The 144179-nt window shown below is 39.1% G+C and overlaps 3 protein-coding genes across 8 annotated transcripts; all 3 read left to right on the top strand.

Moving 5' to 3' along the window:
- Nucleotides 1–3546: 3546 nt before the first annotated feature.
- On the top strand, nucleotides 3547–64341 carry LOC127384957 (uncharacterized). 6 transcript variants are annotated; one of them, XR_007889546.1, is made up of 20 exons: nucleotides 3547–3733; nucleotides 4028–4128; nucleotides 4469–4538; nucleotides 5417–5547; nucleotides 7229–7317; nucleotides 9983–10082; nucleotides 11413–11456; nucleotides 12621–12698; nucleotides 22825–23021; nucleotides 25136–25200; nucleotides 27817–27923; nucleotides 31218–31329; nucleotides 37016–37118; nucleotides 45636–45675; nucleotides 46674–46725; nucleotides 49640–49751; nucleotides 54439–54522; nucleotides 56352–56475; nucleotides 60107–60376; nucleotides 61012–61097. XR_007889546.1 is itself a non-coding variant. In XM_051620074.1 (20 exons), exons 1-20 carry the CDS (start codon nucleotides 3568–3570, stop codon nucleotides 61956–61958), a joined length of 1911 nt encoding a protein of 636 aa, XP_051476034.1. In that variant the 5' UTR covers nucleotides 3547–3567; the 3' UTR covers nucleotides 61959–64341. The 6 variants fall into 6 exon arrangements, 4 of the variants coding, with proteins under 4 accessions (XP_051476034.1, XP_051476032.1, XP_051476033.1 ...); XM_051620074.1 differs by lacking the exon at nucleotides 60107–60376 and adding an exon at nucleotides 61918–64341 and having other exon boundaries at nucleotides 61012–61106; XM_051620072.1 differs by lacking the exon at nucleotides 60107–60376 and adding an exon at nucleotides 61918–64341 and having other exon boundaries at nucleotides 61012–61102.
- Nucleotides 64342–68557: 4216 nt separating this feature from the next.
- LRAT (lecithin retinol acyltransferase) lies at nucleotides 68558–72964 on the top strand. The gene is made up of 2 exons (XM_051620077.1): nucleotides 68558–69129; nucleotides 69636–72964. The coding sequence occupies exons 1-2, from the start codon at nucleotides 68584–68586 to the stop codon at nucleotides 69786–69788; spliced, it is 699 nt and encodes a 232-aa protein (XP_051476037.1). The 5' UTR covers nucleotides 68558–68583; the 3' UTR covers nucleotides 69789–72964.
- A 13438-nt stretch (nucleotides 72965–86402) lies between these two features.
- On the top strand, nucleotides 86403–96818 carry RBM46 (RNA binding motif protein 46). Its single transcript, XM_051620076.1, has 4 exons — nucleotides 86403–86553; nucleotides 91082–91549; nucleotides 92936–93718; nucleotides 96772–96818. The coding sequence occupies exons 1-4, from the start codon at nucleotides 86403–86405 to the stop codon at nucleotides 96816–96818; spliced, it is 1449 nt and encodes a 482-aa protein (XP_051476036.1).
- Nucleotides 96819–144179: the final 47361 nt, after the last annotated feature.

The raw sequence follows: 144179 nt of genomic DNA on the forward strand, positions 1-144179 counted from the left end.
TCATTCAAATGTTAAGGACTTAAGAGAGAACATGTCTCCTAAAATCAACATAAATGTGTTGTAAAGGAACAAAATCTACATGATTCAGAAGATTACATACATTATTGCATTTTCACAACTTTTTTCTGAGTTCCAGAGCATAGGATGTTATACTTCAACATGCTAAAAATTTATTTAAATACTAAAATCCCCCAAAGCATGAGTTGAAATCCATTAAACATCATTACAGAGCTTTGAGTTGCTTGTGTCTTGTATAAGGGTATTAGATGCAACATGGCAAATTCTCTCCTTTTACTGATTTACAGAGATAGTTTTCAACTGTTGATTCACTTAGAAAAGGTTGGTTTTCAGACTGTCTGCAAAAGAGAGATTGCAATGTATGCTTTACCTTGAGGGCAAGAGCAGCGAACTCCATTTGTTAAACAGAGATGCCCTAATTTGTGGGAATGAGATAAGTAATGAATTCAAATATTTGCTGAGTATTTTGCAATTAGTTGAAAAGAAAGAGCTTCAATAAACTAAACAGAGCCTCCTCAAGAAAATAAAATATTTGTCGGTATCTGCTGATAGCGATGGTTTGGACAGGAACTTACTTACTGTGACATTAAAGGAAATGGCAACAAAGTAAAATATTTCACAGTTGAAACCTGGTCTGTGAAATACTTTGCTTGTACTATTTTAAGCAATCAGAGGAAGCTTGACTGTCAGAAAAATCCTAGGAAAAAATGAAAGTGTATTTGCTTTTGAAAAATATACTCTGCATTGTCCTCTTTGATTTCCAGGATTAGCTCTGAGTGTTATTAATTCAAGATGATGGTAGTAGAAGAATGAATTTCAAATTTATTTTACATATTATCTGTGCTCCATGTTGGTGCACAAATCTGTTTGCAGGGAGGGAGGCAAAGGCCTACATTTGAAACATCAATGGCACTAGCATAATAAAAGTAAATCTAAGTATTTAGGGTCACTGAAGGAAAATGTATCTCAGACTGACCTACATTTGAACCATGAACAGGAAAAAAATCATATTATTTAATCTTTTCCTCCCTCTCTAACCTTTTTCTTCCTCCAGCATAAAAATTAAAGCCAGAAGATTTTTCCCACTTCTTCCTCACAATTTATCAGATTAATTTAAAATCTGTCTTACTCTTTAAAGTTGTACATAAAGCAATGGAGCCAGTGGATGTGGATTCCTACCATGCGACAGAGTTATGGTGTCAATTATTGTTGCCCAGTATCCCCTATGCAGGCCACAAGTACAGTCAAGTTTTTTTCCTCGCACCTCGAGTATGAATTCCACATAGGCTTGCTACTGACTGCAGCTTCCTCAGGGCTTCACTGACAACCACACAGTGCCATCTGATGTCCTCAAACAGCAAGAAACTGTTTCTAAAACCTGTCACATTACACAAAGGCCAAAATCTCAAAATTACGGCTTGACCATCACAGAACATTGCTTCCCAAGCCTACCTGGAAAAATGCCTCTAAATAACTTGCCTTTGTTTTCATCAAAACTATCCATATCTGGACTAATCACTACTGCAGGACTGTGTTAATGCCTTACACATGTTGGATATGAATTCTCTCACACACATGTAAACATCCATATGCAAATTCGCTAGAATTGTATGAATGCTCCATAAGAGCTTTAAAATGGTTTCAGAACAATGAGCAGTTGATGTCAAAATCCATGCTATGAGAATATTTGAAAGAAGTTGAAAGAATATAGCACCTTCCAGTTTCCAAGAGTGTTCTACCAACGTACACATGGGCATATGAATATATACCTCAATACAGATAAAATGCATTTGTTCTTCCCGGGGCAAAGGCACATATCTGCCTCTTTGCACAGTGCAGACAGCACGGGGGATGCTGTCAGGAGCAGATGACGCTTTTTGAGACCAGGGAAGTGTTTTGCGTGCGAGGTGGCTTGAACAGTGGTGAAACACAGCCACCTGCCGGCCTCTTGTTCGCATTGTTTGAACAGCCTCCCCTCCTCATGTCCAGAAATTCAGTTCTGCAGCCTGAAATCTAGGCCCAACCCATCGCAGCAGTTTCACTTACATTCATGGGTTATAAATGAGTACGGTTGTTAGTGACTGGCATTCACTTTGGGTATGTTTGAGTACAGGAGTGAGGACTGCAGCACACTGGTGATGGAGTCTCAGCCACAGTAAACCACATCTGAATTTCACCACAGGGTTTGAGGTCATTGCAAGACTTACTGAGGATGAGCCATCCTGCTACATTACATTACGTTGGAATCTTACTGCAATGTATTCCGTAGGGAAACACACGTGAGAGACACTTTGAAATGTAACTAGAGAAAGCAACTGTCTTTATGGCTGCACTGATAGCTGTGTATTTTGTACCAGACAGTGCTCTTTTTTGTTCTTCCTTCAAAGTTTATTTAAGGAGCTACAGAAAATATAAATTCTGGACAAAGTTATCTGGAGTCAGCTATGCATTGTTTTTTTCTCCCACTATGATTGTTTGTTTGCTAGTTTACGGGGACTCAGAGCCTGCAAGCTTTCAACATAATAATTACATATTTTAATTATTTAATAATAAAATGATAGGTTCTCTCTATGTGTAGGGAATGAACTTTTCCTTCTCTGTGACCTCCTTGGTTTTGCCTGTCTATTAACTTAGGACAGTAATTTTAGGCACTGAGAAGGTTAGAAGATAGTGTTTTACGGCCTTTTTTGCAGTAAGAAAACATCGCACCTCCCTAAATAACAGAATTCTAGGATCACATCATGACCGTTTTCCATCTTCTCGCAACTGCATCCTTTCTAACTGCAACTAGCCATCAGTCTAACCGGATGCTTCAGCAACAATTTTCACAAGTACTTACTTACATATACTCAACATGGCTATTTTTTACATCAGTAGAACTACCTTTTGTTGTCATATACTTAGTAGTATGTTGTCAGTGTTGCTCTGAAAGTTTGTCTCCATCTTCGCCCTGCCCGTATTCTTGCTTGGGATTGCCCCAACACTCATGCAAGAGCTTGCACTTCGCCTCGTTGAGGAAAGGGTTTAACAAACGTTTCACAACCAGACTATCTCACATGCTTTTGATGCTACCACAACCCCCAACAGGGCTGTTGCTTTACAGGTTAACCCACACCACACGTAGTGCTTTGGGAGCGACACGGGTGCCCCTGCCACCCCTGCAGGGATGCGGCAGCCCCAGACCCACCTGCCATCGAGCCGCTTCGTGCGTGGGCCCGAATAAAACCTGAATAAAGCCAGAACCCGGGCGGACGGGGTGCTCGGGCCGGTCCCGGAGCGCAGCCCTCCCACCGCCAGCTGCCCGCTGCAGCTGATACCGAACCAAGCGGCCCAGCCGGGCCGCGCACCGACTGCCAGAGGCGCGTCTCACTTTCCCAGCGAACGCGGGGCTCCCAACTTCCTCCTCACTCTTTCCCAAGGACCTCCGCACGCCCTCAGCCCCGCCCCGCAGCTTCTCGGGCCGCTGCCGCGGGGCGGGCCCGGGCCCCAGCCGGGGCGGTCCCCCCAGCCCGCCCGCCCGCCCCGCCCGCCGCCGCCACCGCCACCACCATGAGCTGCGCCGCGCTGCTGGCGCTCCGGGGGCCGCGGCTGCGGGGGGCGGCCGCCCGCCCGTGCCGCTGGAGCGGCCGGCGCTGGGCCAGCTGCGAGCCCCCGGCGGGCGCCGCGGTGCGCATCGGCTGCGCCTCGGGCTTCTGGGGCGACACGGCGGCCGCAGGTAGGCGCGGGGCCGGCGGCTGCCGCTCGCGGGGCGGCCGGGAGAGGCGGCCGGGCGGGCGGCTGCGGGGGCAGCGAGGCCTGGCGAGGCGGCCGGGCGGGCGGGCGGCGGCTGCCGGCGCCGCGAGCAGCCCCGTTGCGTAAGCGGCCGGGCCGGGGCTGCCGCCGCGCTGCGGGGAGGGGCGGGCGGGGCTGGGCCGCCTGCCGGGCCGTCACCGGGAGCACGGGCGGGAGGGCCCGGCCGGGACCGCGGGCTCCCGCGGTGGTAACGGCGGCTTCTCCCCTGCCCCGGCAGTGCCGCAGCTGCTGTACGGAGGGAAGCTGGATTTCCTCGTCTTCGATTATCTCTCCGAGATCACCATGTCGCTGCTGACGGCCGCCAAAGCCCGGTCTCCCGTAAGTAGCGGGCGGGAGCCGCTGCCCAGCCCCGGCGTGCCCAGCCCGGCCGGGAAGGAAGGGCCGGGCCCGGGCTGGGGGGCAGCCCCGGCTGGTCTCCGGTGCCCCACGTCACCCTCGGAGCCCCTTCAAAACATGTCGGGTTTTGTATACGAATTACTTGCATATATTTATTTATTTCAATACATTCCCCTTCACCGAGTAAAAGCTTTCAAGCTTTCATGCTTTTGTTACCAGACACTTTGAGAACGAGTTGTTCTTCCTTGTCTTCTCTTTTCTGTTACTCAAGAAAAGGGATTGGGTTGAGGTAACAAATGGTTACACCTTTTAATTCTTTCAGGCTTTAGGTTACACTCCAGATTTTGTCTCTGCTGCCATGGCTCCCTATATAAAAGATATTCACAGGAAAGGTATGCTACTCCTTCTGTTAATTTCTCTGTTATTTGAGTCCAATTGCTTAGGAGGGTTTTGTATAGTTGCTGTTCCTATAAACAGCTGTTTTTCACCTTGGTGTTTTGTTGTCCTCTGGACATCATGATATAAACATGAGCAAAAATGCCATCATAGTAGATGTGACGTGCAGGTCTGATGGTGACATTTAAATTGAGTTAACTTGAAATGCTTGCAGTAATTATAAATATATATAGATGTAATTTTCCATTTGTGAATGGAAAATCGCTTTACAGATCTTTGTTAAAATGTGAGATCTAGACATTTTCCATGCAATCTAAAAGTTTTTCAATGTTCCCATAGAGTTCTAGCATATCACTTGTTTTCTGATCAGTTTCTGTTTTTCCTGTTTATATTGGTGTAGCTTTGCAGCTTTCCGAGCTGAAATTAGTTCTAAACACCCACCCAATATTTTGCTAACACAGCCTGAAATTTACAGAGATAGATGCATATTTCTGCTAAAATGTAGTTGTTTGGAGAGCGTGGATGCTTGAATGGGTTGTGTCTGTACCTGTAGGAGTTGTTTTGATTCTGTCTGTCTCATTATGTATGTTTTTTTCTCCTTCCATGCATAAAGGAAAGATGAGAAGTATCTGTAACAATTCTTTTCTGTAAACAGTTTTTCCTTTGGCTTGTTCTGTGAACACTTTTGCTTTGGTTTATTCTAATCCTTTCACAGATGAAATGGACTTCATATTTTAATGTTATTTTAGTACTTGTTTAGATGTTTGACACCTTGCAAAGATGATACCTTGCTGGTGTTTCAGCATGCTTTTGAGTTTTTAAAATACAAGTGATTGCTGATGCTGCAGAGCTTAATTTGTCTCTTTTTGTTTAGGTGTTCGTGTAATCAGTAATGCTGGTGGAATTAATCCACTTGCTTGTGCAGCTGCCCTTCAGGAGGTGGCAAAGAAGGCAGATGTTGATTTGAAAATAGCTGTTGTTGCTGGAGATGACCTAATGAGTGAGGTATTTTACTTTGTCTTAAGGGTCACCGTGATGGAAATTACTTTTTTCTATATAGCATGAAGGTGGCATTTACTGTCCTGTAGGAACTTATTTTTTGTAGCTTTATGCAGTAGCCTCCTACTGGTAAAAGCATCATTAAATTGTTGCTTCCTTTTCTTTAGTTTTTTTTATGAATGGAAGCAATTCATGGCCCATCTTATGTTTGGAGGGTGATGGGGGGAATTTTATAGGACTGTGGACCTACTGTTTAATCTTTTTGAAGCAAACGTATTCTGACCTAAGGTCTGCTTGTTCTTCAGGAGAAGTTAGGATGTGCTGTTAATTACAGTTTCTGTCTGAACTAAACCATCCTGAATGTTAAATCTCTCAATTTAAATGTGGTGAAGTTGGCACGTGTTCAAATGTTCATCCCTTCTAGCTGTTTTGTAGTAATGTACTGACATTTCCTGTTGTTGTTTTGTTTACAGGTAGCTGTTTTTTCTGGTTTTAATTAGTTTATGGCCAGTAATGTTAAGTAGGAGGACAGAAATACTAATATTCTAATTCTAATATATTCTAATAAATACAACCCTGAAATCTAGAGATGAAATGTATGGCTTTTTTTGACTTGGAGAATGATGCTTTGTATATGAAGTCTGGTTCTGAAAAAGCATTGGCCAAACCTGAAAGCTTATTGTGAAAAGTTTAAACATGAATAGTGATTAAGAGGGAATAGTTTGCACTGTAGTTAAATCTCTGTCTATAACTTGGAAAATTGTTTATCTGTGTAGGCTCTGTTACTCCTTGCATGCTATTGAATGTGGACGATGGTCAAGTAAGATTCTTTATTTGCGAATTATGTGTAGTGCTTGGACTTCCTTTCAAGAAACTTCTGCCCTGCTAAAATTACTTTAGCATCAGTGGTCGAGAATATTATTACTGGTACAATAGTGAAGTGGTCATTATTTGAGCATGGCTTAGACATTTCTGATCTGAAATGGATTCTTTTCTATGCTGTTGTCAATGCATAACTTACAGAAACAAAAAAGGAAGCTTTTGCTGTCTCCAGGCAACTTTTCTGTTGATACCAAACATTGTAATTACACTAGAAATGTTATTCGTGGTTTGGTGGATTTAAATATTAACAGAATAAAGCATTACCTTGAAGTGGATTTTTTTTTTTCCCATGCTATATATTGCCCCTGGAACTAGCATTAGACTTTGAGTCTTTGCAATCAGTGGTTTCCTAGGCTGCCTAACACATGGTCAAAAACACCCACCTCTCCTACCTATCTCTCCGGAAACACGGTGTATCACCTGGAGCTGCAGAGTTAGCCTTGTTTTCTGGCCATGCCACCACTGCAGTTGTGGCAGACCTTTCTGTTTGCAGGGTTTGGTTTATTCAGTTATACAGCAATAAAAGACAGTTTAAAAGCCTAGGGAAACACTCCGATGTATTGCAGTTGATCATCAGTAAACATACTAGCATTCTTTAAAGATTGACTTTTCTGTGTGCTGGAAGCCTGGATAAAAGTGTGTCTAGCGCTTTTAGCCATTCAACTAATGTTTATTGTTGCTAATTTTAATGATTTTACTTTGCTTAGGGTTGCTATGAAGTGGTTCTGTTGTCTGCTACTAATAGGAGGCTTAAAATAGATACTACAGTACTCATAGGTTTGGTGTTTTATTTGTTTTCTAACAGAAAGAGAACCTAAAAGGAGCTGGTATCACTGATTTAGAGAGTGGCAAACAATTTCCAGAGAGCATTCATAGCATGAGTGTGTATCTTGGGTAAGTTATTTTAGCAAGTTGTTTTTCTTTATTATGGAAAAATACTTTTTAAGACTGACTATGTTAAGTTCAGTTTTGCAAGTAGAATCACCTAGTATGTGAGATTCACCTTGGCATTACTCAGGCAATCAGGAAGCAAATTTTGTTTGTAACTTGTAAATAAACTTCTAATATAGAACCTTGCCAGTTGTGACTCCTTAGTATTACATCTCCTGTGAATCCTTAAGTTTTAGTTCCAGCCAAAATAGCTTTAGTTTAAATATAACAAAAATATAACAATTGCAAAAGTCCTTTCTTGTATGCAAAGTATTCGATTGCTGCATGGAGCAGCTGTTTAGGATGTTGTCACTGAAGAAGTGCAACCAAGGAATGCACTCTGAGTGCAGTAGGAAGTTTCATTAGATGGTGCTGAATTGTGCATCAGGCTTTCTACTGTTCAAATTTTGGAAGCTGGCTTGCCAGGATGAATTACTGTTTTGAAAGATCTCTCTTGCCCCCTTTATGATGCTAAAGGTCCCCCATAAATCTCTAAATGCAAGTGTTCTAGCTGCCTGTTCGTCAACAGTTGTATTTTCATTGCCATCATCATCTTCAGATGAATCAATGTAAATCAAGTCTGTTAGAGGGGAAAGACTGAGATGTGGAACAATGGTCAGATGTTCCCAAAAGCCAGCATCTCTTGTGAACCCATTTTTGCTTTTTCATCTTCCATGTCTTGTATATCATTGCTCCTGTATTTCTGTTTGAAGTATTTCTCAGGTCTGTACAACACAGTCCCTTCTTGTTTACATTAAACTTTATGGAAAAACTTCAAACTGCTGTGTTCTGTCTTCTGTTTTTATCATTGCGCTTTCCACAAATGTATCACTGGCCAATAGCAAGTTCTGGCTATACCTAACACAGCATGTGTTTGTCACTGAAGTAAGAACTGTTTAACAGATGACTCTTGAAATTCGTCTTAAGTGTTTTCTGTTGTTGCTGGATTTTCCATTCCTTAAACTTTGATTTGCAGTGCTTGCAGGTCATGAGTAATGGTATTTGAAATCTAACAAATAGTCGTTAAGATTTGTAATTGTGAGAAAGTGTTCATTTCAAGAGTTGAAATGAACGTGATTGATTTGTAAACTAAAAAAGCAAGGCAAATCAAAGCAGAGAGGACAGAGCTAGTATGAGGATGAGGTCCTTAAATAAGTTACCTCTGTCCCTGCTTCATTAACAGGTGCTCTTTGCTTTCTAATAAAAGCAGTATTTCTTTATGGGCCCCTTACTCTCAGTTGCATCAAAATGTAATGCTATTACCATCCTCTAAATTAGTAATTTCATAAGTTAAATTTTTGACAGCAGCAGCAATGGGTGCTTATTCATAAAGCAAATGCCTGTAAAATAAGTAAACACCAGAGTGTATTGGGTAAAATCTGTATATTCTGTAGACAGTTCACTTTTCACTTTCTAAATCTGATTATGTTTACAGTTTGATACTTGATTCAAGTGCATAAACTCCATCTGAAAAACTTGCATTGGGATATCAATCATTAAGTGTTGCTTCTGTCCCTCCTGATCTTGGGCTGTTAGGTGTTCCGTGGACTGAGTTCACAGCCATTTTTAACAAAAAGAGCCAAATGGCTTTATTTATTGCTTTTTAAAGGTAGTTACACAGTTTTTCTATCAATATCCTGTATGTGTGTATGCAGAAGCCCTATTTGTGCATTGTACCCGTGTTTTTTACTTAACGCTATGTCCAGAGATATAAATGGTTTCTGTGTGCCGTGTATTTGCTTGTTATTTTACTAATATCCTTTGGTTCATGTGGCATTGAGAAAAAAAAACAAAACACCATACATTTTATGTTTATATCGCTAGGAGAACTTCTTTGTCTTACCTCTTGACAAAAACAGGGCTAAATCTGTAGAAACTGTAGAAGAAGACTGCTCTTGGTTTTGTTCATCAAAGCAGGTGGTTTACGTGGTTTATGTTTTCAAGGCGCCTATCTCATGAAGAGTAGAAAGATCCAGCAGATAGCATGGGTTTAAAAGCTGGGAGCCACACACTCTGTCAAAGCTTGCTCACTACAGTGTGTAAACTTGAGTGGTTCACCCTGATGAATATTTTCAAGCCTGACGAATTTTGACTGGGCTGACTTACTTGACCAATCTGGAAAAATCTGTTGCCTGAGTTTCTTCAAAAATGACTGCACAGTGCTCTTCTTGAAGTTGGTTGGTAGTGAAAGTTCTAAAAGTGCTTAGGGAAATTCACCTGAAAGGTTTAAAATAGGAGGGCCACATCACCAAGCTTTCTGTGAAGGATACTGGTCTTTATACACTTACCTACAGATGAAATCAGGCTACTGAATCTCTGAAAAACACAATTTTCTCTTCCTGATAATAGAAGTAACCCTCTATGCACTAAACTCAAGACAGCTTTTATAAGCATCAAGACAAGTGTTTTATGTGTGTCATTTAGGTAACAAATTGATAGGGTGTTCTGATGATTGCTTTCTAAAATATTGTAGAAAGAAAATGACAAATCAATTGTTAAAGCTGATTTCATTGATTTCCTATGAGATTTGAAAGTGATTTTTATCCTGTATGTGTCAGGGAACTGATTTTTTTTAAAATGATGCTTTGAAAAGTAAAAATACTTGCTGCTGTGTTTTTTTTGTCTTTAGTGCAAGACCAATAAGCAGAGCTCTTGACCTTGGAGCTGATATTGTTGTGACGGGTAGATGCGTTGACAGTGGGATTGTATTAGGACCACTTATTCATTCGGTGAGTACAAGTCAATTTCCATATATTCCACAAACTCCATATGTGAATGAACATTGAGCAATCATTGTCAAGCAATTTCTGCTTCTTAGGAAAGTGTAGATGCTGATTTAAAAATAATGAGCACCTTAAATTCTGAGGGTTTTGTTGTTTTGGTTCTTTTTCCTTACATGCGTGAAGTTGCCAGCTTTTTGTTTCTCCTAAACTTGTCACAGGTGTATGTATGAACTCGTGTATCATGTATTTCACCAGTATTTCATTGTTACTCTTTTCCCCTCATCTTTAAATTTTGGTGTGCAAGGTTAAGAAATGTGTAGATTTTTCTTTGTCACAAGGTGGCAATAGTAGAGCTCACTTTGGTTTTTGCTGGAGGGGGGCAGATGAGGTAGTCTAAACCAGTCTTTTCCAGTGGCTAAGCAGTTTTATTTGAGGAGTTGAGTTTCAGTGCAACATTAATCAAATTCCTTGAATTAAAAAAATTAAATAAGCAGGAAATTTGTTTTTCTGAAGTATTTTGAATAGGTTATACATTTCTGTGAATGAACACACACTGTGAAGTATGGCAGCTTTCTTTTGGTGCATATTTTAAAAAAGGTGTGGGGGGGAATGTATTAGTGTTTAGTTAGAAACACCCTTTCTAAAACTTAATACTGTTCCAACTTCATGCATGTCAAACATTGCCTAATATAGAATTAAGCTTTCCCATTTATAATTTCCATTATGACTTCTTATTTTATTCCTAGCTGTTTATATTCTCCAAATAGCGGTCATTGTGTATTGTCTACCCCAGAAAGGCCTTATGTAATTTATTGAAGGATTTTAGGGAGATTCCTTCTGAGTTCTAAGTAAGAAACAGTGACTATGTTGTTTACGCTGTATTGAGCTTGGGGGGGAAAAAAACTCTTAAGTTAAACAAAACATACTGCGAGGTTTTAAGGATGACTAGTAGAACTCTAGGAGCTGATAACTGAAAAAAAAAATTGTTGACGTGACACAAAATAGGTGGTAGACTTTTAAGCCTTCAGCTTACACAAATTCTGAATAATAAGCATATTACACTTTTACGGTTTTTGTAAGAGAGTGACTTTGAGAGTTTATGAATTCTTGAGTGTATTAATGAGAGGAAAACGGAAATACATCAGTTTTCTTTTTCTAATTTACTGTATAGCTACTCAAATCCACCTACAGTGCCTCCTAATTACTGTTTGTTAGACTTCTGCAGGAAGTCTAATGCATCTAATGCATTGCTACTCAAAGCAGTGAACACACTATGAGCAGTTTTCTGTACTGTATGAAATTCTATATGTGTAAAATATTAAAATTTTTCTTCTAGTTTGGCTGGAATAGGGATGACTTTGACTTGCTAGCTGCGGGAAGGTAAATTATATAAGAAGAAATGGGTAAATTTTCTATTTCATGTCCTATACTGTCCGGATAACTTTTTAAGCATTTAGTGATTTTTGCATGTTTCAATGTTTTTCTTAGGTTTTGGGTTCTTTTGTAAGGCTCACTTAATACTCTTTCATTTGGAATTTTAATTACAGAAATTTAATTCTAGAACTAACTTAAAATAACAAAATGAGAAAAGAAGTGATTTTATTTAACAGTTTAAACTATCTCTTCCTGTCCATTTTGTGTCAAGAGATGGAACCTTACAATTCAGACCAGGGATTCCCAGCTTTTTCTCTTTTTCACCATCACTTTATATTTGTGATGGTGGCAACTCTTCTCCTCAAAGATAAGCAGAATGAGATTCAGTCAGGTCGGCATCCTGGTACGGTTTTGCAGAAGCTCAGCGTCAGTACTCCTGTTTGCAAACCCTAGTTGTAGGTTCTAAAGTTAGGAATCGGGAATACACTGGGTAAAATTCTGTCAGCTAATAAAACTTTTCTGCATCAGCTGACTGTGTTGGAAGTCCATAAAAATGAGTGACTACTTAGGTAACCTGAGTACACCTAGTAGTGGTGTGCTTGGACCTCCTATAACTTGAGAATAATTGCAGAAAGAAGCTGCAGCTGCACTGAATTGGAGATGACAGAGATGAGGGTTTTCACTGTAATTCTATTGAGTATTTATGTAGTATTGCAATAAAGGGTTTGTACATCATAATACACAATCATAATACATTTTTTCCTTTACATGGGAGATCTTACATCTCTTGATTTAAGAATGGGCTATGCATAATTATTTACACACAATGCAGACCGCTGAGATACTGAATTTATATAAATATTTATTGAAATGACCAATGAAACTTGTTATTTGGTGTCAGATAATCTTCTAGGTGTTCCCTTTTATTTCAGGAAATTCACTTGAATCTTCGTATAGAAGTTACTACTTTGACTCTTTATATATTCAGCTTTCGCAATCCCTCTTGATATTTAATGTGTCATTTATAAATGCATTAGATCCCTACAGAGGGGAAGTAGTTAGAATGTTGTGTTGTTTAGCTTTATTTCCATTGTGCTATTATATTTTAAAGCTGGATTTGTGAAACTTGATTTTACAGAATACTTAGTTATTTGAATGCCATTTTCCCAGCCTTGCAGGTCATCTCATTGAATGTGGTGCTCAGTGTACAGGTGGAATATTCACTGATTGGCATACAGTACCAGACTGGTAGGTAACCATGGCATCAACATGAATGTTTGTAGTGGACCAAAGATGAAGTTTCCTGCTGTATCTGTGTTGTGAAAACTGCTTCTGCTTTATCTTAGGTAATAGGGGCCTCTTGGTACTTTTCCACCCTAATGTTACTGTTCTACAAGGTCTATTATCCTTATTGCAATTTTCCTTTCTGGCCAACTGGGAGCTTTCTTTGTTAACTTAAGATGCAGATGATTTGAAAAAAAATGTAACCTTTTTCTTTATATTTTCTGTTTCCCTTTTTTAATTATCTGCTTCATGGGAATATATTTTTTTTGGCTTTCATGTGTGATTAATGGAAAAGACAATATGCATATTTTGGGTGCTCTTTCGTCAGTCTTCAGTTAGATCAGAATTGCCTAATGTTCAGTCACAAATTTTATGTGATTTCCTTTGGTAGGGATGAATGTAAGCCACAGTCCTCTCCTGCTGTGTTAGCTGATCTCAACAAATGTGTTGAGCTGTCTTTTCATAAACTTGTGTGTATCTTGTTTTCAGACCTACTAAATTAGACTTTCACATAGGTAGGTCCTTCTGTCTCATGAGAAGTACCAGAAAGAAGAGCTAACGTAGCCTGCTTTTGATTAGCTTGTTCTTTAGAGTAGTTTAACCGTTGAACATGTTTTGCACAGGGCGAGTGATTCTTGCTGCAGTTTTTTATTATCTTCGTTGGGATGGAAGGGAGGAACCTTGTTGTGTGCAATGTCATGAGAAAGGCAGTGCCTCTTTTGAACATGGGAGAGATGCAGGAGAGAAGGGCATCTTTATCAGGTGCGTTCCTGCTCCCAGAGTGACCCTGAGGAGGAAGCCACCAGGGGCTGCTTGTAGTCCAGGTGGATGAACTAACAGGGTGCTGTGCCCTGCAGTCTGAAGAGCTGCTCTCCAGAGTTAGTTCCCTAGGGCTGCCAAGTGTTTTTCTCCCACTTTTAGTGACTGTTCATGATTCAGAGCATGATCCTGAAAGTATTCTTTTCCGAGTTCCTGAACACAACTGATTTGCAGGTGAAGGCACAGAAGGCATTGAAAGAAAGAGGGTCAGACATTTCTTTTAGCCTGTTAAAAGGCTATGAGCCTTGAACAAATTTGACTCACTCTTTGCTGTTGTCTTCAATGGGAATTCACATGAGACACTGTTCAGTTTAGAAATCTATAACTGCTAATCTTACTCGTGTTCTGATACAACTTCTGATGATTTATTATGCTCTGTCATGAAACTTCTTAAAATCTTCTGTAAGTGTGACTCCAAAACACCTTGCTCTATAAAAGAATGAAAGAAGAAAACAATACTCCTCTTCAAATTAAAATGCTTGGTAGTTTATTTTTAAGCATTTTTCTGCGAGAAATGGCAGTCTGGTTTAAAAAAAAGGGAGTTTGAGTATAGTAAGCTATGAGTAACTTGAGCAGGAGTAGCTAATTCTATGGACAAGTATATGCACATTGTATATGTGTAACTAATACTTGTGTGTGTATATAAAAATCATATAACTGTCTAAAATTATAGTCTTGTGGCTTAGAGTTGTCTGGTCATGACTTGAATTGCTACAAAAGAGTATGGAAGTTTAGCACCCAGTACTGCTCTATTAGCTTGTCCCCATATATCTTCACACGGACTTCTGAACCATACATGATTGTGTCTCTGCTACTAAAACAGTGATTTGTTTACCTTCAGGTTAAGTCCACTAAAGAATTAATCATGGTGCCATAAAGCTAGTGGTTTTGTTTGCAAATGGAAAGAGTCTTAGGTGTTTAATTGACAAAGTTCTTGAAATAAAAGCATGTTACACCTCAGCCTCTATGGTAAAGTTCTAGAACTAAAAAATAAAACCAAAATAATGTGTGAGCTTTAATTTTGTATTTGTAGAGGCAGAGAAGGAGACTGACTAAAGTGAACTTGTGGTTGAGCACATCCTTCCAGGATATGGGGAGAAGGAGGGAGGGAGGATTAGAGAGCTTTGCTGCTTCCCTCCCCTCGCCACCTTGATAAACAGTTGTTTACTATTTTTAGGCCTAAATGCATGAAGGGGAAAATATTATGTAAGTTTTTGGGCTGCAAAAACGCATTTTTCATTTGATAGCTTAGTAGTCACCTGTTGGCTCCTTAACTTAAAGAAACTTGATGGGTTGGTGTTTTTCTTATTTGGACAGTCTGAATTAGTTTTCAATGTATGCAGATAATGCATTGCATAGTAATGCACAGTAATGATATGATAAGTCATACTTTCTGTAATGACAAAAACATGCAAAGCGTGCTGCCACCAACATCACTTATATTACTTATATTATGGAGCTCTGACAGAGTTTGCAGAAGTTACTTGGTTATTAATGATGTCTAGTCTGTTAATGATTTCTGCCTCCTGAGAAAAAGCTAAGTTTTTTAGCAGTCTACTGAAAGTGTGTGTACTTTACATCTCAATAAATCGTGTCTGTAGTACCTAATAAATCCAGACCAGCCCAACAAAGTCAGTAAATGTGGGATCAAGTCAAATCTCTGTGTTTGTCGTTGAAGTGCCTTTCAGGTATTAATTTCTCACTGCCTTGAGTGCATTCCACTTACTGCTCAGCTCTGCAAACATTCACTAGACCTTTATGCTAGAGCTTAAGAAAAACGTTCACATCATTTATGCTGTTGTCTGGTAGCTAAACACTAGAGGGCAATCGCTGTCTTTTCCTCACATCTTACTGCAGAAAGTAAGTTTGGTTACGATTAGCCAGGTAAATTTTACTGTCTTTGGGGTTTTTTTTCCTCCCCAAGAACAGTAGTTCATGTTACTGTACTGTCTTTGGCTGCTGAAAAAGGTGCAAGTGCGCTGCTAAGAAGGACTGATGGGCGTGAGATTTTCTAACTTTTAAACAAATAAAAGGAGAAAATTTGTCAAACTTTAGGCTTATAAATGTTATCTGTCTGTAATTTGTGCATAAGCAAAAATAATTAACTGTGTAAACCTGAGCACCTCAAATTAAACTGAGTAAAGCTAGGCAAGTCAGAGCTCACATTACATGCGTTATGTCTCTGAGTATTGAGGTACTGGATTGGACCCATTTCATTAATCCAACATAGGGGTTTTTTTGTTTGTTTGTGTTGTGGTTTGTTGTGTTGTTTTGGGTTTTTTATTTTCTTGAAATGTTTGATGTACACTGCTTCTGGGAACTCAGTTCCACTGCAAAAGGGTGCTTTAAGTCTCAGGAATGTTCATGTAGGTATGTTGTGACAATTGAATGTTTAGCTATTAAACCTAACCTATTCTTGCTTTTTCTTTGTTGCCTTGTTAAAGTAAGTTTTTCATGTAGAACAAGTGAATTGCATGTTGCAACTTATCACTCTCCTACTTATTTCAGTTGATAGAAGCCAAATTTAGTTGATTTCTGTCTGCTGACTTAAGGCACTGGGCTTTCTTGAATTGTGCTGGGTATATCTCCTTAATGTGTTTGACTTAAAGGCAGGAACCTTGAAACTGTAGAATTCTTTCCAGTTTTCATGAAAATGGGCAGACAGATAGAGGGAACAGATGCTGTTTGCTTTTCCAGTGAGAGGAAGGCTGCTTGGCTCATCTCTTGTGTGGTTTCTTGGATGTTCAGCAGAGAAAATGCAAGAAACCATTCATTAATTCACATTTTATAGAAGATTAATATACATTCTGAAATTACTGATTTGAAGTAAATGTTACCAAAACAGGCACTTACTTACTCCTTTTGGTTTTCTGTGTGTAGTAATATATGTTAGCAGATGGTCAGAAGAAGTGATAATATATACTGCTTCCTATTTAGTGTGTAGTGCACAGTGTTCAATAGGGATTTCACACAATGTGTCAAAATGAACTAGATTCCAGAACTATATTGATATCACACAGTTCTGTATTTAATTTCATGTTACCCTGGACATTGCTGTTTCTTACTATAATTTAGTGCCAGTGGGTGATTAGTACATTGTTTTGTTTTGTTTTGAAATGCAGGAGAGAATAAACTAATGCTGATCAGTAGAGTAATCATTTTGAGGAGATGATAGACACTGACATTTTGCCCTAAGCCAAGAGTGTACAAGGGTTGAGACTGCATAATCCTCTGGCCTGGGATGACCAAAAGGGTAAGTCGATAGTTGTAGTCTCTTAAGGGCTGGATCCAGGTTGCTTAATCTGGGACTTGAACAGAATCCAGCATGCGAATCCCAACCAGCAGTGTAGAATGCCTTTTTCTCTGTAGCGTCATCTATTCCAGGCAGCTGAAAACACTAGGCAGCCTGTCTGATTGGCATGACATTGCCTAGACATTAGGAGTTTACATACAGTGCATACTCTGAAATGCCCTTAGTCAGAGGAGGTAAGTTATGCAGTTAATAAATTTTGCCTAAATCGGGATTGCAGCAGAAGTTAGGAAACATGTTGGTACATACATGTAGAGAGATGCATATACCTTAACCCCTGTTTGTGCTAGTCTTGCCTGACATGGTGGCAGTTTTGAGTTGGGTGTAAAAACATTGCTAGAAGTGATAGCAGTTTCTACTTTTTGCCTAATACCATTGCGGTTAAAATAAATGCCCAGGGAGTCAGAAGCTTAGCTTAGAGTTCTTCTCAGTGTGGTATTCATTGAGTCATGTCCCAGGAAACTGTGCATTGGCTGTAAAGCTCTAAGTTCATATCACAGCCTGCTTGGACCCTGGTTCACTTCCTTGTCATGCATTGCTGTGGGCTATTTTGTTTTTTTATTTCTTGCTGCATCTTCCACTGCAAATAAAAGTACTACACTAACTGTCCCACCTTTTGTTGCCTATAATCTTCTCAATCTACCAGTAGTGGCCAGAATTATATACTTGAGGCATTTGGCACCTTCTGAGGGAAGAAATAACAGTTTTATTTTAAACAATGTCTCTCTGAGCCAAACAGGACCCAGTACTGATACTGGATTTTACTTTTTTGTAACGCAAATTATGTAAGACAAGAGGGAAAGCTGTCTTCATAGCTGCCCAGACATTGAATAGTGCATTGTTCCAGAGTAGACAGATTTCTGCTTAGACAGTTCATGTTGTCACCTGTGACATACCCATAAACTGTAACATTTCTGAGAGCTAAAACTGAAGGAAAACCAACATTATGCATGGGAAAAATTAATGCAAGAGTAAGTTGTTGGCAGGCTGAGAACTGACAGGAGACTCCGTTTCAGAGCCCTGATTCCTGCTAGAGCATGACAGCAGCTGTAGGTGGTTCATGACAAGGAGATTCATCAAGTACGGTTTTGGAACTTCATTACTCCTGTGCTGTAGTCAGTGAGAACCTGCAATAACTGTTAAGTCCTCACCTAGCCCCAGCTTGGAGGGGGTTTTTGAGGTCTAATCTTAGCTTGGATTTATTTGGTGCTCTGGTTTACTAGTGCAAATAATGTATTTGATGTTAAATATCAAAACCAACTCAGAACAGACATTCTGGATAGAAGAATGGTAGTTGTCATCTCCTTTCACCAACTGATGTATGTTAACTTCTGTATTAAAATAACTGCTCAAAATGTTTTGAAAGTAACACTTTCATATTTATCTCTAGTATTGTATTAATTAGATTATCTTGTAATTTCATTAGATTTCACTTCAGTAGTTTTCTTTCAGAATTGTTTACATTACTTAATATTGCCCCATCATACTAGGAGATTTTATCACTAAACTGATGCAATTTTTACATTATTGAAGGGTGCCGTTTAGCCACTGTGCAGCTTTGAATGCCATGACTGTAGTTGCTGCTGAAGTTCAAGTTCACAGTTCTATGGTTTAACTGCCCTGCTACACTGGACAAAATGCAGCTTGGCTGAAGGTTATAGCCAGCATAAGGTTGGCCTGTTAGAGAGTGGATGTCATATGATATGTAGCTATTCAGTAAAACCTACTAGTGAATCAGGCAAAGGCTTCAGTGGAGTTGCTGATGGTTTGACCATAGTACCTGTGGTATAAGCTAGAATACCCCATCCAGATAGCTTTGAGTGGTGTGGCTAAGCTGCAGAAGGCAAAGGCAGGGACTGCAAGAAGGAACTGCTTGCTGTAGGAGAAGAACCCGTTCAAGAACATCTGAAGAACCTGAAAGCGCACAAGTCCATGGGACCTAACGAGATCCATTTGCAGCTCCTGAGGGAACTGGACGATAAAGTTGCAAAGGTGCTTTCCATGACATTTGAAAAGTCTTGTCAGTCTGGTGAAGCTCCCACTGACTGGAAAAGGGGAAACATAACCCCCATTTTCAAAAAGGAATAAAAGGAAGACCTGGAGAACTACAGGCCTGTCAATCTCACTTCTGTGTCCAGCAAGGTCATGGAGCAGATCCTCCTGAAGGCTCTACTAAGGCACATGGAAAATGTGGAGGTGTTTGGTGGCAACCAGCATGGCTTCACCAGGGGCAAACTGTGCCTGACAGATTTGGTGGCCTTTTACAATGGGGTCACAGCATCGGTGGACAAGGGGAGAGCCACTGATGTCATCTACCTGGACTTGTGCAAAGTGTTTGACCCTGTCCCACACAACATCCTGGTCTCTAAATCGGAAAGATACAGATTCAATGTATGGGCCACTTGGTGGATAAGAAATTGACTGGATGGTAGTGCTCAGTGTAGTGGTCAACAGCTTGATGTCCAAATGGAGACCTGTAACGAGAGGTGTTTGTCAAGGGTTGGTGTTTGTCAAGGGCTGTTTAACATCTTTGTTGGTGATGTAGACACTATCATTGAGTGCACCCTTGGCAAGTTTGCTGACAACACCAAGCTGTGTGGTGGGGTCAACGTGCTGGAGAATGCCATCCAGAGGGACCTTGGCAGGCTGGAGAGGTGGGCCCATGCTGACCTCATGAAGTTCAGTAAGGCCAAGTGCAAGGTCCTGCACCTGGATTGGGGCAGACCCAAGAACAAATACAAGTTGGATGAAGTATGGATTGAGAATGGCCCTGAGGAGAAGCACTTGGAGGTACTGGTTGATGAGAAGTTAAACATGAGCTGGCAATGTGCATTTGCAGCCCAGAAAGCCAACCATATCTTGGGCTGCATCAAAAGAAGTGTGGCCAGCAGATAAAGGGCAGTTATTCTCCCCCTCTGCTTTTGTGAGACCCCACCTTCTGTGCTTTACTGGTCTTTGGGTCCCCAGCACAGGAGGGACATGGAGTGAGTCTGGAGGAGGGCCATGAAAAATATCAGAGGGCTGGAGCACCTCACATATAAATATATCAAAAACTATTTAATGGAAGAGACACATGAAGACAGGCAGTGAGTACAGAAGAATGTGAGTTTGAAACAATAAATAAATTCAAGGCATTCGTAGTCAACAGAGACATTGGGAAAAGGGTGGTTATAGACAAATCTTAGATACCTGGGGGCATTTAAGAGTTCCTGGGGGTATTTAAGAGTCGTATAGACGCAGTACTTAGGGATATGGTTTAGTTAAGGACTTGTCCATGTCAGGTGAATGGTGGGACTCTATGATCTTGAAGTCTTTTTCAATCAAGGTGTTTCTGTGATTCTCCTACAATGACAGGCTGAGAAAGTTGGGGTTGTTCAGCCTGGAGAAGAGAGGGCTCTGGGTAGACCTTATAGTGGCCTTCCAGTGCCTGAAGGGGGCCTACAGAAAAGCTAGGGAGGGACTTTTATAAGGGCATGTAGTGATAGGACAAGGGGTAATGGCTTTAAACTGGGAGAGATTTAGGTTAGACATTAGGAAGAAATTACTGGGCGGATGATGAGACACTGGCACAGGTTGCCCAGAGAAGCTTTGGATGCCCCCTCCCTGCAAGTGTTCAGAGCTGGGTTGGATGGGGCTCTGAGCAACTTGGTCTAGTGGGAGGTGTCCCTGCCCATGCAGGGGGGTTGTAACGAGATGATCTTTAAGGTTCCTTCTAAACCAAACTGTTTTGTGGCTGAATCATGTCATAGGGATGATTTAGCCCACTTTGTTTCCAAGCTGAAAACTAATTTTAAGTAATATCTTCTAGCAATATACAAAATAGAGTTGTATCCTAAACATGCATGTGTTAATGTACCTTGTTATTGGAATCTAGTATGAGAGAGTATAGGTTGTATGCATTTTCCTAGTCATCCAGTTACAACAGAGATGCAATCCAGGGGCTTCTGGCTCAGTTTTTTGCATCTCTATGTATGAATTTTCAAAAGTGAGGGGAGCTTTCGGAGCTCATGTGACTTAGGAGATCACATATTTTATACAACTAAATGAGCATTCAGAAAAGTTCATTGGGTAACATTGGACCTTGAGGAGGAAACATCCATCATGCTTGGCTCAGATGAAGGCAAAAAGGCTTCACTGGTACTTTCACTAACTGTCAAAACAGTAGTATTGAAAGAGATGATCAATGAGTAAGTCACTGGTTGTGGAGTTCTTTTCATTGATCTTCTGGGTTGTGGATTTCAGGATTATTTAAATATAGCTAAAAATTACTTTTCCAGAGTATAGGACATGCTGGTGTCCTGTGTCAGCATGTCTTTCTTAGAAAGAATTTTGGTTTTCCCCTTGTTTTGGTTTGGTCTTGTTGGAGAGGGCTTTGTGTTAGATTGTCTTCTTCATACAATTTTTTTGCAAGCTTTGCGTCAGCGCTTCACTGCAAGTGGTAGGAGCTGAGTGTCTTTTTTATATAGCAAATCTGCCTCAACCTTAGATGCTATTTAGAAGCTGTTTCAGAAAGTACATTTGTACCTATATGGTCTCCTCCCAGCTACTCTGACAGCATGGAAAATGCCACAATAAAGTTCTTGTGACTTTGATGGCCCTAAGATAATGGGTAAAAAAATAATCTAGAATAATTTGTATTAAAAATTGTTGATTCCATTCAATTCTTTGTATTCATCAGGGTGGATGGTGGGATTTTTTTGTTTCCTTTTATCTTTTTAGTTGTTTAAATACTTTCAAAGACCAGCCTATTAAGGTGTAATCTTCACTGATTTGTCATGGGCTTTTCTAGTTGTCCTACAGCTACTCTACTTTCCAGGTTTTGTACATTATCCGTATTAAAGTTGCTGAGCTCTGGTAACAGGGCTTGTCTCTTAATCCTTTTTTTTAAAAAATAGGGTTATGTTTGAAGCTTCCTGATGATAAAGAATCTGTTCAAACTCCCATGAACTTTTACAAATGTTACTTAAGCATTCACTGGTTTCTTTGCTTACTTCCTTCAAAACTTTGTGGATTTATGTTATGCAAACTATGTTAATCTAACCTTTGCTGATAACCAGCTTGGTTGTGTGTTCAGCATGTTGTTCCCACTATCACCCAGAAGTAATTTCAGGGATGGACTGATTGTAAATATCTATCTTTGCACAAATTTACAACTTTTTGTGAGAGACAAGTGAACAAGGTAGCATTTTTAAAGGATATTAAGGCTCTGTTTTAATTTTCAGGTACTTGTAATTTTAAATTTGTTTGTTTGTGTTTTGTTGTGTTGTTTTTTTTAAGTCATTACTCTTGCTGAAATTGTCTGTAAATAAAATAAGTCTCTTAGCCAGGAAAGCAGATACCCAGATTTCATCCACATAACCCTGAAAATTCTGCTCTGCTACTGTAACGACCAACATTTGCCTCTTACTATGACTTATTTGATCACTTTCTGCGTATCATGCTTGTAAGAATGTGAGGAGTATTTTCATTTACAAACATATATATATATATATATAGTATTTTATATGCAGATCCAGGCTACAGAATGTATTTACATGTCTTCACCTTCATGCTGTGTGTGCTGCTGTAACCAAACTAGGCTAGAATTAGCAACCATGGTTTTGCTTCTGAATTTACTTCCTTAACCATAGTTCTAATTCTTTTGGCTTCTTTTTACTTTCACCATTTCTCTTGGTGTCCTTCTCCACTTCCGTCTCTGCTTCTATCTCTTTGTTGGTATCTATTGTTACATCTGCACTCCTTTGACAGGCAGTACGTTGTATTCTCTTATTATTTTGGCTGGACAGTTTGTTCGTTGCTTTTCTTGTGTATGTGTCTGCAGAAGCAACCAGATGTTTTAAAATTCTTAATCAATTTTATTTAATTAGTCATTATCATAAAGTTCTGGTTTGTTGTTAGTAATTTTTCATCTCACTTTCCCTTTGTATTTATGGTGTTTTTTCAATGTTTTTCATATTCTAGGCACAACATAGGCTTTCCCATTGTAGAATGTTCCTCTGAAGGAGACTTTATTCTTTCCAAACCACCGGACACAGGAGGACTAATCTCTTTTGGTACTGTAGCTGAACAGTTGGTGTATGAATTAGGTAATCCTCAACGCTATCTTTTACCAGATGTCACGTGTGACTTTTCTGAAGTTTCCATCACTGAAATTCCAGGTTAGTCCTCTTAAATGTTAAGAGATCTGTGTCAATGAATTGGGTTATTGGACTGAAGCAATTACGTTATTTCCATGTTTTCTCTGCGTATTTCTTGTTAAATCAGTTCCTTAGATTGTGGTGCTGTATTTAACAGGTTTTTGAAGGACTTCTGCTAGGAAGTCTTTCAGAAATTTTAACTATATTCTTATTTATGATGCTGGTTGACCAATTTAAATCTTTGATCACTACTCTTTTTTTCTTTTTAATGCACACCTTGGACCTACCAAGCCTTTAAACTAAGTTTTTCTTAGACATTTAGGTAGATCATACTTAGTTGTAGAAGCATGCTTAGGTACAGGATTTCTGCCAGAGGACCTCTCTTCAAAAAAGTCCCTTTGCTATCCTCAAAACTCTCAAGACAAAAGACTGAAGTGGATATAACGAATGTTGTGGATTTAGCTTTAAAAGCAAAACAAACAAAAGAACCCCAGGCTAAAAAGATTTGGAGATCTGTAGGTTGGATAAGACAGCTTGAAAAAATACTTAGCTGCAATCATTTGAAGTTTGTTTTTTACTGCAGCTGTATTATATATTCTTTTTCATTCTATTGGAAATTATCTGTGACAGTATGCTGAGTGTCTTTATAAAACTTAGAACAATCAGAATCCCTGTTTATAAACTGAATGTGCTAAAACTCAAAACACGGTAGCATCAAAAATAATTTGCTTCAATAATAGAAGTACCCTAAGTTGTACAGTGAGCCTTCTGCTCATGCAGCATAAGCAAATGGTAGTCTGATATGGCCAGCTTGCTGCTCTTAGCCACTGGTCTATATATATTTTTTTTTTAAAAAAAGAAAAAAACCCATAACCTTCCTATGAACTTTCAGCTTGCAAATGACCCGATATGACATGTTTGAACTTTAAATGAACTTTCACATGAACTTTCAGTTAGCCCTCTTAGAAATATAACAGATGGAAAATGGGCAGATTTCTTAAATATTTTTAGTTTGAAGGGCTTTGACACGTACACCAGTAAAGACAGGCATGCTATCTATTTTTGCTGTTTATGTTGCCACTTTTATTGTCCTGCTGGATTACTTGCAGTGTTTAAACCAAGAGATGCTTCTGTTTTCTTTTTGTCAATGAATGCTATATATTTTGTTTTGTGGGTTTTTTTCTTTGTGTTACTCCTTCATCTGAAACGTGTAACTGTTCCAGAACTTCACCCTGATTGTGGGGATATTGTTCTGTACTGAGAGAATTAAATTAACCTTACATGAATCTTGCAGAAGGAGTCATTATGTTATTTGAGTGATGTGTAAAATTTCTGCTAGTCAGATTCACTTTTGCAGATAGGATCTTATTTAATCTATTCAGAGTATTTGTGTAAAAACTTTGAACTTCTTCCTAAATACTTGGAAGCATAGGTTAGGAACAGGTGAGCTACAGTATAATTCTGTCTGTCTGACATGAGGTGTTGAACCTGCATTGCTGATTTTCAAAGAGTCACATCTATGGATTTTTTGCAGTTCCAGCTCCAGCCTGATGGCATGGCAACAATTCTCCAGTTTCTTTTGGGCATTAATATTACTAATACTGAACATGGTAGTTGCCTTGGAACATATATTCAAACTGTTCTGTTTCTGTTACTGACAAGAAGGCTAAACTTATGTTATGCATTCACTTACTAAGATACTGGCAAATTAGCTGTCACTGGTTTCTCGTCTTTCTTGTTCTGCTTCTTTGCCAGCTGAAGGACTGCAGTCCACTCTAGCCAACTACAGTAAATTGTATGCTTTGTGTGTGTGTGCCATAACTGGCTGCTAAGTGAAAAATAACTATGGGGTCTGAAGTCCTAAGACTGCTTTCTGTGTTAAGTTTTTTCTAAGTACATGAGTAAACATTTCAAGCATTCTATTAAAAGGCTCATCGAAGTCATAAATTTAGGCACCAATTTGCTGTTTGAATTTCTAAGGCAAGGAGGACTGTTTCATTGAAAGATTCTGTAGTCTGTGGCAGGACAGCTATCAATTATTTGATTTTTAATTAAATGCATTTGATTAATATGTATCATGGAAGAATGTCCTCGAAGTTACATTGAAGAATCTTAAACTGATTTTTAACCTCTAGGTTTTGATGGTGGAGCAGTGAAAGTTCATGGAGCAAAAGGATCACCTCCTTCAACATTTTATAAGGTATTATCTCTTTCTGTGGAGAGTAAGTTGCCTGAAATACTCTGTTCAAAGGAACCTGCACTACTAGTAAAATTATGAAGTTTGATGTTTGTTGGTCTTCTATGGATTCTTGCATCCTGAATGGATGCTATGGTAATACAGTTCTGGTGAAGTACCAGTAGGGCTGGGTCCTCCTCTCAGTTAAACTAGTGGCAAAAGTGGTTTTATAGAAGCAAGGTTGAGATCAGAAATTACCTGCGTAGCACAGCCATATCAAAAGCAAGGTAACCTAAGCAGCAAATTGTGCTAATATTTCTGTTTAAATAATATAATGTATGCCTGAGCATAGTTTTTCTTTGAAACTTTTTACTGCATTTTAAAAAATACTTCTGAAAATTTTAAAACCAATTTTACGTAAGATAGAATTTCAGTTTTTAAAAACATGGTATTCCAAAGTTAATAATAATATTGCCAAAGCAGGTTTGGTTTGGGTGAGTTTTAAAGTTAGAATAGAAGAGCTCTCTAAATGCTCTATAGTTGAAGCATACTGACAAAGTGTTTTTAGAATCGAGCAGTATACGATGGGTCACTTTTCTCATGCACAGTAAGTTTTTCACTTCTGTCAGCTTTCTGTAGTAATCGTGTTTCTATCGGCTTAATGAAAAAGGTGGTTGATATTTTTAAAGTATTGTGGGAGTGTAATCTGAACATGGATTTTTCTAAATTTCACCTAATACAATGAAGTGTTGATTAATTTTTTTCCCCTTTTCATAGGCCACCTACAATTTCACTGTAGTATTGTCTAGTCAGCTTTTTGCATTTCCTCAGAATTGTAATTATGAGTTTGAGTTCCAGTTGCATAATGCTGGAACAAGAAGTTTCCTTTCTCTGAGTGATCAGTGCCTGCATTATTTGGATGTGGGAATAACTGTGTTTTTTTTAATCTGAAAGTTCATTTGTGTCATGTTTGAAACAACAAAAGAGTTAAAATTCAAATTATAAGCACATTTCTAAAAGATGCTTAGTTTTAAAAATCAGGCTTAATGTCATTGTATGACTGACAGAAAAGTCAGTTTAGAAGCAATTCCTAAAAATGACATAGGATAAAGAGCATACTTTTTGTACAAAACAGCAAATACCATCAGTCAAATGACAGGTATGCTAATGCTCTTATTCCTGTAGTTAATAGTGGTATTTGATATGGGCAAATGCAGCAGGGAGGTCGTGTATGAAGCAGAAGTTTTTCTTCCTTAGTCCAAGTGTGCAATTTGAAAGACTATTTTTTGCTGCTCATCAGCAACTTTCAGCGACTGTTTTGTTCAGTAACTTTGTTGTCCTGCAGTTTTTGTCCTTGACTTTGTATCTCCATATTTCTGTATATCTGAAGAAAGTAAATGAGGTATGAGATTTTCAGTTGACAAACCATGAAATGTAATAAACAAAACAGAATGAGAGGGATTTTTTTTTTTACAAAGCAGTAAAAGATCTTTATTTATTTATTTTATTTTTATTATGTTTTAGGTAGGACATTTGAAATGGACACGGTTAGGAATATTTTAATATATCTATGTTTTTTATATTAAACAGTGTAATGATGCTCTAAAATACTTAAGTTAGACTTCTGTGAAATATTACCATTTTTTGAAACTGTGTAATTGGCTGGTAGTGGTAAATGAACATATGTTTTGCATACCTGTTTTAGAAGTAATTTTTTGGAAATTAACTTGGCATGTTCAGCTTGGCTAAGAAGTGACGGAGTGGGCATTATAACAACCTAGACATATTTTAAGGGTGTGTTACATCTTTCAGCGACTTTACAGTAAGTGTAGAAGATAATATAAATTGCTATATTAAAGGTGAAGTGTATTAAGTAAAGTAGTGGTAAGAATAAGTGAAATATGAGGTAAATATCAGGGAAAATAATGATAAATATTTTACCTGTGAAATAGCTTCTCAAAAGAAATAGCTGAAACAACTTTAGGGACGTTTAAAAGTAGGCTGGGTAAAGTGCTTGAAAATGTACTGTACAAGAAACATTTCTAGTTGTAGAGGGTTATGCTGAATGGCTTACCAGGTTCTTCAGTTTCTATTTTTGTTTTTTCTGTGAGGTAACAAATGTTGAAAATGCTCAATACAGTTGTATAGATCTGCTAAAGATTTTCTACTTATTGCCATGCATTATGGTCAGTACTTTCACTGTATTACAGCTCTGCGAAGAAGCTGTAACACTGGAAATCTAGTAAAATGCTTGCAATGTCTAGCATGTTCTTCTGTGTGTATATGTGGTATTTTTCCACATTTACTTTAATGCTTCTGGGAAACTTATGTCTGATCTATTTCACTATGATAGATTACTCAGCTTTTCAACATCAGAACATGCCCTATATGCCCAAATAGATAAGTACAGAAAAATTTAAAGATGATAATGAAAAGTGATTCAGAGTTTCACAGTTATGAAGATTTGAATCTTCCTCCAATAGAATATTGAATTTTAAATAACCTAATAAATTTTTGTGATGATGATGATAGTTTCTTGTTATTCTGCTTCTGCTTAATGTATAGATAACTATTGTCAGAGGGCATTTGTAGCATATTGGTACTGAATATCATGTAATTTCATAATCCCTTTATTTTTAGGTAAATGCCACTTATCTTGATGGCTTCAGAGCTACTGCTGTCTGTCCAGTGGGAGGTCCAAAGGCAGTACAAAAAGGAAAACGCACTGCAGAAAGTATTCTGCAAAGGTTGGTATTTGAGTCTTGAAAGGGCTTTTTTGCTTTTTGTTTTCAGAGAGAATGAAAATAGAACTGTGACATCTGTGGGTAACCATATTAGCCTTCTCAGAAGCTAGAAGATGATAATATTCCAGCTGAGAGGACATTTCCAGACTTTAAATAGCCTATTTAGGAAGTCCGTTTTCAGTGTATAACTACACTTCAGCTGCATTTGATAGTGAGAAAGGTTTCAAGTATTGTTGAAGATAGATGGCTGCACAGCAGAAAGAAACCCAAATTAATGAGGAAAAAGCTGTGATTAAGATTAACATTTATTAGGTGCCAGAGAGAAACCCATGTGAAACTTTTTCACTGATTTTCACAGAATTGCTTTTTATCAGAAGTCTCAGTGCTATAAAATGTAGGCAGGTTACCAAGTTTGTGTTTTAAACAAAATTATCTTAATACCTTGTAAAATGTGACTATTTTTGCTAGAACAATTTTACAATTGTAAGACAGCCTGGTAAGACTTCAGTCACATTGTCATGCCAGTACATTTAGGTGAGGAGGGATTCCTCTTAAATATAGTTCCATATCCTCATTGAAGCCTCTGAGCATTTACTCCAGTAGCCCTGATCTTTCTAGTTACGAGATCTGTCTCTTTGTGCCATGTTTTAGATAGAACTTCACACTCCCCCCAACCCCACATTGTACTGTAGTCCCATGCAGCAATTACACTAGGATGGACACCTGTCAGAAATGCAAGATTTACTGTGGCCTTAGAGTGACTTACTGCTTGCGTACAGCACTGTGATGAAGGAGGAGACTGTGTGACTTCCCTCAGGAGACATAGCAGATGAAAGTGGGCTGATATGGGATGTGTAATTAAGCTATGGAATCCCATTCTTCAGAGTGGTGCAAATGCTGTAAATATATTTATGTGTCCAAGAACTACTCAGAAAATCAATGAAGAAACCCCTTCAAGAGCTGTGAAACACAAAGATGTGGGGACTTAGAGGTCCCTGAAGAGCAGTCTTTTCAGAAGCTAGATGATTATTTTTGGGGAAAATAAATAAATAAATACGTATATATAATGGTATATTGTCTCTTTCATGTTTACTCTTGGACATTATTTCAGAGCAGACTACATCAATCTTTTGTCTGACTGAAACAGCTTGTGTTGCTGCTTCTGTGACCACTAGAAAATTAATTCAGCTTGCTTATTGTGCTGTCCTGAGTAATCCTCAGAAGAGGACTGACGGAAGATAGCCAAAGGCTGGTAAACTGGCTTGATAATTGGCCTCTAGCCTGTGAGGCATGCCTGGAGCAGCTCTGGAGCTATGTGTTAAAAATCACAATATATTCTCCATCTCAAACACAGTTTTAAACAGCTTAATATGTGTGGAATAACTTATTCATCATGTTTGAAAGATTTGTGTATGTCAACCCAGATATAGAATAAGAGTTAAGCTATTCTCATCACTGTCAGAGACTGCTCTACCAGAAAATATGTATCTTTAGAAAACTCATGACTTCAGTCTTTCCACCAATTCCTCTTGCAAGAGAATGTCCTTAAGGACGTGATCTTCTGGGTAGCCAGCTACCAGTCTGCTCTAGATTAAATTCTGCCTGGTAATAATCTAATGGCAACAGGTACAGAATAAGGTGCACAAACTTAAAGTGCTTCAGTTTACACAGGTACAGGTCGAATTAGTTGGCAGCCGAAGACAGTAAGCAGCTTTGGCAGCTTGTAATAGGACTTCTTTCACCTCTTTCTTGCATGCTTCTCCTTCATTTGTTTAATCACTTGTGAAAGCAGGAGCGATTTGGCAATATGTGGTGTGAAGCATTCTCATTGGAGTCACATTTGATGTCCTGTTGATTTTTATGGTTCTTTGTTGCATTACCAGACACATGAAAGGGCTAAAAATTACTGACAGAATGTATTTTGACCTGTAATGTATCTAATGGTAATGTTTGTAGAGAAATTTCACTTAAAATACTATACTACGGACACTGTTTGCAAATTTAGGTACCTTAAATCAAGTATGTCTTTTTGTGGTCATCAGAATAAAAATGATTTGTGGTACATGGATCACCTTCATCTGTTTATAGAAATTAGAAAACTTAAGTTTTATCTTGAAGTCCTGTATACTGCTTCATTTTTCAGGTACCATGCTAATATGTACAACAACTGTGGTATACTAACAGTGTCTTCAAAATGTTCTGCTGCTGAAAAATATTTTTCTCATCCTATCGTAACTTCAGTATTTCAACTGAGAATTCTTTTTGTATACAGCTAGAAGGGTAATAGGCCAAGATTATTGGCAAAAACGTTTAGGTGCTTCAGAATGTAACATATTTTTCCAATCTGCAACATGTAAATGAGTTGGACTATTCTTAATGGTTGAATTGTTTTAAAAACTTTTTTAAAACTTTTTTTACTGTTTATTTTATTTTGGACTTTGAATTATGTTTTGATTTTGTCTGTTTTTTAATATAGCAGTCATTTCCAGTTTTAGTGCTTGTGAGTTGAGCTGTTTACAAACAGCCTATCTAATCCAGATTTAGTATTCATCAAAACCCGGTATTAATTCCTGGGTCTCTTAAGGCAGTGTGGGTTTCATGGTGTATAAAAAGAAGGTACTGTTCATCCCCATTATTAATCATGATTGGACAAGCTTGGCATTCTTGGCACCTTGGGCTTTTGGTGGAAATCTCCTTATAGAAAGAGTTTGAGAGGTTTCAGTGCCAGGCTGAAAATGCACAAGTAATGAAGAAACGGTCTCTTTAAAAACTTTATCTACTTTTTTTTGGCATTTATGTCAAATGGTGATTAATCCAAAATAAATACCTTTAAGGTTTAAATGAAAGTTCCTTCTTCAGTTTGATTTTTCTTTCATTGGTAACTGTGATATGAGGTAGTTTTATGTATTTATTGGTTCATAGTGCTTTGCACCAGAAACAGAGTTAAGAACTGAATTACCAGTATGGAAACCAATAAGATTGCATGTACAGCAATTACATATCAAGCTGTATTTGTTTTAAACATTAAAATAAGTGTTGAAATCCATGTATTTGTCTTTGCCTGTCATCTTTCAAATAACTCAAATAAACAAAAGCATCAATTTTAAACCTAGGGATAAATTCAGAGGCATAGCTTCCTTGTTAGTAATTGCTTGATTCATAGTATTCAGATATACTTTAGTGTGAAGTATTCACAGTCCAGCTTACGTGGCAGAGCTAACTCCTGTGGACCACACAGGGCTTCTTCTGATAATCCTTTTGAGGCAGTTTACTAATAAAAAAAATCATTTGTTGCAGGACCCGTCTTATTTTCAGTCAGCTTGGGTATGAAGATTACAGTGCAGTTAACATACAGGTTTTAGGGTCTGAAGATACATATGGACCTCATGCTAGAAGGAGTATAGATGGTGTAAGTATTCAGTGGAGTGTTTTTAAACTTTTACTGACCTCTTTTAATCTCTCCATATTGTTATCTTTTCCACAGCTTTTAAGGAAGTCACTGTCCTCTTGGGAATTTCACCCCATCATCTTGCAAAGAATTCAGTGTCACTACTCACTGTACAAAATCAACACTGACAAGGTCTTTACAGTATTGGGTCTTCCAGAAGCACTGATAGGAAAGCTTACAAAAATGGTGTTGTAGTCTCCTCTAATGTTGTTAATCTAAATAAATAACTTCTTATAAAAGTTCCTATGATATAGACTTAAATTGTGTTAGTGTAATTCTAAAAGACCACATTATAAAAACTGCAGTCAGTAAATGGCAGAATTATTGTGGCCAGTGCAACTCTAAAACTGTCTGTGAGTACTATTTATGAAGCAGTCTTCAACTGTGTAATTCTTAATTGTATTTTGTGACTGAATAAATTAGTATGTAAGAATATGAATGATGGCCATAGCCACTGCAGCTGTGATATCTGTGGTCTGTTTTCCTAATGTAGAATATGGAAGTCCTTTTTAAAGGAAAAAGACTGTACATCTTGTCCTCAGTTACATTCACTTTAAATATTTAGATAGTTTTGTTTGTTCCAGAACAGTAGCATCTAATTCTTTTTCAATGGCAGTCTTGCAGAATTCTGAAGGTACATGTGGCAAAACTCAGCTCTGAGTTTGATCTTAGGAGCACCAACACTTAAAATAGCCAACAATTTGTATAGGAAATAGGAACATGATGTGGAGAAAAACAGCAAACTTTTTACTGTAGAAATTTATTTCTTAGAAATTGGGCAAGTTCTATCTGCGGCTGTTTAGTTAGTGCTTGGGCTTCGGTTTCATTCTGCACAGCAGCAGGAGTTGCTTTCTGATGAACCAGTTTTATAATGTGGTATTTTTCCTTTTAAGACTCTAAACCTCCAATGTTACGTGTGCCACTGACATTGCAGAATTAAAATTTTGAAACAGGAACAGATGGTCCAGATGTTGAAATAGTCTGCCTTCTGTTTGTACCAGCTCCTCATGATTCTGCATTCTAACACACTCCATGTAACAATTTAATTAAATTTTTCTGTCTCGTTTTATATAGTGAATAATGATTTTGAAAAAGAGCAGTTTCTTCTTCCTTTTTGTTAGTTGCCTTCTGTATAGTACATTAAATACATTTTCCAAATTAAATGGAGGATTTTCAATATTTTTTACTTTCCAGCCTCAACTCCTAGGTCTCAGAGTAAAAGTAAATAGAGTTTTATCTCCATTGCATGTGCTTCCCATGCATGCCTGAGGCTGAAATACAGGAAGTCACTCTGTTGCCTTCCCTCTTCATCCTGTTCTCCAACAGTTTAGAAGAAGCTAACCAGAGGAGTTTTCCTCTGGAAAGCAGATAGAGTAGCTTGAGAAAAAGGGGTAGGGAGTGGAGTTTGCTTTTCCATTTAGAATACAAAGTCACAGAATACTAAGGATAACATCTGCCTGTTGGGGCTTCAGGTAGGAATAATGTGGTCTCTTAAATGCCCTTCCCTGCTATGTCTTTCCATACAAAATTAGACAACTGTTTGGGTTGCAAATAACAGTGCTGAAAAGCAGAGCCATGCATGTTAGATAGTATATTAACACAAGGAAAGCAGTTCTTGATTTGAAGATTCTACCATCTAAATTTAAAGAGGAGAAGCAAATATGTATATGAATAATACCAAGACAGAATAAGTTGAAGAATATCTGGATCTTAATGTAGATGTCTGGTGTGCCTGGACCAATTCTCACACAGGTCTGTCAAACTGGGTGCAAATGTTTGCCTTTGCAACTGTGAAATCACTGTATATCCGAGGCTCATTGGAAGCCTCTATACTATAGTCTGAGCTGCTGTGTGGAGTATTCACTGATCTGACAAGACAAAGTATCCTAGTGAAATCAAGAAATGCTTCCCTGCTTTTCTTTCTTAGCCTTCCCTGCCTGTTTATGTGGTTGCCACTCTAAAAGCTTGCTTTGTCAGCAGCAGCCCAGCATGAGCAAGAAAGGGACCTGAATCAGCACTAAGTAAGCCTAGTGGTGGTTAATTTTTAATATTTCCTGCTCTGTGGTTTTCTGTTGGGGAGTAAGAAGGGATTATGACAGTGCCACAGCATTAATGAGTTCATGGTTTAGAAATATGGGATGTGTTTCATGTGAAAGGTATCTATTAATAGTACATCAGGTATCAGAATTTGCTATATAAAAACTGCATGTGCCATGTCTGTTAGTTTTCTACAAACCGTTTGTTAACCAATTTACAAGGCATTGGTGAAGTATAACTTTGTTTTGCTATTTTCTGTTTTAATTATGATACCGTAAGGTAAATTACTTTAAAATAGTCTCTATATCCAGTTTTAAAACTGGATTCACCCACTCAGAGCAGAATTCAGCTTACTATTTTCATAGACATTTGTATCTCACATCTGTGGCCAAGGACATAAACCTAGAACTGTAATGTTGAAGACGTGGTAAAGTTTACAGCTAGGAAGCAGATGTGAATGCATAACCATGTTTTCTGCAAGAGTATTTGTTATTGTTTGTAGTAATTCAGTTAAGCTCTTGGTAACTTTGGGAACACTGAACAAGTGTGTATGGCATGGCTGCATATTTTCTATTAGCAACATTTTTTAAAACAGTTAAATTTTTAAATTGCAAAATTTATTGGCTTCTTATTTATATTATCTTGATCAGGACATCTGCTTTTATATTCATAGAAGGAAATTTCTATTATGTCAGTGATCCATGAGAGAGAAATAATCTTTAAACTTCATGAATATTGAAGACTTAGGTTTAAACTAAACCAAGAAGGCCCTTTAGTATTGGGTTTTAGCTGGTTGCCAGCTGTAAATTCAGAAAGTTTTCCTCCCGTGGTATAAGCTGACATAAGTGAGCTTGTTCTTGTTGGGATTTTGCTGTGTGTTTGAATTGGAATAGAGGATTTAGTAGGCTGTTAATGTAGTGATCTCTTTGGGATACTCTTACAGTAGCCAGAATGCTTAGTGCAGCGTATTACAACATTTACGATAAAGGCCATTTCAGCAGTTGCCAGTAGGAAAGGCATCCATGTTCCTGTATTGCTAAAGTTACTTAACTGCCTGAAATTGACTTAAGGTTTTTGAATGTTGACATGTTCAACAGTATTGCTTTTGGGCAAAAAAGAATTGTATAGGTACAGGAAAATTACAGTAATATACAAGAATTACAGTAATATACAAGACTACAGTATTTCAAAAGCTAACATTAAATTAGCTGGTTTATGTAATGTTTTTAAAGAATGCAGCTTTACTGAAATGTGAGCAATGAAAATGAATGACAATAGAGTTAGGAGATGTGTTTAAAAAAATGTGCAATTTAGAAGTTCAGATCCAACATGTAGTTTCTCATGTTATTCTGAAGAGGAAAAAATATATTTTTTAAGTTTAAAATGTTAAGTCTTAACATTGGATGGGGAATGAAGACTTTGTGTTTTTTATGATACTGTTAAATTTCCTAAAATTCGAATGATTAAATTTGTTTTTTGTTAGGCGTAATAGTGTAGCATGTTTTACTGCCAGCTGTGTAAATTGACAGTTGCTTCAAGTACTTTTAGAATTGTTTTTGATGTGACTTCTAGTTCTTGAAATCATAGGCACACATTCAGCTTTGGGTTGTGAATAAACATCAAAACATACAACAAGATGGAAGAGACTTGATTTTGTTTGGCCACAGCTTTAATTCAGTTAATGTAACAACTGCCTGCATATAATATCAACTTCAAAGTGTTTATCTTTTCTCTACTGTTTCTGCGTATTAAAAGGGAGATGCTATTAGCATGAAAGGGGTTCTTCTGTCTTTTCAGTGTTAAGTCATGAAAAATGTGGCTCTGTGTAGGATGGTGCTGTTCCTTAGCCCAGAGGATAGAGGCCTCTTAAGGAGTCATTGTTCCATTCTTGTTATCTGACCAAAAAAATGTGTCCTCTGCTCCACACCTCAGTCTCTGCCTTTTGAAGTTGGGGCTGTTGAATTCTAGCAGCATCTGTATCTTTCCTGTCTGCTGAGTATTTAATCTCTGATATTTTCAGAAATGTCACTGGTTTGTGTATTCATAAAGTAATACACTTTCTGCTAAAATCTCTTAACAGTGTTACAACAGGAGGAAAACTGTTACTTTAAAATATTCTTCATCATTTTATGCACAATTGGGAAACTATTAAATGCTTCTGAAATTACTATATATAAGGTAAAAAGTTGGTATACCTTTAAACATCTGTATTCATTTCCTGGTATAGCAAACACCTGACATGGATAGAGAAATGGTTGAATCTTCTAAATTCCAATTGTTCCTATCTTCCAGGAAAATGTCCTCTGCAGTGCCCTAAGTAGCTCTATGTTCAATTTTACATTACTTTTTTACATTTTTAGTAGAACAGCTACCAAATCCGCAAAAATTCTTCAGATAGGGCATTCAGGGAGTTGTGAAGTCCTTTGAGATTTGTAGAGTAACAAAAAAACCCCACACCTCTACCCCAAACTTTGGTTTGATTTTCATGCTTTCATGAATGCATCCTTTTCTGTTGACATAAAAAGGGACATAAGCATTGGAAGAAATCCCCTGATATCTTATAGTTCAGCCCCTTTTCTTTGCATTTTATGTTGGTTAAAGTAAACTAAGAATTTCATGTAAGGTTACCAAGGAACTTCCAGAGAGCTGACTGCCAGTTAAAAGAAATAGCTTGCTGCAAAACTTCATAGTGGAAGTACTGCTGTGTGAGGAACTCCTGACCATTAAATTTTGAGATCTTGTGCAGTTCTTTTACATATCTATGATGGAAATAGTTGTGCTTGTGCTTTAGGACAATTACTAGACACTTTGGGACAAACTTGTATTTTAAGCAAGTTTAACCTTTTTAGAGATTCAAAGGTAGACTAAAGGTGGATGCACATATTTAATAAATACAGTCTTTGCTTTAAGCAAGACCTAATGTTCACTCTAAGGCTTTTCTCAGAGTATTGATTCCAGTGATAGATCTTACAGAAAAGTGATTTTTTGGAGAAGTAAAAAGTAGGAGAGAGTGTTTATCTGCAAAGGTGGGTATGTTAGTTGACTGTGGAGTAGGGAGCAGAGTACTGATTTGGTTTACCTTTAGAAGAGTGTCTGCTCTCTTCTCTGGAAACGTGATGAGTGTTGCAAGTTCCGTTCTCCCATTTAACTCCCAAGGATTAGGCTTGAATTCTTTTTCGTGAGCAGATCTGCTTACTTCTCAATGCTAAGAGAAGGAAACTTGACACTAACTTGACCCTAAAGTATTCTCAGTGCACTTCAGAGGAAAGTTTTTTTGCCAGTTCCACTGACAGTGAAGCCAAGTATTTAGTGTCCTATAAAGTACTGTTATAGTACTTGATTATTTAAGAATGCTGGGCAAGCAGAATGGTATCCTAGTAATCTGAAATACACAATAGTTGATTTCATGTTAGCAAAATATGACAATGTTAACAGAAAATTTTAGTGATGCTGGATGACAAGTCGGTGAATGAAAATTGTAGTTTGTAGTAGTGAGCACTAAACATTTCCATTAGATTTAACTTGAATGCTGATCTGCAGTTATTTCCCAGTTTGGTAAATTAAACTGATGTTCTGCCTCTAAGCTAATCTAAGTTCTAGTTTTTTGAAGCAGGGTCCTCGGGAAGCTGTTATTTGGCTTGCTGTACACCATAAGCAAAAAGAAGCTGTAGAAATCTTCTCCAGAGAGATTGCACCAGCTGGAACTGGCATGGGTAAATATTCTTACAATCTTCAAAGAATTTTGAAGTTTCTTTTTTTTTACCTGAGTATTACTAACACCCAAAGACTTAATTGTGTTCAGTTTCATTGTACTATGCATAGTGAAATGGTATTTCTTTAAAAAGTATTTATATTTGTTGTAGAAATGGAACCTGCAGACATTAGCAAAATGATAAAACTTCTGGAAGACTAATGTTTTGTTCTTTGAAGAATCTTTAACCTTCTGTTGCTGCTACTCTCCATTCCTGCTGTTCGTCCTTTTCCTCATTTGTCTTTGTTTTTCTACCTGTAGTGTTACCATACTCTGTTTTACCATGTTATTAAAACTCAGCACTTCTTCTAGGCTTCACTGGCAGTACACATTAAGAATGTTGTTCAGCTAACAAAAACTTACATATTGGCTATAACATGGCCATGGGTTTAGAAGGTTCTCTTCAGCACTTAGTGTTCTGATGTTAGTGCAAAGGATTTTGATAGATACTACTGGACTTCTAACTGGTTTACTATGTAGCTGCTTGTGTATGTAATTATAGCTTTCAACAATTACAGCAATTCAAAACTGTTTAATACAATACTGCAGTAAGAATGCTAATGGCTACCATCTAATTCTTTATTCAGAGTCTATATAAACTTAAATTCTGATTCTGCACTGAAGTTAAGTTAATCTGTCTTTAGCATTTAATTTTGTATTAATTTGTAGTGTACTGCAACTAGTGCAAGATTTTTTTAACTGACTTTTGAGGTAAAGTCAAAATACTCTGATTTAATTACGTCTGTCTTAATTTTAACTGTATATTTTAAGGGTCACTTAGTGTGAAATGCTCTGTGATTCTGTTGTTTACCAAATGTTTGCTCCAAAAAAACTTCACATTTGTTCTTTGTCACTGAATGCTCTACACTTTCTAGGAGGACTTCCTGTTGTATTATTTTGAGCAAACTTTTATTTACATTTTTTTCTTCTTTAATTTTTGTCTTCTTATCTCAAGTCACTTTAGTGTCACCGTTGTATCCATCTCAGTTGTGATTTGCTGCTTGCTTTATGGATATTCATCTCACTTATGTAAAGAAGTGCAACAAAGTTTTTTGCCTCCATGATGTAAATTACTTGTGTCAGGGTATCAGAGCTGTTTACTGACAAGCTTCTGAGTGCTTGAACAACCCCATAAATAGTAATGTTTTTAATTTGCTGAAAATATATTGAGACTGCTTCATACAGTTAGTTCTTTCAGTTGTTGTGTAGTAGATTTCTGTATTACCTGCACAGATGAACTTTGTATATGCAGATAAAGGTCAGATTTGGGATTTAAATGCTTAGCTGCTTGTTGATGGGGAGGTCTTTTAAAGCAGTGGTTCTAAATAGTCTTTTTTATTTTCTTATTTACTTCAGTGAGACTTAGCAAAAAAAAAAAAGTGCAGTACTGCCAAACAATAATTAGTGTTGTACTAATAACTGAATCAGCTTAATGATACTTAGTTTCTGACAGTGGTGTAGGTGCCAGAACTTGCTGTGAAAAGCAGAACAAGGAATGCCCACTGCTTAGTTGTCTTAAAACAGAGAGCTCTATAGAGAAGACTAAAACTGTTGTTGGATAGATGTTTAAATGATCTTGGCAACAGAAGCCAGAACAAAGATGATTGTTGTCCTAGGTGAATTCCTAATAACAGCACCTAATGTTCATTCCTGCCCCCTTCTCCCTTGATTTTTTACTCCCCCTCTGTTTCACTGGGCCACTTTCACAGATCTTTACTATTCTCTAAAGTGTAGCAGCTTCAGCAGGAAGCAGAGTGTGTGCCCCATGGGAGTGTGGTCACTCTTATGGTAGGGCTGGAGTGTCCATAGGCAGAGAAGAACCCAGAACCCTGAGTAAGTGCTCTGGGCAATGAACACCCAAGGTCTTTTTCTGTACAGTGCTGTACCACTTTTTCTCACTGGACATGGAGTGAAGATAGCTGCAGCTGCTGTCTCTTCAGTGAAAGGATCATGTCTGTTAGATGTGGTTTCACACATCCCACATGGGTCTGTGTAGAGTGTAACCCTGTGTGGCTTTTTTGTACCAAAATGGTGGCAATTCTGGGGATGTATACCAACAGTGATTTTAACACGTGTGGCTTTCCCTGATGAAAACACAGGCAGACTTTAAGCAAAGAAGTCCTGCATTTCAAGGATTGCCAGCTTGGTCATGCCCCTCCCCAGCTCTCCTGTGTTACTTCTCTTCCAGGAGGAGAGGTGGGGACTGTCAGAATGACTGCAAGTAACCCTTCTTCTTTTGGATGTTATTTTAATGAAAAACTGAGGAAAAGCAGGAACAAGTTATAAATCCTTCATATCCAGCATCAAGGAGAAAGGAGGAGCTGTTGACTTGTAGGGTGATGTTACCTGAACTGAAACACTTAGCTCCATTACTTTTTGGACGTTTTTGGGAGTGACCTTTAAGAAACAAAGAACACTTAGTCTGTACCAGCCAAAAGTTAAAAATATTTTAAAAAGGAAAAGTTTTTCTCTTCTACTTGGACTGTATCTAGTGATTTTGAAGTATTGTTTTTATCTATATTCTTCTTCCACTTCAGTAGCAGTTTTGTTTTTGTTACTCTTAAGTGATGTGTGGACAGTTGTACAGATAACAATTTATGTATATCACCTGTCATCCAGGAATCTTTAGCAAGCTGTGTAAACACCATCAACTAAGCTTTCTAATGTCTACTTACACTGGAAAGTATTCTGTCTGCTTTATACAGATGGTTTCCTTAGATAGTTTAAGGATGCATAACCACAAAAGAATTTGAATTGAAGTGTTTGGTTCTTTCCCTGTAAAAAATACTAGAGAGGGACTCCCATTATTTAGGGGGACCACACTGGCTAAAATTTAGGAAAGGGCAGTAGTGGAGAAGAGAGATAGTGAAAGGAGGTTTGATGGTTCAGAATAAGGATGAGGAGTCCTAAGAGCTCCTGTGCTGGTCCGTGGGATTTTCTAGTGCTCCTATATCTGAGAGAGTGGCAGCACCAACCTTAGGCTTTTAGAGGTACCAGTGTTTATCAGCTACAACTTTAGAGATTAAATTCAGGAGCACTGTCACTCATGTTGTTGCCAGGTTGTTTAGGCCGGCTAGTCCCTACTTGTGGAGTCCTGAGCAAGATTTGGTAGGCAGTTTTATTTTGGTAATAGTATCATAATACAAGAATTGTAAGCTATAGGTAAAAAGGGTATTATTTTCTTTAATAGGTAGTACTAAAGGGTTAGTTTTGGTGGCTTCCACTTAGGCTAAATTTAAATTACTTGAGTCAGATGTTTTTTGAGCTATTAAATAAAATTTTTGGTGGAGTTTTCTGTTACAGATTTCAAGACAAAAATTAATGATTTTTCATCCTGTGATTAAAAAACATATTGCAATAATTTTTTGAGGTGTGATCTTCCTAATGTTTTCCAGCGGAGACTTAGAACTTAAGATGTTACGTCCTGAATTTCAGAAATATGCTTTTTAGCTCTTCAAGTGAATTTAAAGCCTTACTGTCAGCATTTATTGACTTTTGGCTCATTTTGCAGCTTTTATTCTTTCAAAATATTTTTGGATAGGATAAAATTTTTGTGTATTTATATATGTAAAGGATGATAAAACTTAGGCCTCATAAAAGGAGAGCACTGTATAATTTGTGATCAATTTGAGAGTGTTGATTCCCTATCACCACCGCATTTATGGTAGATCTTAACTTCTGAAAATTAGTAGAGAGACAACCATCTCAAGGCATTGTGCTGATTTGAAATTCCCTGTAGCTTATGAAATCTCTTCCTCTGTTTCAGAAAGAAAAGATAAAAGAATGCTACCTATATGCTGGGATGAGCCAAAGCATGTGTGTGTTAGTGCTTTTTAATACAGATGAGTTAGACCTGCAGGAGAGAAGTTTGGGAAGGTGGTATCTTTTAAAAATCTTCCATAGTAAAAAGTGAAAGGCTGAAGTTTTCATAGCTATTCCTAAAATCTTTTTCTAATGCTTTTTTAATTTCCATTGTTTTTGTTGACCAGTGGGGCACATGAATTTACTTGTATGGAAATCTTTTGAAGTGTTATTAAAATTGCAGATGAGATTCTTAAGCCCAGAGAAGAATCTGATGTTACAGTAAATAGACATGCCATACATTAGAGAGTGATTTGTTTATTTTCTGTTTGGAATGGAAGACTTTTACTGTAAACTTCTGTTGAGCATGGTATTTAGTTTGCCAATTTGGACACTTAATCAGTTTTCACGTTTAGATTATGCTTTTCTGAAGGGTTTAAAGCAATACAAGCTAGTAAATAAAAACCAAAAACAAATATAATGCAATATTTTTATTTTTTACATTTAACACCTGAGTTTGTTAAACTTTAACAGGGAAAAGTATGTTTTCTTTTTATTTCTCAGGTTTTTTTAAAAGCAACCAGCAAGCTTGTTTGGTTTTATGCTTGTAGGGTCTCCTGAAAAAAAGACAAAACTTTATATGTGTCTGTAATGTTTAGTTTTAATAGTGGGATCTTTGCATCTGTTTTTCTGTTGCTACAAAGTGGGCTTTTCTATACTTGGCAGTGAAGTATCTTAGACACACAGACTCACTTTTTAAAATTTGTAGTAGCCTGTGGGAGTTCTGCAGAGTTCTGCAGAGTTCTGCAGCAGTTCTGCCTTGCTCAGTCTATAGAAATTCATCCTCACTTCATAAAAGTTAGTAAGGGCCAGGTTTGTACTGCTCACTGAAAATGTCTTCATTATGTGTAGTCGAGTCACCCATATGGTTAGTATTTAAACAGTTTGTGTTAGTGTAGTGTATTTATTTTGTCTTTAATTCAGATATTTTATTCTGAATAAAATGCTGTGTAGAAGAGGTTCAAGAAGAGCTTTGCGGTGGGAAACTGGTATTTATAGTTTAATAGGGGTTCAGTAGCTAGGAAATGTTTTACTAATAGCTGAAATCATGTGCTGACCCTTATTTCACTTTAAAATGACCGAAGTTTGACACTAACATGACAGCTGGTTAATACAACTTGAGATTTTAAAGTGCTTGAGTATATGTAAATATTATGACTGATGTCCTAAGCGTGTTGGAACGTACTTGCAGAAATGTCCTTGTTCGAACATTTTACTGCAGTCCCTAGTTTATCTTCTGCAATATTATTCTCAGAAAAATCTGCCGTATTCAGAGGACATAGAATAATTAAGAACATATAATTGACTCCTGTAAACGAAGACTGTATGTAGTCTGTGCTTCGGCTCAACTGTATTATAAGAACTGTTGAGTATAAAGCCTTGAATTTCAGATTTGTCAAGTTTAGTTACCTTAAAAAAAAAATGCTTGAGGAGTAGACTTCTTTGATGTCTGTATTTTATATATATATATGTATGTATGTATGTTATTCCTTAGAATATGCAGCAAATAGATTAATAGCCTTTTGGTTGAGTTAATTCAATCACCAGAAATACAAGGGACAAACCACTTAGGGTCAAAAACTGTAATCTGGTGAGCAAGAGACACTGTATTTTGAAACTAATGAAGTTTCAAAGAAAGAAATGTCACCTTTTGAATTTAAAGTAGTTAGAGCTTTTTAGATTTCCACTAGTCAGCATTTTAATGCTTTTATTACTCTGAAATATTTTGCAAAATGTTCCATGCAGTGTCATCATTCTTTCATATATTGCATTATTTTTTTTTCTGTTGAAAAATAGATAGATTTGTATAGAAATATGTATTATTTTTTTGACAGAAGTAGATTAAAGAATAAGTAGTAAGAAACCCAAATTAGATGTGGCCCTTAAAGTAGGATTTGAATAGGATAGAGGAAGTATTAAGGAGGCAAATATGTAAGGCTCTCCCACCATCAGAAAATCCAGTGAGGAATTATGAGAGCTTGAAGGAATGAAGCTTTTTCTGCTGGGATTTTGCATCTGATGGGTTGATCGCAGGTTCCAGCTGGAGTTTTTCCTGCTGTGGGGCATTTTACTGGGTATTGTATCTATGGCATAGATTATGACGTATTAGAACATAGTGGTTTTATGTATTGAAATAGGTGCTTGTTTGGGCCAATTTTAAGCATTCCTTTGCCAGGGCTGGTTTTCACTGGATCCACTCCCTGAAAGGCTCATAGGATCACGAGAGCTGGTGCAAGGGAGGAGGAAAGAATGAGTGACAAAGGATGAGAAGCAGGGAGCTGTGACAGCCTTGACTGAGAGCAACACTGGGTTTCCCAATACGCTGTTTTCACAAATAACAGATCACTTCTTTTAAACTGTAATAATTTATGATTCGCTTCATTTTCCCTGCCTGAAGTCTAAAGAGGAATTGCATATAGATAAAATTAAACTTAGAAGCATTTCCATCTTACTTATGTAAACATAAACGATGAATGGTAAGACAGAATTAATAATGTTGCAACTGGGGTGCTGGTGTAGCTTTGTTCTGCAGATCTGCTGTTACAGTAGCTTGTGCGGGAGAACTTTGCAAGCCTAGCCATAGCAAGCAGCAGTACCTCAAGGTGTGAGCAGTGGTTGCTCTTGGATTGTTTTCTTGTCTGTGTTTAGACAATTGCTTTGTTGTTGGAGCCAAGTTCCACTGTGTGAGAACAGGCAAGTGAAGAGCTTTCTTTGAGAGCTTTCAGGAAGTTGAAATTGATGTCAGAGCAAAATCTGGTGTCCTTAATGAGAAGTTCAGCTGCCTAGCAGGAAGTGAGCCATGTGACAATCCTGAAATAATTTAAATTAACTAACTTTATGAAACTATATATTCAATGTGACCTTACCTTATCTAGCCTCCTCTCCCAACAACAGTAATAAACACACCAGGCACATAATTCACTAAAACAACTGCATTTGGTTTTAATGTTGAATGGCAGTTTTCTGCTTGAATGAGTGTACAGGTAATATGTATAGGGTTGTATCTTCACTGGATCTAATAAAATTGTGTAACACTAAAGTAAGGGATACTTTCACATTCTATCCACTGCAGCTTTTTTTGCAGGATTGTTTAGTGGGTAGGGAGGTGGTTATTCAGGGTTTTTTTTGTTTGTGGTTTATTTTTTTGTTGTAGGCATTCAACAAATACTGGCACCCCTAATCCCTTCCAGTTGTTCTCAACCATAGCACCTTCTAATGGTGCTGTGTTTTGTGGTTGGTTTGTGTTTTCAGCCTCTAGCTAAAAATATAGGGAAGTCTGTTTATCTTGTGAATTAGTTATAATGTGCAAGTATTGTTCTACCACACTGGCCAAGCTGGCAGTGATTATGGGCTGACCTTAAGCAAAAAACCTCATCCATAACTTTAGGTTTATTTACTGTAATTACTGTCTCTGAATCATTCATTCAGATGATACTGGTGATAGAGCAGTGTGATCAAGATAAGGACTATGTAACAGTATCCTTCTTCAAAAACTTCATTAAAACACCTTGTTAACAACCGTTTTAAGGAAATCGCTTCCAGTGAACATACATATGGCAAGACTCTAATCTTTGCAATGTTGCACCATCTATGCTGTCACTGGCATGTGTCCACATGACCAAGGCACTGAATCCAAGCTGAAACAGCCTGCTGAGAAGTAGAGGTTACCACTGTGAACTTAGTACCTCAACAGCACAGTTACATGGCTTTTACTCTGTTCGGAGCACAAACAGAGAATTCACACCTGGAGGAATCATGAAGCCCATTTTAGTCAGGATTAATTTGGGTAAATATACCACATGGGCAGCTCCATACTATATGGATCTCTGATGTATCATATATGCATGATATCCATGCCAGAAAGGAGGGTGAGAAGCTATGCTCAGGATGAGAAGAGCAGAACCGTTTTTTTCAGAAATACTGAGCTGAGTAGATGAGTTTAGTGATAGTAAAGCCTGGCAGCCTGATAGTGAGAATAAAAAGGAGTCTAGTCACTTTGCTGACTTACTGCAAATCTGGGATCATGCTCATGATGTTAGCCCCTAAGTTACCTATGTACCAAAGAGAGAAAATGTGATCTGAAGTACCTACCACCTTTAAAAAGCAAAGCTAGCTAGTGAAAATGCTAAAGGGAAGGATGCAAGTTAATATGAAACAGTTAATCTAACAAGCAAAGTCTTCTTAAACAAGTGTTAAAACAAACTGTGCTTCAGGTCAGAATTGTTTATCTGCACTCTTTAAAAATAAATAAAACAAGGAACAAAACCCCAAAAGCTTAGTTACATTTCTATCAAATGTATCACTTGACTGACACTGGTATGCAAAATATTCAGAAAAATTCAACAATTTAGTTTATACTTCGCACATTTCAAAACAAATTCTTATTTTTTGTTAAAAGTTACAGTACCTTTTAAATGTTTTGCCTTTTCTACTGTTGTATAAAATTTTAAGTTTTATTAATTTATGAGAACATACTTAATGCTGTACTTTCCTATATATTTTCTAGCATTTATTAAATGTGCATTATAGGAACACTTCAAGTTACAGTAAATGTTGAGCTCTAGTGTTTTGAAGATAGCTTTAACAGTTCCTTTGTGAATTTCATTTCCATTTCCAGCACCTGGCCTCACTGGAATTGTTGGAGGGCGCCCCAGAGTGTAAGTTAACTCCTAATCATTAATTTGTTGTAATGTATGACAGTAGTGTTCCTGCCACCCACCATCACAAGCTTCCTCACCTTGAAACATCAACCACAGAAGCAACTGAAGTCTTTCCATTGCACACCATGCTCAATAAGTGATAAGAAGTTAGTAATGAGTGCTACAGGGTCTGTATGCAGATGAGTCAGGTAAATCCCTGATCAGCTAATAACAACATCTTTGCTTCATGACCTGTGGGGAGAACGTTAAAGGTGTCTTTATGGCAGGGCAGGAGCTCAAGCATGTACCAATACATGCAGATTTCTGGACCAGATTTCTCTTGCACCTGTTAGATTGGAATATGAGCACAGCAAATTTATGTCTGTACTAGCTCACTTCACCTAGAAATAAGAGGTCTTATGTCCCAGAACATCCCACAAAATGAGCTCATTATGTGAGCAAGCTGAACAGAATAATGTTGAGCATATTAAAACTAAATCCTGGTTTGATTCAGTATTTTTCTAGATATAGCTAAAATCTGCTGGTGATTTCTGTGCTCACCTTTACATACTTACTTATGAGAGCATCTAAAACTTTCCTATCCCTAACCAAATACTTTGATATGTCTGTTATTCTATGATTGTATATATTTTCAGTAGCTCTGTGTCACTAGCCTAGGTATCAATGTGAGGCTAGTGACAGTGCAGTAGAGCACGATGTCAAGAGGTACATCCTTAGTCAGGAAAATGTTTTTGGTATTTTGGCTACTTGCCACTGAAAATTTTCTTTTTTTAAAAAAACTCATGACAAAATATTACTTTCTTTAAAATGATATTTAAGGAATCTCTATACTTCTTGGGCTTTCCAAAGTTGTTTGGAAAACGATTGCTAATCATGGCTAAATAGATTTTAATTTCCCAAGTGTTTGTCTGGTGTATGAATAGTCTAAAGATGTGTGATTTGACATTTTCATTAGTTTCTCATTAAATGCATTTATGCTTGTGTTGTGTGTCTAGGTCTCCAGTTTTGAAGCCATTTTTTTTCTATTATCCCAAAAGCAATGTTCAGGTAAGACTTACTTCTCAAAGCCTGCTCTGTTCTCTTTGAAGTAATTTGAAAAATTCTTCTGACTGGCATTTTTCAGTGACTTTGAGACCTAAAACTGCGAAGTATTCTGGTAACTTTGATTAAAACTGTTTTCCCAGAGAATAATGTTATTTGCACAGAATGTTTTACAACAGTTGAACTTGCCAACCTTGCCTTTTAATTGCTGTGAATTTGAAATGTCTTGCATCAAAACTTAATTTCTCTTCTGAGGTTCCTAGAATTGTAGGATTGAAGTGTTTTTACTGCATTTGCAAAGAGTGCTTATGAAAATTATATTTTTTGAAACTTAATGGTCACTCCTTAAAGAGGAGACAATTGAGTGTTCATAGAGTTGAAAATTAATCTTGTGAATCTGGACACATCTTCTGACTTTTAGGGTGGTCTATGCTTTGTGCATAATAATGGAAATAAGTATTAAAAGCAGTTAATTTCCTCTGACCTTACCAGAGAGTTGGTCCTTTTCCTTCAAAATACCCTGTCTATAAAAATAGGAGTCGGAATTTCTACCCTTGCCTATATTTCAAAAACTGTAAAATTAGGGAAGCTTGTGCGACTGCTGCGATGAATGTCCTGGAGGAGCCTGTGAATGAGATCTGTTTCTGTTCAGTTTATAACAATAGTTTATTTCAGTCTGACAAGTTATGGTTCAGGTGAGTAGGCAGTCCTAGGAAAGAAATTACAGTGTAAGGTGAAACACTGAGCTAGAGCAGTGCTTCATTATGCATGTACCTCTGTGTAGGTTGCAGTCTTCAAGATTAAACTGAAGAACTTACTTTACTGAAAACATAAAAGTATTTTAATTTATAAATGTTGGTTACTGCTTTTTGAATGTTACCAAATACTTAATTTATCCTTAGGAAACTGCAGACAAAACTGTATATAGGCCCTTCTTTTTCCAAGGCCTTTAACTAAATTTTAGCTATTGCATGCATCTCATGACAAGGCATCTTAATTATGAAGCTTCTCACTCAGTAAGAGCTTTCTCACTCATTAATCATGAAGCAAGTGGCCAAAGGCTTCCCTGCACAGCCAGTAAGAGCAAGAAGAGATGCTATTTAGTTATTAAAACTATGTTTATATACTGTGCATAGTGGAAAAACCTTAAAAAAATCCCACCTTCTTTTCATTTAAAGAAACTCAAGTACTTATTTGCATTGTCACTTAACATTTTTGTTTATACAAATGGCCTGATTTTGCCAAGTTTAATATGAAATTATCGTCTTTATGAAAGTTCAGGTACTACTGTTTTCTTAATCAAATTAAATATAAACTTGTTAATTAGCCCTGCATTCCAGACTTGGTAAAATGCTGTTGAGATTAAATACTGACCTAATTTATCAAGGAAATAAAGCAGTATCTCTCTACTCTTTTCAACACAGAAAATCAAAACCCTTGCTCTAGGTAGCTAAGCTGATGAATGCACTGATAAGCTGTTAGCAAAATGCCATGTGACCTGTCACGGTTGTACTGCAGTAATATTAAAGGTTATGTAAAAGTGTGGTGTAAATAATTTAAGTCTTTTGATTCTAAGTTTTAGCTATTTATTAACAACTGTGGTCTAGCTAGAGATTATTACAGTAACGTAGGTATGAATTAACTGCTTTTCATGATGGAAAGTTCAGTTACAAAGAGTCTAGTTGCTCTAGTTCAGGATTTGACCTAAAACCAAAAAAACCTCCATAAGGAGATTTTCAGATATTTTAACATTGCCACAGTGGGTCCTTTTGTTTCGTGTTTGATAACACCTTTCTAGGTGTCAGTTTGGATTCAGTTTCTCATTTGTTGTTTCCACTGATCTTATATAATTGCCCCAAAATTTATCGTAGTTCACCAGTGGTTTTTACAGTGCAAACAGTAGTTGGTTTCCATGTACACTTTTTCATGCTTAAAAAATAGCCTGAAAGTTTCCCTGCTGAAAAAAGATCTGCTGAAAGCAAGAGCAGCTTTACTGAGACCTTTTTAATTTATTTACTTTTTAAAAAATCTTCTTGCATAAGCATTGGAAGCCCTTGTCACGGCTAGCTGTTCTCTAAGAACAAACTTGAGAAGTAGGGCTAAGATGAGAAAAAGTGTCTTGCATGTGCTGATGACTGAGCACTGGAAACTGCTGCAGTTAAGTTGGTCTATATTGTCCTGTAGTGGCAGTGTCAGCTGGCTGTATGTCTGAGTCTTTAGTACTGGGAGTCCTCCAATGCAGATGAAATGGATACAGTTAATTTTTCTACATGATTGTGTTGTATGATTTAACAAACAAACCTTTTCTTACATCTTAAGTGAACAGTCCAATCAGTTATTGAAATAGCAGACTTGACTATCTTTTCAGATTTCTTTGGTGGCTGGCGTATGGCATTGGGCATGGCATTATTTATTTCATATTTTAATCTCAACATAAGCCCAAAATATCCAGTACTAATTTTGTTTTTATAAGTTGCTTTCACAAAATGTGTTTGAAGATTAAGATCCAAAGAAAAGTTTGTCATTAATACAGACAGTGCCATGAAGAAGAAAAGGTGGTTATATTATGGAAGAGCTGGAAGCTTTCCAGTTTTGGGATCAAACTGTCGAGAATGACACACAATTCCATGTAATGCTGATGTATATAGAGAAAGGTAGAAAGAAAGAGATTGTCTTTCTTTAAAGCATACCCATTTGGATACAGCTTTTTTCTGGTTTTTATTTTCCCTTACACAAAAATGTCTTTCAGGTGTCTAATGGATCATTACTGGTTTTGTGACTGTTTAAAAGGGAGGGACAGAACTTTATCCATAAAGCTGTTACTGACAATTTGCCAGATTGGGACCTTAATTAGAGATACGATTTATTCATTCACATGTCACCCTGGATTTCGAATTTGATGGTTTGAATGTTTTTCCAGATCAACCTATTTTTAAATGGGCAGCATGTTGAGACATTTGAGGAGGATCTCACATTTACATCAAATGAGGTTGTTTCATTTGATCCACCTAAGATTAGCAGTGAATTAAAAGGTATGTTCATCTTTTTATTTGTGAATATCTCATTTGCTGCATTTTCCTTTGTTTAAGTTAATTGCAAAACACTTAAGCTACATTTATTGCAAAAAGGGAGGGTAGTGTCACACAGTATAAAATGTATTTGAGATTATAACAAGTATGTAAGTAAATTGTCATTCTAAAAACCTAAGTCATTGACATAACTGAAGATAGTTGAACACTGGCTTGAAATGAAAACATCATTTTCAAGTATACTGCAGTCTTACATAATTAATCCTGGAAATAGCCAGGTCTACCTTACATCAAAATAATTATGTTCAGAACAGAGGACAGACTTACAGAATGCCTAGCATTTTCATAATTAAAATCTGGCCCTATTCTGTAGGGCAGCCTTCACAAAATGAGCAAGAATGGGATCAACCTGGAACTGGTGAATGGGATCAACCTGGAACTGGTGACTAATAGGGAAAACAGACTAGGCTAGTGATCCAGCATGATGATTCCTGTGTTGCTGTTAGACTCATCTAACCAAATTCTCTGAAGAAAGACGGCACTTGAGAAGGGCAAATCACTGAGCTGAGCAGAGGAGGCTGGGATGTCTGCAGCGAAAAGCAAGTGTTCAATCAGAGTTGTTCATACAAGCTAGGTACTAGGTTTTGGATTATTCAAAGTGCTAGACATTTGAAGATTTTTATGTTCTTTCTAATGGCAGAACTGTATACAGTATTTCTTGATGTATAACATACTTCATAATTCCCTTTTGGTCCAGAGTCTTTATTCCCTCATTCCTGGTCATCAGAGAAATGAGAGAATTAATTTAAAGCTATAGATAGATATTTTCAAATTTGAATGAGGTTACTGTGCCTAGAGGTTCCTTGTTGGAAATATTTCTAAAAATAATGCTAATGCTGAAAGAGTAATTCAAGTATCTAAGTCTGTGGAAACTCAAAAAGTTAATTATGTGAAGGCACCAATATGTCAAGATTTATTCTGGGTTCCGGATATAGTAGTGTTTCTCAAAATTGATAATAGAATAGTGCAACAACTAATTCTAAGTTACTAGGAATGTCCTGTTAGAAAAAATAATAATATATATTTTTATATATATATATATATATAACTGTGTGTTTGTTGCTGTTGGAAAGTCAGTGATATTGGATGCCTGATTGCCTTGCATGAGTTCATTTTCCCCATCTAGTCAGACATCTCTTCAGTGCAAGGAATTTTGTTGTACAGAAACAAGTTAAATGCTTAAATATATTTTCAGCTTTTATGTCTGTTGGAAATCTAACGTCACACCAGAATCTCTGATACCTAGGAGTCCTGGTACTTTTTTGTTTTAAGGTGACTGCAATGCTAAATATTGGAGAAAGGAAAAAGCTCTTAGACTCTTTGTTGCCTTTCCAAGATGCCTAACATCAGCATTTAAGTACTGAACTCTTAAGACTTCATTCAGGCAAAAACCCACTGCTGAGGAACGGCAGAGCTCTTCTGGTTGTTTCCCCTAAGAAGAATCTCTAAACTTTTGCCCTTAGTTGTAAATAGAGAAGTTTTCTGTATGTGACTAAATGCTTGCCTACTTCTGTGGCTGAACACATGGACAGCACAGATGAGAAACAGGCAAATGAGTTAGACTGTAAAAGAAGTAAATTCTGCTAAAAGATTTTCTATCAGCATTTAGTAAGGAGGGGGGTACTTTTCTTAGTTTCATGGTTATCTCAAGTGTGAGGGACTGTTAGTTGTCTTGGAATAGATAAGAGAAATATGCGAAAATGGATTTAAAAAATGCTGCTAGATGTGATTCTGGGAGGGTGGAATTTGAATTTACCATTTGCCCTAGCTTTGAAGGGAATTATTTTGTACATTTGTTTAAGATGTTTATTAAATGAAAGCAATTTCCTGATAAACAGATAATGAAAGATAAATCACTTAGAATAATAATAAATGAGAACACCAGAACACTGTCTTGAGCTGGATTTGTTTAAAGGGAGACTCAAAAGACTGTCTGGGCAGTAGCTGGACTATTTCAGACCCCTGTCAATGGAGATTTTTAATCAAAAGTAATATTCCCCAATTAAATATACCCTTTAATATTTTCTGCCTAGTTTCATGGCACATCTCTGATTGCATTTTTCATGGAAGTGAACATGGAGGAGACTGAGCATCAAGTTCAAAACAAACCTCTGTTGTCAACTCTTTCATTGTATGCTTTCACAATTTCAAATTTCATGCTACCATAATTTATTACCAGTTAAGAACCATTGTGCCAGACTAAACTATAATCACTCTTTCAGCTCATCTTTGACAGCAACCCAATATACATTATAAAACTTCAGTTCTAGTTAAACGAGTTTAACACTGACATGTTGCTGTTTGGGGTGTGGGTAGATGTTTTCTTTCTGATCCAGCTGTGCAAGTAGAAGCGATTGCTGTGGAGAGCCCCCAGTTGTTACTGTTTTCCCTGTTATTGCCACTCAAATGTGGCAGCAGGGCTACTTTTGAAAGTGTTGCCTGATCTGTTTCAACCAAGTAAGTATCGTGATACACATTATGTGTCAAATTGCAGTGAAGCATTTTTGTCATTCACAGTATCTCCCACCCCATACCCGAATGAATGTTTGGGATCTATCCAGCTGCCACTGACATAGACTTGCAGCCTCCCTTTTCAATAGGGATAGTGAAAACTGCAGCCAGAAGGACTTGGACATAGCAAAGCTGGGGAGGAAAGAAATTAAAACTCTTCAGGTAGGCCTAGTACGTAACTGAGGAGTCTGGAATTCTCTCTAGGCAAGCAGGAGTTGAAGGTAATGATGATTTGGCTAGGGCTGGGCTTACCTGATCATCTGACACAATTCATTGAGTGTCTGTCTACCCATGCCTTATCAGTAGGTGCACTTAAATTTAAATCATACGTGAAAGTACGATGGTGTTAATTTTGGTTTGAACTATAATTTAAACATTTATATGTATCTTGAGGTTGAACTTCTATCAGATAATTACACTTCTTAATACAGTCTGTCTTTGGCCAGCATTTAGAGCAAAACATCTTTAACGCTGGGCCTCTTACTCCCCAAAATTAAAAGCAAAAGCACAAAACCCAGCACAATAGTTTGGTATCCTCAGCAGAAGCTGCAGCAATGCAGAAAAGATAGTGATTGCAACATGAAGTTTGTCCAACATAATTGATTTACAAGACCCTCTCTTCAATTAATTTAATTTTTTCTGGTTTTAACTCATTAGACTGACATTTTCTGTGACAAGCATGTGCTCTGGATTTAGTGTTTTATGAAAATTAAAAAAAATAAAAAAATTTGGACATTGGTCAGTTGCTGCCAGTGGCTGCCACCAGCAGCTGTAGCACCAGACATTGTGACAGAAAGCAAGAAGGCTGTTACTTGGCTGCTCTGAATGTTCCCCTTGCTGGTGCCCAAGGAGCAGAGGGGGAAGAGACCTGCCATTTGCATGCAGAAGGATGAGAAAACAAGAGGAAAGGGACAGAGGACACAGCAACTGAGGGTTGAGATGTCTGCACATGGATCAGGAGCATAGATGGGTCTGTTGGAGATGCTGAGACTAAAAAGCTGGGGATGCTGGAAGAGCTGATACGGCCATAGGAAAGCTGGAGCAGAAGCAAAACTGGCTGGAAATTACTAGATGATTACTGCCTAAAAACTGGGATATAATCTATGCCTCAGGTTTCAATATTATACTGCTATAAGCTTGGTGATAAAATGAGGACTTCATCTCGCTTTGGGGGACAGAAAATAGATGGTGACAACATACTTCTCTCGGGAATCAATGATTGCAAGAGATGTGTGCCAAGTAACTTAACCGTCAAACCTCACATTTAAATTGCATGGATCCCACAAGATTGAGTTTCTGGATTTGGTCAGGAACAGGTTTGCTTTTTTTGATGTGAAAACGGATAAAAATAATACTTAATATGAACTTTGTTCAGTGAGGGGCAAGAATCTTTATGTTCCTAAAAGCTTGAAAGTCTAATACTCAGACATAGACAAGTTAAATTAGGATTGCCTTCCTATAGAGGATGCTTTTGTGACCATTTATGACCTTTTCTTAAATACTACTAAGATATTTACAAAATTAGTAATTTGAAAAAGAAATCTAGCTAGAAAAAGAATCTAGCTGAATAAGTAATAGCTGTTACAACAGTGCATGTGAAAGTTTGAGACATGCCTTGAAAAGGAGTTTGAAATTGCGACTGTTTTCTACAGACAGAATAAACAGACATTACAGAACTATCAGGACCATAGCAACTGTATGTATTTTCCACCTGCACTGGAAGCAAAGAGATCTGAGTGCTAAGAGGGAAAAAGTTGCAAGCTAGTCAAGAAGTTACAATGAGCTGCCATGCCTCCTTCAGAGATACCACATTGCTAAGACCAAGATGAATTTTCATATCTAAGGTTGGTGGAAGAGGGGATACCTGGCACAGCATTCAGCTGTAAAAATGTAAAAGGAATTTGAGAGAGAGAGAGGGAAGGACTAATTTCATAATTTTGTCCCCAAGCCTCACATCATGTTCCCTATGTGTTCCTGTGAGAAGAAAGCTTTGGAAATGTTTCCAGGAAAACCCCTAACAATGCAGAAAGGATACAATTAAAATAACAATTACTTCTTAAAAATGTGCTAATATTATTTGTAGCTATCACTAAAATGCATTCACTTTTTTATTGTATAGATCTGCCAAGCGGTCCACATACTTATCGCTTAGAAGACCTTGCCTATACTAGAAGTGGAGACAAAGGCAACTCTGCAAACATAGGTATTTTTATTTCTTGCTTTCTGAAGTGATGTGAGATTTTCAAATAAGAGTTATATATCAAGTAGTCATTAATATTTTTTTAAATCTATCACATCACTCATTTTTTTTAATTGCGTCTGTGCTGAAACAAAACTAATTCATCCAAAACAAGGATTTTACTAATGAAATGCCTGTACCTTTCTCTTTAGCAGCTGTTGAAATCTGAAAAACTAGGAAAAAATACTTGTATGTCATACTACAAAAAAAAGATCTTTGTCTAGAGTTACAAAGTCATGCTCACCAAAATTAAGAACTAGCTTTTCAATTTTCCTTTACACATTAGTTGCTATACCTTTGTGTGTGTGTGTTAGGTAATAGAATCTTTTGATTGCCTGATCATATATAGTATTTCCATACATTAATTTTGTAGCGTATATATCATAAAATTGCAGAACGGTTTGGGCTGGAGGGGACCTTAAAGATCATCTAGTTCCAACTCGTCCGCATGGGCAGGGACACTCCCATTAAACCGGGTTGCTCAATGCCCTATCCAACCTGCTCTTGAACACTTCCAGGGATGGAGCTTCCAAAACTTCCCTGGGCAAACCTGTTCCAGTGTCTCACCACTCTCACACTAAAGAATTTCTTCCTAATGTCTAATCTAAATCTCCCCTCTTCCAGTTTCAATCCATTACCCTTGTTTCTTGCTACAAGCCCTGTTATAAAGTCCCTCCCCAGTTTTTCAGTAGGCCGTCTTCAGGTGCTGGAAGGCCACTCTGGGGTCTCCCTGGATAGTGGCCTTTTATGTATGGCTGAAACATTGACAGTGTCAGGAAATACAAAAGTTGTTCTTGCATGTAAGAGAATATTTTTATTGTTAATCCAAATGGTGTATTTCACTGTGCCGTCTCTTTACATTTGATTGTGCTGCTTCTTCCATTGTTTAATAATCCCTTCTATTCCTTACTTCTGCACGCAACAATTGGCTCTCTTACTTGTTCGAAGATGAGAGTGTGTGGTGTTCAAAGCTCAGTATGAATTAAAGGTGCGTTTGGGATTTGATTTGCTATTAGCTATCATGCTATTTAGGAATATAGTTTTCTTACCATTGTTTGTGAAACTGGTTTTTGAGTTGAAGAATGAAGGAATGCTGATTTTTTTTTTTTTTTTTTTTTTTTTTAGTGAGGAAGTCACTAAGACTTCCTCATATATAATGACACTGTTGCTTTATTAAGGAGTAATAGTAACAACAAACTCGACCTCTAAGATTAAGTCAGCTTTGAAGTTCACAGGTTCCTATTTCTCAAGAGATTCCTATGACACAAATCTGCTTTCCTAATGCTTCTGTGGAACGTCAGGTTGAACTGATCTGAAGCTTACGAAAGCGTTTTGACAGCAAATAAATGTCATTGTGATTTCTCACACATCAGGATCTCATACAAGGAGTGGAGCAAGGACTTCAGTCACTGATAATGACTTGTTAGGGTTAAATGTGATTACTTGTCTAAGCCAGGCAAGCCATCCAGGGGAAGAAAACCGCAAGTGGCGTTTTTGTTGTGATTATGATGTTGTTCTTTAGGTGTCTTTCAATGACAGGGATTGTTCGCAGCCAGAAGTCGTCCAGTACTCACTTACTCTGAGAGCATTGTTTCATGTCATGTTCCACACTGCCTCTCCACTGACAGAGGGAAAGCTGTCATACCATTGTTTTTTAATTTGTTTTTTATTCATTAAAGAGGATCCATATGTACAGTTTGAGTTAGGAGGAGGGTCTCAAGGCAGTTTTGAAAAACAGATACAAATTGGTTTTAATAGCTCCTATTCCAACTAACAACAGTTATATCTAACAGGTGTGATAGCACGGCATCCCCTCTACTATCCATACCTAAAGAAAACTTTAACTGCTCAAGCCTTGGAGAGTTACTTCCAACACCTTTTAGAGCGAGAAAAACCCGAAGAAGAACTAGTAACAAGGTGAGTAGGTTGCTGCTCAGTCCACAGTTGTATGGTAGATACATGATGGTATTCAGAACTGAAAGTATGTTAACATAAATACTGCAGATGTGTGTGTTGTCTTCAGTATATCTTATGTATCTTTCTTTGCCTTTTTAAATAATAACTTGAACAATAGTAATTGAAGAAGAACATGAACTCGGACCTTTCCTGACACTGGACAAAGGTGTTGAATCTGTTTAGTGAAAGGATTTAAATTCTTGAGCATATTAATGTTGGGGCTATTTATTTATTTTGTTCCAGTACAGAATGGCTCTACAAAATAGAAATCATTTTGCTTGGTCAAAGAGCTTGAATTGGAAAGTGCAGCTCAAAACTGAGAATGAGGTTGGAGTTATTTCAGCTACTGCTCTTTGAGTTCTAAGTGCTGTTCATTCTCTGCATAAGCAGCTCAGTGCAGATCTTGCCCACTGTTTTGTAAGTGCTAACAAATCTGTGTATGTAATAAATTCTTATACCAAGAAATCTAATTAAATTTCCACTGAAACAGAACAGAGAAGGGAAGAAGAAAAAATGTCATGCTTCCTAATGGTACTTCTAGAAATTGATTCATTGTGGTTCCTTCATGCTGTTTATGTTCATAAATAAAAGTTGAAATTTGCTGTGTCTGGATGAAGCCAATTTATTTTGATTAATTAGATTATCTGTTCTGGGTTTGGCTTCCTTTAATGATGTGATAATGGAGCTCTGTGAGTGAATTGAAAAACTGCTGGAGAAAAAGAATAAATCTTTTGTGGAAATATTTAGGATTATAAGGATTATGGCCATGTGCTTCAGATTGTGTACTTTCTTTTTAAATTGCTTGTTTATTTTTAGTTTTAGCTGTCATTAAAAGAGCTATCATACTCTTTCATTTTCTTTCATTCCCTTTATTTAAAATGTGAGTGGTTAAAAAGTGCATTAGTTTTGCTACTAGAAACATACCAACAGTGGCTCTGTCTCACTACAGAACAGAGATGGTCAGCCAGTTGCCTTTCATTCTTTTTAATTAAGGCTATTAAATAGGTGTCCTAAACAGAGAAAAGCTGGGATTATTGTTGATAGAGAGCACTGAAAACTAAAACTTCCAGATTTTCAGGTAGCAGTAACAAAACATGGTCTTTTAACCCCCCCACCTCAAACCTGCAAACCTGTGTGATTGCTTCCCCCACCATGTAGAGTACATTCTTAACACTTAATCAGAGTTTTTCTTGGGCATAGGAGTGATGCACAAGCTCAACATGAAAGGTCAGCCCGATCTGAGGGTGAAGGTAAGAAGACAGCAGTATTCAGACAGAAATTTGCTCCAAGTTTAGGAAAGGATGTAACTCTTGAATTCTGACTGATACCACCATTAAAAATAGCATCAATGCTGCAGGAAGATGAGTAGCTAGATCATAATGCATGTGAAAGATTTTTTTTTTTTTTTACCTTTAGCTATTTTTCCCTTAATACTAGTTAATCTGCGTGGTGTTTTGTATATGAGACTTTATAAATTGAGATCTGATAATCTTAAAATATGGAATAAGAAACTTTCAGTTTAGTAGTCCAGTCATTTAAGAAGGATAGTAAAATTGTCCTTTGAGAACTTACTGGTTTCATCTGACTAGATACATTTATCTTCCTTATGCTTTGAGAGGATTCCAATGCTCAGAAATACAAGTATGACAGCTGATTTCTTCTTACTGGATATTTTTAGTAGGAGCTAAAGAACAGAAGAGTGAATACTGATGCTTCTACATTGCTTTTTTGTATTTATGTTTATTATGAGGGGAAAAATACTTCTCTACAGTGTATCTCTTACGCAGTCACCTCTTTTAGCCTATGGACTCAGTTCCTGATTTCTTCTGATTGGAGAAATCCTATCTTTGTCTTTAAGTGCATTAAACAGTTTCTGTACCATTATTATTTTCATGTATTTTAACAGGGTATTCACAGGGAAATCTGACTTCTTTGAATATACACGGACAGCACTTTAAAGGAAGTAGTTAAGCAGGCCCCCCATTGGGCATAAGCATAGGAGCTCAGCTAGAACAGTGAATTTTCCTTGCTTTATTGGTTTCTGTCACAGACAGAGTAGTCTTTGAATGGTTCATTTGCTTTCTGTGCTTTTTAAAAGTACCTCTTAAAATTTTTTCTTGAGTTGTGCAATTAGATAATATTTTCTTCCTTTAGATCTCAGCTAATTAACCTTAATTGTTCAATTATGCTGGGTAAATGCATGCCAACATTTTGGTTGACTTATTGTTGCTGCTTTAAGACTCTTTTGATGGTTATAATGTTTGTTTATTATAGGAGTGTTCTTTTTTGTGTAAAATATTTTGGATGCTCAGATGCTTCAAACAGCCCTTGAAATATTGAAAACGCTGACCTCTGTATATTATTCTGTAACTCTAGTCTTAGCTAGAGTATTCCACTGTAAATACTTCCTCAAAGTCCTTGAAGTGAGTGTACCATTCTGTGATGTTCCAAAGTAAGATCTGTTCCTTATATTACATGCACTCTCTGCCAGAATTACTGCAGAAAGTGAAACTAAATTCCTCCACTCTTTTTTGTCATTTGCTTATGTATATTCTTCAGTTTCTCTCCTGATTTAAATGATTTGATTCTTCATTAAACTTCTTTTAAGAACTGAGGTATAAGCTTCTGGAGTACATATTCTATTAGTCTAGTTTTCATGGGGACATCTGCCAATTGTGAAGTCACTTGCTGCTTGGAAGTTTTTTGCCAGTTTTTCAGAGTAAAATTTACATGCAGTGCTTTGGTAGACCTCTAGCACTCATGGTATGTGGTTATTGGTAATCTCTATTGAGTTTTCTTTAGTTGAAGGTGTGGAGTCCTCTGCTCTTTGTGTTGATGATTATGCTACTAAATTTAGTAAATTATGTAGATGACTTATTGTGGAAATGGCTTTAATTTTCATATCCCTGTTGTCTAGTAGAGCACTGTTGGATTAATAGAGCTTTCCTGACTTCCCAGTGGATTTGCCTTTAAGCATGATAATGTTGCCTGGCAACAGAATGTTAACACCAGTTTTCTTCTTAATAACAACTAATAATGTTAATACTAAAGTAGAGTGTGGTAATGAAAGAGTAAAAGGAACAGTGAAAACTCCTTGCCTGGGAGACAGGTGCAGACATTCTGTGACTGCTGCTTGCAAGAGCATAATGAGAACAAAGTGTTCACCAGGCTGCTCAGCAGAATGAGAGGCTGAGCACATCTCCTATGAAAGGTTTGGGTCTTGTGCCCAAGCTACAAAGGCATACAGAGCTGTGAATATCAGCAGCATCCATCATTTTCAAAATGCTAAAAAGGAGCTTAAAAAGCTAAATCTCAGACTGACAAAATTGGCAGTACAAGAGCACTGTGAGAAATTCTAGCTATTTCAGAGGATAGATTTGAAGAAGCTGTCCCAAACAGATGAAGATCAGATAGATGACTAAAGAAAAATATGTGATGATGGAGGGAGCGTGATTTAAATTGCAGCGGTCAGTCGCTGGGAGACACAGCAATATTGTCTTGCTCTTACCTTTTGATATTGTCTTTCTCTGTTACTCCTCATGTCTTGCTCTGATTGTCATGTTCTGATTAAATCCTTTCCTGTGGAAAAAAGGAAAGCTATGGAGTCCTTACACAAAGAAAATATTGGAGGAAAGCAAAAACAAATAAAAGAAGTATACAAGGAAGATGACAAAATATTGAAAAACTGGATGGAGAGGCAAATGGAAATATGCTATGGACTTGTTCATGGAATTTGAAACAACTTTGTTAGGAAACCACTGAGCCATCTGCCAAACTTCTGCAAAAGTTTCCAAATTGGAACTGCACCAGTCAAAAGCAAGGATGGAAAAACGCTTAACGTAGCAATGGAACAGAGAAATAGGTCTGTGACACTATAGTAACATTTAATCTGAGCAAAGTACACGGCTCCAAGAAAGCATTGAAATGTAGCTCTACTTTTCATTTGTTATAAAATTCTTATGACCAACTACAGATAATTTGATCTGGTGACTCATAGTTATTTCACAGTAATAAAGAGGATGCCTTCTCAATTAGCCGGCAACCTTGGTTAGCAAATAATGGTAGTATTTTTCAGTATCAGAACTAGGAAGTATTAAAAATACTTCCCTATGCCCACTGTGTTGACTGAGCTTATACTGGGTCTTGAACCTCCTGGCTCTGGAGCTTTCTGTAGGGGATTTAACTCTTAGGGAGAAAAAATAAATGTAGGAAAAAAACTTGATAGAAGTAAAGTAGTTTTGAAGTTGAATAAGAGGAGGATAATTACTTTATGGTCCTACTTTAAAACCATTAAGCACTGTTGATTTGGAGTAAGGGGAAAGAACAAGAAGGCAAGGAAGGCCATGAGTTAATCTTCAGTTAGCTTTTAGGCTTGACTCAGCAGTGTGGGATGCCATGAAAAGCATGAAGGTTTTGTATGCTGTCTTTTGCTGGATGATCTGTAAAAGTGTTTCTTTCTAATCTTGTGAGAAACAATGTGTAGATTTTATTTTACAGGTACGAGTTGCCAGGAATCCATGGATTAAATTTTGTCCTCAGGAATTCCCTTGGTGGTGGTGGCATAGCATCGCTAAGAAGTGACCCACAGGCATGTATGAAAGCATTGATTTTATGCTTTAATCTTTTATAACTATGTATTACACAGCCGTTCTTGGGATGGATCTGGAAGCTTTTAGTTTTGACTCTTCAGTTCCTTTTAATCTCCTATCAATACACTTTATTTACTTAATTGTTTTAAGGTTGGAAAACAATATAGGAATTATAAAGTTGATATAGAATATTTGGTAAAAAATATGAGTACAAGAAGCTATTAAGAGAGTCTTCAAATCTATTATGTTCTTTATTATGTGCTACCTGTGGTTTTTGGATGCACCAGCAAAATTAACTTCTTAAATAGTCTGTCATGTTTTGAAGAATGCAGATTTACAGGATAATTCTGATTAAGTCTTTCCTAGTGCATATAGAAGCCATTAACTGTCCAACAACTCCTCTAGCTTACCCTATGACAGTTAAATACTGATAGAATCATAGAATCATAGAATCATAGGGGTTGGAAGTGACCTCTGAAGATCATGGAATCCAACCCTCCTGCTTCAGCAGGATCACCTAGGGCAGATCACACAGGAACACAGGATAATTCATATAAATCTGAAAAACAGCTAGATAGGAGATCTTTTGTGTTGACCACGTTATGGGAATCTGAAACTAACATTTTTTGCAAGTGTACAATTGTGTAAGTATAGGCAATGATAAATACTCATAAAACTTAAAAACGTACTGAATTCTTACATTGATTATAGGAAAAATACCTATTAAACCATTTTCAAAAACTTAATTTACAAATGTGGTATATTTAGATAGTAAAATTAAATGTCATTTGTTGTTGTTTTGCTTTTCTTACAGGGGAAAGCACTTGGACAGATGCTGCTGGATTTCCAGATTAAAAATGTTCCTGATTTAAAATCACTGATAGAGTAACAGGTGTCTAGTATATATACTTTTAACGCTGATTGGTGTATAAAAATATGTTATAAACAAGAACTGGCTTCTTGAGTGAGATTTTCTTTTTAAAAGTCAAAGAACAGAAGTTAGTGACAGTTATCTCTCAGAGGCCTAGCTATACGGCACAGATTAGCAAATGTTTTGAGTAATACCAGACTAACAGCTTTGTCTGTGACTGATAACATTTCCTGTCTAAATAATACATTGGATGAAGAATTAATTAATTTCCTGTAAAACAGAATTAATCAAATTGCAAGATAACATTTAATTAGGAGTCGAGGTCATCTTTGTTCCAAGATGGAAATTATCTCCTGTTCAGACCATCTCTCTTTTCCTTCTCTCAGTCTTTATTTGAAAGTTAAATGAACCAAAACAGTTGAGCTCCTGTCAGCAGTGTTTGTCCTGTGCATAGAGTGAGGCTGGGTAACCTGCTGTTCATTGCTATGAAGTCAGCACTGTCTCCTGCTGAAGAACAGCTTTCTCTAATGGGCAATGAGGAAAAGTAGTTACTGTTACAGTATGACTGGTAGTAAATGCTACCTTTGGTCAGGATCCACTGACTTCCAGCACTTTGTCCAATTAATGACAGACTTTATGATTACAGTTTCCAACATCTCTTACTAAGTAATCCATTGGTTGGAAGCACTGACTAGCAGTAAATTGTAGATCTTGGCACGGGAATAAATTTGAAGATAAAGACAGGAGAGAGCGCTATGAGCTAGTCTGCCTGCCTGCTCACTGTTGTGATGGTGCATTCCTGACAGGTAGGAAGGGGGCCATGTGGTGGAGGGATAGATACCTTGTTTTGTTTCAGGGCTGTGAAGTTGTTATTTTGTGCAACAGAGTCCCATCTGGCTGCACCTCCAATACTGTGTTCCGTTCTGGGCCCCTCACTACAGGAAGGACATTGAGGTGCTGGAGCATCTCTAGAGAAGAGCAACAAAGCTGGTGAAGGGTCTGGAGCACAAGTTTTACATAGAGCAACTGAGGGAATCGGGGTGTAGTCTAGAGAAGAGGAGGCCGAGGAGAGACTTAATTGCTGTCTACAACTGCCTGAAAGGAGGTTGTAATGAGATGGGGGTCGGTCTCTTCTCCTGTGTGACCAGTGATAGGACAAAAGGAAATGAGCTGAAGATTGGATATTAGGAAAAATTTCTTCACTGAAAGAGTAGTCAGGCATTGGAACAAGCTGCGGTCAAGTCGCAATCCCTGGGAAGTGTTCAAAAAACGTGTAGACCTGAAACTTTGGGACATAGTTTAGTGGGCATGGTGATGCTGGGTTGATGGTTGGGCTTGATGATCTTACAGGTCTTTTCCAACCTTAATGATTCTGTGATTGTCATTTGCATTGCCCTTCCCTCAGAAAGGTCCACCGATGTTCCACAAAAAGGTCTGTTCCCTGCTGTTAAGGAATACCATGTTGAATATAGTGTGCTCCATCTCTATTCTGATGCCCAGCCTTCACCTCCCCATCTCCCTTGCTGCACAATATAACTAGCATGTTCAAATTGGGATGCTCATAAACTTCTTCACCTGATTAAACAGAAACGTAAAAATCTGTATACTACTTCCTGGGACAATACCACTGTGATAGTTCTGGCCCAGTAACTCTGTATTTCCTCTGCAGAAGCCATATAAATACTACTCCACATGTTCGGGAATTTTATATTCAGAAATTAGTATTTCCCTTTATTTTGGGGTGACTGTATTAATTGTTAAGTGCTGACAAAATGAGACGTTACTAATACCAGAAAATAATATGAAAAGAAGTATTTTTAAATTGCCACCAAAACTGTTAGTTTTGCCTAATCTCAGTCTGTGCTACCACTGTTGCTAATTTCCTAGTCTCTTGCTTGCTAATGAGGACTATACACTGAATTGTTCCCACCTTTTCTGTGGCTTTATTCATTTGAATTAAGGTATCATAAGTGAACATTTTATCCATCTAAGCATGTTATTCTGTTAGCAAGTCGTAAGTACTATCTGTGTATACAGCATGATTCAGTCTAGTTGTAAAAAAATGAGTCAGTATTTCATTGCAGAAAAATAACCAACTTAATAACTTCAAAAGGGAAAAGAGCATGCTGGTTTTATTATATTTACAGTCATTGATTGTGAGAGAACCTGTTAATAATTTGGAAGCCTGTTTAGCAAAACGGACAAAGGTATTGAGAGGAAATAAAAAAAAAAAAATAGACCTCAGCAAACCTACAAGGATAAAAAGGCTATGGTAAATATTTGCAGTTCACTCAATATGCTGCTTAAGTGACTGTAAATGTGTATGCAATGATTTTTTAATAAAAGTGAACATTCATAAACTATAAATTTTAGAAATTTGTTGTTTCTTCTACTGGAAGAGAGTGATACTTTACAGGTACTTTGTTTTGAGGTTGTTTCACTTGCTGGCAATTTCGTGCGTAGTCTTGCTGGTTCCCTTCTTCGTGTTTTGTCTCTTCTGTTCCTAGTCCTTGTTAAATACAAAAACTGAAAAAGTGATACTGTTTTCTAGAGAGCTGGTCATTTATGGCTCTACAGTGGAAGCTGTAATTTCCTGAAAGGAATGGTACAGTGTTCAGATGGATTGGATATGGGAATGCAAAGGCATTATTTTTTGTAATCTCTGGAGTTGCCTTTCTGGATGCTGTGAAACCATCCTTCACAAACATGTGTTCTGCCCACTGTTTATTTCAGTGGGCCAGCTTAAACCAAATGGTATTGCTTTTCAGAAAATTTTCTTGCAAATTATAGCCCCCAAAAACCTCTATCCAAAGATTTTGTTCTATTTGACCTCCTCAACATGTTTTGAATTCATGAACCTAAACTTGTTCCAGCAATCCCAGCTAACCTGAAAGTTTGTTAAAGCTGCATTTGTTTCTTCATCTATCATAGATGATTAATTGAGAAAGGTTTGGTAGAACATAAATTATACTTGAAGGTGCGCGTGTATGCAGTCAGTTAAAAATGCATTTTGCCTACTTGTTAAACCAGGCTGTTCCTTATATAGACAAGAATTTGCCCTTCCAAGTGCTTTTCTTTTCTACCTTTATTTTTCCCAACTGCTTTAGCTGTGATGGCAGGATGGAAATAATAATGTCTAGCTTATAAAATAAGGTTCCATCTAATATACAAGTTTCAGTGTCATGGAAACTGGCTTACACCTCTTACCTGGAAAGTTTTTGTGCTGCGGCTCATCTGCATTACAAAACAAAGGCTGCATTGTCTTACCACTTGCAGCTTTCTTACTGCATCTCACCTAACTCCCAAAAATAAATAATGGGTTTTATCATTAAATTATTCTACGTAGCTAACTGTCAAAATACTTTGTCGATGTTTGCTGGTTTATGTTTAATAATTTGAAGTCATTTTCCCACTGCAGTTTGTGTGTTAAAGGTACAAAAGTTATTATACAAAAGTGGCTCAAGATAAAGGATGTGCCAGGAGGGTTTGAGGCACAAAGTGAATTTTCAGTTTACCCATCTCCAATGGAGCCAGTTTTCCACTAAAATACCAGGGGAAGGGTTTCCCCTTCGGAGCAAAGGAAAAATAATAGTAGCTATACCTTTTAAATAATTTTTGCATCGTGGCAGTTTGAAAGTAATAGGAGAGTAGTCCTTAAGGTCTGAAAGCGGAAAATCCTGGTTTGCAGGTTGCCTTTCAACATCTGAATGGCTTCATTCAGAAATGACACTGGTAGTTGTATTAAGTGATTTGCACACAGGAATGCTTGCAGCAGTTGCAAGGTAGTGGTGAAGCATTACTTGGGCAGTGGATATCACTTTCTGCAGCTGGGTAGGTGTGTTGGCCATTTCACAGATCTGTCAGCTGTATGATGCCTTTTGTGTGTGTTTTGGTTGGGGATTCTGGGCCTGAGAGTGAGGAAGAGGCTGGGAGGAGGCGGGGGAATAGGGTGCTGAGAGAGGAGGCTCATTAGTGCCTCAGGTATGAAGAAACCACACTGCAGAAATGTCACACCTCTCATTGTATTTCTTTGAAGCCCTGCCATGCAGTAAGACTTTCAGTCCTTGTAGTGATTCCTCTTCTTTGGTTTCATCCTGGTTTCCTTTCCGGATTTACTTGAAATGGACCCTGGTGATTTTCAGATTAAAGCTAACTAGCATTAAGAAAGCAAACACAGGATGCCTCAGAGTAAAAGATCCCACTGGGAAATGTCTGTTCCTGCCTGGGAGTTCATCTGAATTCTTCTGCTTTCCTTTGGGCAGGGCAGAGAAATCTAAACTGTGTGACTGAAGCATCTCTAACATTTATTTCAAAGAAGACCATCCAGGCACTCCCTTGACAGCTTTGGGGAAGGGGAGGGGTGGATGTCTTGAGATGGCAGCACAGGGCAGGACCACTGCTTATCCTCCTTGGAGGGAGAGGGAAACCTTCTGTGCCAGGACTTTCTGTGGCTCCTTCATAAATTTTTGGCTGTGGCACAGTGCTCCAACTCTGGAGAAGCTGATGCGATTATCACCAAATGGGTGAGACCCTTTATCATGATGAGGGAGTTTAATTTTTTCTTTTTTCCCTGTCTCTTAAAAATAATGCACTAGTTAAAAATGAGAAAAGCTCCCCCTCCTCCCTGTCTTTATCTACTAGTACCAAAAGCTTCAAACCTTCCAAATATATTTAAAACACCTGGATTTGAGAAGATGCTGTTTTAATTATATATGTGGCTGGTGGCTAATCCACAAGATTCCTACCAGCATCATAAGCCACAATCTATAAGGTATTTTATCTTTTGTAAGTGATGCAATTTGAAGCAGGGGGCTTTAGAGGACTAAGCCTTCTGTTGTGTAAAAAAATTGGCTGTGACTCTGCAGGGAAAATGCCAAATGCCTGATCACTGCGGGAAGAAATGTTTGGGCTCTGGCTTGTAATCAGCAACCAAATGAGGTGGTGGTGGGCCTCTCTGCAGATGAAGCAAGGTGAGGATAATCTTCAGTTCCCCAGGAAGCTGCTCTTTGCTCTGAGCAGGAGGAAACGGAGGGCAACACCAGCCACTGCTTCTTGGAAAGCAGCGATGTAACCTGCTTCCCTGAAGTGTTTTCTTCACTGAGGGGAAAACCTGCTTTGGCTCATTGATAAGCGTTGTTTTTCCTGTGCACAAGATCCTGCCTTGAGCCTTCGTTTGGTGTCTGGTGGTAAGAGGCTCTTACCTGTTGGGTTCTTCATGTCTTTCCGTTCATACTAGAGCTGTTCCCTGAAGGAATGGAAAGGGATGGTGAACCTTTTCTCTTTTTTGCTAGCATAACCAAAGGGGGTTCTACAGCTCAAGGGTGGTCTAGGGATTTCATTCTTGATCCACAGGTTCTTGGGCTTCAAGTGACTGATGAGGAGGGAAGAAGAACTTGCTGTTTAAACATTGTGCCTGTGGAGAGGTGCTGAGATGTTGTACCATAGTACTCGTTTTCTTTCTTCCCTTTTTTTTCTCTTTATATTTGGCATCGTGTATACTGTGGTGTTCGCCACAACCTGCAGGGGAGTAGAGCCTAGGTTTGGGGGAACATGCTTTAACGAACTACTCCAGCACTGCTTCCCGCCTCGTCCGCCCGCTCCGAGTTTCCCACAGAGGCGAAAGTTTCCCCCGGAGCCAGAGGGCTGGGCCAGGAGTGTGCGGCATCAACAGTGCCACCAAGTCAGTGGCAGCGAGGCGGCGGTGGCGGCGGGGACTCGGTGAAAGGCTGCGGGCCCTCTTCCCTGCCACCCTCCAGGCCCTGTCATCTTCCAGGTAAGATGAATGTCTGTCTCATCCATCATCTCGCAGTCCCCAGGAGGAGGGAATTTGCTCGGCTACTGAAGCTAGCCTCAGACGGGACGGCTTTGTTGACCTGAGAGGGCTCCTCTTTTGTGGGTTGTTGCCAGGATTTAGCCATGTATATAATGGCTTAGCATGAAACAAAACGCAGGGGAATGCCTCTCCGCCTTTTCCCACTCCCTTAGCTGACGGTTCTTTCGGGTGACTTAGTTTATAAATGTGACTTCCCCCCTCTTCTTCCTCGGGGACCCGTTTTCTTCCGAGGGAGCAAGGCGCGCTGCGGGGTCACCGTCTCGCCCCCCTCTCCCGCGCCAGCACCGCGGCAGCCTCCGCAGCTGGTCCTCCTCGCCCCGCGGCCGGCGGGGCGGGCGCCCAAAGCCCTTGAGGGTCTGTCTCATCGGCGGTGGAAGGTGAAAGAAGCGGCTGCAGCCCCGGGAGCCCTCCGCTGTGCTGCCCGGGCCAGATGAACGTACTTTTTCTCGCCTTTGTACCTGGGCAGCGCCGAGGGAGGCGCGGTGAGGAGCCGCGGGGAGCACTCTGCCCCCGGGGCCCAGCACCGCGCCCTTCCGCGGGCCGAGCTACCCCCGGCACCGGGACAGGGAACGCAGGGTCGGCTGGGGCCGCCCGCCGTGCTCCCCAATAAATCGCGGCCGCGCCTCGGGGCGGGCACTGGCCTTACTCCGCTCACCCGGTGGGCTGGCCCGGGTGCCCGCCCCGCCCCCGCCGGTAGCCTAGAAAAGCGGGGCCGGGAGGTGGGGGCTGCTCGCCAGCAGCGAGGGCTTCCCCCCCAAAAAAGGTCCCTGCTGACCATGAAGAACCCAGTGCCGCAGGCGGCCTCGCTGCTGCTGGAGAAGCTGCTGCTCCTGGTCAATGTGCGGCCGCTGCCCTCGGGCTCCGGCGGGGAGTCCTCGGCTCCGGCAGCCCCCGGCTACTACGACACCAGCTGCTTCAAGCGGGGCGACCTGCTGGAGGTGCCCCGCACGCTCTTCATCCACTTCGGCATCTACTTGGGCGACAACCGCGTCGCCCACCTGATGCCCGACATCCTGCCCGCCTTCACTGGCGACCGGCGGCAGATCCAGCAGGTGGTGACCAACAAGCGGCTCATCCTGGGCGTCATCACCAAGATGGCCAGTATCCGCGTGGACACGGTGGAGGACTTCGCCTACGGCGGCAGCATCCTGGTCAACCACATGGACCGGCTCTTCAAGGACCAGGTACTGAGCAGCGAGGAGGCTGCCCGCCGGGCGGAGAAGCTGGTGGGCGCCACGGCCTACAGCCTGCTCTGGAACAACTGCGAGCACTTCGTCACCTACTGCCGGTACGGAGCCCCGGTCAGCTTCCAGACCGACAAGGTACGGCCGGGCAGCCCCGCAGGGAGCGGTTGCGCCGGGGAGGCGGCGGCCGGGGGCAGGGACGGGCCTGCCTGGCCACTCCGCTCCCCGAAACGGGGTCAGCCGCCGCCGCCGGGCCCCGGGGGCTGCTCCCCGGTACCGCCCGCCGGAGCCGCGGGCCCTTCTCTGGGCAGCGCGCAGTGCCGCGGGTGCGGAGCGGCGGGAACCTGGCCTCTGGTGGCCTCCGGTGGCGAGGGAAGCCGGGCTGAATCCCCAAGGCAATTAACATGCTCTTCAAGTGCTCTGAGGCTGCCAGAGCCGCGGGCAGTACCGGGGCTAAAGCTGGGGTCGTGAGCCAGTGCCAGGCTCGCTTTTCGCCCTGGGCTGCGCCCCGGAGAGCCTGTGAGGGCTGGGGTAGTAGCTGCTCGTTTGCACTGGAGAGAGTGGGCACCTCCAGCTGCTTGGTTAAAGCTTTCCTCTTTAACCCGTATCTTTTATGTTCTTTTTTTTTTTTTTTTCTCCTCCAGTTCTGTGAGACTGTGAAGATGATTATTCGGGACCAGAGGAGTGTTCTTGCTTCAGTGCTTGTGGGATTAGCGTCAATAGTCTGCCTGGGTTTGGCACCCTCCACCACACTCCCCACGATCTTTATTCCCTTCATTCTGTGGATGGCTGGCTAACAGCCTTCCTGGAGGGAAGGCTGCTCATGGCCAGCATCTGTATATAGGATGTACACTACTGTATTTATGAAAGCACAGATTACTCATCAGCATTGCATAAAGTTTCTTAACCTTGTGTGCCATTTTTTAAATACAACTTGTCTAGAACACAAGGCATAGCTTACTGTGTAAGCCAAGTAATAGATTTCCTGAAAATCTCAGTACATTTTAACACACTTTTAAATAATGAAAAAGTAGGGTTGCGATGCAGTTCTGCTCTTTGCCTTTAGCCATAAGTGATTCTGGTAATATCCTTCATGTTCTTCAATTTCTTAGCTGCATACTCGGGTGCTGTAACTATTAATAAAAATTGGTGATGGCATACCACAAAGTGATGGGTACGAGCACAAACTGCTAACCTCTTTGATAGATACTGTTTATACTGAAAAGTTACTGTCTCCATTACTAAAATACCCTTTAGCAGAGGTAGAAGTAAGTAAACTGACTCTTCTTGATGGTAAAGAAAAAACAACCCTAGGCTGGGTGCTGTGTAGTGCAGTAGCACGTCTGGCCAGACTGGCTACAGTCCTTTGAGTTCCCTTCTGGGAAATGCTCACAAATCTCTCATTCATATTAATTATGCAAACATTTGCTGCTGTATTGAACAACTTTTTAATTGGGTTGGTGGTAAGGAAAGATGGTGATTCCTCAGCATTTTCCTTGCTACTGATGGTGGTTAGTATGGCTAAAATAAATGATTACAGAGGGTTTAGGGGATACAGGGGATACAGCTTGCTTTATGACAATTAGTGACCTACAAACATCGGAAATTTCCAGTGTATGGGGCACATGGTAAGGAGGACAGACACTGATTTAGTTCCTACCTTCTTCAACTATGGAACCCATGTGAGTGCTATAATGCATCAGGGATCAGTTTCTGTGGTGGCTGTATTGTCATTTTGGCTATTGCCTTGAAACAAGATGCCTCTCTGTGAAAGATGGTATGTCTTTCTATACTCAGCTCTTGCAAATAAGTATTCAGTTGCAAGCCAGCAGTTGGTGCTAAAAAATGTTTTGTCTTCAATATTGAGGCTTTTCCGTTTATCAATAATGCATAAAATTAGATTTCAAATTGAGCTCATCTGGACAATCATTTGACTGCTAAAAACCTTTGCTATTTCTTTTCTTAGCAGTGTCTTGATGTATGCAAAGAATGCCTTGCACGAGATACATGCACTTGCAGGTTCACGCGCTATGCTCGCCTTCCTTTCTAGTCAAAGGCGAATAGGATGGTTCTTCACCAAGGACTGCACTTCAGATTTATCCTTCTTATGAGTCGTTTCAGTTTCCTGTTATCAGCTCTGCTACTGAAGTGGCCGCTTTCCCCCATTTGTAGAGAGAGACTCATTTTAACTGTGCTATACGCCCACTTCATCTTTCCCTAGACCTTACAGCTGTTTGAAGACTGGATTCTTGAACTGTGAGTCTACTTGGCTGCTCTCTAATCACCTTTCTTCTGGCTCCTCTGCTATAACCGACAAAGAATGTAAAGACTGGGGTGAAATTCCAGGTTCATAGGAAAGAGCAGCGTGACTGCTGCTGCCATCAACCAAGAGGGGATTTCAGCCCAGCTTTTTCAGTACACGTTCAGTCTGCAGCCCAGCCCCAAAGCAGCTGGATATCAATTACTCTTGGATCCTTATAAACAACTTCTCTTCTGCTTTCAAAGATTGCAATGCAACTGTAAATGTGTAACTGTTTCTGGTAAACTTTTAATATTAAGGTGTTTTTTAATTAACATGAATTGCTTTTTCATAGTGTATGCATTAGTAATATTTTCATAAATCCCAGTGTGGTTTTTTTACTTGCTGTGCATAAGGTATGAACTGTAGTAATTACTGTAATTATATAAATAGAATTTATTCATTTAAAAATGTCTGCAGGCCTCTTGAAATTGAGTATCATGATACAGCATTTCTCTAAGGTATCCAAGTAGGGGTATTGAACAGTTTATTAACATGCAGTTACATGGGGTCTGATTACAGGTGGGCTTTTCTTTTCCCCTTTATTTACTCAGGATTTATATGAATTCCAGTAATTTTTATGAGTCACTTATACAATAAACAACAGGGTCATGACCAGTAACCAACTTGTAAGTGGGACTGTTGGAAGGCAGAGAAAAGTTCCTGCTCTAGCTTTAGTATCAAAGGACCAATGGCTGATGATACTGAGCAAGAAGCATCTGGATTAGACTGAGAGACTAAATTGGGATTCTGCTAGGTGTCTGTATGACAGAAATGAAAGCAGGCTTCCAGCAGTATTAGTAGACAATTTTCCTTCAAAGTATAAAGTTTTAAGTTAATGGGATACTACAAAATGGTCTAGAATGTCTTGCTGCATCCTTTCATCAGGGGCAAGTAATAACATGGGCAGGGGAAGAGAAATTCAGCTGCATGTTTAGGAGTGTTCCCTACCAACTGTAATTCTAGCAGAGATCTGAAAATTTTGTTAAAAGTCAGGCATGAGTCAAGTCAGTCATACTGTGAGGGGGAAAACAAGTCTAGCAGGCATGAATTCTCATGTTCAGCTCAGCGGGTGGTGCTTGTGCTCTGAAATATTTTGGTAAATGTCAGTGTCAACTCTTTTTCTGTAATTACTTGAGTAAAAATAAGCACTTGCCCTAGGTGGAGCATTGCATTTCAGACTTGAGCTCAACTGTGATGCCATTGGAATGAAGGAACTAGTTATAATAAGAAAAACACGGAAAACTGTGGAGCAGTTCAGCTGTTTGGAAATGTGTGTTTCACTTAGAAGTGAAATTGTTCATCAGTAACTGTAAGTGACGGTGATGGGGAGTGTAAATCTAGAGCTGCAGCACGTTTTGGTGGTGGAGCTGTTTTGAAAAGTTGTGTGGTTAAACTTGAATATGTAATGGCAGAGTATAACCATCACCCCTGTGCCACTGGGAAAGGCAAGTAGTGAAGACATCAAGTTAAAAGGATAGATGTGTCACTTCAGGCTTTCCAAAGAAAACAAAAATAAAATGAGCATTCACAAGGCTCAAAATGTTTTTTTAAAAAAACCCTGTGTTTAAAAAAAAAAAAAGTTGCTAAATGAAGAAATTAGAACGGTGAGTTTCTGTTTGTATTTATTTTAGCTTGGAACATAAATGATTACTCATTTTGTGGTGAACAGTCATCTGCTGCTTGATTTCACCTTTGGGTCCTGTGCTGAAGGAGAATGCTACATATAAATGCCATCGAGGCTTTTGATGAAAACAAAATTATAGAAATACTAGTTAAAGTCTGAGGGGGTGGGGAGGAGGGAATTGTACTTGTGTGTGACTTGACATCGTCCAGATAGGGTTTAGAAAGCAAGCGGCAGCAACAATAATCATTAGAATGGTGATCTCTAGAAGAGATAAAGTGTTGTATTATTTATTGCATGTTCTCACATTAAATAAAATGTCACACACCACTGAATGATACAGAGCTGTATTAGACAGTCAAGTAGTTAGCATCTCCTTTCTCCACTGAAATTTAAAAAAGTTCTCGTGACTCTAGGAGCTACTTAAGCTTTGTAATAGCTTAGGACACAGTCCCTCTGAGCTGTCATGAATGGGCTTACTCATAGGAAATGAAGATACAAAAGCTGAGTAGTTTTGCAGCCTTAGACAAATTTTCAGAATGTTGTGCTGGTAAAATAAACTACCTCCTCTGCTGTAGAAATACATCTCTAAAAGTATTTGAGGGCTATTTTGGCATAATTTCTTAACAATATATTCTGTGCTGTGTTTTGTGGCATAGCTTTGCTTCTGAAGTCAAGGGACCGTTTAGGATATTGTCCTGAGTTCTTAGAGACTGTGGGAGAAGATAAGAAAGTGATCTTTCGGAGACTTAAACAGAATGATGTTGCAGTACCACGTTTCTGTCTGTGACAAAACTTGTGATTTATGTTTACTGTTTCAGTGTCTTGTAGGGTAGAAAACTTTCTGTAAGATGTTCTGTAGCTTTTTAATGTTTTCCCTGTTTATTAGGAAACTTTACTTAGCTATGTGACCTTAGTTTAGTAGTAGCCTCTTCTCTATAGCACATCTGTGAATTGGAAAACAGACAGTGGCTGCTTTATGAAGGTGCAATTTGGAGCAAATAGCTGCAGAGTCCCCTACAACAACCTCACAGCAGCTACAGCTGGGTGCTTGGTCTGAGCAAGGCAGTGAGAACACAGGAGGCAGAGAATGCTGATGGTTTCTTTTAATTGTGAGGGCAGGTCAGGGCATATTTAGTGTGGTGAAGGACCAGTCACTGAACACAGAGGTGTGTGCCTGTGAAGACCCTGATGCTGCTTAGTTGGGCATGATGGGCACGGATGCTTCTGCTCTCCTGTCCCTTGCTGGAATTTAGGGGGCCCAAGAGGGGGTTGCATGTTAAGGCTGAGATTAATCAGAATAATTTGCTTTCCCTAAAATGGAGAGGTACACTATTAATGTCACAGGCTGTCATCTAATCTGGTAAATCAAATGGGCTAGGGTCCATCTTCTGATTATGTGGTGGTACACTGTGACTCATGCTGGAGCTAAACTACCCCACTGCTACAGCAGAGCTTCACTGCTGCTGGCTACTGGTAGTGTTCACTGGCCTGCCTTGTCCCAAGGCACACTCCAAGAGAGCACTAGTTACCAGGGGCTGCATCTGAGATAATGCAAACAGAAGTATGGATGACCATCTACAAATACACAGACTGATTCTGTGACCTTGTTTAGCTGATTAACCTAGCCAGCATTTTAAGACAGATGTGCCTATTTGATACTCAAAACCTCAGGTCCCTTCCTGATTGAGCAGCATGTGAATGAAAACAGCAATGCCATTTTACAAACAGTGCCAAAATGACAGCATTTCTGAAGGTCTGGGAGACCTATTCCTAGGACCCTGCTCAGTACATCCTGCAGGAGACTCACCGGACTTTGGATAAGACTGTGAGGTGACTACTCTTTACCTTTTCTAATTTTATCTTATGGTTAGGACAGTTATTATTGAATTTATTTTAGGAAGTCAGGCAACACCTGTGGCTTTGAGTTAGAAGGAGAATATGGCTCTCTGGCCACTCTCTGTTGGAACAGGCTCTGTTTGGGCTCTCCTATTTGCCCCCTCAAAAGGGGAGTGTTGCTTCTCATGGACTATGGGCTCCAGTGAGGTTCTGATTGTGGACCAGATCCCTAGCTGCAACCAGGTACTAGGAATGCTAAAACTGGGACATTTCTGACCTTGACACAGCACAAACTGCAGCTTTTTAGAAAACTTTTGGGTAAAATTAAGGGTGAGACTATCAGGTAAGACCAAAACTTTGCTGCTTTGCTGCAGTGTTTAGTTAAAGCAAATGCTTTTAATTAAAGCAGATACCTGCTGGACCTCTCTATTGCCTACAGTTTTTGCTTTTTAATTCTTTCCCATTGCTGTAACTGGGACAATAATAGTCTCTCTCTTTTCTGGCCAGCTGCAAGATTTGGTTAATATTTGCATAAGGTTGTGGTTCCTTGCATTGGACACACCAAATAAATAAAATGCGTGGTTCTTTACCACAAGGCAATTTTCCTGCCTGTGAAACCAGAGTTTTCTGTGAGGCTAAGGAGGTATACTATTTTATATAATTAAGAATATAGGCAAATGAAGGGTTATACTCTGCTAAACTTGCCAAGCCACCTTATCTTCTGTTTCTGCATAGTCTGAGACCTGTGTCAGATTTGCACCTGTGCTCCTTGCAGTTTTGCAGAAGAGTGCCCATGTATTTCCATGTAGCACTGCATAAAAACACAGGGAAGGCTGGGCCTGCTACTGCCACACAGTAGGTAAAAAGTTAGTAATCAATTCTAATCAAAAGTGAAGAAATGTAGGTGTGAAAACAATGAGAGGCCTCCTGCATCCCTGGTGGGAAGATTAGAGTTAGATTAAACAGAGTAATTTTGCTATTTCTGTTTGCAGACGAGACTGTACGTAGCTCCAAGAGAATGCTCAGGAGGAGGGAGGCACCTGGTTTCAACCACAGTCATTTGGAGTCTGTCTACATGACATGGTAGTGCATTGTACAAGTAGCCTGGAGCCAAAGATGACTTGGTTGCCTCCAGGACCAGAACCAGCATGCAGTAAAAACCCTAGACCTGCATTTGCCCTCGGGGAAGAGGACTGTTTGGTTCAGCATTGTGCTAGCACAGCTTTTAGCACTTTTGAAATCTGCAGATATGCCCCAGACTGTTTAAACTCCATCCCAAAGCTTGTTTTATCCAGAACCTGTTTTATTAATGGGTTACTTTACAAGACTTCCAGCTCTGCCAGTTCCTGAGGGGTCCTTCCCAAGGTATCTAACTCTTCCCAAGCTTTGGAAAAGGAGCCTGAAGGCCTTGCTCAGGGCTGAGAATTACTCCAAACTGGCAAGTCTGTAACACTGCAATGCCTGAAGTATATGTGAAGATGTAGCCTGCAATATCCACAGTCATGTTGCCATGTCCCATTCCGCAGTCTTTCATCAAGCTCAGGACATGCACAAAACTCAGCTCCTCTAGAAATCAAAATATGTAATAAACTAGGACATAGCCTTGGCAAACCAAGGCATCCAGTACATTAGCCATTTAGCACTGACAATCCCATGGTAAAGACAGCTTTTTATTTTCCTTTAGTCATTACTCCTCATTTCTGACAGCAATGAGGCTTGGTCACGCTGTATGTAAGAAAGAACCACTCTGTTGTACAAATAACTATTGTAGAATGACAATTTGATCATGTATTGACAGACAGGGTGTAAACCGGGAATAAAGTCTTTTCAAAAACTTGCCTGGAGAAAGCAGTAAGTCTGCTTGGCCAATGAAGTGAAATTCCAGTGAGAACAGCGAGTTTCTATTTCTGATGTCTTAAAGCAATTCCAGCAACTCTAATACTGTTAGAGCACTGAGAATTGCACAAGCAGTAGACCTAATGCATAGTCAAGAAACGTGTTTCAAAATTATAATAAGGTTTTTATGACTTGCAAAGAGGTTTTTTTACAAGCAAACTGAAAATATCCACCCAAACCAGTTATAGAAATTACTTTCCCTCAGGAACTTTCTCGTTTGCATATTTCAGTTTGAGAATGTTTGTCTTAAAAGCTCTCATACAGACAGCACTCAATCCTGCAATTAAAACCAAATTTGTGCTTGCAACAACAGTCTGTTTTTATAGGAAAGACACTGGAGTCGTGACACAAATTGTGAGCTCACTGCATAATTAAGCAGGAAGGGAATATGGGACATGAGCAAGACATCTGTTTATACAAAAAAAAAAATGATCTTAGTAAAAAAATCGTAAGAGAAGTTACTTTTAGAAAATCACTTTACTAGCACCTCATATTTAAAAATTACCCCATTAGGACAGGTCCTCAGTAATTCACTGGATCTACCATTGAGCATGTAATACTCCAAGCTTCCTTATTGCAACAGCATTTTTCATTTGCTTATGTCTCTTCCAGCTAAAATTAGTAAGAGTTTTGTCACTGTCTTCACAGGGAGCAAGATTAAATAAGAAGTATTTCCACCCACTCCCTGACCTCCCCAATATCCTGTACCTGTGAAAATTGAATAATGATGTTCAGAAATGCACTCCCTGATCACTACTAACCTATACACTGAATTAGGATTTGAAGAATCATACAGGTCACGAAGTGTGCAGCTTTTGTATTTTTTTGTAGTTTGTCAAATCTATTCAGACAGCTGCCTACAGTTGCTTCTGTGCTGTCACTTGTGTTTCTATCGATCTTTTTTGCTGGTCTAGGCAATGTACTCTTCAGCTGGCTTCTGAGATCTTTTTCTGTGGACACAACTACTCCCATTAATCTTTAGAAAAACTGGACTCTCAGTCCAGAGCTGCAGCAAGACAACCAGACGTGGGTAAAAACTTAACTACCTTTGAGAGCCTGGAGCTTACAAACGAGGGCCAAATTTTGCAGCATCACAGGAATGAACTTGGCAATATCTGAAAGTCAGGTTGGCCCTGTATCATTCTCCAACAGTGAGCAACAGTGAGCACTCAGGGACAGGGTACGGGTACAGAGTTGTGGTATATTGCAAAAATTTTTCATAAGCAACAATTCACAAACTTCTAGCTTTGAAGCTTGCATTCATTTAATCATGTTTAATACTCTTGCCTACATGAGCTTGTCTTACTTCTCTTTTAGCTTTGCTGTCTGGCCTCCAAAAGGTTCTAAGATGACATTGATTATGACATATGAAAAAGCACTTTATTTTAAATTGGCTGCCTGATGATTATATTAGCTCCCCCTCTTGTACTACAGGGAACAATGAATAATCATTTTGTGTTCATTTTTTCCATTTTCAGTCTTACTATTCTCAGATATTCCTGGTGTGAAGTCAGATTTTTTTGCAGTTTCCACAAATTTGTGCTGAAGGTCTTCTGAAAACAGCTAATTTGGCACCATCTTCCTAGTACCATGGCTTCCCTCAGAAATTTAGTACATGTTACAGCTCTCCGTCCACTAATATCACTCTGGAGTGTCTCAGGACTTGAATACACTCAGCCTTGTCACTTTGGGTTGACTCATCAGTCCAAAAATACCTTTTATTGATTTCTCAGTTTAGGAGTAATGTGGGAATGTATTTCCTGCAGAAAAGAATGGGCTTCCTTTGAAAACTTCTCAATCACTTTTATATTGAATACTTCTGCAAAAAAAAAAAAAAGGTGTGGGGGGGCTTGGATTGTTTTTGCTATGGTCTCATCTTCCTCAAAAGGTGCTTTTATATCTTTATCATCAACAGTTTTCTGTCTGGCAAATGCCCATCTTTGATATGTTTTAATATATTTTAACACATTTTAATTATTAGCTTGTTATGTTAGGAAGCTGATCCTCTGAATCTCTTTTAGCCTGGGTCCTTGGGGCGCTCTACGTTAGTAGCTTATGCAGAGTGATTGTGGTCCTCATGTGGAATACAAGCTCTATTTTTTGGAGAGTGTAATTTGTAGTAAGCCTTTGTCTCTGCTCTTCCAGCTCGAGTCCTCCTGGGCTGGAGGAGCAGCAAGGTGGGTGGTATCTCCCCAGCGTCCAGAGTGGACACGAGCATCGAAAAATCCCAAATCAATCAGCAGCTCGACATGGTGTGGGGTGGTACTGCAGCATCTCCCAGATGCTGGGAAAAGGGAGGTGCATAGCTCTTTCAAAATAGAAACGGGGTTGTCACTTTCTTTTCAGATAACATACTCCCACCTAGTGGCTCTCTTATCTTCAGGAAAATGCAGTATGCGGATCTCCAGCAAATTGGGAACTGTTAACTGTGAAACTCGTATTATAAAAACGAGTAAATCAGATATTTACTAAGTTGACATAACTGCTAATTAGGTTTAGAAATGCTGATTTTGAATTCCTGTTTCACTGTTGTAGCTTCTAACTGGAAATCTGAAAGGAACAGTTAAACTGCATAACACTGTTTTTTCCATAGCTGCCCACAATGTAGTGGTTCTTGTTTTAGTTTTTCATTGCAATTTTGGTTTTGCCAGTAGGAAGGACAATAGCTAAATAAACATTGAAAAATAATTCTGTTACCTGTATTTAATGATTACTATAAAAACCCCCAAAATATAAGAAATGGAATTCGATTTGTGTATAATATATAAATATGTGTAGATACAAATGAAAGAAGCACACAGAAACACAGGTTACATTGCTTCAGACTTTCTTAATTGTGTCTCCAAGCATAGCGTTATATTCTTAAAGCCTCAGGAAAAATGTAAAGAAAATTACACGGAAGCATCATAAATTGTTTAACTATAATTGGCATTGACAGTCCAGAGCTTCCTGACTTAAAAGCTAGTTAGCAGCTCACAGCGCTGGATGATAAATTAAAAGGATGTCAGCTTGATATATCAATGCCTTTTAGGATTCTCAGAATAAGCTGGAATTCAAATAGAAGTATAAACAGCATAAAGAAACAGTGGACTCTCTACTTCTCAAACTACAATTAAGGTATTTTAAATATTTAATTCTAAGAAAAGTAAAAATTAAATTTTGTTCTCTACTGTTGCCTACAGTGTAATTCACTTTCAGAATAATTAAATATTCAAAACATAATGTGATATAAAAATCTTTAACCTCCTTGGTAAACTTCCATTTAGCATCGGGACAGGCTCAGGTATGACCAAAGCCTTCACAATTTGATGCCTTCTGTCTGTTTGTTCCAATGCTGAAACCATGCTGTAAGATTTTGACTGAAGCTGAAGCCATGAATACAAGTATTTTCTGACAATATTTTCAGAAAAATAAACAACTGGCCAGTGGCTTAGAGGTGACTGTTTCCAATCTTGCTGTGCCTGTCAGCGAGGACTGAGACACCCACTCTGCAGAACTTGGCACTTCACATCCTTGTGGGAAGAAAACTTCCATTACCAGGTTGTTGGGGCAGCAGTCACTTTCAGAAGCACTAAAAAAGCCAAATGTCTTCATTTGCTGCTGTACGGACATGCGGAGAACACACATTCAGAACTCCTTTAAAACATCTGCCTAAAGAACAGGCAGGAAAGCATTCTGTAATAGTGGAGCATCAAAAGACTGCAGTACTGCAGGACAGGATTCTTCATCTCCCTTGGCCCTTCCCTCCTTCCCATCCTTCTGTTCCCTGACACTAAGCTCTTCTGCCACCAACACTTCATGGAGTTAGCTTTTTCAGAAATTCCCATCTGCTCCTTCCCTGCCAGGGGTTAGTCGCACTGTTAGAAAACAGCCATTTTGCTCAGTGATTAAAGGTGTGGCTGTGTCACACAGCATCCAGGTTTTTAGAGTGAGAACCAGAGGGAGGAGAAAGCAATAGTTCTGGAGGTAGTGAGGGAAAAACAAGCAGATTTTATACACTTTCTTACAGACATTTTACATCACTCTGCACTCAGCAATACTGGCTTAAAGTTGATTCCATTCCATTTACATCAGTGAAACTGTTGGTATTGATACTTCTGTAAGTGAAGACAGAACATGTTTCAGGATCCATTTTTTCATATTCATTGCATATCTGCCTGTTAAAATTATGTGGTATATGTGTCCCAAAGTAGATTACAAAAAAAGAAAGCAACTCCGTGCACCCGAAACTTAATCCAGTTTATTCCAGCAATAGCAGATTTTGTAATTTTGTAATTTTTTAAAATTCCAACATTCCAACTCTTTTAAGGCAGAAAGCTGAATGAGAGCAAACAGCACCTTTATGAGAAAAGACCCTTCAGGCACTAGAATGCCTTGTTAGGAGAATCCTACCAAACAGGCATTGCTGGTACTCGATAAAATGAAACCCAAAATAAAGTGGACTGATTGACTGAAATTAAGTCTTTCTAGACATCATACAAAATTAGATTTACAATCATATTATGTCTAGGTTTTCTACAGAGACCTTTGTTTAAACTTCAAAGGACGTCTGCTTCCTTTTAAAGTATTTCCACTACCTACATATCAAACCTGTCAGAGTGCAGAAATACTACATGCCCTCTTTTCCTGCTCCAGGCCATAGTAAAATTTACACTGACAAAAAAAGCTTATGCTTCTCTTAAAGTGTATTGCAACTGCTGTAATAGACCACTCCAGGAATATATATGCCGGGGCTTGCTAGCATTCCAGTGAAACAGAAGTTAAAAAACATCAAGGATTTCTGTGTTACAGCTACCTAAAGTAACTTTGAAGGAAAAGAAAAGCAACTGTCTGGTGCAGTGCTATAAAATAAAATGTGTAAGAAAAAGACCTCTTTCACATTTTCAAATGTAGCCAAAGGAATAAATGTCATAATCTTGGCAGGACCCTGCCCTCATTCTTCATTCATCAGATTTGTGACAGTTTCAAAAATACATCAGTGAGGAAACTAACTCAGTGCTAATACAAACCGTATAAAGCTTTAGGGCAAATAGCATATTATTTGCAATTTAAAGTAATTTTCTAACCAGAATTTGTGCTGAATGCTTTTTATAAGTTATATTGTGACTCTTGTAAATAATCCTTAAATAATTTTCTATTTTTTTCAGGTTTAAAAGTTAAAGTTATGGACTATGGTATTGATTCAATAAAGCAGTAAAAATCTAAATACTCTGATAAATAACAAACATTCTTCTGGGCTTGGGCTTCTTTCACATTCTTTAGTAAATCTTCATTAAAAATAATTGGATGAGTGTTACTTCTATGTGTATGAGGAGAGAGAAAGACGTTACAGCTGAGAAACTGTCCCTTTGCTGTGAACAGTTGTCACTGCTAGAAATTGGAATTAAAATGACAATATCCCTTCTCCTGCCACATTTATCCAAATGATGGCTACTGATAAATGAGTGAGGCACGTCTGTTGACTGCACAATGCTGCACAATGCAACTAAGTACTATGTGAGAAAAGGGGAAGAAATTAAAAGAAGGGGGAACTCACTTCATAGTGCCTACTATAAGGAGGACAGAGGCGGCTGATCTCCAACAACTGTACCCAGCTTGATAGAATCATACTTTTTTTTTGAGGTTAAAAGTAACTACGCCTAATTTTTTTAAGGGGAGATGGGTAGAAGGGTTTGCTTGGTGAAAATTCTGCTCATTGTAATACAAGAAAAGCAACATTTCAGGGAGTGTGGAGGTGAAAAGGTAGTTTTGATTTAGCCATGAAATGCTTTCAGGTGTGCAAACTCTTTTTTGAGGACCTGAAGTTATCAGATATACTGCTTGATTGAATAAAATTATTGTATTAACCTGTAAATCATGTCTTACTAGAAAAGAAATAAAAATATTCAGTTCCGACTTTATCACCAGTCACAGCAAAATCCAAGACAACTAAGGTTAGAAACAGTTGTTCTTCATAAAACCTAATTATACTAAACTATTAGACTGGCAGCTAGCACCTGTGGGCAAGGGGGCAGTAAGAAGTCTGATGCCCAATTAGTATGTGGGGAACAAAGGAAGAAAAGGATCATAAATTTGTTTTAGAGAGGCAGGGGTCAGCAAGGAAAACCAGATGAGACTGTAGTTTCTATGTCTGAATTTGGTGTTTAACAAGAGATAATAATGTAGACATTGAATAATTTTGGTTGACTTTTCTCTTTTGTTTATGTAATAAGGAGAAAAAACTGATGGCAAATGTGCATGTTTTTCTTGAGAACTTCTGCTGGTAAGTGCTGGAATGGGTTAACATTTCCAGCTGAGCAGCTGTTCAGCTCCTCTATTGTAGAGTAGCAGTCATTTGTACTCCAGAAATGGCTGCACATGGTAACCCATCTACTGAGACTTCACTTTCATGAAATACAAAGAAAATGCTGGAGTCGTTTGTTTTTTTGTTTGTTTGTTTTGTTGTTTTGTTTCTTTTTCACTTAGACAAGATTGCATTTTTTCAGTACTTTCCACCAGCAATAACAACTGAAACACAAGGAGTTTTCTGCCAGAGAGTAAGCAGTCTCCAAGGTAACAGGGACACTGAGCTGCAGTCAAAATGCCACAAACTTTAACTTAATATACTGCGAATTCATTCCCATCAGAGGCTTGGTGGCTGATTTAGATGTAGTCAAAAAAGAAGAGGACATGAAATGAAAAGGTGATGAAATGTAACCTGGAAGGCAATAGCTTTGGTATGTTGACCATTCAGAACTTGGAGACATATAAATTGTAAAATAGATTATTACTGTATTAACAACAAAGGCACAATAAACTTCCTCTTTGAAAAAATATGCTAACTTGAATAGGCAAATGTCTAGTAAGACATGACAGTTTTCTGGCAGTACATATTTAAAACTAGGTTGCTCAAAGCTCTGGAACATGTTCATAATAAAGATGATTTTACATATCCCTAAGCTAAAATTTCTGGGAATCTGCCTTATTAAAAAGTACAGTTGTGCATTTAAATCTTAGAAAAGGGAGGGAGCTAAGTCTTTGATAAAATTGGAGATTTTCCTTCACTAGGTGGGGAAATTGAGCCACAGCATTTTGGTTACCAACTGCAGAACTCACGAACTAACCCACTATCGACTCAAGTGCACTTAATGTGTGCCCATCAAAGCATCTTCTGGCTGCGACCCCTCAGGAGTTTTGATGGGAGGCCAAAAGCAGAGCTAAAGCTGCAAGGCCTCCAGCTCAGCTGGCCTGAGAAGTGCTTACAGCGGTCGCTAAACTAACCTGGTTCATTTGTAAGACACCGAGATATTAACTAAATCAATAAGGACTGAAAACAGGCCCGTTTCACTTAAGTATTACAAGTCAACATGGGCCTGCACAGCACGAAACGCTCCCTGAAGCACGAGCCCCCATCGGAGCACACACTAAAGGCCCAACATAGACCTTCTGGGACCCGACGAAGCGGAGAGGCACAAAACCCACCGGCCACGTCCCGAGGAGCGCGGCAGCCGCCCCGCCTGCCCCGGGAGCCCCGCACGCCGCCCCAACCGCCGCGCCGCCCGCGCCACGCAACCGTCCCCTGTTTTAAAAGCGCTCGGGTGCCGGGCGCGGCCCTTTGCCCCGCTCTGATTGGCTGGCGCCGCCTGTCAATTATGTCCGTGCCCACCCCGGCCGCCTGCTGATTGGCTGGGCGGGGCAGCCCGAGGCGAGGCCGGGCGGCGGGGCCGGGCGGGTGAGGCGGTGGCGGAGGTGGCGGGTAGGCGGTTGCCAGCGGTGGGTTCCCCGATGTGGTGCGGGCGCTGTGCGGGGCTGGGGGCCGCGCCGCGGCCTCGCCTCGCAGGGGACCTCGGCGGCTTGGGGCCCTGGCTGGGCTGTGGGGACGGGCAGAGGCGGCGCGAGGACCAGGGCCTGTGGAGAAGGGGCCGAGGGGGCTGCCCTGAACGCGCAAGTCGTCGAGAGTAGCGCGGGGTATTCCTAGGGCTTCTGTTTTTCTGCCTTTTCTCTCCCTGCCCACACGCCGTCTTCAGATGGTGTTTTTGCCTTAAGGCCCCTCCGTCGTCCTCTTGGTCACGCCTCTGGTTTCCTGTCCTAACTGCTTCCCCTTCACCTCAGGGAGTGCTGTGTGCACCCTCATCAACTCCCACGGTTTTAATAACATCCGTAAATACAACAGTGGAAGGGGCTTGATCATGCCATGAATGTCTTGTATAATCTCTCAAAAAACTTATATGTATGCAAAACCGTTTTAATTTGAGAGATTGGGGTAGTTTTCAGTGGAATATGTAAGAGAAGAAGCAATAACCTGAAAACCTTTACATACAAGATGGATGGGATAACATTTGGTACATTTACTACTATGTATGACTTTATTTTCACTAATTCTTGTTTCTACTAGTGTGAGGGAGTTACAAAGTCAGATGTTAGGTAAAATAATTGTGGATTATTATGCTCATTTGGGTGATCAAAAGTAATAGTACGAAAGTAACAACTGACAAGCTGAAGAGCAGAGGGTGGCTTCAGCTTCAGACTGAAAAAAAAATTGTAACTGGTTTTGAGCTCTGCTTCCCTCTGTTTCGCCAGTGTTCAGTGCAAAAGGTTAGACTTTACTGCAGCACTTGAAATACTTGCTTTTTTGGGACCTGAGCAAGTGGGTCTGATGAAGAGACACACACGTGAATGCTTATGCACTCGTTACCGTCCCTGATTTATTTTCCTATGTCTACTTTCCAGATAATTATTGAGACCTTAAATATGAAGCCTCATTTTTGGTTTAAACTGTTTGTTTTGTTTTGTTTTGTTTTGTTTTTTAATATAAACTGCTGGTATCTCAGGACATTATCTCTGGACCCTGGTCTTGAAGACAAAGCAAACTGAAAACGTAAGGGACATTAAAGAACAAATAGGAGTCAGAGCTTATTCTTCTGGTGGTGATTTTTTTGCAGCATTTATTTTGCAGAATGGATCGCATATACTATTTGGGTAAAGAACTGAATGTTGAAGATGACTTGCTGAAGTGTTGCAGACCTTAAGGCAGAAAATTTTAGAAGAAGAAGATGTAAAGTGGGGAAGGAAAAAGAGGCAGTGAAAAAAACCAACTTGAAAGTTTTCGGGTTTTTTAAGGGCTTGACTAGTAAAGTTGTTAATTACCAAATGGGTTACTTGGTATGATTGTTTGCCGTCAGCTGGATGGCTGAGACCTGAAGCAGTGCAAAATCAAGGCATGACAGGGAAGTAGTGGATAGAGCAGCAGCAGCCATACTGATAAACTTTTTTTAGTTTTGGAAATCGTGGAAGTGGATAAAGTCATGAGATGGGATTATTTCAAACCACTAGTTTGCCACACAGTTCTGCCTAGTTTTATTATATAATGGTTTTAAATTACTTCTGTTAATTAATTCTTTGTATTCTTAATTAGGCATGGATTGCCTAATTAGACATGGATGCCTAATGTATGCCTTAATTAGGCATGGATTTAATGTATTTCTTAAGTATTTTTTTTGTACTAAAATGCAGTTTTAAACTAATTGGTATTTCTATAAAATGTAGTAATAAGAAGGAGGAACTTGTCACTTTGAATCGCATTATGGATCTCTACACAGCTGTGATTACGTGATTTATGTAGGATGGAAGCCTTATGCTAAACAAAGTCACAGTACATAGGCAAATATACCATAAGTTGTTTTTCTGTGCTTTGGTACCTTCTACATACATGTAACAACTTAGAATTATCTGAATTGCAATAATCTGCAATGTTCTGTTGAAGCTGTTGCAGATATGCATGAGGAAAATAAAGCTGCAGCAAATGGGTGTGGCAAGATCCGAAGTGGCACTCAGAATGAGGCTGCATTACTAGCCCTGCTGGAGAAGACTGGATATAGCATGGTTCAAGAAAATGGGCAAAGGAAATTTGGTGGTCCTCCACCAGGTAAGCGTTTCTTTTGAGAATACAAAGTTGGAATGTATTTTCTGTAAGGAAAGCTATGCTGAATCAGACTGAAAATTTGTGTAGCCCCACATCCTGTATCTAGACAGTGACCAGTAGGAGATGCTTAGGAAAGGAGTGTAGGAAACACAACACATACGGGGTCCTGATGTGTTTTACAGTTTCCAGCAGCTTAAGATCTCTTTCCTAGACAATACTGAACATTCGCTGGTGGTGGATTTAAGATGTCACAGCCTTAAAAGCAGCAAAAGTTGGCAGGTAGCAAAACAAATGTGCAGCTGAAAGTACTGAGTGTGTTCCATATAGCTGAGAACACACTTGAAAACATTTCGTGGCATATACATGGAATATGTACATTGCAATTTGCAAACAGTGGTTCTTGGTTAGTAAACACTTTTCAGCGTGTATGGCTTTGGAACGCTTTATTTTTTCTTAGGTGTTAAATGCTATTTCAGAAACATATCTGATACTGTGATTAAGTGACGTAGCAATAATCTCTTGAAATAGCCCTATCCCCTGCTGAAACGCTTTTGCTGAAACTGCTGCTGCTGATTTAGTTCATAGAAACAAGTAACACTCACAGGAGCTGCAGGGAAAAGCCTTTGTTCAGCACTTTAAATTTTTTCGAAAAGAAATTTAAGTGATACTTAGTTTTAAGTAGGACTGATAAAAGGTGTTTTTGTTTGAAGATGTTGCAAGATCATTTTAACTTTAAACCATGGTTATATGAATGCTGGAAACTTAACGGGTTTATCTAGGCTGAAAATTTCTGAAATGAATGGATAAATCCCAAATGATTGAAGTTGTTACTGTTTTGAGAGAAGACACTTCAACAGAGGAGGAGGAAGAGTTCAGCAGATACGTACTTTTCTTCCCATAATGATCTTTTTTGGTCATTAGTCCCCTGTTCAGGATTTAAAATTAATGTTGTTGGGTTTTTTCCCTACCAAAATGTAATTTTGTTCTTCTCAATAATATGTTAAGAAAGAAAGCAGTTTCTACGTTATTTAGTTTGAACTTCTGTGTATTTTACACATTTAATTTCTGCTTAGTGTTTATTGTGCTGAGCCTGATGTCTTTTTTTTTGACTATGACATATTTTCAGTATCTAGGTTTGCTTCTGAGAACTCTAAAAGGCAGGGTTATCTACTGCTACACTTAGCTTGTTAAAATTGTTAGCATATTTCCTGCTGAATTTGCACTTTATTTCTAATCTGAAAGGTTTTTTTCTAATTTCCTGGTTGAAATACCTATTACCTGTAATTCTGTGTAATAACTCTGTGTCAGTTTCCTTAATCTTAACATTTCTTGTTACTCTGACGAAAGTAATCAAATGCCTTAAATCTTTATGAAGCATTACTTTTACTTTGAATGATTTTTCCTGTGTCGTTGATGTCAGCAATGTACAAGAATTTTGCCATTAGTCCTGGTTGTATCACATGGCATACAGTAGCTTCTTTTTGAGTCAGATTATGCAATTACCCAAGCAGAAAGAAGGAGAATTCTTGTGCTGCTGTTTCAGTTCATTCTCACTTGTGGCTTATGATCCTGTATCTTTGTAATTCATACTTATAAGCATGAATTTTATTGCCCATGGCTATATGTAGTTTAGGATACAGCAGCATGAATAGTATTTATCTTTAGAAGTTTTTCCTGTTTAAAATTATGTACATACTTTTACTAGCCTATATAAAATAGCCAAAGGAGGACTTGTGAAACAATTTTGAAAATGGCATTGTAAAGAGAACTGCAGGGCATCGCTGGCCTACTTCCTGAGGGCTCAGCCTATTTAAAATAATTTAATACATTTTTTACATTATAATTATGATTTTTAATTAAAATGTTAAGCAGTATTAAGTGTATTTGTCTGGCAGAGTTACTTTTATTAATGACATTTGCTGATGTTTTCTGAAACTAGATGTGTTTGACAAGGTGTATCTTCCATAACTCTGTTCATTGACATTAATTATATATCTCTTCTTTAAATCTTCCTGCATTTTCATACTTGTTTAAGCTGGAAATTACCTTAAGTTATGTTTTTCTAGGCCAGATGAGACTTGAATGTTTGTGATGGCTTGTAGGAAGTTACAATAACTGTTTGTAAATTAAGAGTTTCACTGTGAATTTTGCCTAAGATGTGGTTTCTATAAGCTTGTGTTGCTGCTGAAGAAGATGGTCTCTGTCAGCTCTGTTTTCCTGTTACCAACTTGTCTGTCTGACTGGCACATTATCAAGAGCAGGCAGCTGATCTGGCTCCAAATTACCCTACAATATTTTTTTTTTCCCATCTCAGTTGGCAGCACAGGTCTTGTTCAGCTTGTGCTACTTGTGGACAATGTATCTGTAGCGATTAAAAAAACAACAAAACAACAAACCCAAAAGAAAGGTTAAGAAAGTTAATTTCAGCTGCTTTGTTTGGGTCCTTGCTTAGGTTGCTACAGACCTAATGAGGTTATTAGGTATATAAGTCATTAGAATTACATGGAAGAAAATTTAAGGTGGCACAGAACTCACTAACATCGTAACTATAATTACTGGAGATGCTGCTGCAAAAAGAGTCTCCTGTGATCTATCGTCCAGGGATGAGTCAAGCACCCAGTCAAGGAAATTCTCAGGTCACTTGGTAACTACGTGAGGAATGGTGCATTTGGTTGTTTCCATATTTACTCTGTTAAATGTGTCTCGCTCATTGGCAGATGTGGCACAGGCCAGGTTTTCTTTAAATTGAGAGTCACAACTTACTCCCAGTAGGCATTAATGTGCTGTAACGCTGTTAGTATGCATGTTTAAAATCAGAAGGTGGTCTTTTTGAATGGTAGATGGCTTTTACTTACTCTTTGATCAGTTACCAGGCCTGAGGATGATTGTCTAGTTAGATTGTCTAATGGACATTGTTCTTTGATTTAATTATTTCCTCCAAAAGCGTAGCCTCCTCCCTTTTTTCCTGATTAAGGTGTGCAATTCCTTTGGTCTTTGGACAAAATTATGTACTTTTGCTTTATGCTTTTTTATGTGGGCAGCTGACAGGCACAATGTGAGTGATGGCAGTACTAGCTTGCAAACTGTTCCTTGCCATGTCTTGTCATACCTCAGCTGAAGTGGTCATAAATGTTTATGAAGTAGAAAATGATAAAAATGTTGAATGCTGTGTGGAACAGAACCAGACTTTTTCCTAGATAAGTTGTGACAGCATGGTTCCAAATGCATGGCAATTCTGATGCCTTGGTTGCTTCCCTGTGTACCGTGTAGTTCTTAGTAGACATTTTACAGATGAAAATTTATTGTGTGATTCTGTGAAAAAATTCTCAATTCTGTTAAAGTTTTTTTCACAAATAAAATGCATGCTCTTTGATGTTTTAATTTCATTACAAAATCACCCAAGTATAATTTATTCTGAACTTCAAGCCAAATTAAAATACTTAGTTAACTTCTTGCTGTAACTTGTCATGTAACAGTAATTTTTTTTCACCTGGTCTCCTTATGCTTTGTCATATCCTACTAGCACTTCGCAAATTTTGTGTTATTTTTTCTACCAGCTTTGCACTTCTTGCTTTCTCTTCTGCAGAGAACCTTTCTTGTAAAAGCTTTAGAGAAAGCTGATAGTTATGAATTAACTGTTATTCTGCCTTTGAAACTTCTGCCTGATTTGTCTAATTTGTTTTAAGAAATTAAACTTTTTTATTTTTTAATGCATATTTGGGAAAATGGATTTTTAAATGAACGTATGAAATTTTACATTATCTGTTGAACATACCTTTCAGCATATATGGGAGAGATGTATGGACATCCTTTGCTTGAGGATGGAAGCATGGAGCTTCTTGTAACTTTCAGATGTGAACTAGGGACTTCCCTTTTCTATGGATTTTTTTAATACATTTTTCCTACTATCCAGCTATGGCCTGTGAAAACTGTGGAGTGTGTTTAGAGGAAAAGTGTTTATTATTTTTGGCTATTGAAAGGAGGGCTCCGTATCCTACCTGTTTTAGTGAATGAATGTAGGAGGTGGAAGCAAAATGTTTGGACCTTTTGAACAATGTCAAAGAAGAAAAAAAGAACCGCACTCGGGACCCTGACCAAAATTTCTTAAAATATGGGCAAGAAGTGCAGATAAATATTTGCAACTTTAAAATGTTAGGGTAGAAAATACAACTTAAGTTCTTTCTTTTTGATCACGTATCAGTTTTATTAATAACGGACATATGAGGGGCAAAATACTATTGAAATGTAGACTACTATAGCAAAGCTATCAGTATTTTAAATAATGCTAGTTTCAGTAGGTTGTCATACAGATTCTGGTTTCAAAAAAGAGAAGACAGAATTAGAAGAAGTACAGATTGTGGGCTTACGGTACTTTTAATTTAAACATTAAAAAAATAGAATTAATGGATGTGAATATGCTAGTTTTTAATTGAGACTAAAAATATACTTCCACCTCCAAATTATGTGGCGGGCGGAAGTGTGCCTGTGTAAGCATTTGTACTAAGATCATTGTTGGACAATTTATTTTAAGGTTGGAAAGGTCCTCCACCACCTCGTGGATGTGAAGTTTTTGTGGGTAAGATTCCTCGTGATATGTATGAAGACGAATTAGTTCCTGTTTTTGAGAGAGCTGGGAAGATCTATGAGTTCAGACTGATGATGGAATTCAGTGGTGAGAATCGAGGCTATGCTTTTGTGATGTACACTACTAAAGAGGATGCCCAGCTAGCCATCAAGATTCTTAATAATTACGAAATTCGTCCAGGGAAATTTATTGGTGTCTGCGTAAGCTTGGACAACTGCAGACTATTTATTGGAGCAATTCCAAAAGAAAGGAAGAAAGAAGAAATACTGAATGAAATGAAAAAACTTACAGAAGGAGTGGTGGATGTCATTGTTTATCCAAATGCCACTGACAAAACTAAAAATCGTGGCTTTGCTTTTGTAGAATATGAATCTCATAGAGCAGCTGCGATGGCTAGAAGGCGGCTAATCCCAGGTAAAGCTATTTGCAATTACATTGTGTTTTTGGGGGGAGTGTCTGTCTCCAGTCTGTAGGGGGTGGTGAATAATCTGTGTTTCCCTTTTTGAGTTACAAAGCTGCAGTAGTGCCTTTCAGCTAAAGAGGAATCTGGGATTGGTTGGTTGGGTTTTTTTTGGTGGTATTTTTTGGCTTGTTTCAATTTTTTTAAATTTTCTTGTGAAAGAACTGTAAGGAGTTCTGAGAGTAAAAGAAGAGGCATCTGTTTTATAAACACAAGTTACTGTAATTTACACCAAGATAGGTATTTGCTTGGGCACACATCCAGTTTTCATTTACATGCACAAGTCCTGGTTCAAGAATTCTCTTAAGGCTGAGCTTAAAAAATCATGATGCATGTAATGTGTCCCTTATTTTCTTTTGAGAGTCATGACTGATGTTATTGATGTGTCATCTTTTTAAATGTTTGAAAGTAATCTTTAGTCTTTTACTAGGAAATAATTTTAAGAGTTTAGCAAGTAGAAGACAACTTTTCTGTTGCACCTTATTTTATACATTTTGAAGAAGAGAAGCAGAAGGGTTTAAATGCATTGAAAGAAGAGGGAATAGGTGAAAGTACAGTTAAAAAGGGAAATTCTAGAAGAGAAAGGAAGATAAATTAAATAGGGAGGAAATGGAACAATATATTTGGAGAAGCAAAGTCATTCAGATTAATAATACAGCATTGCCCTTGCTGAAATGAATGGTGAAACTCCCTCTATTTACTAAGACTAAAATTTAGGCAAGTCTCATGTTAATTGCTGACAGAGTGTTTGGAAGGATTGTTAGCTAAGACTTGCATAGGCCTTGCAAAGTAATGAGAGAAATATGGCCAGACCACTGAATGTAAAATAAACTAGTTGTGTGATAGCAAAATGTTGACTTGAAATGAGTAACAGGGAGGGCTTTTTTTAGTTTGTGGTTTTGGTATCTACTGCAACATAGACTAAAGTTTGTGCTAGTGCATATACATCTAGATGAGTTTTTCCAGGTGCTGACCTTACTTTTTAAAGTGGTAGTAGTATTAAAGAGACTGTGTTTACTATCTAGTAAAATAGTATGTTGCATATGGTTGCTTTATGTATACATGTATATGCATGTCACAAAATCATGGAGTCTAGGTTTTGATAGCTTATGGTGCTTAATGAACCCGAAAGGTAGAGATAGAACACTAAATTTTTGCAGAATCTTATTTTCTTTAGTAATTTAAGGTAGCAATATTTTACATATTTTGCTTAAGCAGATGCAGGGAACAAAAACCCGTTTCATTTGGCATGCAACCTATTCTGTTTTTATAGAGATAGTTGATAAGAATTATTTTGTTTTCCAATATTTCTTATTGATGTAATGCTGCTTTTGCTGTAGGAACATTCCAGCTCTGGGGTCATCCTGTTCAAGTAGACTGGGCAGACCCTGAGAAAGAAGTTGATGAAGAAACAATGCAGAGAGTCAAGGTACTATATGTGAGAAATCTAATGATATCTACCACAGAGGACACAATTAAAGCTGAATTCAACAAGTTCAAGCCAGGAGTAGTTGAACGTGTAAAGAAGCTGAGAGACTACGCTTTTGTACATTTTTTCCACCGAGAAGATGCAGTTGCTGCCATGTCTGTAATGAATGGAAAGTGCATTGATGGAGCTAGTGTTGAGGTAACACTGGCAAAGCCAGTTAACAAAGAAAGTACTCGGAGGCAACATTTTAATGGTCAGATAAGTCCCAGTTCTGAAAATCTCTTTGGGTTTCCTCACAAAGAAGATGGTCATCAAAAATCCTTAGGGAAACCAGCAAGTCTTGCGGTTTGTCTTAATGGTCAGCAAAGTCCAGCTCTTCCTGAAGCTGAAAGATGTACCTACCCATTTTTTCCAGGAATTAAGCTTACTCCAATTAGCATGTATTCCTTAAAATCCAGTCACTTCAGTTCTGCAGTAATGCACCTGGATTATTTTTGCAATAAAAATAACTGGGCACCACCAGAATACTACTTGTATTCGACCACAAGTCAGGATGGGAAAATACTGTTGGTGTACAAGGTGCTTATTCCTAGTATTGCAGATGTTTCCCAGAGTTATTTCATGCCAGACAAACTCTGTACAACAGTAGAAGGTGCAAAGGAATTGGCAGCACAGTTCACACTTCTACATCTAGGTAAGCATAAATATTTTCAATTAGTTAAGAAATGAAGCTAGAAAAGTTACTTTAAAATTGTTCTTTGTGTATAAATCTTGGCGTGTGTGTGTGTATATCTTTATATGAAGTATAAGTTAGTCCAGAGAAGAATTGTTTCTTGTATAGTCTTGTGAGAGGTGATTGTCCCCCTGAACTCCGCACTGGTGAGGCCACACCTAGAGTATTGTGTCTAGTTTTGGGCACCTCAATTCAAGAGAGATATCGAGGTGCTGGAGCAAGTACAGGGGAGGGCAACAAAGCTGGTGAAAGGCCTAGAGAGTAAACCTTATGAAGAAGGCTTGAAGGAGCTGGGAATGTTTAATCTGAGGAAGAGGAGGCTGAGAGGAGACCTCATCAGTCTCTACAACTACCTGAAAGGACATTGTAGAGAGGTTGGTGCTGGTCTCTTTTCACAGGTAATTAGCGACAGAACAAGAGGGAATGGCTTCAAGCTGCAACAGGGTAGGTTTAGACTGGACATTAGGAAAAATTTTTTTCACAGGAATAGTGGTTAGACACTGGAATAGGCTGCCCAGGGAGGTGGTTGAGTCACCATCCCTGGATGTGTTTAAGGGTTGTTTGCATGTGGTGTTGGTGGATATGGTTTAGGGGAGTACTTTGTAGAGTAGGGATGATGGTTGGACTTGATGATCCCAAGGGTCTTTTCCAAACTGAATTCTATGATTTAAGCACTGAATGGGTATATTAGGTTATGGTTGGACTTGATGATCTTCAGGATACTTTCCAACCAGGATGATTCTGTGATCAGGTGAATGCACTGACGAAGCGCCATGTAAACATCTATATGATGCAATGCCAGGGTCATTTTTGCTTGCATAATACTTTATAAGGAAAAACTAGATGACATGTTAAGTGACTTAGGTATAAGGTCATCTGTGTGATGATTATAGCGCTGAAAATTTATTTAAAAGGCTGTCTGCATTCTTGATTTATTATCAGTAGGGAAAACAGAGTGGTAGATCCATAGTCAGATAAAGCAATAGGTTTGGAAAGCTTTTTGATGCCTCTTTATAGACATTCTTAAGGCTATAGGAGAGTATACTTACGTCTCTATATGTATTGTCTTTGGGTAAAGAGCGCTGTCATTTAGTGTTCTTTTTTAACCAGAAAATGGGAGAAAATAGGGATAAAGTTACTCCTAACTAATTTCTAAGTCTAGCATCTTAATATATGTATATATATATTCTATTTCTCTAACATTAGAATGCAACTACTAGAAAAAAGATGATTTTATATTATGGAAAGCTATGGTAAAATCTGAGCTTTTCAAAACTAAGATGACTCATTGCTGACAGTGTTTTCCCCTGTTGCTCTATAAAGTGAAATACATTAAAAAATACAAAACATAACGCTTTTGCCATCTAGTACCTGCCCAGCATTTTTCAGAACATTCAGCACACAGCATTCAGAACACAGATCTGATTTCTAGTGCCAGGTTGTTTCATTACTATTTGTGGTCATCATCTCATCAAACTTCATCCTCAAAGAAATCACATTTTGGCAAATGTTGAATGATGCTGTATGAATGCATGTGTTGTGGTTTTGTGGTTTTGTTTTATTTGTAAGCAGTGATTTTAGGAAAAGTCTGAGTGTGTTTCTTTTTGGAAGCATCTTACTATAAGCATGACTGTACAAAGCTGATACAGGGATTAATTCCTTCTGGTAAGTAAATTCTCTGACAGGAACGTTATTTTGTTTCCCACTGATTTTTCATGATGTGTGGAGGTTTCTGTTTCTTCTTAAAGCATATAAGCAGACTAAGGTAAGTGAATGAGAAGGGGCTGCTTTGATAGAATTTTTAAATTGGGCTGTTATGATTAATAATCTCAAAGCACTCTTCTGTTTTTTTATGGGGTGGTGCTTATTTCTGTATTTATTTCACATAACAGAATACTTGATTGTTAATGCATATAATAGTCCTGAACAGACAGCAGTACACCAATTAACCACTTGGTGTCACCTGAATATTTTGAAAATGATGCTTGGAGAAAATAGATAAAGCTATTAATTCACTGAAAGATTAGTAATATATTTTGATGTTACTAGATAAATCATGAACATATCAAAGTGAAAATACTCGGTATTCTTTAAAAATATAGAACTTACATGTTCGTTTATGAGAAGGGGAGCAGAACTGATGTGTCCCAGAAGGACTTTAGTAAAGGCTGAGTCCTGAGGAGTTCTTTTCTGCTGAGTCTGACTTAAGGGTGATGGAGAAGAGCAGAAGTTTCAGTGAAGTTTCCTCAGTTTCAGGGATCTGCCGGATTTTAGACATGTATTCCACAATAGGGTATTCTTTGTTCCCTGTCATGTGTTTTTCCATGTGTTGCCTCACTGAGACACAAATTAAGAAATTTGGGGTAGAAGACAGTATTTAAAAGTAAGAGAAAGTATTAAAAAAAATAAATACTGATAAATCTCTGAATCAAGAAAAAGCATTTTAATAAGTAAGTATAGCACATAAGTAACAGTTTAATTCCGGTTCACCACATACAATATATATAGTAAATGGTACTCAAACAGGTAGACCAGGCATTATATCTTACTACTATAATTGCCTTGTTTAAGCTTCTTAAATACTGCATGCAGTAGCAATTTACAAATAAAGGATAAAACTTGTATAAACTAGTTCAAGACTCTGTAGTCAGCATGAGTCTTGTAGACTGCTGTCCTAGATTTTGGACATAAAAATCCAAGTGTAACATTTTTATTTTACTGTTTCATTGTATGAATTTTCTTTACTTCAACACTGCCTTGGTTTGCTTTATCAATATTATTCTGCTATTATGTTATTATATAGCTGTTGGAACAAGAAAGAGCCTGGTACAAAATGTAGGATGTTTAAAAAAATGCAGAAATTGTTGGCTTTGTTCAGCAAATACAGATATGTGGTGTTTGGTGTTTTTATTAAAAAAGGCCCAGAATGCAGTAGAAGATTTTCCTTGAACAGTATTAATTTAGAAGTCTTAAATATTTATCAGATGACTTACACGTAATGTTTTTTATCACAGCCCCTGAACAAGCATATATAACTTTGCTGTCCCAGAATGCAGCATAGCAGGATAGTAGAGGTGAGTGTACCCCGTGGGATTTTGTTTGATGCAGGTTTTTGTCCCCTCAAAGACTTTGCCTTAGTTGCAGTGTTTGGGCTGTTTGTTAGAGAAGTTGGTCTCAAGGGTGTTCCCCCATGTTCACACCCCTGAGAAGGCTTGAAGAAATACTCTGTACATTTGTTTTCCCAAAGGAGACCATAGCTCTAGTGCTGTAGACCTGCTGATGAATCATGCAGTCTGTTGTTCACTTGGATTGTGCAGCACAAAGGAAGGTGATGTTTTTTCCTCCTAAAAAGACTCAAGTAATTTTTTGGTAATTTCTGATTTATTTGCTTTTCCAGCTTGGATTTGAATTAATGTGTAGAACTGGAGTTGTTACCACACTAGTGACTTGAACTGTTTCTTTGGGAAGTCAGTTTCATGTAAAAAAAAAAGACTAATGTCTCTTGATTTCTGCGTTTTATGCTACCGCGAGTAAACATTCTCTTTTTGAATATGCTGTTGTGGACAAATTGAAATGGATGTCTGTCACTTCTGAGGCCTCTTTAATTTTTTTTAAATGGGGATAACCATCTTCCCTGAGTGTCATGAGCTTGATTTTTAAAAGCTTATAAGGCAGTTTGAAAATACCATTAAATCCATGCTCAGTGTTAACTTCACTGCGGGAAGCTTCTAATCTGAGTCACCCAGGATTTGTCCTGAAGATTCAGGTATTTTCCTGTTGCTGCTGCCTATGGACAGGGAACATAAATTTGTCAATCTGGGACAGTGTAGGAAAACTTGGAGGAAAAATAAGGATACAACAGTGTTGGACTGCATTTATCCGTGAAATAACTGAGTTCAGTAAAGTCAGTCACTTCAAAACAGGACGGAATTTAAGTGCCCTTTTGTAGTCCACTGATGACCACAATGAAGTTGTGTTATGTTTATGCAGTGTATGTCTGGCAGAAATTGGTACTTGGTTAATAGTACACCCCAATCTGCAGTGGTAAAAATACAATATGGAAGACTGCTGCTATGATACACATAACAAATTAGTACAACTCAGAACAGTGATCTAATATGCACATGAAAATTATCTTCATTAATATTTTGTGTTCAGTGGAAGTAAAACAAGGTGTCATCATTATAAAGTTTTGTTAAAAAATATATATATATAGGCTGAGAAAATGCTTATGTTCAGTGCTGAGGAATTTGTTTTAAAAATATAAGGCTTTTGGGGAAAAAACCCCCTGAGATTAGCAAGTTCTTATTTTTATCTTTTTACAAGGTCCTTTCTCATGTTGTTTGAGTTGTTCACTAAATAATTTAAAAAATTGAGTTAGTATTAGGGGTGCAGAGGAAAGGGAAGAATGCAGGATTGGTGTAGAACTGGTAATGCTTTCATTACAACATCATCTTAAATTCTATAATAGTTACATCCGTCTTGGCACAGGTAATGCAGTATGCTTGCTGAAGTCAAAAGTCTCTCCTCTGCTTCCTCCTTTTTTTTTTTTTTTTTTTTTTTTCTGCAGCTAGCTGTACACCCTATTTCGCTTGAATTACCCTGAAGAAGAAAAGTTGGGAATTTGATGCTTTGGATCTTGCCACAAAAAAGAATGCTACGTTGATACATCATTACTGGAAATTACATTACATGTTTATTGATGAATAATTCTTCAAAGCACACGTTTGTATTAAACATTTCACTTTAAATATTAGTGAAATTGAATGTTAAATTGTTTTGGTTAGCTTGATTAAATTTGTTTTGGGAAGATAATTTGATTAGAAGATTTTTGTTACGTGTAACAGTGTGTACAACAGTAGCTTGTTTTTAGTGTTGAAATAATTTGCTACGATTCCTACTCTTGTATTTTTGAGTTTCACGCAGAATTTTACAGCTTTTGTTGTAAGTAATAAATCTTAAGCATACATAAAGAAAAAAAAAACAACAACCAAAATCACACCACCCTGGCAGCCCTGCCTTTTCATAGATAAACATACATAATATGAAACTTAAACACCACACTCAGATTTGTTTCTGTAACTTGATGCAAAATTTTATGGGACAAACATGTCCAATCAAATCTTTGCTTCTGATGTAATTTTGTACCATCACTGGAGAAGTGGTATTTTAAGGGGCTTTATGTCAATTGTACCATCAGGCTACATGAGACATATTGCTGTAGTCATAACATTGAGGTTCAATACCTTAGATAATTCTTTGAGACAAAAGTGGGGAAAAAAAACAACCCTTGACGCATACAAATTACATGTACCTTTATGTACAGCTTACTAAGTTGCATTTTGTGTTGTTAGCTCCTGTCTGCTAGGACATGTGTGTGCTTCCATGTTCACAGAAGGCCTTTATCTTATCTAGGCCCTCCCTCGTAACCAGCACTTCTAATTGCCATTGGTAGCCGTGTGGAACAGTGGCTTGCTCACTTTCTGATCAGGCCATGTTCTTCTTAAACATTGTTTAGCATTAAACTGAAAATAGTTTTTCAGTTTTTTAAATCAGGTATATGTAATTAATTTGGAGTGAGCCATCTTCATTTTTATTGTGACTATTTAGCTTTTCTTTAGTGCTTTGTTTATTGAATGACAAAAAATAAAGGCCTTTCTTTTGTCTTGGTTTTTTTTTTTATTTGTTTAAATCTCAAACTAACACAGTAGATTGTCCTTTTTAGTGAATTTGGTATATAGTTCCTGGTCAAGGAATGGGCCAAGAGTCTAAGGGCCTCACCTATGCACATATTGGTTGTAAGCCATTTTGCCTGAAAAGTGTTTGTCAAAAAGCAGTATTATGTAGACAGAAAACCATGCAATTGAAAGATTTAAAGTTGAATAATTTTTCTTACAAGCAGTCAACTTCTGTGGTCCATTACATACTTTAGTTCAGTGTGTTTCATCACCATACTAAATTGACTTTTTTGATGTTAAATTAGGTGCAGTTATAAGAGTTTAATTTTATTTGCATTTGATATTAGCTACCTAGTAGTAGTTTTAAGTGTTGTAATTTTTAATGTTGAAATCATGTGTTTGACTTCTGTACTTGAATTAACATTTATATTAAACTTATGCTGTTAGTATTTGGTGTGTGTTAAAAAATATATATTTATTTTATGCATAGTACCTTCACAAACTCGCTTTGCAGGATTCACTTTGCTTTTTCTAGTAGCAAGCTTTGGCCAGAGACTCCAAGGCAGGTGCCTTGCTGCAGAAGAGGAAGGGTAATTAAGTGGCTTAATGAAACTTTGAAAAAAGAAAAGTGATTTTTACAAAGGAAGTTTGCTTAGTAGTTTATATCACATTTGAAAGTTGTTAAACTGTTACAGTTTCTTAAGGATCTCTCTTGGGAGGAAAGAAGAGGGGCTTGCTTTACTTCATGTTTAAATTAGTTGGTCTCTGAGGCCAAGAGTAAAATCAGTGCTCATGATAGGATAACACTGTAAAATTCTGATAAGATATGGAGAAACTAATTTTAAAAGTATTTGTGCCTGGAAGCGTGAGAATTCTAGTCTACAGACTGCTGAAGTTAGCTTTATTTTTCAGGTGTCTTGATGAAGACTTGCAATAAAAAAGTAAGTTTCTATATGGACATCTTTTATGATACCTTGAAAATATGGTTGACTTTTTGCATGTGCAAGAAAGATTTGGTAAAACAATATTCTGTAATACTTGTAATGGAACTCTGGGCCAGTGAAACCTAGGTAGAATTGGTAATGTTAGCTACTTAAGAGAATTGTGTGACAAGCTACACCAAGATTGCATAGCATCAGAATGCATACCCGTAGGAGAGCTGACTTACCTGGTGAACAAAAGGAGGTACTGACCAGGGCTCTAGAAAGTCAGAGGATTATATTTTTCGCGTGTGTAACACCCTTCTTGTTTGGATTTCTAACTGCACTCCATCTTTGAAGCAATCTTGTGCAAAAAGCAGTGTTGCTGCAAACTAGCATCTCCCATCATTATTCACATGAGCATGTGCTTTACCAATTATTTTCAGTATTCTCAGCGATATAAAAACCATGATCAGATATTTAAGTGTAGTGAGTACTGGTGGATGTGAGCCAAATACAGCCCTCAGACAAATTATGGTCTTTGTTTTGCAGATAACAAGAAAGGTGTAAGGAATAAGGAGGTGAAGCAGCAGTACCACTCAGTAGCTGTAATTCAGGGTTTTTGAAGTTTATTTAGAACACATCATTAAAAATCTCTATTCAGTGTGCAAAATTTCAAGCATACTTTTATTATTTATACAAGTCCCACTGGAGCTTATTAACCTTTGGAAAAAAACAACAAACCATTTCTTCTAAAAATGTGACAATGGGAGAACAACATATTACATATTTTTTGTGATACTGTTGTAGAACTGATAAAAGTGAATCCATATATTATCCTGTTCTATAATTGGTGTAGAAACTAGAAGTCCCTCTGAAAGTAGAAGTCACTGGCTTTAATGGAAGAAAACGTAACAGGTCAATGCATGGCTATGTGACTGGTGTCATTGATAGGACTTTGGGTTCTGTGACCACAGGCTGCTTTACAAGACATCAGGGCTGCTGGCAAAAGTTGGGGTACACCTATCCCAAAGGGGGAAGAGGATCCTGGGTCAGGAGCTAGGAGCATTCATAGAAAGGTCTTTAACCTAGACTCAGAGTGGGGCTGAGTTAAAACTGGCCTTTCTAGAGAGGAGCCTGGGGAACTGGAACTCTGTGCCCAGTCAAATAGTTCTGATATCAGACATGGTGGGATGATTCACACAACTGGAGGACCAGGATAGATGGCTATAGGGTGTTTCCTACAGACAGGGGAGAAGAGGTGGAGGAGTTGCGCTCTATGTTAAAGAAAACCTTGAATGTATGGAAGTCAACTATGGTAATTGTGGTAGCCCTATTGAATGCCTCTGAGTCAAAATCAGAGGGGCTGTCTCCAAGGGTGACCTCACAGTAGGCATCTGTTATCAACCCTGAAATCAAGATGATGTGACCAGTGAAGTGATACTCTGATTGCTCAGGCAAGCTTCAGGTCAACAAAACCTGGTTCTCATGGGAGATTTTAACTACCCAGACATTTCCTGGAGGATCAATACTTTAGTTCAACTGACGTTCATCAAGTTCCTGGAATATGCAGAAGACTGCTGCCTCACACAAATTCCTCTCTAAAGGCAAAGGAAGAAGGTGGAGCAAGAGACCCTTTGGCCTAACTGTGATCTGGGTCTGCTCAAAACCAAAAGGGAAATGTACCAGAGGTGGAAAAGTGGAACATTACTGGTTGAAAATTACAAGGGCATTGCTAGAGTATGCAGAGATACAGTTGGAAAAGGAAAAGAGCAGCTGGAGCTGACATTGGCCAGAGATGAAAGGGTTCTTCAAATACATTAACAACAAGCACAAATGGAATAATATTTGCCCACTATTAAACAGGAGAGGTGAACTAGTCACCAACAATGTTGAAAGGCATTTGGCTGAGGACAGTCAAACACTGGAATAGTCTCCCAAGGGAAGTGGTAGATTCCCCCATATTGGACAGTTTTAAGTTTTGGCTTGACAGGGTGCTGAGCCATCTCATATAAACCATAGTAGTACCTAGAAAGGTTGGATGAGATGATCCTTGAGGTCCCTTCCAACCAAGCATTCTATGATTCTGTGAATTTCTGTAAGGCTGGTCCTTTTCTTGAGAAGAAGCTTTTCTATGTCAAAAAATGTAAACAACCACCATAGAATAATTAAAGGATGCAACCACTGTCAAACCAGGCGGATGTTTTAGGATTCTAGAATGCAAATACGTACTCATCTTACATACTGCTTGAAGCTGGGTGAAATTTCAAGAAGGACACTTAAAACATCTTGAAAACCATGCCTGCAAAACCAAGATTGTTCCAGTCTTATGTTTTGAGAACACAGCAATGCTTTTAACTAAGCCACCAGATAAAGTTTTAGATTGGAAAGAGGTGAATAATCCAGGGTAATAACCACTGAGTGCAGTACTGGCTTGCGGTTTAAACAGTAGGGATTGTACTTTGCATTTTAAAACCTGTGGTACTTCATAAAAAAGGTGTAGTTTATTTTTAGATGGGGATGGGAAAGCACTGAGGTACAACAGTTCATGGCTGTCAGAAAATAATTGACAATCAGAAATTGAAATTGAGCACTGCAGGAAGCAGAAGCATCTACAAAGGCAGATAGTAGTGCACAGAGGCTGGTCTGTTTGCTACAGTTCAATTTAGGTAGGATGTCAAGTTCCTTTAGAAAGCCAGGGCAGGGTACAACTGACATAAAAGATGATGCTCTGACAATCTAAGGAGATGAATACTTGTAAACACCACTGTTCCAATATTATGCATGGATAATGGCGTATTATTTATGTGCTGTCATAATTCACTGAAAAAAACCCCCAAACAACAAAACACATGAAAATCAATAGAAATACCTCGATGGAAAACAATGTCAAGCATGGCCATACCTCTGGGGCAGCTTGCTGAGAAGCAAGTAGCCATTTCAGTAAATTTAACTATATAAGTTACCTCTTCAGGCATCAAACATTGGGCTGCATCAAAAGAAGCTTGGCCAACAGGTTGAGAGAGGTGATTGTGCCTCGCTACTTTGCTCTTGTGAGACCCCACTTGGAGTACTGTGTCCAGTTCTGGAGCCCCCAAATAGGAAGGACATGGAGCTATTGGAGCAATTGCAGGGGAGGGCCATGAAGATGATCATAGGGCTGGAACACCTCTCTTGCGGGAACTGGCTGAGTTCGGGCTGTTCGGCCCAGAGAAGAGAAGGCTCCAGGGGAACCTTCTAGCAGCCTTCCAGTATGTGGAGGGGCTACAGGAAAGCTGGGGAGAGATTTATGTGAGGGCATGCAGTGATAGGACAAGGGGTAGATTTAGGTTATATATTAGGAAGAAATTCTTTAGTGTGAGAGTGGCGAGAGACGGGATCAAGTTGCTCAGAGAAGTTGTGGCTGCCCCCTCCCTGGAAGTGTTCAAGGTCAGATTGGATGGGGCTTTGAGAAACCTGGTGTAGTGGGAGGTGTCCTGACCAGATCAGGGGGTGAGGTGTGTGTGTAACTAGATTATCCTTAAGGTCCCTTTCAATCCAAACCATTCTGTGATTTTATGATTATTTTTTTTTCTACACTGCCAGAGGCTATGGCTGCTATTGACTTACAGTTTCCTGCAGAGGGAAGTATTCACTAGTGTATGAAAACCAACTATTGAGTCAAGTGATCTTTGTTAAAGCTGGAGATGTCTCTGTGTAAGCAAAGAGCAAGAGACTTGAATGTTGAGAAGGGTATTTGCCGAGTTACACAGTTTTTTTAGGAGAAGTCAAAACATTTCAAGTGATAAAATAGTTCTCTGAGCAAAGGAAGCTTATCAAATAAATGGGAAACACAAAAAAGGCATCTTAAATTAGGAGCCTACCTCTGGGCTGCAGTATTGATGTTATTACTCTAATGAAGATGAAAAAACATTATTTTATTTTACAAAGATTGGCCCTGGAGGTTCCTATTTTTCCCTGACTCTGGGCCTCCATCTCAGCTCTGTATTCCTTTCTACCAAAACTGATTTCTGTCTCCTGTTTGAGGAGAGGACACAGCTCCTGAATTCTGGTTGTCCTGAGGTGGGCAAGCATCTTGAATCAGTATATGGGACCTTCCCTACCTGTGCTGAGTGCCCCAGCTGGACCCTGCAGCAATAGAGCCCTTCTGTCTCAAACCTTGATGCCTCCTTGGCTCTGCTCTACTGGTTTTAACTGTAAGGGAAGGAAAGAATTATTCTTCCCATGTCACAGTACCTTTTCACAGGTAGAACTGAAGGATTTACAACACACTCCTAAAGAAGATAGTGTAGTAGGTTTGGGTTCAGGATGATGAGGGAAGAGACCTTTAACCTTCCCCCTACTCCCTCTTTTTTTTTTTTGGGGGGGGGGGCTTTTTTTGTTGTTGTTCATAGGTACATGCTAGAACATTTGCACATTTAGCATAATTAAACAGACTCAGGAAGATGAGACAGAATAACACCTATTGGGGGGGGGCGTTATCTGAGCTCGGGGCAGGAAGCTGTCACAATCTTTAAGGAATTAAGTGGTTCTGGCTGAGGAGGAGATGTCTCAGAAACTTAAATAGCAAAGGAGGGCTTGGGTGCATGCAAAATAAAATCCACTCCAGATGCCTACGGGATGACACGGATTTTGAGGAGCACACAACAAGGTCTAAGTGTCCAATTTCAGTTTTGTCTTATTGCAGACAACTACAGCTAAAGTTCAAATTCTTCATGGAATCCAAGGAGATGTTTGGATTTTAATATTTTTTATCCAGGGAGTAGAGGTAAGTCAGAAAATGCATGATAGCTTGTATGTAGCATTAGCTTTATAACGAGGGCTGATGAGCAGCTTTCACACGAAGTTTTACAGTGAAAATAATGAGAACAGAAACACTGATTCAATGTTTTAATTTTTTCTTTAAACTAAACAAAAATGCAAAAAAGGCAGTCTCACATCCCCCAAAGACCCACCTCCACTATCCAAAGCAACATTCATGAGAGAAAGCTACCTGAGCTCTCTTCAACACTAAGGCACATATTTTGATGAAACTTTTACTATGTATTTTTCCTTTAAGAAACAATACAGTTTTCAGCTACCATGAAATAATATTTATTTTATCCACTCATCCTAGTCAAGGATTTAAGCTATGAAAGTGGCAGACTGAGGCCAGAGGAAACAGTCATATCACCCAGTTCATCCAGCAATCCAAACACATCACTGTATTTCATTGTATGCCCCTGGAGCAAGCCCAGTAACAGCTGATGAAAGCACATCTTCCAGAATGGCATCAAAGTCCACAAGGTGCTGAATCTTGCAACATAAATTGGATCAGAGCTTTCTAACATTAAACAGATGCAGTACTTTATTTACTTTTTTGCAGAAATACTTGATTTCTCCCACATACAGAGGGTACTTCCTAAGGTATTTCCTCCTGCTTTGAGCTCAAGAAATTTTCAAAGCTACCTACCAGCTCTACATAGTGTGAAAGCTTGTCTCTTAATAGCCTTCAGTGGTATTTTCCTGGTTCTCTTTCACCACCTCATGAGAAGCTTGTCTAATATTTCAGTCACTACTAAATAACTGTGTGAATAACACCATAAGAGGATTCCAGTGAGCTGCGAAGCATGTGGCGTTCCACTCTATTTAGCTCTGGTGAACCAGCACAACAGAGCTGACAAGCTGGCTCTGGTCCACCACTGAATTGGTGAGAGCTGCATGCTAGCAGAGCTCACTCCCCTGGTTTTGGTTATCTGACCTGTAGGAAGGACATGGTCTCGAAATCATGGAACCCCTGGAGCTCATCTGTTGGTGAACCACAGATCAAGTTTCTGAGAGGAGCTGTATGCTCACTGGCGTCTTCAGGGACAAATGTGAATGCAGGTATTTACAAGGCAGAGGACAGTATGTTTGTCTGTCAGAAAAATTCTTTCAGGAATCATCTGGGCAAATACGTGTACTTAAAAACCTAACAACATGTGAAACATTTTTACCCTAAAATAGAACAGGAATTATTTAAGGGCATCAGATCTTGTCATTTTTGTAAACAATTCCACTAGTGCTTATTTAGGCACTTCCAATACTAGGGGTAAGGGAAGTATAGTGCATACTGTACCAGTTAGGACAGGCATTTAGTGAATCTCAAATGCTTCTGCCCAAAGCTAGCTAACACATTAATGCTCAGCTTCCCATTCTCCACCCCCATCTTTCAAACTGCTATAAAAACAAGCAGGCATAACTGCTTTCAGGGCTGGTGAAAGGCTAGCACAAGAATCCTGCTGCAGTAGAGTGTCTGCTAAACTTTTGCTGTCTTAGCCTGAAATTATTTTCCAGAAAAGCCAGTTTTGTTTTGTGCAAGTCAGAGTAGAGAAATTCCTATTTCATGTGCTCACATTCTAGTGCGCTGTTTGTCAAACAGGAGCCGGCAGAGCTAGGAGAGGCATCTAACCAAGGAAGAATGTACTAGCAGCTTGAAGATTTCATGTCAGTATGTATTTTGAAAGTTTATGAAGGATTTCTGAGAAACATTTTTTAAATTCCACTTTACATGGAAGTTCCTCATACTCTTGGCAATTTAACAGTTCATTAAAAATAAAAAAAGGCAATTTAATTACTGTTGCATGGGAAGCAATTGCAGAGAAGATGAGGAAAGGAGGGATAAAGATCTAAGTACCAGTAGACATTTCTAATTGCATTACATGGGTACCTGTTTCATAACTTTTTAAAAACTTGTTGGATTATTAAGGATTCATAATGCTAGGATAAGCATTTTGACTGTAAATGTGAATATCCTACCCAAACAATCTTAATGTAGATAAAACTCAGATGTATTAAAGGCCCTTAAAGTGAACTATGATCCACGTTTTCACTGTATTGTATGTTTGCTCTTTTCGGTCCAATTTCCAAGACAGTTCAGTAAGCTATTTCTCAAACTGTACTGCCTTTCTCATCAGCTCTCTTTAGATTTCACCTCACTTAAGTGCTACTTAATTGCCTTGCTTGGCATTTTTCCCCCCTCAAATATTTTACTGTGTCTTTACTTAAAGAGACTTTTAAGGGTCATCTATGTACTCCATCCCTCCTGCAATGAGCATGGACATCTTCAACTAGATCAGGGTGCTCAGAGCCCCATCTGACCTGACCTTGGTCATGGATTATTCTTCTACAGTAGGCTTCACTGTACTTCATTCTACCCTACTCAAACACAATACTCTATTGTATTTGAATGAAAACTATTTGCTGCTTTTTCCTTGTCAGCTCACGTTTGTATTTCTTTAAAAAGAAATCCTAGACCCAGCACATCCCTCAACCATATCTATTTTGATTCTTTTACTTAAAACAGCCATGACTGCTCTCATACACTGGTATCAAAATATTTTCCTCTTGTGTGTTTCCAGACTGTTTCCAAATAGACTATGTCTGTCGTTAAGGATGCTTTTGAGATAGGGTATCAGAATGTCACTTTGATTATGGATTCAGCATCACTATCACAAAGCTCCTACTAGCTCAGCTGTGTCCATCACTGGTTGTGTTGTCTCATATCCTTAATAGGGCCTGCAACAGAGTGCTCTTGGAAGCTTACATTACAGACTTCTGCTAAGTATCAATATAATCTCAGTTATTTTCATGATGACTGATCTTTTACAGATGTTTTAGAAAGGCAATGCATCTGCCACATCTCTAATTCTTTGGCAAGAAGACACCTACTCAGTGGAAAAATGGTCCCACATTGCATGGATTTTATTTAATAGATCTAAAAAAACCCAGGTACTGGGGTAGCACAGTATCTTCGTAGAATCATTTCAAGTATGCAAACTCAAGTCACTAAGCACTTGATGAACTTTCAGTGTTCATTATCTGGCTAGTTCTGGGAGAAACAGGGAGTGAAGGGTGTATAAAACAAACTCAGGTCATGCCAGCCAAATCTCTGCTGAAAATGAACTAGCGGATTGCAAGAGGATGTTTGAAGTAAAGTTCCTAGTTAAATTGGTCTCTAAGGTGGTAGAGGTATAAGGGGTAAAAGTCCCCAAAGCAAAGAGGAGCATTCTGAAATCAGATTTCAAGCCGGGGATGTAGAAAGCTCAGTTCACTGCTAACACTCCCAAGCCATGCCTCCCTAATCCAGAGTACACCCAGTTTTTCAAAGCATCCACATTACTTGTTCTCATTAAAAAGCTCCTGCAGCATATTGGGAATTCCTTCTCTAGATAACTACTTTAATGAAGGACCATCCATCCTAATAGAATTAGTGACAGAAAGAAATAGCTATTTAATTTCGATATTGCATACTTCATTCCTGTTAATCAGCATCTAAATAGTGTTCAATATGTTTTTTTGAAAGTAGACACAAGGTTATGACAGTAGGGCAAGATCTTCCTTCTTCATGGAAGAGGGAAAGCTTGACAGTGATTTCTCTTCCTTGCCTGCAGATTTTCCTTCCATCCTGCAGAATTTCACCTGCCTGAGCTGTTCCTACCACAGCATTGTAAATGCCTCTGCCAGGCTCTTGCTTAGCTGGGGCAAGAGCAGCAGTGCTTTCTACTTCCACACTATTTAATGTACATTCCTGCATGGTGTCCAATTAGTCACAGCTGGATTTTTATTTTTAATGTAAAAATTAACAAATCAATGCACACTAAAACATGCTTCTGTTTACTTTTACATTTTCAGTCATTTTTAGCTTTCAGTGCGTTTGGACTTGCTGATGCTCCCCGACACCCAGAGGCATTGGGTTAAGAAACTCAGACTTGGTTAGACATCGTCCCTGATGCACAAAATTCAAACATCTGACTAGGAGAGGCAGAGTGCTGAGGAGCTGGGATAATCCCCTGCTGAGGGAGATAACAGAGGGCCTGCAAAGCCTTTACCAGCCCTCTAGGTAGATTAGCCTCTGATTGTTCTTTTAAGTTAGGGATGAAGAAGCAAAATGGCAGTAAACAAGTAACATTTAAACACCAACCCAATCTAGAAAGAAATATTTGGTGCATGGGTTTACCAACATGTGCCTTAAGTCCTGACCTATGTGAGAAAATAAATACATTATTGAAGTGTTCTCAACCTGAAGACATTCCAGTCATTGATGAGAAAAATGTACAGTTCTGGGACAGAAAGTGACATGATTTTTTAGCTCGAAAATATGAAAACTATCACCTCTGGGTAAAAATAATAAAAAATAGTTTTTCACATGGATCTCAGAGAAGAGGATTGAAGAGATTGTGATTCTGGAGGGACAAATGTTTGAGGAAAGATTATGAAAGCTAAATAGGAGTATTTGACTAAGCACAAATTTAATAAAAGATGCAGAGAGAAATCTATTTAATTCACAGAATGTTAATGTCATTGACAAAGTGCACTTAAAAAACCACCACAAAACAACAAAAAAAAACAATAAACAAAAACACTAGATGTGTCCAATAGATGGACCTCAACATTTTGGAGAGCAACATGAAGACACTGAATTCTTAAGTATCCCATAGGCACATTAAAGCCAGTTCTTAATCAAATTGTAACTGAATCAGATTTGAAGTCTTGAGCAGTTAAACTACAACATGGAGGCAAAACATAGTAGAGGCTTACTTGTGATTTCTGTATTAGTGTCTTCCAGAAATTCCTACTTTTTCTTTTTTTTTTTTTTTTCTTTTTTTTTTTTTTTGGCACTAGAAGTGTGACACCACATGCTGACTTGCTGTGGAAAGGCACGTTGCACCTTGGCTGAGAAGACCATAAGAGCAAGCCTGAAGCAGGAAAACCCATCTTCTACTTTTCAGCCAACACTGACTTCAAAACGCTGTTATCATTAAACTGAATCTCTGGTATGACTGCACTATCCCTATTGGACTAAATCCTAGTGGAAGATAGGGGAATAAAGTCAGTAGCTCAAGTCAGGCTTTGAAGGCAGCCAAGCTCAGTAACAGCACTAATAGCAGCAGCTATGGGAAAGGTGAAACATGGTATCACAATGAATCCTTGTACATGCAAGGTACCAGACTGAGAGTATGTAACAGTCATTATTCATATCAGCCTATGATGAGGAGACAACTAATGGTAATTTAAATTACAGAGACAATGAATGGTCCAATTATTAAATTAACTTACAGCTTTATGAAATGAAGATAGGCTATTTTTTTTTTAATATTGGTTACTTTTATCTCCAACTTTGCAATACCTGATAACAAATAAAGAATTTTAGAGGCTTTCAAGAAAGATTCTTGTGTGAATAAGAGATTTTTATTTAATATTCCTTTTTTTTCACCCTAAAGCACTTATTCATTCTATCATAATCAAAAGCACTCACTGTGATAACAACTTTTCAGAATAAATTTTCACTGAACAAAGCCTCTGTACTGCAACTAATTAATCAGTTTTTACAAGTGAAGGAGTGTCACAGAAGGATGACATGATCAGTCATAAGCCTGCCTTGGCTTTGTTCAGCTGTGACAGACCATTTAGATCCATGATAACACCTCCACAGCCAAAACTCAGCACTAAGTTCTTCAACATCAAACATTTAAAAATAACGGCTGGTTTTGAAAGCTGTGCACACCTAATAGTCCTCAAACATATGCTTATAGTTTCATATCCTGAAATATCCAAGCAGGATAGAGAAGAGGTAAAGGGGAAATAAGCAAGGCTTAGATTGAACAACTACATTTTTTTTTACTGCTGCTGCATTAGTCACCACAAGTTCAGAACTAAACAGCAAAACAATCTATAAATACTACTCAGCTTCAGCAGTAGCTTGTTAGATGTACACTACATTAGGAAAAGGATTAAGTCACACCTTTTTAATCTACCGAGGGAATGTTATCAAACCACTGTATACAAGAGTACTATGCCAAATGCACATTATTTACACATCGCATGCCAGCAAGACAATGGAGGAGCTCAGTCATCCCAAATCACCCGGTATCACTGCAGTACTTCTTTACTGTCAAGTGTTGTCCTCAGCAAGAGGTAGGTACTACTCTTATCTAGACAGTGATGTAGTATGAGTGATGAAAACGCAGTTAACGCAAAATGGGATTGGTATGCGGAGAGAAGGAGCTCAGCGGAGAGCTCCTGTGATGGTTGAGAGCTGGAGCACACGATGCAGGAGGAGCTGCAGAAGGAGCTGAGCATTCTCAGCCTGCAAAAGTGTGGGCTGAGGGAGGATCTGAGTGCTGGCTGCCACAACTGCTGGGGTGGGGAGGACTGAAGACAGACAAGTCCTTCTCAGAAGTGCATGGGGAGTCATAGGTAGGAGCAAGGGAAATCCCATCTAATTATTTTTCTTTTTTTTTTTCTTCCCCACAATGAAGTTGTTTAAGCATAGCAAAAGATGCCTGGGAGAGAATGTCAAATCTCTGTCCTTTCAGATTCTCAGAACTCACCTGGACAAGATTCTTAGTGCCTGATCTTGGTTTTGCTAGAGCAAGGTTGGACTAGAGACCTCCGAGGTCCCATATAGATTTGAGTGAGGCCATAAAACTAGAAAGTACATGGGGTAAGGCAACTAAAATCCATTTCCTGTTTGGGAGATGGTAGTGGCTGGCCAGGAACAGTGTAACTAGTATTTCCAGAGGCTAAGTTGGGAAATACAACATTTTTGAGAACATGAAGGCCTGAGATGGAAGGACACCCTTGCACCCCTCTCCCTTCAAGGCATGAACCAAAGGGATGGGAAACTATGAGGCCTCCCCTGCCCTACATCTGAGCACGCCTCACATGGTTACTGTTCAAGAATGGAGAATGTTCAACACAGCAGAAATCCTAGCAATGAGTGTCAGGGAAGTCCACTTCTCATAGACATGTGGAAAGAGAAGCCTTTGGAGATTCCATGATGTAAGATCTTGGATGTATTAAGTTTTTTTTCCTTTCAGTCCTGTGTTTTCAAAAACCTCTGCATGCTCTGTTTGAATTCCATAAATAATTTTTTTTTTTTTTTTGCCTTAACCTTAACCTGGCTTGAATTAAAGCCAGACTCACAGTCTTTAAAATCAAGACAGCGTGTAAAGTCACATCTGTCTGCTCCTCCTAACATACGCAAAAAGTTGCAAATCGCATTTGTACCTAACTGCTCTGGGAGGTGAGGAGTTGGTAATGTGGTGTTGGTGTCTGTGTGGAAGAGAATACTTTCTAGTAAAAGATGTAATGCAGAAAGGTGTCCTTGCAGTAGGCCGACACACCAGCAAGCAGTGCACCTCAACCCCAAAGGTCTGAGGACCTGCACCATTTTTTTTTCAAATCATTTGTGATAGTTCAGTGAGAACTGGGGGGGCGAAGAAATCAGCTAATATTTTTCATTTTATTATGTCCAGCACACACATCAGCTTTTTAGAGCAATACACTTGTGAGAGCAAGCTTGCTGTTGGAGACTGAGAAAGGTCACTTTTGAGTCACATCAAAATATTATTTGCATTATAATACACTATAATTTGTAGGAAACTATTTTACAAGTCTTCATTTAGAGGGCAAGGTTAAAATTCTGTTTCTTCTCTCACAAGTTATATCAAAGAAAATTTGTTTGAGGTGACCAGGAAAAAAAAGGCCCCAAAGCATTTAATGTTTTAAACACAGAACAACAACAAGGCCACAAGCTAGAATTGAACAAGTTTACATTACTTTCCTTTGGTCCCTTTTACGTATCCTAGACTCATGCCTCCATGAGCCCAGTCATTTTCCTCTTAAAAGACGATCACTACTGCTCCCATTACTGTGACAAGGGATTGACCCATAGCTTTGCTCTTCTGAGTAAGAACTTCCTTACATTTTGCAAGCAAGGTTTGCTTGCAGCCAATTTTACTCTAGTGTTTCTCCTGACACTGCTCTCTGAGTTATGTCGCTGTTCATTCACTGAAGTTTGCAGGCAGCAATCTTGTCCCGTCTCTACTTTACTAAAGAACTAACCTTTGTATTTTCTAACGTGTTCATCACTAATTCAAACCCCAACACCATCAGCTTTCATCAATTTGTTGAAACCTTTTGTCATGGGGTTTACTCTGATCTCTGGCTGCTGTAGGGAAAAATAAGTCCAACCAATTAAATGATGTTTTCCTACTGATGCTAGTTACGAAGAAAAACTTGTAAGTATGGCTCAGGGGAACCCTGACATCTCAAAAATCAGAAGACATACTAAATTTTTAACAAGACCTACAAAGTGTGCTGTATGTTATTTTAGTGCTATTTGAGGGGTCTGTCTCAAGAGTTTGGTAATATTGCAGTAAGAGCATGATTTTGAGTTTCAGCGTTTTCTTTCAGATTAAAAGCTAAAACGGCATGGTTTGATGAACACAGAACTAGCTGGGTGGTTTTTATCCATTTATTTTTCCTCCCACCTTGCAAGACCATCTTTTTTTGTCTTTACAAGTTGTCCAGCAGAGCCATCTGTCAAATGTAGCCACAGACACACACACAGAAGATTGCTGTCCTGTTTCACTCAACTTGCCTTGGTCAACCAGAGCACTTCTTTGGACTTGCCAAGCATATGACTACCTCCAGTTTGTTGCCAAGAAAGAGTGGTCTGGCCACCACTAGAACTTCTGGTGTGATGCTGTCCATCTCATCTCAAGCAGTGTCTCTCACTTTCTTAGGAACAACTCAAAAGCACGCTGGGGTAATGGCATACTGAGTGAACTCTTCTTCAGTGCAAATAGCTTCCAGCCATCCTCTTCCTTCAAAACTTCCTCAAACTTCTCCACCCTACAACTGCATGTGCCCCTTTCTTTCAGAAGGCCTCAGGGTCTGGAGTATACTGCTGATACCAAAGAAACCACAACTGGCTCAGAGCCTGCTGCTGGCAGGCCCCAGAAAAAATGTCAGACTGTCCTGAATAATTGCTGAGGCACTTCTGTTCCAGGAGACCTGCTATCAATCTAATTTACTGGCATCGGGCTGCGCTTTAGGACTGTAAAAAAGCAGTAAAAGGAAGACTGCTTGGATGTGCTACTTGAAATGTTCTGTTCAGCTTGTTTCTGCACTCCCCTTGAGTCCATGAATGGGTCACAGAGGCAACAGCAGCAATTTCATGCAATAATTGTCCTGTTTTTACTACGTGCCCCCAATATATTAGAATCATAGAATTGTTTTGGTTGGAAAGAACCTTTAGAATAATCAAGTCCAACCATTAATCCAGCACTGCCAAGTCCATCACTAAACCATGTCCCTAAGCACTCCATCTACACATCTTTTCAATACCTCCAGGGATAGTAGCTCAATCACTGCCCTGGGCAACCTGTTCCAGTGCCTGACAAACCTTTCAGTGAAGAAATTTTTTCAAATCATAGATACATAGAATGGTTAGGGTTGGAAAAGACCTTAAAGATAATTTAGTTCCAAACTCCCTGGACCTGCTGGCCAGTCTTCTTTTGATGCAGCCCAGGATTGGCTGTCTGGGCTGCAAGCGCACTTTACCAGCTCATGTTGAGCTTCTTATGAACCAACAACCCTAAGTCCTTCTCCTCAAGGTTGTTCTCAATCCAGTCTATCCAATCTAAACCTCTCCTGGCACAATTTGAGGTCATTTCCTCTCATCCTATCACCAGTTACATGGGAGAAGAGACTGATCCCCACCTCACTACAATCTCCTTTCAGACGAAAGAGGTCTTCCATCAGCCTCCTCTCCTCTAGACTAAACAACCCCAGTTCCCTCAGCTGCTCCTCATAAGACTTGTTTCCTAGACCTTTCACCAGCTTCATTGCCCTTCTCTGGACTCGCTCCAGCAGCTCAATGTCCTTTCTGTAGTGAAAGGCCCAGAACTGATCACAGTATTAGAGGTGTGGCCTCACCAGTGCTGACTACCAGGGGACAATCACATCCTGACTCCTGCCGGCCACACTATTCCTGGTGCAGGCCAGGATGCTATTGGCCTTCTTGGCCACCCGAGCATGATGCTGGCTCATATTCAGCCAATTGTCAATCAACACTCCTGGGTGCTTTCTGCCCCGTGGCTCTCCAGCCACTCTGCTCCAAGCCTGTAGCACTGCTTGGGTCTGTGACCAGAGTGCAGGACCCAGCACCTGGCCTTGTGGAACTTCATACAATTGGCCTCAGCCCATTGATCCAGCCTGTCCAGGTCCCCCTGCAGAGCCTTCCTATGCTCAGGCTGATCAACACTCCTACCCAATTTGGTGTCATCTGCAAACTTACTAAGGGTGCACTTGATCCCCTTGTCCAGATCCAAGGGCTCCTGTGACCTTCCTCTATTTCCCCACCCACAGCCATTTCAAGTCCCTCTCTCCTCATAGGTGAGTTATTAGAGATCATCTGCAAAAGTCTGACTATGCCAAATGCAAAAGCAGAATCCTTACCAGTTTCACCTACATAATATATTATTAAATATCAGGGGAAGAAACACACACCTTAAATGGACAAATTTTAGCTCTAGTGACATTGCATATCTCAGTACTGGTGCTAAAATCCCACATTCTTCTATTGTACATATAAGCATTCCCTCCTCCCTAAATAAATCCTGCATAAATCACAGAAGGACATGAGCACTTGCAATTTTTTATCTTATTTTGTATAATAGAATGCCTCCTGAGCCCTGCACTTGCTTGCACACATGTAAATCCTGGTCGAATATGCAACGTAGAAATTTAAGTACAGATGTGCCTCTGCAGCCTTAATGCTGTGGGAAATTTGCTGGAGTTACACCATCCTTTTCAAGCACAGACATCTAAAGAACTGCAATGTACTGGTATCCTGCTTGGAAGAAACACTGATTACATATAACCAAAGTCAGGACAAGAGAGGACAAAACAGCTTTGGCTCAAGCAGACTGCTAAGAGGGAGGGTGTCAGGAGAATGGGGCCAAACTCTTCTCAGTGGTATCCAGTGACAGAACAAGGCGTAATGTTCACAAACTGGTACACAGGAGATTTAACCTGAATATGAGAAAATATTACTTTGAAGATAACAGAGCAGTGGAACAAGCTGACAAAGGAGTTTGTGGAGTCTCCATCCCTGGAGACATTCAAAACCTGCCTAGACGTGCTCCTGCGAAATCTGCTCTAGGGGATTCTGCTCTAGTAGGGGTGTTGGACTAGATGATCTCCAGAGGTCCCTTCCAACCCCTACCATTCTGTGAAGTGATGCTGGAGCAGGATGTCCATGGCAGTCCATGTGGGCCCAGATACTCAGTATGAGGCCCATGGCAAGTATGACATAATTAGAATGAGTATTTATAGTTTATTAATAAAACAGATGAAATGGAATGAGGATTAGAAGATCTCGTCTAAGCTGCTTCACAAATAAGTTTTTTTAAGATGTAAAACTTGTATATGGTTTATAACATTCAGAATGAAACACAGTAATTTCTGATTAAGTTTTATTACTATACTAAAAATTAACTTAGTCACGAAGAATCTTTTTGGTATTAAAAAAATACAAAAATGCAAATCCAGAGGGATTCTTCGTCTTCTTAGTATTAGCGTCCATCTATGAAATCAAGTAACTTAAAACTGAGTTAAGGGTCATACTTTTAGGAAAATAAATCCCCATTTTGGGAAGATATGTCTAGTTGTCAGTAGTGCAAAAACTGTTATAACTCAGCTGTCGTTTCAGAGGGAAAAAAACATAATCAGAACACTCATCTCCAAAAAAAGGCTGCACATGAAAACAACTACATTAAAGATCTTGACATAAAAAACTATATTTATTGAAGTTTGTTAAATTCAGTTAAACTAATCATACTGTCTCTGGCACTAAGACAAAGTTTAAATGGCAAGGTTAACATTAAGTCAAATTTTTTACACCAGCCAGTATCTACTATAAATGAAAGCTGTATTTAGTGGGAGTCCAACCTGCAATATTACCTTCTATTTAGAATTTACAGGTTGTTGCATATTTCCTAGCAGCAGTGAGGCAAGACCAGGGAGAGAGAGAAAATACTACAGCTTGCTCATTCATTGTTCATCTGGTGACTTTATCAGGAATACCAGCAGGAGCTATTAACTTTCCAGTTTGTTGTTGAGAAAGTAAAGTCAACACCATCCCTCAGTGCCTGATTTGTCTTTCAGGTTTTTTTTGTTTGTTTGTTTGGGGTTTTTTTTGTGTGTTTTTTTTTGGGGGGGAAGGGTTGGGAGAGGGAGGTGTGTGTGTGTTTACTGAGCAACAACTTAGAAATTAAGCTTAGCTAACTTTAGCAGAGATGACTCATACAGCTCTCCACAAACCAGCCAAATTCAACATTTGACAGTGTTCTTTTTTTCTCATGGGCTCTGGAAGGAAAATGATGGTGATTCATGTGGCTACAGAAAAAGAAAAGAAGTCTTCATCTTATGGCTTAGCTCAGGACCCCACATTTGCTCCTTTTCTCTGCTTGTTTCATCTACTGGTGTGAACAGCTGCATAAATGTTTTATATACACACACATTAACGCAAGCTCAGTTATTGAGGGCCTTAAAACTCCTACATGAAATGCTAAGCATTCATGTTTGAGGGAAGGGGTCTGATGTTGCTTAAAACTTCCACTGCCAGACTGGTTTTGTGCCACAGGCCTCAGAGGTTTTAGGTATTAAAAATAGAATACAAATCCTGAATGCAAAGCATTTGCCATCAGCCCTTTGATTAGAGCTTCATTAAACTGTTTAAAACCACTGACTTTCTTCCTTGCTTGGGAGGAAACTTCCCACTATACCAATAATTTAACATCCCATTTTGGAAGACCTGTATTTAGTTACAGCCAGATACATTTCGCTTATAACTAAAAGAAATGCCCAAACATTAAACATGCCACCTTTAATCATGAAAACCATCATGCAGCAGCTAATGAAGAAAGCCAGACATTTGCCTGCTATGAGTTGGTCCCGCAGCCCAAAACACAATTCTAAGCATTACAAAGTTTAGCTACATTTTGATGGACCAATTTCGAATAAAGCAGAAGAGAGACACAAACATATAGTTCTGTGAACATTTCTCTCCCTTCAGCATTTCCCAGGAACTGTAATTCAAATAGGAAACCAAACCTATCAGACCAGATTCAAGCAAAATACAATTTGCATTTAAATCAGTGAGAGCTACTGGTGACTACCATGCAGAATCAAACCATGTGTACATATTAGTGTCCTAACAGAAAAATGTATTTTAAAACAGATGGTAGAAGTTGAAAGAAAATTGAATCACAAAATAAGTTCATTAACATAAATGCTTCCTCTTGTAATCAGCTGCCACTGTGTTAGCATCAACAAGGATGCTGGAGAATAGAATTCATTTCCCCATCTTAGAATATAAATATGTGGATTTTTTCAGTCCTTACTTCTCTCCCCCTCTCTTCACAGGTGTTTTATTTTTCCAGTGTTTTTCCCAGTTAGTAAAAAAATTAGAGGAACAATTTTCTCTTCTTTCCTTCCCAGCAATAGAGTCCTTTGCACTTACTGGAAGAACCCCCAGGTGCTGACAGAGGGGGATGTTGTAGAACTACATTTCAGGCTTATTTCTCCATATATACACACCAGAGCACAAACTTTCTGGTGCAAGCATAATAGTTTGGGAAAATGGCTTAAGAAGTACAACCATGAAACAAAAAAGCAAAGCACTTTTAAGTGCTTTTTAATGTTTCTCAGCTACATTCATATTTCTCAGGTTCCATAGCAAGTAAACTACCAGTACCTTGTGCTCAAACCACTCAGCTAGAAACAAGTTCTGTTTTTCTCCCCTTTCCTCTCACCTTCACCAACAATATTCTGCATCTAGAATTTAACCACAAGTTTGATCATATAATGAGCCAGAACACCACTTTAAATGCTCTTTGTGGCAGTGGTAGAGAGAACTGACTTGCTAGTAAACAATATAGGTAGGATTTAGAGCACCAGTAAAACCCAGTCATCACAAGAAGCAAGAGCACCTAAAGCACGCTGGCATATCACTTGGATTGAGTGTCAAAGCTCACTCAAAAAGAAGTCACATAAAAATGGTATTCCCTTACCTGACAGAGCTTTCCACAGCACATATCCATCATCTATCTCCCAGGTACAGTAAGAAAATAAGCTTCCAGAACTTATTTTCTTCCAGGAACAAAGCAGCTCAGTGCAGGGTCCTGCTCACACCCTTACTCAAATGTAAGATGTTGTACCTGGCCAGATCCTGATCTGCCCCAAGCCCCAGCTGAAAGCAATGGCAATTTGTGCTGTAGGACCCTCAGGGAAATAAAAGTTTGGTGCTGAGGACTGGGCAGAGTGCTTTTTTTTTTTTCTCTTGGAAAAGGAATACACCCTTAAGGTTATCACAAAGTTCTCAGAGGGGCTCCATGCAAGAAGGCTGCTGGGCTGGAGCTGAAGAAGGACAAGGTGCAAAATTGTAATTTTAAGCATGCTCAGCCTGAGCCAAAAAACTGTGAAACTGCTACAGACATTACTTCAAACTTATGGGGGAGGCAATAGCTGGCTTTGCTCATTTGCAGTGAGATTCACAGTGGTTATATAGAGTTTTGGTCTGCAGTAATTTAAAAAGACTGAAACAGGCCATGGAATTTAACCCCAAGCCTTTGTTTTTCTTTTTATCATTACAGTACTGCAAGTATTGCAGCAATCTAGAAATGAAAATTCAAATGAAAATGCTCACTGTAGTCACTTCTCTGCTCTTCTATTCTGTGTTCTCAGCAAACAGAAGGGATTCAGGGTTGAAGGTGTAAATAAATGAACAAAGCCAAAATATTAGGCATACAGTGATGTATGTACCAGGCAGGATTGCAAAATCATTAGCTCTTCTACATCAAGTTATCAGCAATTATTTACACACAGAAAAGAAATTGCTACCATTTTATGTAGAAATATCCATGTATTTATTCTCCCATATGTAAAGGAACAAAACTTCCACTTATTATTTTCCCAGCTGGAAGCTAATCCACACTAAATTTTGCTGCAGCACTGAAGATTTCTGAAAAGCTTCACAGATAATTGAATTGCAGCTTCAATACATAGAATCCCTCAGTAGGCAGGAGAGTATTGTCCTTACTTTGTCATAAAACTTTTTAAAATGGGAAGAAGAAAAGAACAGATGAACCTGCTTGAACTTTCTGACAGCATTACTTCTCCCAGCAGTCTTACTAAACACCTTAAAATTTGGCATGGTTATTTCAAGGGCTTAAGAGTTAGGGAGCTGACTGACTTTGAGGCAGTGGTGCCGGAATGTAAATACAAGTCAAAATTGAGTGCCCCCACCCTCCATTATCACTGCAAGCTTGTTTGTGTGGAGTTGTCACCTTTTGGCCTCTCCACACAGCTGATTTTCAAGGTGGGCAAACATGCTTTCACTGTTGCAGGAGGCCCAAGGCAGCTGCCCACTCAATGAACTCCTGCACTAACTGCTCAGGTTATCAGGGTCAGTATGGGTATAAACTTGGTCTGGAACACATGGGGTTTCTTCTGGGCCTTTTTAGCACAGTTTTGAGGGTCTTTTGTCCCATTGAAGTACTCGTCCAATGGAATATAATGATAAATTTGCAGCATAATTATGTGATCCGTTTTTCACTTATCTACTCTTTCATTTTTAAGTTCACCTGCAGTTCTGAACTGCTATCTTTTCCATTCTTTTTATTCAGTTAGCTTAAGTAACTACTTCATGGCACAGTGGTCTCGGAAATACTAATCTCCAAAGGCTCCCATCTCTTTCAGCTCTCAGAAACCATTATAATACTGAATGTTACAAAGCTAAAGCAACTCACATGTAGATGGCAAAAAACTGTTGGTGATGCAGAAAAGGAATGGCAAGCATTTAATCCAACCATCTGTTCTGAATCCTGTGTCTATACAGGGGGAAGAAAAAAAATTGTTAAAAAAACCTCCTTGCACAAGGAGAACTATCTGTGAGCTCCTGGTTGTAAAAAGTTCAGCAAATATCCTTCAAATTGCCTTGCTGAGGGAGCTAAGGCTAAACCACCAGTCTTGTCTCTCCTTTAATAGCTCTCAGTGCTGCCTTCTGAGGAGGGAGCCGCTTTTTTTTTGGGATGCAATCTGAAGCTTCCTCTAAGACTGGAAATTGGAGGAAAACCTTTAGGAGGGCAATCAGCTCCCCAGGACAGACTTTGCAGTTCAGTGTCTGGGAATTTCACTGTGCTTACCTTAGAACATAGGGACCCCTAAGAACAGTCATCTCTGGAAGGCAGTAGCTCCATAAACCACATTCAACCAACAAACATCACCTAAAATACCTACCTTTTTTTTTTTTTTTTTAAGTAATAGAAAGGATGGAACAGAATTAAACATTTGCTTACTGATTAAAACTGATTGGAGCCATGATTAATTGGTTTTAAAATCCCAAATGGCAGGTTCATTCCTGGCTAAGAAGAGAAAGAATTTGGTTCTGTCCTCCCAAACATTTATGATGGTGAGTGTGATATGACATCCCATTTCTAAATATTTTTCTTTCCCAGTGTCCTGAGCTGACATAACAGAAATAACTTATACAGCACAGGAAATATTGCTGGACACAGAGCCTGAATCCTGCACAGCTCAAGTCAGAAGTCCTCACCTTCCTTGAGTGCCTTGCTCCAGCTGGGATTACCTGAAATATCTTGGCAGCTCAGTCCTTGGGGTACGACACTAAGGAGGAGTGAAACATTTAAACATGGTTTGCTGCACTGTGCACCTTCCTAGTGAATTACTTTATATTGGTATTTTTATTACTACTTTCACTTTTCTGAGCCTATCAAGTGTGACTGCCATGTTCCAGTATGTTACTGTACAAAGAGACATGCTGAAACAGAGAACTTTGTTGCTGTAAGACAGCAGTCTTTGTGAAAAGAGGTACTGGTCCTTATTAATCTTCATAGGACATTTCCAGATAGGGCCCATTCAGGAGCATTTTTAAGTGTCAAACAGGGATGCTTAGAGTCAAGATTGGTCTGATAAACTTCCTCCATTGTAAAATGTCACTGCACACATGATTGTCATTATTATTATTACTGGTATAATTAGAGTTATTCTTCCCATGAAATATAGAACTGTGAGCTATATCTGTGCTCACAGTACATCCATGGCTACTGCTTCTCATCTCTCTGCTCCAAAGCTGTGTGTGCGGAAGCCCATCTCCTTCTTCCTGATGAAAATGCCATCAAGGCAAAACAAATAAATAGACCCCTTTTTCCTGGTAAGCCAGAGCCAACAAGGCTGTCAAAAGCATGATGGAAAATTATAGTAATAAGATAGTGGAAAAATTACAGTTAGTGGAGAATGAAGTCTTATTGCTTCTACATTTAGCAGCCCTGCAGAGGACAGGAACAGCTTTTCTGTGGAAAGATTTGGCACAGGTGCCAAAAATTTGAATTGACACCTTAAAATAACCTGCCAAAGAAAAGACAAAAGCCAAACCTTTCTTCTTGAAATACTGTAGCAGAGCTAGCTAAAATTAGTACATTTTAGTACTGTTGCCCAAAGCTATGAGTTGGGGAAACGGTGACTATTAACTGTGGATTTTGTTCCAAGATAATGGAAAAGTTGGAGAATTATTCAGCAGGGATGGCTGCTCGGGGTAATTTGTTTGGAAATTCTAATACTGACTAAAACCCCCTTTAAGCTTCTGCTCTCATGGCAGGGAATTTTGCTTATTTTAAGTAGGTAAAGGCAATCTAATTATTCTATACGAGAGCTTTTCCAGAAATTCTGGTGGGACACTCATTATTTTAAAGTCATTAAGGCTGGTTTTTTAAGCTGTACTTCTGAAAAAGACAACAAAAACAACACAAAACCAAAGACAAGGCAATGCAGCAGTGTCCAAAGGCCTCAACTAATCTTACACATTTTGGTGTTTTGCCTTGTGATACTTAAACCAACATTAAAATATTTGCATCTGATTTCTTTTCAACAGAGACAATCATATATAAGTTTTTAATACTGACAACAACACTGACAGAGTATGTGTCTTCACAGTACAGCTAAAATAGTAATTACATCAGTTACACAGGTTGGCTTTGCATTCGGTACATTTAGTTTAGTTTGAAAAAAAAGTCTGTAAAGGAATCAGCTGCAAATATAGGAAGGAAAATGAAGTTTGTGAGATGTATCAACATCTATAGTTCCAGACAAAAGCCTGCAAAATGGTACCATCCAGGTCTAATGAAGACTTGGCAGGTAACTGACCCTGTGGTCTTTGGATGAGGAAAAAAACAAGGGTCTTTCACCTGTGCAGGACGTGCCTACCAGAACTTTCTGAGATCTGTTCCAGAAGAAAGCATTTGCTTAAGACTAGGACTCAATCTCCTAGGTTAAATGAAAAGTGAGAAATCTGTCAATGCAGAATTCTGAAAGAAATTAATTCTAAAGAAACTTCTGTCAGTATAAGCTGTTTGGCAGCTCCATTGTGAACTTTCCCAGCTGTCCCCAGTCCTGCTCAGGGAAGCAAACTAAGAAACATTTCCAAGATGTGGCCAGGACACTCACATCTCTGCCAGCAGCTGCAGGTGTTTCTGTAACTCTGTGTTGTGTCTGAAGGACCTTCCAGCACAAGGTGAATAATTCCTCCTGCCCTGTGCAGCTGGAGTGTGAACACGTGTTAGCTGCTGTGGTGTGCCAAGGTGCAGGTGTGAAAGCTTCCTGGCAGGACAATAGGTCTGAGAAAGAGCCAAAGCCATGTTTTGGTATGGTCACTAGCAGGTGATATTGGAAAACTATCCATCAACAACCTGCAAGGTTTGTTTCTCTTGTGGTTGGTTATACTGAGTTGGAATGAAGTTCTTGGATAAGCAGTGAATGGTGCAGATTATGAACAGATGCCAGTTGTAGAGTGTTGTGCATCTTCACTGAAAGCCAGTTTTTAACAGTATTTCTTCCTTTATTTTAAGGACAGGGCTCCCATGTTCTTGATGTGAGTTAGTCACACGTCCACATCAGGTATCACAAATCAGTCAAACTATTGCTGAAGAACAGAGTGGCTCAAGAATGGATCCTGGGTTTTCAAAAGATGCTTCATGTCCCAAGGCCTGACTGGAGATCCATCGCAAAATCTCCTCAGAACTTCAGAAAATGCCATGCAAAAGCCAAAGATCTTTATTGCTATATTTTAGATAGAATTAGAAAGCCTTTCCCACTTGCCATCACTTAGTAAAACTTCTAGTAAGTGTATAGATATAAAATCTAATCTATTGGCTAGAAACTAATATGACTAATTACATTCCACTATCTGAATTTCCCCTGAGGCATCAATATTGTCTGATTTCTTCCCAAACTGTAACATAATACAATTTCTACTAGTTATGTACAGTGTTACTAATTTAAATAATACACAGACTCTATTTTGGTTTCTCTGGGGGAGGAAGCCTCACCATCTCCTTTGACATAGCAGAAAAAAATAAATGAATTTTCAGTTTTGTTTTTACAGAAAATTAGTATCAGTGCCGAGTTAGACTAATTTTCACAAGCTTGGTGAAAATGTTTCAGATGTAAAGTTTATTTATCCAAATGCAATTTTGGGTTCCTTTAAACTAATATGCAACAAGAGAAAAATAAGTACATAAAAACATTTCTTTAGCCATTTTATCTATTAAAAAATATAAATTTAAGAAAACATTTGGAGATCAGATCCATCTACTTTTACACAAATATGTAAAGGAAAATGAAGGAAGAAATACTGAAACCTGAAGTATAAAGGACGGTGTGAAATATATCTTTTCGGGCTGAATGAAACATTGGGATTGACCCCAAAAGCATTTTTGTCAGTTTTTAATTTGCCCTAGGATCCCCAAATCGATCCTGCCTGCCTCAGCTCTGCCAGGGAGTTGCAATGTGTCCCATCACCATGTCCACTGCCCACTGCCACCCCCCTCCTGGGGTTGCTCTCTGGCACCAGGTGTGCCTGGTTCAGATTTCATAGGAGGGTCTGCTGGGATATGGGAGGCAGGTCTGATATCTCTTCTGCAAAATTTGCTTTGGCAGCAGAGCTGGCATTAAGTGGTGGTGCAAGGAAGCAATTCGTCCCTTAAGTGACCCAGCAGAGCCAAATTCACCTCAGCAACAGACCTGACCCTAAATTATCAGCAAGCAGAGGAGTTGCTTATGGGTTTTGGCTTTTCATTTCTAGATCTCCCTAGCTGAGCTAATAAGTAAATTCCTGAAGTCAGATGAAAAGTATTCATTTTTCTGTTTGTTTGTTTGTTTTTTCTTTTTTTGAATATCTAGTGTCTCCTTACCTCCTCAGCTTGCATCTCTCACTGGTGCAGTTCTCAACATCTCCTTGCACAGAGGTTGCATTTGGTGAACATTTCCAGTCACAACTTACAAAGACATCATGATGTGGCTTGCAGTTTTGGCTGATGTTTGTCCTCATAATGTGTGATAGCTTTTTGTTAAGGTTCATTGTTGACGGATACCTAAGGAACCTCTTGTGTCTCTTGCTGTAAGGACAGGTGAGAGTTCTTCCAAAGCCCTGTCCTCTTGGAATGAACTATGGATAAAATGTGGGAGATCATTAAGGCTTATCACACTGCTAATATTTATGTTCAAATACCTGAAGGTTACTTATTTGGAGTATATATTCATAAATTAATGATCTGTTTTCAAAAATTTGCTGCTGTGACCATGTGTATAGCTGTGTCTGTGACCACACAGTGTTTATTGCCATGATCATGTCATGTCTTTAACCTTGCAAGTCGGGTTAAGGACAGTAGAAAGGGCTTTTTCAAATACATAGCCAACAAAGCTAATACCAGAGGCAATATAGGCCCACTGCTGAATGAGGTGGGTGCCCTGGTGACAGAGGATATGAAGAAGGCAGAGGTGCTGAATGCCTTCTTTGCCTCTGTCTTTACTTCTGCAGGCTTTTCCCATGAGCCCCAGATTCATATAACCCCAGAAGTAGTCAAGATAGGTGAGGACATAGTAGATGAGGATTGGGTTAGGGATCAGTTGCATAATCTGGACATCCATAAATCGATGGGTCCGGATGAAATGCATCCAAGGGTGCTGAGGGAGCTGGCGGAGGTCATTGCTAGTCCACTCTCCATCATCTTCGGTAAGTCATGGGTAACTGGAGAGGTGCCTGAGGACTGGAGGATAGCAAACGTCACTCCAGTCTACAAGAAGGGCAAGAAGGAGGACCCGGGTAACTATAGACCGGTCAGCCTCACCTCCATCCCTGGAAAGGTAATGGAACAACTTGTCCTTGGCACTATCTCTAGGCATATCAAGGAGATGGGGGTCATCAAGAGCAGTCAACATGGTTTTACCAAGGGTAAGTCATGTTTGACTAACCTCATAGCCTTCTATGAGGAAATTACTAGGTGGATAGATGATGGTAGAGCGGTAGATGTGGTCTATCTTGATTTCAGTAAAGCATTTGACACCGTCTCCCACAGCATCCTTGTAGATAAGTTGATCAAGTATGGGTTTGATGATCAGGCAGTGAGGTGGATCAAGAACTGGTTGAAAGGAAGAAGTCAGAGAGTTGTAGTCAATGGGGCAGAATCTAGTTGGAGGCCTGTGACTAGTGGAGTCCCTCAGGGGTCGGTACTGGGACCGGTGTTGTTCAATATCTTCATCAACGACCTGGATGAGGGCACAGAATGTACCCTCAGCAAGTTTGCTGATGACACCAAGCTGGGAGGAGTGGCTGACACACCAGAAGGCTGTGCTGCCATTCAGAGAGACTTAGACAGGCTGGAGACTTGGGCAGGGAAAAACCTGATGAAGTTTAACAAGAGCAAGTGTAGAGTTTTGCATTTGGGGAAGAAAAACGCCATGCACCAGTACAGGTTGGGGGCTGACCTGCTGGAGAGCAGTGTAGGTGAAAGGGACCTGGGGGTCATGGTAGATAGGAGGATGACCATGAGTCAGCAGTGTGCCCTTGTGGCTAAGAAGGCCAATGGCATCCTGGGGTGTATTAGAAAGGGTGTGGTTAGTAGGTCAAGAGAGGTTCTCCTCCCCCTCTATTCTGCATTGGTGAGGCCACATCTGGAGTATTGTGTCCAGTTCTGGGCCCCTCAGTTCAAGAAGGACAGGGAAGTGCTTGAAAGAGTCCAGCGCAGAGCCACAAGGATGATTAAGGGAGTGGAACATCTCCCTTATGAGGAAAGGCTGAGGGAGCTGGGTCTCTTTAGTTTGGAGAAAAGGAGACTGAGGGGGGACCTCATCAATGTTTACAAATATGTAAAGGGTGAGTGTCAAGACGATGGAGTTAAGCTTTTTTCAGTGAAGACCAGTGATAGGACAAGGAGTAATGGATACAAGTTGGAGCATAGGAGGTTTAAGATGAATATCAGGAAAAATTTTTTTACTGTGAGAGTGACAGAGCACTGGAACAGGCTGCCCAGAAAGGTTGTGGAGTCTCCTTCGCTGGAGACATTCAAAACCCGCCTGGATGCCTTCCTGTGTGATGTACTCTAGGTGACCCTGCTCTGGCAGGGGGGTTGGACTAGATGATCTTTCGAGGTCCCTTCCAACCCCTATGATTCTATGATTCTATGATTCTATGTCTTCATTGCCATACCATACCATGCAAACCATTACAGTGGTAAGTGCCATGAACGCTAGTGTTTGTAGCAGTTAGAAGATTATTTACAATTTATTCATTCAAGAATTGAGAGAAGAAAATACAGAGCAAACATACATTAGTTCCCTGTAGCCTCCCAGCATTGAATGGAATTAAAAAGCAAAAAGTATCTTGCAGCCTGGGGAAAGGCTGGCTCCTCTTAGGTGTCAGTCTCTTTTGAAAAGTTTGGTACAGCCCTGAGCTGTGTTTCCATGGGTACTGTAAGTTCTTAGGATTCTGTTGTGGAATATCTTGAAGTGTTATTATTTTTAAAAGGTACTATATAAATAATATAAATAATATATATATATGAAAATAAATGTAGTGTTATCATTCATCAGTCTGCAATGACTTAGCTCATACTGCCAAGTCAAATGACTGTTGTGTCTATTACCTTCCTGCTGAGCTCCATCAGAGAGCCTATGAAACTGCATTTCACCCTGCCAAACTAAATAATCAGTTGCCAAGAAACACATAGAGCTTTAAAAATCATTCTTTTTCTATCTTCATGAAGTTTAGGCAAGAATGGCTTACATATTTGATTGAAACAGATCATTAATCAACCCTTCTGTTGACAAGTGGTCTCCATCTTTGGTGGGAGGATTTTATTTCAAGCATTTTTTTGGGTCTACAGGAGTTAACTCTTACGATGTTTTTGTCTTACAGGAAGCCTTTTGATCACATGTTCTGTTAAGAAAGCAAAGGGCTTTCGAGTCATAGTCCAAGGTGTTATCTCAAAACGGGGGTCCATCACCCAGTGTGCAAGAAGCCAATCCACACACAGAGTGGAGATATTTGCTTTAGTGTCCAGTTCTGCACAGAAAAGGGTGGTATTCCACAAAGCAAGCTCAGCTTCCTGAAGTGCAAGTGCTACTTGTATACCCAAAACCATGAAAAAGAGCTTTGTCTCTAATATTATTCTATCACTTGCAGACATGATTGGTCAACCAATCCCTCACTTCCATTTAAAGTGGCAATGCTCAGGAATTTCACTATGCCTGCTCAAAGAGCAAGGGGCTTGTTGTTAGTAGGGGTCCCTCTAGCCTGTGGGTGTGAATTTTAGTATGCTAATGGCTCATTAATATATTGATACAGTGATTTCAATTACTCAGTATTTTTCCACTCAGTGCTCAAGGCTTTAACCAAGGCAAGATGTGGGGAGTGCTCCTTTCAAACCCTTTCATCTGTCTTGTGGGTGTCCTGCAGGTCTGCTTCAAGGCTGGGCTGTTGACTACTTGGGGAGTGTTTTTCTCTAAATGGAATCTGATTTTGTCTAATTCTTACTGATTCACTGTTATCAAGGCCTTTTTTTTATTCTACTTGTCCCATACATTCTCTTTTATGTGATTTTTTTCCCAGATGTGATTTTCCCCCCAAGTTTTACTTCTTTCAGTTAATAACTCACAACAAAGGTATAGGCAAAGCCCAGACTCCTTTGCTTGTTTCCCACTAGCTACAAATTTCATTTATTTCATGCCAGGTCTATTTATCTTAAGTCTTGCTTACATGAGCAGTAACCATAAACCAAGCCAAAACGTGGGTCTGCAGTACTCCAACAGTTTCCTGGTAGCTGCCTGAGTGTGCACCTGTACCCAACAGTGAGCACAAGGTCTTCAACCTGCTCCTTACTCTCTTTTCCTCTCCTTTGTTCTCTTCTGAACCTCAAATTTACATCAGGGTGAGAATGAGTGAACTCATATAGTCACTGTTACCAGCTTTTACTCAAGTGGTTTTGTGGAGAATTTCTGTATGTTCTTTGCCCATTAGGTTTTATTGCTATCTGTCATTTAGTTTATCTGAGGCCTTGCAGGTAACAGATTCGTAACACCAATCCAGTGAAAGTGTTAACTCACTTTTGCAGGGACCTATGGTTAGATGGATGGGTTCTTTGGCACTGGGTTGCAGTAAGGGATTTCATGACTATTGAGATGTTTTGTTTCAGCTGTGATGGAAAATATTTAACAAAGTCAAATAGTTCTAATAGCAGCTGAGAAATATAAAGCTTTTGTGCTTTATTCTAAATAAATAAATACACTAAATTATAAGGATTAAATAAATATATGATTTTAAAATACTAAGATTTAAATAAATACAAATATGTGTAATCTTAGTAAATATACTGAAAACTACAGTTTTTGCCAATCATATTTGGACTCTTGTGTCTGAGAACAGCTTGACACCTGCTTTCATGTTCTTTCTGCTGGGATTTGTAAGCTGTTTTGTTCCTCTAAAGTGCATCTATTTCAGTGTCTCAGCAGAGGAAGGGTAGGTAGCTATGATAAATCACTTCTCATGTAGTTGGATTAATAGATCTTATTTTGAAAGTTATTATAAGCTCAAGTGATCATTGAAAAAGCCATGTGGAAAATTTGCAGTGCTGCTGGAGAAAACTCAAATTCAGATGCAAGTCACAGGAAGAGTTAATTAGTATGAAGCGTCTGATAAGGGACAGCTGAAAAAGTATTTATAATTATAGTATCTGCAAATGAAATTCTTCAGACTGTTTCTTCCATGATTCTTTCAATATTTTTGTGAAAAAGGGTTATCAACACAAAAATGACAGTGTCTTTGGTACGTCATGTGCAGAAAGCCATCATCATCGTCCTCTTTGCCAGATCATAGCCACTCCTTAAAACATTCTCTTAAACAATTTTGAATTCCCATACGAAGTCTGAAACTTTCTTTGCACTAGACATGGTATTCCATTATTTTAATTCTCCAAAATTGATACTGGCCCTAAAACAAGTAGTCCAACAAAGCTAGTGGAGTAACTGTGGTGTTATGCCAAGGAACTCAAGAACAAACTTATCTTAAGCACAAGACACCACAGATGTTATGTCATACTGTCTTTGTTAGGGTCTTCTTAGGTTTTTGTTGTTTTTAGCCAGTACCGTGGACTCAGGCACTAGATGGCAAAATGAGGTAAACTGTGATCAAACAACCAGCTCAAAATCAAGGAGTTGAAAATAATCCACAATTTAGTCTGGGAAAAACAACAGAAGGTATGCCCAGAATCCATGGGATTTAGAAAAGCGTTTGGGTGTCCTACTGGCAGCCCTTCATTCTCTAAAGCCTCTGAAGGTGAAAATGTTGATAGTTGTGCACGTCCTTTACTCCAAAGACACGATACTCCAACTTCTGTGCAGAAAACCAGCCATCAAGTCACTCTCAGTGGTGGCTGTCAGCCTGTCTCCTGCAGAGTTCACAGTCCTTGTTATCAGAGGTTGGGGAAGGGACTATTGTGATGGAGCAAACAGGATTATTTAGTGAAACAACAGTAATGCACTAATTGTATTTTGTCTGCAAATTGCTGCTGGACTTCATTTTTTCCTGCTGCCTCAGAGGTTTTGAGGCTGTGTCCGGAGCTGGAAAGGAAGGTAGGAGCCAGGACTCTTCATAGCATCAGTTCCAGTTGCACCATTGCCCACCTCTGCCATTCCTTTTGTGGGCATCCCGCTCCCTCTGGTGCCATCCTTTTCTAAATAACAGGGCAAATATTCTCACTGTGGACTTAAAGGGTGTGGAAAACTTGGAGAAAAATTACGCTTTGGTGAGTAACTCTTCTTTATCCTGTTGCTTCTGGATTGAGTCCAGCCTTCATGTCAGGAGGGAAGGCAACTCTGTGGGTGTATGTGAACTGCACAGTTGGAGAGAAAGAAAACATGACTCTGCCAAAAGGGGTTTTTGGAGGGCATGGGACCTGCTGTAGTTGGCTGAGTGGTTTGAAATTCTTAGTAGTGACCCTGGCAGATGGTTTAGGGACCTGAGTACAGGCACAGGTTGAAGAGTGAAGTGACCAATTGCATCTATCTAGTATTATCACAAGGCTTTGCAATCTGTACCAAAGCTATAAGCACCACAAAGTTGGATGTTATTTCTGTATTTTGGAATGTATCTACATGTGTGTGCAAAAACCTTGCAATATCTCTAATCATTGATGAGAACAGTGCAGAAGTATTCTGACAGTGGCATTGGGCAAAATCCACTGAAAATTTCCTAAGTAAGAGTTGTCATAGTACCGTGGTAAGAAGCCTTCAGAAAAGCACATCAAAAGTTACTCTGAGCACTACTTCTTGGCCAGGAGATCAGCAGTGAATCAATATGGAGCACAGGCTGGAACATGCCAGGAGCCATTCTATAAATCACACAACCCTGGTACTCTAGCACTTGCACTCCTGTTTCATGTGGATGCATGGAAACATCTTAGGACTTTTTTCACTTGCTAGCATTGTGCTTTATTTTTCCCTTCCTGTATTTGGACCTCCTTGAGAGAGGTATGGCCAGGTCTGGTGTCATGTCTCCACTAGAGATACAGGGACAGGTGAGATTCCTGAGAGTCAGTTATTTGATAGCATGTGAATCACATGAAAGTTGCCATGTTCTTCTAGCTGTTTTGTACTCTCTGGAGGGTAGTGCTGTAGGGTCCTTTCATGAAGGGTCAGTTATCTGCCCTGGTAGTGCAGTGAGCAGAGAGCAACATTCTAGCAGAATCTTCTAGAGGCATTTTTTTATTCAAAGATTCCTGTGTGGGACTTTCCACAATTGGAGAGTCTTCTGTGGTGCATGACAGTAATTGCTCTGCTTATGGAGCAAAGCAGAGCAGGAAAAAAAGCAGGGAAATTTTCTTAATAATTTTCCCACACTGACCATTAAATATACTGCCTGGCCTTGAACCAAGGACTGCGGAATAACACGTTGCCATGTAGTATGTTCAGCTAGAGAAAGTACTTTGACATTTAAAGGGGTGTTTCAAAATCATCTCATACACAATTCTGTTGGGGAGCAGCAAGATCCGGGATGCTCCCCAGGGAAAGGCAAGCTGGGAGGAAAGGGCAGCCACATGGTAGGGCAGCCAGGGACAGGCAGGGGCAGGCAGGGACAGGCAGTGCTGCAATGGCAGGGCACAGTCCCACAGCACCAGAGGCAGTCAAGAGCCCTGACAAATCCTTTCAAAACTCCTGTACTAGATTTTTAAGCATCCAGATAGGTCCCCAGGCTATGTGCTGAGGACTCAACTATTGGATCTTTTGTTGGTCTTGGGGATTCTGGCAATCGGTAAATGTACTGGCTGTTGATAAATATCCTCAGCCAGAAATCTGGTCCTCTGGAGTCTGTAAGGAATTTCTCCATCAGGAAAAACACAATGGTATAGTAAGCATTTTGTTTTCCTCTTTTCACACCTGACTTCACCTTTTTTGAGCTGGGAAGAGCTGCCCTCCTTGGTTCTCATTTTCCTATTTGCATACTTTCCTCTGTTGAAAACTGTTTTTCAGAAAGCACCTGTCAAGTCCTTGTTCTCATGGGGATGCAGCTGATGGCTCCGCATGGACCAGAGAGGTCCTGATCCAGTGACTCCTGAGGAGGGAGTGATGTATTATTAACACTCCCTTCACACTGTCAAGAATTCAATGCTTTTGCTACAGCTTGCCTAACTTCTTCCAAGGTGGTGTTAGGGATAGATTATTTCACTGATTTGCCTGGATTGATCATTCCTAGGGGATAAAATTGGCATGTGGTTGATCTGTCCTTTGATTACCTTATGTTTTTTCAACCCAGTGCATTTATGATGCGTTACTGACATTTATTGCCTTTGTATGGGTCATCACTGCAGACTTTCTATTAATTGTGGTGACTCTAATTGCTTAACTGCCATGGGTAGAAATAGACACATATACATACACATGTGATGATGTAATTTATAAAAAAATATAGAACAAAGAATGTAAAGGGCCAAGATTCTAGATAAAAACACTTAGCAAAAGTATCAAGGAGTTAGTTCAATCAAGATAGTATTCTAATTAGCAGTTGAGTAGTCTCATTATTTACTAATACATCATATTGAATCTTACTTAGACAAACTCTTTGCCAATAAAAAAATCATTATGCAAGAATTAGTGGTATTCAGATATAAGTGTTCAAAGCAATAAAAAAGATAACTGTGATAACTGTGTAATTCTTAATGGAATCATCACTACCTACGAAGAATTTCTAGCGTTCACAGACTCTCAGAAGTAGATGAAGCTAGTGATACTACAAAAAATCCGAGTCATTAATTAAACTATTCAGTGGATTGTATAATTTTACACTTTTTCTTTTTTCTGCCATGATTTAATAAAGTGAAGTATTGGCTCTATTCTCTGAAATTTTCTTTGCAAGGAATAGAACTTCAGCAGCCATGGAGGTTTGTATTAGAACTTCATGTCAGAGACTTAGGAATTATTTTCCCCTCTTCCACATAGTCTTGCAAACAGAAATGACAGATAATACACACACATTACAGAAATGTCAGTGGTTAGTTCAAAGCAAAGCTGCTCCTTGACAACTATAGGATAATCCAAAAGAGGACATATGGGTGGCAGGATGGCAATTAATAATTTACTGTGCAGGTTTCCTAATAGAAGCTCTTCGTCTGACTAAAATTAACAAATGTGGATACTGTATATAAGCAACAGTCTCTCTTGAATCCAGAAATCTTCAGCCTTCCTCTCTGAAAAAATTGTTTCTTCGTGATGACATCTCTTCTATTTCTTCAGAAGTTCAATGTTCTCTTACTAAGACACAGCCTGGTGATATATTGACTGTGTCAGTCACAGTGAAACAGAGGATCTAGAGAGTTGGGTAGGAAGTCCGCAGAAGATCTTCCCTTTGGATGACAGATGAGTTGAAATGACACATTTTTAGGGAATAAAAAAAAATGTTTATGATATCACTCACCTGCTTCTGAGTCAGTATTTCTGATTACTTGATGAAGAGCAGCCTCTAGGTTGAAGAAAAAGAATTGTGTGTTCTTTAGGTAGCCTGTCCACTGTCCTTATAAATTACTTATCCTCTGCTTGTGTTTTTCAACAGCTTTTTTCCTATAAAAATGCAAAGGAAAGAGTTGGGCAGAGGACAAGTTACTGGTCGAGATAGATTTACTTTTGATAGGGCATGAAGAGCAGCAAGAAAGCATGAAACTTAAAAGAGTAATATTAGTGGTGGAAAATTAAGTTAACTGACAAGGGAATAAAAATACTCCAGTGACACAAAATAAGGAAGTTTTGCAATTTTAAGTATTTTCCAATGTGTTCTAAATTATATATATGTATTTTTAATGAGAAATAGGTAGGCCATAAGACATAAAAAAACCCTTGGCCTCTCATTTTACATCTCCTTGTTTTTAGCATTCACAGATCCAGATGTGCAGATCAGTACAAAACTTTATTGGTAACAGCTTTAACATAAGTTTTTTTTCATGGATGTGTCATTCTCTTCTCCATGTTGTGTTTTCTCTTGTTTCTTCCTTGAAAATCATACCTGCATGTACTAACTGTTATTAGCTATACTATGATGTCAGCTAAATAGATGTACACAGAAGCTGGTTTACTGCACTTGCTGCACTTCTCTCCCATGTTAGACCAAGAAGCAAGGAGCTGATTCCAGTCCAAACTGCATGTCAGGGCTGCCTGGTGCCAGCCAGCCGAGGAGACTGCAGCAGGGTGGTGAGATGGAGATTAGATATTATATTATCTGGCATGTCCTCACAGAGCTTGTACTGCAGTGGTACTGCTACAGGGTTGTCATAGTGGAGAGGTATTGAGTACGAGCAGGCCTGATTCTGGCTAGACTTTGCCTTAATTACCATCTACCTTTCCTGACACAGTAAAAGAAAGTGGGCAAAGTTCTTCAGTTTGAAGGTCAGAGAACACTTTGGCTGTAGACACTATTTGCTTCAATTACACATACTACAGTCTGAGGAACTGCTTGTTCAGCCAGTCAAGGTGCTCTGCCTTTGTACACTGCTGCTGGTCTGACATATTAGCACACACATTCCAACAGGTAGCCAGTAATTAACTTGTGAAAGCAAGACAAGGAAACAGGGAAAATGTTGGCACTTATAAAACTTTCAGAACATTTAATGAATATCACTGCCTGAACCTAAACAACATCCATTGAAAGACAGACAAGGCCCTAGAGGTGCTTTGCACTCCAGTCACTAACTTAAATTGTATCTCATGTAATTTTAACTCCTGCTACATCTAGGATTTCTCTCTGCTCAAGTCACTGCTGTGGTACTCAAAGTATTGAACAAGTTGTGTGAAGGCCACTTCAGGCTTCCGTCGGAGGCACAAGCATGCAAGTAGGGTCTCTTCCACAACTCATCTAGGACAGGGCCTGGTCAGCTCCCAGTAAAGTTAAGGCAAAACTGAATTAAGCTTCAGGGATTGCTTTCTTGCCCAGGATTATTTTCCAAATGGCTCTGACTCTCTGACCCCTCCACAGAAAAGATAGATTCAGGATGCTGAACTATAGTGATTTATGAGGTAGAAAAAGGTTTCAGGTTCATCTTTAAAGTGAAATTATTTTTCTCCCAGATAAAATGTCATGTTTTATTCAAGTACCCAGAATTCTCAATTATTAAATTGAGAACCAAAGAAATATGCTAGAGTCCACTGATCACAGAAGGAAAAACATCTTCTGGATATGCCTTTTGATCTATTCCCTTCGAAAAGATGCTGTAGAGATAATGGAGTATCTTCAAATCTCATGGAATTATTTAATGGTGTAAACATCACGCCACATTTTTTGTGTTTTAATTACACTGCTTCTTTACTTCAAATATCTTACATTTTGATGCAAAAAATAATTTGCTAACAAGACCATCCCCTGCACAGCAACTGAAATGAAGATGTTATTGCTGTTCATTTCCACCGTAAGATGAGAACTGTAGCAAGACAGGAAAGGATTTGAAGAAGAAGGTCCTTTCAAACTTCCTGGCACCTTCACTGAGGAAGACAGGTATTTTGGGTTTGCAGGGTTCACAGAAGGCAAAAAATCAGTGAAACCATCTTAGCTAACAATACAGTAAATTAGCCAAAGTGGTTCTTTTGTAAACATTCAAAATACAGAGGCAAGTATGTATGTAAAAATGTATTTACTGGCTGCAAGAACTAGTCCGAAGTTGGCTGAAGAAACAGTAATATTTAAGGTGACTAACAAGAGGTTTGAAGTAGCAGATAAGGAGGATGATGATCCAGGGAGACACTGCTTCTGCTGAGGCAAATGTTACCATCTTTATAACAGCACCATGCAGTCCTGAACTTTCTTAAAATTAGTTGTTCTTTTTCCAGTAAAAATGGTCTTTCTGAATTTTTCTTCTTTTTTTTTTTTCACTTTTAACAGAGTCTGTGATAATGATGTTAGTTTTCATGCTACGATGAGCATACACTGCTTTGCCTAGTGAGGACTTGACCTTAAGTAATTTCACAGTTGGTGCAGCTGAAGAAGCTGGAGAAGGAAATGCCAGGAGTATTACTTCTGTAACTGTGATTCTGAATTTTATATCTCTCTTTCTGTGAGTTATCTCTTCAGATGCTAAATGTTATGATTCACTTTGCCAGACTGGGTTTGCTGTTTCATAGCTGTAAGATTGACAGGGGGATTTTAGCATATGATTCATTAACAGAAAGACCAAAAATTTCAGGTTCATAAGAATTCTGTTGGGATCAAAAAGGAAAATCTGTGCATACACAGAAACAACATAACCTAAACCATCATCTGCCTCCTTGGCCTTCATGGAATTTGCCAGTCTGAGTACTTGTCAGAAACAGGAAGTAGATGTCATTTGGATTTGCTATTTTCACAGTTTGCATTGCAGGTATGTTTGCATGGTGCTTGCCAATAGAGATAGCTGTTTATCTCTGGCAGTTCTGAAGAATCCTTAAAAGAAAGTTTGACTAGCAAATAAAAATGATTTGTTGGAGAAGGTTTTGGTGATATTTAGTATTTTAACCTTTTCTGTGGAAGATATGCAAATATATGTTTTGTTTTGTTTTGAAATCTGCCAGTACTATTTCCATTGATAAATTCTTTCGAATGACAATTCTACCTCAGTCACAGAGGATGCTTTTTTACGCTGCTACGCCTTATTCTCACTTAGATGCATGGTATTTTTAAAAACGAATTTTGGAAGGTTAATGCAGAGAACAGAATAAAACAGACAGGTACATTTTACTCATATTTTACTGCACATGGAAATACTTTCAAGGGCAGACCTTGTTCAGCTGTGAGGTCTTTCATTCAAGAAATGAAAATCAATTCCCTCACCCAAGCAATTTGCCACTATTTCTTTTCCCACCGTCTTCACCTGCCACCCTCCCTTGGCATAGCTGCACAATGTACCCACACATCATCTTACATGTTTGTTTGTTTCGTTGGTTGGTTGATCGGTTGTTTTCCCTCTCCTTTCAGTGCTGCCCAGAATCTAAACTACATTCCAATTTCGTTGTTACAAAAATATGGCTTAACTTGATGCAGATTAAGTACCATGGATAATGCAAGAGCAGACATGATGGATATCTTCTGGACACCACATTATGAAAGAAGGTAGGCAACAAGGTCTCCACCAAGGGAGAAAATTCTGGGGATAGCTGCAGTAGCTTCCCGAGGGGTATCAGGTATGAGGTGTAGCTTCAGTAAAAGCACAAACCCTTGAAAGAGCAAAGGTCCTCTGTAAAGCTGGGTAGGTGCAATGGTATGCATGCTGCTGCACCACACCCCAGTGCCCTAAGAAGAAAAGGCAGCAGAATCTCAGCCAGTGTGAACAACGAGTTTGTAGCAGTGGAAGATGTTTATCACTAAAAGGGTACTGGTTGTACATTGAGTATGAGAACAAGCATAAAACAGATGACTGTGATGTTTTGATGTACATTTTAACTATTATTAAATAGAAAATGCAATATAACAAAAGTGCTCACATTATTTAGAAAAAGAGTTCTTTGATAATTGAAATGACAACAGTGACTCACATCACAAGACTAGTTTAATCTGTGAAGTCTCGTAGACCAACAAAGAAAAGATGCAATCAATAAACACATCTACTGTAGGCTGAAGCCTAAGTATAGAGGAGGAAAATGTATTATTTCTGAGGAAAGTATTAGCTGTAAACAATTTACAAACTCTTTCAAATGAAGGGTTAGGTTATTCAGTCATATGCAAGAATAAATCACCCATCAGCACACATTTTCTGAAATTAACTGTGAAGCTGTCAGGAAGCAAAGTAAAATTGCTTTGAATACTAAGATAGACTGGCACACTTGCCTCAAGGCAAGACACAGTGCTGAGCACATTTGTCTTCATGCGACTTGCCTGGAATGGCATTGGCAGACCAAAGGACACAGTAGTAGACAGAGTTCAGCTCACTGCATAAATGGACTTGCTGCTCAGTCTGCTCATTGGATCGAAGTCTGGAAAGACCTTAGTTAATGTTGTGATGAGTAAAGAAAGAACAGTCAGTGTTGATGCACATTGCATAGTACATCAGAAAACTGAAGCACAGCACTGAGAAAAATTCACTTATGCCGACAGAGTAGCACATGCCTGTTGGACTGATGTTTGAAGACTTCTAAGTTACACAACTCTGTGGAGTGTGAGAATGTTGGATTTGGTTTTTATTTTGGGTATTTTTTTGCCAGCATCATAACTTAGGTGACAAAACAGGGACCTCAGTGTTCAGTGACCTGTCTGAGCTTTGCCAGGTATGATCCTTTCATGAGATCCTTTACAACTAGACAGAATTTCCTTTAGGAACTTTTAGTTCCTAAATTCAGTGACGTCTTTCAGTGAGATCCAGAATTTGCTTTCCAGGTCAAAAGGTGACTTCAGCAAGTTTCTGCCATAGAAACTATGAAACATTAATTTGGAGATGATCCTCCAGTGTAAATCCTCTCTGCAGCTGTGCACGATGAGGAAGTTGTGGGTGATGACAGCAGTAATTGGGACATTTGATGGAAAGCTGGATCAATAGTGCTCAAAGCTGTCTCATATAATGAGAAATGCAACCAATTGTTCCTGTCTGACCCATGGGTCTTTGAAACTTTGGAGACAAAGATATTTAGGGTTTTCATAGTCTAAAAAGGTGAAATGTAAGGAGTGGATGTAACCATATAAAATCAGAGGTGATTCTAATGCAAGGGCTTATCATAATCCTGCTCTTTTTTAATGAGATTAATATTTATTTGGACAGATGTGAAGGAAAGAATGTTAAAGAAACAATAAACAGGAAAGAGAGTGAGGAGTATGGTCAGCACATACAGGGTCAGAAAAGGATGTAAGCTGGGTCTGTATGTTGGTAGCAAATGTTCTGTAGAAGTGGTTAGAACACCCAGCCAGGGTTAAAGGTAGATTCTCATTGAGGAGAGCACTTGGAGGTGTGTGTAGGGAGTAGGATTTCATCTGCAGAGATAAAATCTAGTGCGATAGATGAAAGAAAACCAGTGGAAGGATTTGAAGTGGGGCTTGAGATTTTTAGCACAGTTAAAAAGATATTTAGTTTGGCTTATGTAAATAGGTTAAAACAAGGACACTTTCAAGTCAAGCCTTCTTTAAAATAAAGTCAGCCATTTTTTTTAGAATAGTCTAATCTTTCTTTGGTTGGAGCAATAGGTATTTGATTATTTTTTGGCGAAGAGAAGCTGTCCTTGAACTTTTCCCGATATAGTCCAGACTCAGAAAAACTTTTGAAAGTTTATCAGCCCAGCTGCCATTTATAGTTTAATCTGGATGTGTTCAAAGAACTTCCAGCCAGGTAGGAACATCACTGCTGGTTGCTAACTACATTGTAACTTTATTCAGAACCAGACAGTTAATGACATAGTTCTTTTTTGCACTAGTGTGTGTATCTGTCACAAAATTTCAGTGTAAATTACCTCATTTTGTCTACTAAATTGAACATGAAAATTCAATGTTAGAGTATTTAAAGATGTTTTACATTAATTTTTCTGTTTGCTGCAGGACTGGCTTAAGAATATTTGTCAATTTGTTTTCCTCCACGCAAGAATCCTAATTAAATGCTAGAACAGCAGACAATTCCACACATGACTGTGATGAATTAGGCTCACTCTGAATCATCAGTTTTCCCTTTATTTCCTCCATACATCTTGTTCAGTTCATGCCCTTGTACTAGTCCAGTTATAGGCAAGATAATCACTTATGCTTTCCACTTTATTTTTACTTTTAATTTATGATACTGTAATCAATAAATATCAGTTAAAACATCAATCTGATAGCTCTCAAAATAAGCACAGAAAAGCATAAAGCACCCGTAAAGCATGCAGGAATAATGACTTTTGTGTGAGTCCACTTTTGTACTGCTACACTTCACTAAACTGGATTCTTGCAGTACAGAAGGTCGACTCAGCCCTGGAGGAGATAACAATACTTGGAGATACCAGCTGCACTGTGTTTCTTGCTGGTGTTTGCTAGAAGAACCCAAGAGACCACTGGGACAAACACCATTGACGTAAAGCCTACACTGTGATATCTGGAGGTGCTTTTGGGATCTTGGATCAGCCACAGACCAGGACATAGCACTGGTGAGTCCCATCTTTGCCATACTCAGGTATCTGGAGAGAAAAGCTGGACACTTGGGAAAGATGGATGCAATGGCCAGGTTTTCAGTCCTGAGGAACTGAATTAGGAACCTGTGCAGCAGCAATCTGCTTACCCATTCTGGCATCTCCCTTTCCACAGGGCAGATGTGATGGTGCACACCATGCAGCAGAGAGTTCCTCTAGTTGAGAAGAACGCTGGCTTTCTCCTGAGTGGCAACAACTCACCTGTTCACCATCCTGCCTGAATGCAGTCCACACTGGGAGAAAAGAGCCAGGACATGGCAGCAAATTTGCCCAGGATTTTCTTTTTGCACAGAGTATGTCACGGGTGGTTTGGAAGTCAGAACAGGCACTTTGATATGCTGGAGGATTTCAGGAAAAAGGAGCACCAGATCAGGAAGTAGGTGTAGGGGTAAATGAGAGAATCACATGAGAAACAGAAGTCAGTATCTCCAGTAACATATCTTTAACAACAGATTCACTTTAAAAACATAAATAATAAAATATTTTTCACAAATGAAAAGTTATTATATTCTGTCCATCTTTATTTGCACTTAGTCTTCAGGACTTAAAATTTGACACAAAACCTGCTGTATGAAAGGACTACCACAGACAAAATTTGGACAAAAAGGAACAGCCAGAATATTCATTAACGATTAACCTCCAAAGATGCAAAAAGCCTGAAAGATTTCATACTGCACAAAACCTTTGGGCGGGATCCCACATTTGCAGTTCTGTTCCTTTGTTGATTAAGATGATGGCCTTATACATAAAAAGAATGACGTGCACTAAACCTGGAGGTTTGTAATAATTCTAGTAAAACAGATGTTTTTACTTTTAATGTTGCACAGAAAAATATTTATAATTTTCTTGCCATTCAGTAGCTGGACTTAGTCTTTTGAATCAATTGCTTCTTGTTCATTGCCTTGTGCTTGATTTCCAGCAGTGGGACTTAGCTTTGTGTTTAAACCCCTCCTTTTCCCATCTGTTACTTTATATAATGTTGCTCAGTTAAATTTTCATTTTTTGGCATTGTGTGGCATCGGTTTTTTTCATTGCTGGGCCTGTGTGGTGGGCTGACGTTGGCAGGAGACCAGGTGCCCACCAACCTGCTCTATCACTTCCCTCCTCAGCTGGACCGGGGAGAGAAAATGTAATGAAAGGCTTGTGGGTTGAGATACCAGCAGGAAGAGATTGCTCACCAGTTACTGTCACGGGCATACTAGGCTCAACTGGGGAAGTTAGTTGAATTTATTACCAATCAAATCAGAGAAGGGTAATGAGAAGAAAAAACAACTCTTAAAACACCTTGCTCCCTAGCCCTCCCTTCTCCCCAGGCTCAACTTCACTTCCAGTTTCTCTGCCTCCTCCCCACCAGTGGCACAGGGGGATGGAGAATGGGAGTTGTGATCAATTAATCACATGTTGTCTCTGCTGTTCCCTCCTCCTCAGGGGGAGGACTCCTCACACTCTTCCCCTGCTCCAACATGGGATTCCTCCCACCAGAGACAGTCTTCCAAGAACCTCTTCAGTATGGGTCCTTCCCAAGGGCTGCAATTCTTCATGAACTGCTCCAGCCTGAGTCCTTTCCCTGGGGTACAGCCCTTCAGGAACAGACTTCTCCAGCCTAGGTCCCCCCACAGGGTCACAAGTCCTGCCAGCAAACATGCTCCAGCATGGGCTCCTCTCTCCCTGGGTCCTCAGGTTCTGCCAGGAGCCTTCTCCAGTGTGGGCTTCACGTGGAGTGACAATGTCCTTTGGGAATCCACCTGCTCTTGTGTGTTGTCCTCCACAGGCTGCAGGTGCTATCTGCTCCACTGTAGACCTCCATGGGATGCAGGGGAACAGCCTCTCTCACCATGGTCTTCACCATGGGCTGCAGGGGGATCTCTGCTAGGCAGCCTGGAGCACTGCCTGCCTCTCTTTCTTCCCCAACCTTGATGTCTGCAGAGTTGTTCCTCTCACATATTGTCACTCCTCTCTCCAGCTGCAATTGCTGTTTGTGCAGTTTTCTTCCCCTGTTCTTCCGGGATGTGTTATCCCAGAGATGCCACTGCTGCTGCTGATGGGCTCAGCCTTGGCCAGCAGTGAGTCTGTCTTGGAGCTGGCTGGCATTGGCTCCGTCAGACATAGGGGAAGCTTCTAGCAGCTTCTCACAGAAACCACCCCTGTAGACCTCCAGCTGCCAAAACCTTGCCATGCAAACACAATGCAGCCAAGGCTGCTATGGGGTATACATGAATTAACAACATTCATTAAAGCAGTTATTCAGAACCTGAATTAAATATCTGAAAAATGTTCATATTTTTAATGAATATTGCTTCTGTATCTGCCATACATTATTTGTTTCCACTTAATTATTACTCAGAAATTCTGCTAATACTAACCTTGGACTATAGAAATGGAATCAATTTTTTAAACTAAAATTAATGAAAATAGGTCTGTCCTGAAGGAGATATTGTATTGAAGCTTAGTTCTACCTAGGGCACAGGCTTGATTGGATTCCATGTTAGTATCATCTCATGCTGATGAATTAAAAAAACCCAACAAACCAAACCAAACCAACAAACAAATAAAACCCAATAAAAACCCCCATTTATTCTGTCTGGCTGATTCGTTTTTTATATAACAATTTCCATTTCACTCATCTGTTTACATACTTCCCCTTAGAAGGGCAAAAGATTCGAAGCTTCACAGAAATGTTCTTGGCAGCATTATACCTCTTGCGCCTCTGAAAAGAAAACGCATTCTTGAGGAGAGTAACTGTATCTTTATCTTGAAGTACAGTGGCATCTGGGAATTAGCTTTAATTAGCTGGCAATTCAGTTTTACATTTAATTATTTGCAGAAAAGTGAAAGCAGAGAATTTTGCTTCTGTAAAACCAATGATTTACTGGAAATAAGGCACCCATTTAGCATCTGCTGTTAATTTTTTTCTGGATGTGGGAAGAAGTTGTTATCTTCTGCTTGGATTGTGTGACTTACTCAAGATATGAATAATGAAGTACAAAATAATGAGATTCTGCTGTATGTAAAAGC

The sequence above is a fragment of the Apus apus genome, chromosome 4 (assembly GCF_020740795.1).
Source record: "Apus apus isolate bApuApu2 chromosome 4, bApuApu2.pri.cur, whole genome shotgun sequence".
Lineage (NCBI taxonomy): Eukaryota > Metazoa > Chordata > Aves > Apodiformes > Apodidae > Apus > Apus apus.

What these genes read in the sequence shown, in the direction of transcription:
- RBM46 (XM_051620076.1), top strand. Translation starts at nt 86,403, where the DNA reads ATGCATGAGGAAAATAAAGCTGCAGCAAATGGGTGTGGCAAGATCCGA. An exon ending in ATTTGGTGGTCCTCCACCAG is followed by an intron (nt 86,554 to 91,081) that starts GTAAGCGTTTCT and finishes ATTTATTTTAAG; the next exon opens with GTTGGAAAGGTCCTCCACCA. An exon ending in GTTCACACTTCTACATCTAG is followed by an intron (nt 93,719 to 96,771) that starts GTAAGCATAAAT and finishes TTTTTATCACAG; the next exon opens with CCCCTGAACAAGCATATATA.
- LRAT (XM_051620077.1), top strand. Translation starts at nt 68,584, where the DNA reads ATGAAGAACCCAGTGCCGCAGGCGGCCTCGCTGCTGCTGGAGAAGCTG. An exon ending in TCAGCTTCCAGACCGACAAG is followed by an intron (nt 69,130 to 69,635) that starts GTACGGCCGGGC and finishes TTTCTCCTCCAG; the next exon opens with TTCTGTGAGACTGTGAAGAT.
- LOC127384957 (XM_051620072.1), top strand. Translation starts at nt 3,568, where the DNA reads ATGAGCTGCGCCGCGCTGCTGGCGCTCCGGGGGCCGCGGCTGCGGGGG. An exon ending in TAGGACCACTTATTCATTCG is followed by an intron (nt 10,083 to 11,412) that starts GTGAGTACAAGT and finishes TTTTTCTTCTAG; the next exon opens with TTTGGCTGGAATAGGGATGA. An exon ending in GATTAGCAGTGAATTAAAAG is followed by an intron (nt 49,752 to 54,438) that starts GTATGTTCATCT and finishes TTTATTGTATAG; the next exon opens with ATCTGCCAAGCGGTCCACAT.